The 123163-nt window shown below is 37.9% G+C and overlaps 5 protein-coding genes and 1 pseudogene across 10 annotated transcripts; 2 read left to right on the top strand and 4 right to left on the bottom strand.

Annotated features, from left to right (window-relative positions):
- The first annotated feature begins 7606 nt into the window (after nt 1-7606).
- Nucleotides 7607-11538, top strand: LOC127444279 (ewing's tumor-associated antigen 1 homolog; annotated as a pseudogene).
- Nucleotides 11539-29966: 18428 nt separating this feature from the next.
- Nucleotides 29967-61618, bottom strand: LOC127443801 (calcineurin subunit B type 1). 2 transcript variants are annotated; one of them, XM_051702707.1, is made up of 7 exons: nt 60719-61618; nt 55215-55317; nt 47335-47374; nt 42343-42519; nt 40825-40884; nt 40446-40630; nt 29967-33636 (listed from the first exon to the last, which is right to left on the bottom strand). In XM_051702707.1, the coding sequence occupies exons 1-7, from the start codon at nt 60958-60960 to the stop codon at nt 33589-33591; spliced, it is 855 nt and encodes a 284-aa protein (XP_051558667.1). In that variant the 5' UTR covers nt 60961-61618; the 3' UTR covers nt 29967-33588. The 2 variants fall into 2 exon arrangements, with proteins under 2 accessions (XP_051558667.1, XP_051558669.1); XM_051702709.1 differs by lacking the exon at nt 55215-55317 and having other exon boundaries at nt 29968-33636; nt 60719-60858.
- Nucleotides 61619-62793: 1175 nt separating this feature from the next.
- On the bottom strand, nt 62794-68209 carry LOC127443807 (CB1 cannabinoid receptor-interacting protein 1-like). The gene is made up of 3 exons (XM_051702717.1): nt 67632-68209; nt 67215-67359; nt 62794-65155 (listed from the first exon to the last, which is right to left on the bottom strand). The coding sequence occupies exons 1-3, from the start codon at nt 67808-67810 to the stop codon at nt 64991-64993; spliced, it is 489 nt and encodes a 162-aa protein (XP_051558677.1). The 5' UTR covers nt 67811-68209; the 3' UTR covers nt 62794-64990.
- A 132-nt stretch (nt 68210-68341) lies between these two features.
- On the bottom strand, nt 68342-72786 carry LOC127444278 (F-box only protein 48-like). Its single transcript, XM_051703551.1, is given in 5 exon segments — nt 68342-69801; nt 70067-70308; nt 70311-70383; nt 72270-72342; nt 72701-72786. Coding segments are annotated over 5 exon segments (636 nt in total). The 3' UTR covers nt 68342-69639.
- Nucleotides 72787-72789: 3 nt separating this feature from the next.
- LOC127443785 (aprataxin and PNK-like factor) lies at nt 72790-97411 on the top strand. 5 transcript variants are annotated; one of them, XM_051702686.1, is made up of 12 exons: nt 72790-73068; nt 73319-73411; nt 76063-76134; nt 76709-76869; nt 80266-80428; nt 82970-83078; nt 86568-86758; nt 88898-89217; nt 89945-90067; nt 90447-90493; nt 91484-91528; nt 96568-96706. In XM_051702686.1, the coding sequence occupies exons 2-11, from the start codon at nt 73319-73321 to the stop codon at nt 91495-91497; spliced, it is 1293 nt and encodes a 430-aa protein (XP_051558646.1). In that variant the 5' UTR covers nt 72790-73068; the 3' UTR covers nt 91498-91528; nt 96568-96706. The 5 variants fall into 5 exon arrangements, with proteins under 5 accessions (XP_051558646.1, XP_051558644.1, XP_051558645.1 ...); XM_051702684.1 differs by lacking the exon at nt 91484-91528 and having other exon boundaries at nt 86571-86758; nt 96568-97411; XM_051702685.1 differs by lacking the exon at nt 91484-91528 and having other exon boundaries at nt 88901-89217; nt 96568-97411.
- Nucleotides 97412-104836: 7425 nt separating this feature from the next.
- On the bottom strand, nt 104837-112105 carry LOC127443788 (prokineticin receptor 2-like). Its single transcript, XM_051702689.1, has 2 exons — nt 111636-112105; nt 104837-105542 (listed from the first exon to the last, which is right to left on the bottom strand). The coding sequence occupies exons 1-2, from the start codon at nt 112103-112105 to the stop codon at nt 104837-104839; spliced, it is 1176 nt and encodes a 391-aa protein (XP_051558649.1).
- Nucleotides 112106-123163: the final 11058 nt, after the last annotated feature.

The following is a 123163-nucleotide window of genomic DNA, read 5'->3' as shown; positions in this document are numbered from 1 at the left end:
GAACTGAACCGAAACACGAGATGAATGAGCCGTTACACCCCTAGTAACAATACAATGCTTAACTGACATTTTTCGAAACAAAGCCTTCTAAAGTATAAAAATAGAAATGCACTAAAATAGGACCAATTCATGTAACATTAAACATTTCCCAAAGTCTAAGTGGGAGTTTCAAGAACTAATCTCCCCATAGGTTGAGTATTCATTGCAATGGGCATTGAATCTCTTAAACTCTCATCCTCTACAATATTAATCAGCCGGCAGACTGTGGCTATCCTCTTTGTTACAACAATCTTAAAGCCGCGTTCATGATTCGCATCATCAAGGACTTCAAGGTCACCTGGAGAGGAAAGGGGTCCAAGTCACACCACCAGACCACTGGCATTCTTCAGGGATCAGTGCTTGGACCCCTCCTCTTTTCGATCTACACTACATCACTAGGATCGATAATTAAGGCAAATGGCTTTTCCTACCACTTCTATGCAGATGATATGCAGCTCTACCTGTCGTTCCAGCCTGACGACCCCACTGTCTCCGCTCGTATCTCTGCCTGCTTTTAGAAATCTTGGCGTGGATGAAGGAATGGCACCTTTAGCTCAATCTGGCTAAGACAGAACTCCTCATGATCCCAGCTGTCTCTTGACCACAACCTCACCATTCATCTTGGTTCAACTGCCCTAACGTCAACCAGGACAGCTCAGAACCTGGGAGTGGTGGTAGATGACCAGCTTAACTTCACTGCCCATGTCTCATCAACCACACGGTCTTGTAGGTTCGTGCTTCACAACATCAGGAAAATCAGACCTTTCTTGTCTGAATATACTAGACAGCTCCTGGTCCAAACTCTGGTCATTTCAAGACTGGACTACTATAATGCGCTGCTGGCCAGCCTTCCAGCTAGTGAGATTAAGCCACTGCAGATGGTCCAGAATGGAGCGGCTCGTCTGATCTTCAATCAGCCAAAGACAGCTCACATCACCCCACTCTTGATTTAACTCCACTGGCTACCTGTAGCTTCCTGCACCAAATTTAAGGCTTTGACTCTGGCCTTCAGGACAGCCTGTGGATCAGCACCATCTTATTCCAATTCACTCCTCCAGGTCTATGTCCCAACTCAGCCCTTGGTGGTCCCGTCGCATAGAGGCACAAATTCTATTTCCCGATCATTCACTTTCTCTGTTCCTCTCTGGTGGAATGAGCTTCCAACCTCCACACGATCTGCTGAAACCATCTCGACATTCAAGAACCAGCTGAAAAAACATCTGATCAGAGAGCACTTAACTAATCCACATTAAATGCACTTGTATTTAACAATGTATATGTATATATATCAAAACTTGTCTGTCTTTCTTTTACGCTAGCTTCTATAATTCTCCAGTCACTTTGAGAACCTGGCAGTACGATACTGCAGATATTGTTGACTCTTGTATGACAAATTGCTTGCTATGTTCCTCATTTGTAAGTCGCTTTTGATAAAAGTCTGCTAAATGACTAAATGTAAATGTATGCTTTATTACCGGTAAATTAACGCATTAAACTTCTTTAATTAATGGCATGCACTAATGTGTTAATTTTGATAGCTCTGAAGACAACAAATGTGCTAAGTCAAATATGTGAAGATTTGAGAGCTGCTCGAAGGGGGGAGATTTTTCTTAAATAACAAACTAAATTTGAGTATGTTCTTCAAAAGAAGCTGTTGTATTGCTTTAGAAGACTTGGAATATAGTGCATGAGTCATACGGACTACTCCTGGTGTTGACAGCTTGACAGCCTCAGCTATGAACTGTCATTGTGTGGAAAAAAAATCTGCATGAACATTCTCCATAAATTCTCTTTTTGAGCTCCACAGAAAAACATAACAGTACATGTGTTTGGAATGACATGAGTGTGAGTAACAGTGACAGAATCTTTTTCTTTAAGGCGAAAAGAGGATCGTTTCGACTACCAGTTTGAATGATTGAGTCGTAAAGTTTGTTTAAGTTATGGTTATTGATTGATTAAACTGTCCAACTTTCTGTTAACAAAATAGTTCGGAATGACATCAAACGGGCGTATATTTCCACTTAACCTCCAAGAGGTCGATCACGTGAGCCTTTAAATTTATGTTCAGCTCCTGCAGCTATTTCCTGTCTTACATTACTGTGAAAGAACACTGAGTGTTTTCACTGGGGCAGCCTAGAAACCAAACCATTAAAAGAAACAAATAAATATATAAATACTGTAACTGACCCACGCTGAATTATGGCATTCAGCATCTGCATTAGCATTAATGCAACATAATCACTCCATAAGTGAAATAGGAAAATGGATCTGACAAGCTATGATCACTATCAACCATTATTTAGACACAGCTCATTTCAGAAAAGCACACACACACACACAAACATAGTGTGGAATGGCTGCAGGCACTTATCTACAGTTACTGTCCTGCAAAACCCATACAGACATTCAAGTTGTTTGTAAGAAGGGCTACATTAACTGGCAGCCAGTAGAACCCATGAAATTCTCCACATTTCTGTCAGTATGTTCATGTCCTGCAACAAGAGATCAGAAGAGATACAGAGTACATAAATTGAATTTGCCTTCAAGTGGAGAAATGGGACACAAGCTTATCCAACTATTACAAAAGAAATCTATTTTGGTACGAAGCCATAGTTTCTGCCAAAATATCATAGTTCCAACAGTTCTCACTACTATTAAAGCATAGCCTAATACATTTTAGTTTGAAAACGCATTGATTTTGCAAACATTTGCAGCTCTCATTCACACTGGAACAGCACTGCGTGGGAGACTTTCAAAAACGTTCTCCATAACCACATACTTTGGAAAACTATGGCATTAGGAAACATGGGTTAGTGTTGATGTGGTCAGAGACTATTTAGCAGAGATGGGACACTTCTATTAAAATGAACGGGAGAAACTGGAACGCCTAATGTTCAACGGATGTAGAAAATAAGTCCCGCCCTACAGGAAAAAGAGCCAATCACCTTTTAGATAAAGACATTGCCTGTCAATCAACTCGAGAATTTTTTTTTTTTTTTTTGCTGTAATCTGAGATAAAGAAGCACAATTTATTATTCCAGTGTTGTCAGATTTGATTGCTCATTTGAAATATGTTATTTGATCGTAATCTTGACCGACCGTTTTTGAGATTTTGGTGTTCCCCCATTTAAAGGAACAGTTCACCCAAAAATGAAAATTCTCTCATCATTTACTCACCCTCATGCCATCCCAGATGTTTATGACTTTCTTCCTTCTGCAGAACACAATTGACTTTACACAAAGATTTTTAGAAGAATATTTCAGCTCTGTAGGTCCATACAATGCAAGTGAATGGTGATAAGAACTTTGAAGGTCCAAAAAGCAAATAAAGGCAGCATAAAAGTAATCCATAAGATGCCAGTGGTTAAATACGTCTTCTGAAGCAATATATGATAGCTGTGCGTGAGAAATAGATCAATATTTAAGTTCTTTTTTTCCTATAAATCTCCACGTTGGACTATCCCTGGCCAGTAGGTGGTGATATGCACGAAGATGCGCATTTGCCAAAAGATTTTATAGTAAAAAAGGACTTAAATATTGATCTGTTTCTCACCCACACCTATCATAATGCTTCTAAAGATATAGATTTACTCTAACCACTGGAGTCGTATGGATAACTTTTATGCTGTATTTATGTGCTTTTTGGAGCTTCAAAGTTCTGGTCACCATTCACTTGCATTGTGTGGACCTACAGAGCTGAGATATTCTTCTAAAAATATTCCTTTGTGTTCAGCAGCAGAAAGAAAGTCATACACATCTGGGATGGCATGAGGGTGTAAATGATGAGATATAAATCATGAATCATATTAGATGATCTTAGGAGCACAAACCATAAATTAATATTCTATATTACACAGTTTACAAGATCTGCTATGCCAATCATTTAGTTGCACATTATTTGAATGTATATACTGTATATAAAATAATAATAATAATCGAAGTCATATTTCAAAGAATTTATATTTTTAGCACTTAGTGTTATGGCAGACCAGTCCAATGTTTCTCACAAGAAATAATTATGTTAACCCTGTAAAACAATGCATGTTTCACTTATTTACTCAGGGATTAAATGTGCTGTGAGATACAGGAGGACAATAATAATAATAATATTAATAATGATAATAAAAGAGTTGCAAGGATACTGGAGAACTGGTGCTCTCTGCTCCACATCACAAATAGATGGAAACGGTTGTGGGACTTTTGTGCTACTGGTCGTAAGACATCACAAAGCTCCATGGGCCAATCTTGTTTGTGTAACATGTTCTGTTCTATACAGTAATGAACTTGTTTATTTAACTGTTATTTTTTCCAATCATTTGTGCAGAATGCTCGTACCCTGACTAGGAGTATCCGTCCCAGACAACTGATACAACACCATGACGTGGTAATGAGGATGTCCATGTACAACAAACTTGAGCAAAATGCCAGCACTCCAGTTGTAATGTTCAATGCCAGTGGTTGTGTGTGTAAATACATGTACTCAAATTTATTGTCTTTTCTAGTTACATGCATGACAACCTGTAATTTGTAACCAAAAAATCATACCTTTTAGCAAACAGACTTGCTTTAAAGTGTTAAAAACAGACTCTTTATAACCTATTTACCTCAAAATGCCTTGATAGAACTCAATAAAAGATTTGTCAACTAAATGACAAAACATATTTTGTCAAATGAGATAAGTCATAATTTATACTCATATTCATGCTGTTCCAAACCCAAACGACTGACTTTCTTCTGTGGGAGGAACTCAAAAGGAGATGTCAGGAATTATGATAGGGACGGACGGTCTTGCTTTCATTTCAGCCTCATTAGCAGCATCTACATTTTACAATGTATTCTAATATTCTCATGTATTTTATGAAGGGACCCTGTAATAGTACTTCCTAAAACATTCACTCAAAAGTGCTCAAATTTAAAATTCTAATAAATATAACCTTACAACTGCTTTTATTAAATGCATTAACATAATGTGAAACCAAATTATTGCATAGCAGATCTTGTACACTGTGTAATAAAGGGTATTAATTTATGGTTTGTGCTCCTAAGATCATCTACTATGATTCAAGTAATCATCTAATATCTTCCTCTGAAGCACGTATTCCATCAGCCAGAATCAAAACTTCAGGATCAGTATCAAAAGTTCCTCTGATTCACAAATCATGACGGTCAGTCCATGGTAATCCAAACAGGCAATCCAGGCTGTTTAAACTGTCAGGAGATTGCTGCTTGGGCTGGATCAGAGACTATTTAGTCGAGACGGGCCACTTCTGTTATAATGATTGAATCGGCCACCCTGCACTCTGGATATCAGCATCGGCATCGGCCATTAAAAAACCCATATCGGTTGACCACTAATTAAAAGTAATGGTTTTGATGACACACACGTAGCTAGGAGTTTCAGTCAAGAAACTTGGTTAAAATTAAAATAGCAAACTCATACAGTCAGCCAGGTTACACTACGCATGTTTATAACAGAGAGAAAATTATACGAACCTTAAGTCACTGTATTCCTCTGATGATGTCCGTTTCTTTAAAAGTTTGCGGCCTTGGAGCTTATCTGTAAGTGCTTGATTCCATGCCCATGAGAGCTCTGTGACTCTGGTCCTGTCTTGATAGTAAAAACGAAGCATGATTGGAACGTGCTATGATTGGTCCAATTAATGTGGCCGTTATCTGATTGGCTTGAGTAGAAGAGTCCACCTATTTGTGGATTGCCCCAAGCTCTCGCGCAAGAAATATTTCAGAATTCACAAATGTGAGCTGCCATCCACAAATGAACAGCAAGCGATCCACAAATAAATGCGTGCGATTCACAGATGAATGCTGGACAGGGTTGTGTCTGTGAGTTAAAAAATATATTTGTAAATAATTTTTTTATTTGCAAATCTCATTTTATTTATTTGTGAATTCACTTTATTCTTGTGAAACTCCTAACATATATTTATAAATCTCATTCTTTTTTTTTTCTTTTTTTTTTATCCCCTTTTCTCACAATTTGGAATGCCCAATTCCCACTACTTAGTAGGTCCTCATGGTGGCGCGGTTACTCACCTCAATCCGGGTGGTGGAGGACAAGTCTCAGTTGCCTCCACTTCTGAGACCCTCAGTCCGCACATCTTATCACGTGGCTTGTTGTGCATGACACCATGGAGACTCCCAGCATGTGGAGACTCATGCTACTCTCCACGATCCATGCACAACTTACCACACGCCCCACTGAGAGCGAGAACCACATTATAGCGACCACGAGGAGGTTACCCCATGTGACTCTACTCTCCCTAGCAACCGGGCCAATTTGGTTGCTTAGGAGACCTGGCTGGAGTCACTCAGCACACCCTGGATTCAAACTCGTGACTTCAGGGGTGATAGTCAGCGTCAATACTAGCCAGGCCCCATTCTTTTTATTTGTGAAGTTTTTGTGAAACTCCTTACATTTATTTGTGGATCTACTTCAATTTATTTGTGAACCAACTTTCTATTTGTGAATCTCTTTCCATTTGTCTCTGAATTAGAAACAATTCTAACTCCATATAGGAGCTGCACTGTCATGACTGGAAATAGTTTTCCGGGAAAGGAAAAGATAGTCGCCAGTGGACTGATTTGCTAGAAAGACTTTGATGTGTAATCTATGCTTTTGGTAATCAGCTCTGTCTATGGTATAGAGCTGTTCAGTTGTGACGTCAATTTGCAGGTGAACCCGGAAGGCTAATTTGCCATGGGTTCCCTTGGGATTTTACTATGGATATTTATAATGGCAGTTTTTGGTAAACATTACTGATAGATACTTGGATGTTTTGTTCTACAACATAAATTACACACAGTCAAACCTCAAACGTGATTTTTTTTTTTTTAAATCCGATGATGTGTTTTCAAAAAATATATATGTTGCTAACAAGTTGCTAAATAAGGACTACAACTACCACAAGCATGTGAATGAACGTGTCTTACTAAACATTAAGATGTTGTAGTCCTTATTTAGCAACTTGTTCATAACATACTTTTTTAAAACATACGACTGCTTTAAAATTCACGTTTGAGGTTTGACTATGTGTAATTTATGTTTTAGAACAAAACTTCCAAATATCTTCAAGTAATGTTTACCACAGACCTTATTTCACTCATAAATCCAAATTTGCCATTATAAAAACCCATAGGAGAACTTCAGAGAACCCATGGCTCAAAAATGCTACTTCTCTTCCGGAATTTTGGACTAGCTCTATTGTGGCAGAAATTAATGACTCACATTTCCATTAAAAATGGAAACTAGCTAAATAAAAAAGCATTGCAAAAGCTTTGTTCTGCGTTACCTGTGTATGTCAAAGCAATAAAACTAAATATATATATATATATATATATATATATATTATGAGCCATTTCTATGTTAAATTATAGAATAGCCTATAAGAAAACATAAAAAGTAGACTACATTTTAACACTGCTCTCTACAAATGAGAAAACATGGATTTGAAGTGAAACAAACCACGTGAATCGAACAGGCCTTCCTCTAAAAGCACTATTTTAATTGGTTTAAATCCTTATTTGTCTGTTATTTATGTAAAGTTGTCTAATGAAAAAGTTTATACCGCCCTCAGAGATGGTGTGCATCGCTGAAGCGCAACAGCTTCGCAGTACGCAGGTTGGATGCGGACTGACTGATTCAAATTGTATCTTGTATGCAATGAAATTAGGACTATTTGTACATGGTAAATGTCCCAAATTTTGCATGCATTTAAATATTTCTTATTAATTTCACATCATAACATTTTTTTTTTCTAAAAAAAAATACCATCAAAGTACCATCAAGTTTGTAGTTTATGCATTAATATTGAGCATTGCAAGATCATCAGGTGCACCATAGTAAATAAGTGTTTGAAAATGTCTTATTTTATAGCAGAGTATAAAACACCCACTCGTCCACCAAGAGGCCGGTTTAGAAGATTGATAGCTGACGACTCCCCAAGCTATGATCCTGAATGTCATCAGGGTATTATATGGGATACAACGTCTCCATCACCCATTTGGCATGGCAAGTATCTCCATTGTAATTGTGCATTCTGAAATTATTCTTTATCAAAGATGAGGAGATCCAACATGGCATCTGTGTATATATTTTCAGGCCGAGGACAAAGGAGAGCTGCCAGTGTCAAAGCGGTGGATATATCTGACATTGCCAATCGTATCACTCCAAAGGTTGACTTTAGGAACATAAACTACAACAATGCTTGTGTTCTGTTGCCAAATACTGTATTAATGTACATTTGTTTGTTTATAGAATGGCAAACTAGAAGAGGTAGACCTGTCTTTATTGCAGTGGATTGGGGATAGTGCCATCCCGTGCACCCCAGAAGTCCAACAACCCAAAGTCAAGACCATGTCAACAAAGTATGTCCCTGTTCCGTATGCCCCAGCTGTAGGATCCCAACTCCATCTTCTCCCTCTATTCTTTTATTTGGAATGCAATGGACACAAACTCAAAACAAATCAATGCAAAAACAGCTTTACATGACACTAGAGTAAAACAAAAACAAACAAGACTTAAAACAGTAAAACTAATATAATGAAACGGATAGTTCCAACTCCAAATTCTGATTTCCAGTTAAAAGCTTTTGTAAAATATCTGATATACATACACACACTAGGGATGTGCAAAACTACCAATTTTCATAATTGATTAGTCGGTCAGTTGTTTGACTAGTTGGTGTTAAGGATAATAATGCATAATTAGGCTCTGTTATGCTCACGAATCAGATGCCTTTTAGAGGGATTTGCGGATATACACTTCAACATGGTGACTAAGGGATATTCAACAAATTAATAGGCTAAATAACTATAACATCTTAGCCAAGCAAATATATCAACTGCGGTATAAACTGTATCGCAAAATCTCTACCTGTTGACATTAGGGCTGTGCCAGATAAATCAGATATTGAAAATATTGCGTTACTTTTTCTCATGATATAGAATTGATATTTTAGATCCCTGTATCTATATGTTTTATTGATTTATTTGTTTACTCTTATCATGTTTAATTATGAAGAATCAGGTCATCTAAACAAGCGCAAACTCTGAGATTGTAAAGAGAAAGAGATCTTAGTGTGGTCAGAACCACTTCGATAAGGCACAACAGAGACTGAAACTGAACCCGCATGATCCTGCTAGGTCTCTCTCACGTTTGGCACAGATTCACTCATGACCCAAATATGACATTGTGATGAACTGCGACTAGGAATGGGCATTTTCGAGTAATTTTGTAGTCGAGTAATCAAACCCACAAAAAACTAGTAATCAGTTAAATTCTCGTAAGTTAAAAATGTCAAGTATGACATGTATGTGAAATTTATATTTCAAAATAAGCTAACTTCAACAAACTATGCTTTTCTTTAAAAAAATAAATTTAAAAAAATTAAAATGAAATGAACAACATGCATTAGTAAAAAAGATTTAAAAATAACTGTAAAAAAACATTTGCACTCACCCGGAGCTTACATAGAAACCAGTTCTGACGGCATTAGGGTAATGCACATATATAAACTCTGAGTCTACATAAAAGCAATTTTTATCATTTCACATGTTATTATTCAGAAAAAAATTTATTTTAATAAAATACGCTCTGCCCCTGTTCAGATATTTATCTCACATTCCTGTCTGATAAGCTTCTGAGTTTCTTGTACCGATTCGCAGTTCCTTTCCTCCATAGAAGCAGATCCATGTCCGTTGGTAAGCATGACTCCAAAAAGAGCTGAATTCCAGTAGAGTAGAATTCAATAAGTATAAAAATATTACAAGTATTGCCACACTTGGGCTGTTGCGTTCTAATATGTTCTTACATTCTTGTGGACTCGTTCAATGTCATCATCCGCTGCCGAAGTTCAATTCCAATACTTAAGAACGCAAGTACCGAGAATGCATAAAATTACTCGGATGTGTTTTTAATAAGGTCTAATATCAAGGATGCATCAGATGGTGACTTGTGGGCAAGAACCGGGTACTACGGTGGCAGACGAAGGACATTAATCATTGTGTTTTACCTCAAGAGTTTCCCGCTGTAAGCTCACAAAAGTCTGACAGTTCGTGAGAGTCTTCATACTCATCAACATTTGTTGTTTTGTTGGGCATAATTTTAATATAGTAATAAACAAGTGTTTACAGTCTTTATTATTGAAACGTATAACTAGTCCTGCAAAACCTTACTGTTGTGATGATTATAATATGCTGTTACTGGTGTGATAATGCCAGAAGTTCTCACACTGGCATCAAATGTGCTGTGATGGTTAATTGCGCAACAGGAAGATCGCAGCACATCTCAAAGCTTGCAATAGATGCGTTCTATGTCCTCCTGTTCTTCCGAGTTCATTCTTCTAAGGTGACATGGCAAGACTGGTCTTCATAAGAATGCAAGACTGTTCTCTGCGTTCTTTGCATTGAGAAACACCCTTGGCTTTGCTTGAAAGCACACAAATATGCCATCATATCCTCTTCTCTCATCCAGCACCTCAGCGACACACATCCACAGAACCTCTCATTGGACTCAATTGTAAATGCAAGATTTGGTGAGAAATACCAGAGGGAAAGTACAGAATAATTCAGTGTTGCCCATGGCAGGCAAATGTGCGAAAGAAAAAATATATAGTCGACTAGCTGGTGCAGAACAAGTACTTGATTAGTCGATTACTCGTGCACATCCCTAAATGCGAATACGTATCGTGAGGTGGTTGGTGATACCCAACCCTAGTTGATGTATTTTGACTGTCACTAAATACTTTTGTACCTTCCAGCCCTATCCATAAATTATTTTTGGTATTTTTCCATACTAATCTAAATTTTGCTGTTTTGTACATGCATAGACAGAGCACTGTGGAAGACCTCATGAGGCTGGTCAAGCAGTTTGACTTCAACATGAGACAAGACGATGGTCAAGCTCAGTTCTCAGATGGACTGGGTTCAGAAAAGGAGCTCCCACTCCAAGACAATCAACCCAACACATCACACAATGGTTCTGTAATGAAGAATGGCTGTTACTCTAGAACCCAGTGTCATGAAGCCTCATGATGAGAGGACATCATAGCAGGAGATGGACAATGATCTAGATTTTCTTTTCGATGGACCAACTCAGCAGAACAGCGGGCATCTCAGTCAAATTTCAGGTCGTAGATCTCAGAATGTTCCTGAGATTGCAGTCAAGAAAAATCTCGTAGTTGTTAAAGCCTGCGATTCAGAAAAAGGTTCTTCTTTCTCTATGGCAGCATCCAATAACAATATACAAGTTGACAATGTTAATTATTTTGATGACTGGTGCAACTGTGATTTACTTGAGGACTCACTGTTGTTGGAGATGCCACAGAACCCAGATCTGTTTCCTTCCCCACAGGATTGTTCAACACAGAAACAAACTCATGTGAACCAAAATGGTTTTTACAGTTACGAATGCATCAGTGTGATGGAAACAAACCACAAGAATCCAAAAATGATGTTTAATGTAGTGAAGTTTCTCAGATATAAGCAAAGCCCTATGGAGGTTTGCCTAGAATTGGAAATCACATGGAAGATAATTATGTAAGTCAGGCTTTTCCAATGAGAAAAGGTTTGGCTGTTCCTCCATGCCACAGTAAAACTAACCAGAACCAACAATATCATCACAAACGTGGAGCACAACAGCTTCAGATTGTTCAGAATTCATTAAATATATTAAAAACTTCCCATTCAAAGCCTGTCAGCACAAACACTGGATGTGTTAAACAAAACATAGAGGATGGCTTTGGTGACATTTTAGACAAAGATCTGGACTCCTTTTTTGCATCTCTTGACATCTGGGATGACAGCGTTGAGGATAATGACCTTTTTTGTGAGGTATGTGATAATCATAAGGTATCTGGCAACCCTACTCGCCATGTTGAAAACCCAGCCACAAAGCACCAACAGACTAACAAAACACATCCTAAAGCACTACAGAACATTACATACATCAACTCTGAAATGGCCAGTCAGCAGACTCTGTTTGCTCAATCTAACCCACCCAGAAGACTTGCTACTAATGTTTCCATGTCCAGTGCAAACACATCAGCATCTCTCTACAAGCCGAAAGCTCATGCAGTGAATTCTGGACTTACAGGTCTCAACTCTAATGGGTCAAATGACACAACGAGACCATCTGGCCCCTCAAGTAATGGACCATATAAATTTAGACAGGTGGAAAAGCTCTTCAATGGTGGGAAAGGGATCTTGTCCTGCTGCATCCACACAGCAGGTTCACAAGAGAGATGTGCTGGCCACCCTCCAATCATATGTGAGGATACCAGACAGTCTTCAGTTCCAAAAGCTGTACAGTGCCTCATTCAGGTCTGCACCGGTGGTCACCAAAGGTACAATACAGTAAAATGTTACTCACTCTGGGTTTTTCATTGTACTGTGAAAGTTTGTTAAACTTGATATTTAGGTATTTGTGCAATCAGAGTAACAGTCATTTTGACCAAACATCCATTGTTGCCAAATATTTTTAAAATGTGAAACGCAAGAAGTAAAATACTGTAACATCAAAAGAGGCATGATTTCCACACTGTTTTTCATTAAAGGGGTCATGAAATGCAATTTTTTTTTATCATTTTATTATCTTTCCTGAGGTCGACTGATAATGCTTGTAAAGTTTTTCTGAACCAATAAGTTTGTAATATATGATAATTTTCCACCCTGTCTCTTGCCCTCTGTCTGAAACGCTCAATTTTGGCATAAGCGCCTCCTTAAAACTTCAACGAAAATGCCCACTGTTATGATTGGCTAACATCGTGCAGCCACTCAAATACAGCCATTTTTAAAACTCAATCGGAAGAGAATGAACAAGCTCCACAATATTATAAAACAAAATTTAGGGTTTACACAACTGTTATTACTCAGCACCATAAACTCAGTCATGACATTTGAGATATTCATGAATGAAACTTTTTACTCGCAGTTTTGCAATCGGTTCCAAGTGTTTTGAACCGCCCCATCCTTCAATAACAGTTCCTTTGCAAAGCTTGAATCGTATTGTTAATGGTTCACAAGCAATCCACTGATATAAGCTGAAAAAAACACACATACATAGTCCAAAGCACGGTGAATAGATGCACACACACATACAGTACCACATCCCTGGAAACGCATCAAAATGGTCAAAGACATCCATTTATAGATCCATTTATAAAGCAGTTTACTTACTGGTCCAATTGTTTTTACCTGCCCCATTCTTTTATAACAGTTCCTTTGCAAAACTTAAATCATATTATACGTTGATGTGAGCCGAACAAAACACACATACATAGTCCAAAGCACGGTGAATAGATGCACACACATAAATCAAAATCAAAATCAAAATCAAAATCAAATCACTTTTATTGTCACACAACCATATACACAAGTGTAATAGTGTGTGAAATTCTTGGGTGCAGTTCCGAGCAACATAGTAGTCGTGACAGTGATGAGACAATTTACAATAAACATCAGATTTACAACACAATTTAAAATCTAATATACACATAATTACACACAACACAATATACAAATAACAACATACAATGTACAGTATACAATACACACAATATAGAATACACATTATACAATTAAAAAAAAAGTATATATAGTATATATAGAATGTACAGTAGGTTGTATTGTACTGTATTGACATTCAGGCTGTCGGTTGATAGTAAGTTGTTAAGAGAGAATATAATATAATAACAATATAATTTATGACAGTCCGATGTGAGATATAAGAGTAAGAGTAATAAAGTGCAGTGCTGATGTATTTTGATCGTGGGAGATCAAAAGTCTGATTGCTTGGGGGAAGAAGCTGTCATGAAGTCGGCTGGTGCGGGTCCTGATGCTGCGATACCGCCTGCCTGATGGTAGCAGTGAGAACAGCCCATGGCTCGGGTGGCTGGAGTCTCTGATGATCCTCCGAGTTTTTTTCACACACCGCCTGGTATATATGTCCTGGAGGGAGGGAAGCTCACCTCCGATGATGTGTCTGGCAGTTCGCACCACACTTTGCAGTGCTTTGCGGTTGTGGGTGGTGCTATTGCCGTACCAGGTGGAGATGCAGCCAGTCAGGATGCTCTCTACAGTGCAGGTGTAGAACCATGTGAGGATGTGGCGGTTCATTCCAAACTTCCTCAGCCGTCTCAGGAAGAAGAGGCGCTGATGAGCCTTCTTCACAATGGCTTCAGTGTGGATGGACCATGTTAGTTCCTCAGTGATGTGGACACCCAGGGACTTGAAGCTGCTGACACTCTCCACTGGTGCTCCATTGATGATGATGGGACTGTGTTCTCTTTCTCTTCTCCTGAAGTCCACCACAAGCTCCTTTGTCTTACTGACACTGAGGGAGAGATTGTGCTCCTGACACCAGCATGTCAGAGTGTGCACCTCCTCTCTGTAGGCTGTTTCATCATTGTCAGTGGTCAGACCTACCACCGTCGTATCATCAGCAAACTTAATGATGGCATTGGAGCTGTGTGTTGCCACACAGTCATGTGTGTACAGGGAATACCGGAGTGTGCTGAGAACACAGACCTGCGGGGCTCCAGTGTTGAGGGTCAGTGATGAGGAGATGTTGCTGCCTATTCTAACCACCTGGCGTCTGCTTGACAGGAAGTCCAGGATCCAGCTGCACAGTTTATGCTCCTCCGCGTTCCCGGAATTAAAAGCGGAGGTCCGCGCATCAAGTGCTGCATGAACATTGCTATTAATCCAAGGTTCTGGTTCGGATAGATCCGTATTGTTCTGGTCGGAACGACGTCCTCTACTCACTTTCTGATGAAACACGTTACGCTATCAGCGTAAAGCTCAATGTTGTCATCAGAGGCGGAGCGGAACATCTCCCAGTCCGCGTGATCAAAACAGTCTTGTAGCGTAGAGTCTGATTGGTCCGACCAGCACTGGATTGTTCTGAGGGTGGGTGCTTCCTGTTTCAGTTTCTGCCTGTAAGCGGGCAGAAGCAGAATGGAAGAGTGGTCCGATTTGCCAAATGGTGGGCGGGGGAGGGATTTGTAACTGTCCTGGAAGGGAGAGTAGCAATGATCCAAAACCCTGTCCCCTCGTGTGTTAAAACTAATATGTTGGTGGTATTTTGGTGCGACTGATTTGAAACTGGCTTTCTTAAAGTCCCCGGTCACAATGAACGTGGCCTCAGGGTGCGCGGTTTCCTGCTTGCTTATAATCCCGTACAGTTCCTTGAGTGCCCGGTCTGTGTCAGCTTGTGGTGGGATGTACACAGCAGTGATAATGACCGCTGTGAATTCCCTCGGTAGCCAGAATGGTCAACACAGAAGCATGAGAAATTCCAGATCAGGAGAGCAGAAAGACTTGACAGACCTGAGAGGTCTTTCGCTCTGTCCGCTTGGCGCACGGAGAACCCCGTGGGTTCAGTACAGTATCACATCGCTGGAGATGCATCAAAACATTCAAAGACATCCATCTAGTGCATGTCTGATGCTCCTGTTCTACCCGCTCCGTATGGGACTCGAACCGCCATCTCTGGCATGGGAGGCGGGTGCGCTAACAAGGAGGCTAAAGGCTACAGCCTCTAATATCAGTCGCTAGTGCACCTCTTGAGGTCAGGAAAGTGAGGTTTATACACATTGTACAGATATCTATCAGCTGGCTCCTGTTACACTTGCTTACATACACTGACAATTAAAAATGGCGCAGATGAGCAAAAGAACATGTCCATGATGCGATTGTGCTAAAAAAAAGAAAGACGCAGCAGCAGAATGAAACAGAATAGGGTCTTCTATTCAGAGTTGTAACTTGACACCGCGTCTTTGAAAAGCGGCGCAAGATACATGAGAGAGGTCAAAGACGTCTATCTAGTTCCATGGTACTCAACATGCGGCCCAACATCTTTTTGTGGCCCGCGTGATGTTGTCATCACATAAAACAATTTAATATGTATGAATTTTGTGGTGTCAATTTTCTAGAACATTTACAGTAATTCTCAGAATTGATAAACTGCTGAACCCCTATTGAGGAAAAGAAACAGCAAACGGATAAAAATAATGAATTGAACTACAAATCTGTGAATATAAATGATTATAAGCCACATTATATAACATGAGTGCGCCGTCAGTCTGCATGCACGTGTTGATAACAGTTTGTGTGCGCTCTCAGTCACTTTAAACATGCACATGCAGTCTCTCTTCCACACCTGTTCGTCACTGCCATAGCTCGAATCAGCCGAGTGTCCGGTGACAAACAAACTCAACAAAGATATATGCTCACCGTGAACTGTAATAATGTAAAAAGAGAAATCATGCAATAACGGAGTTGTGTCATGACAATCTTTGAACAGATCATCGTCTATGTCCAAAAAATTTGACATTACTCAAAATGTAAATTTTAATTGTACATTGTCATTTTTTAGAGTGGTGCATTCTGCAGCAGTATATGGCCTATATGTAAAAGTGTGGATCTTTTAAAACAAACATACAAAAAACATATTGGCCTTTATATGATTATTGTAATAGTTGTATACCACATTTGTACAAGAATTTTGCTATATATATATATATATATATATATATATATATATATATATATATAATGCTTTATTTTACTCTTGTTAATTACATGTGTCCATTATGTATTAAATAGCATATAGCATAGTCTGCTCAACTCATTAATATAAAAAGTAATTAAAATATGTTTTAAGAAAAAAAAAAGAGTGCAGCTCTATTTAGGCCACACAAGGCCTGTCTTTCCTGCTCTCTCTCTCTATTTACGAACTGAAGCACCAGTGGGCGGGGCCAAAGATGAGATGATGTACAGTAGGCGTTAATGTTTTTTCATTGTAGAAACTACTTGGTCCTCAAATGACTTAGGACATGGAAGTAGAGAACTTGGTTTCAATAAATGCTTTTATTGCACTGGGGATTGAGTTTTGAGTTCTAAAATTTACAGTAAGTTTTTATAGTACAATGACCACTTATATGTCAAAATATCATGGAAAATTTGATCCCTCATAACATGACCCCTTTAAATAAACATTAAGAATGATAAATAAGTATTTTCTTTATATGCACCAATAATTAGTAATGCAAAACATTGATGAGTTGATCAACTGTAACTCTAACTTAATGTCTATATAAAGCGCATTAAAATCAATGTGATATTCAGGATGTTGCCAGACTTTATATAGCAGAAAAATCATTACGATTATACCAAGAATATTCAATATATCACCCAGCCCCAGGTCTGCTGCATGAGCTTTTGAAGTGTTTAAAATTATTTGCATCAATGTTTCCAAAATGTATCCAATCCCAAGTATACATTTTTACAAGAATAATTTGATTTGATAGCATCCGTATTGTCTATTGTCTAAACAGCTGGCTGTGGAGAGGCGGAGACTCAGGTTGATGGCCAATCAGAACCTCAGAAATCCTTTTTTTGTGTTACCATGGAGATGCACAACAAAGCAGTCCAACTGAGTTCTTCACATGAGGAGTTACACCGTGTGTATTCTGCAAGAGAAGCTAACGAAAGTGTGCAAACGAATCTTCGTTGCTTATAATGGGAGCAATATAATGTGTTACCCGAAATGTTTCTGAAACAATGATTTTTGTTGATTTAGGCAAGGGCGTAGATTTTTGGGGGTTGAACTTGCTGCTTTTTATTTTTGGGGGGTTACCTCCCCCCCATCCCCCCTGGAATCTACACCCCTGGGTTTAGGGCCAGTGTATCTAACTGCTCGGATAAAGAAATGCTGATCTGAGATCAGGTGTCTGACCATTACTGCATAACTGTTTGCATAGTGCCAAACAGATCCTAGATCATCACTTGTTTTCTTTGGAAGTTTGCTTTGAGACTTTTGATACACATTGTGCATTGACCTTCTCAATAGGTCATTACTAGAAAATCAGGATTCTTCTTCCACAATATTTTCCTTAAATTTCCTTTTTCATTCAACATGATGTAAAGGAAAAAAAATTAATATTTCGTTTGTTGGTTTTATTTGTGTTTTCTTCCTTTTTGATTACTAAAACAAGTAGCCCAGGGTATTAAAGTGACTTATAAGCATGGGTGATGGTTAGTATTTATGAGTTGGAAATCTCACTGTAATTAAGGCTTTATTAAACAGCTTTCAAAATATGTTGTATTCTACAACTTTTCATTTAACTAATCCTTAAAAAAACTAGTCTCAAGTGTTGTATATGACCCACATCAAGAGTAAAACATTTATATGACAACATTGCCACTCCATATAATCTATTTCTTTGCTATTTCAAATAGGCTTTATTGACCAATGTCATGTACTTAAAGGAATATTCCGGGTTCAATACAATTTCAAACGACAGCATTTGTGGCATAATGTTGATTACCACACAAATTAATTTAGACTCGTCTCCTTTTCTTAAAAAAAAAAAACAAATGCAAAAACTTGCATTTATGTTAAGACACTTACTGTACAATGGAAGTCAATGGGGCCAGTCGGTAAGCATTAAACTACTCACTGTTTCAAAAATAAAGCCACAAGACATAAACAGTGTGCATGTTTTCTTGATTTTACCAACCATTTCTGTGTAAAGCTGTTCTGTTTCCAATTTTTGAATTTCATTGACATGATGACGTAACATTGTCCACCTTAAAATGACCATAAAAAAGCGATGATATAAACAACTTTACAGCACTTATAATAGACAAGTTTCAACAGAACAATGAATGTTAGTACTTTTATAAAATTATAAGCTTCACATTTCTGCCTTTAAACCCTCCAAAAATTGGCCCCATTCACTTCCATTGTAAGTGCCTCACTAAAGAAATGGAGGGACAAATTGTAATTATTTTTTGTGGCAATCAACATTGTGCTACAAATGCTGTCGACTGAGCATAACTTGTGCTGAACCCAGAATATTCCTTTAAATAAATCCCTCTTGTTGGCTTTTTTCATTCATATTGATTTATAAAAATGTAAAAAAATATTTTGTTTGTTGATTTTTATGAACTCTAAGTCGATTCCGATAAAAGAGTCTGCCAAAATGAATAAATGTAAATGTAATGAGTTTAAACTCATTTAAACAGGTGTAATAGTGTTTAAGTCTTCTCAACCTTGCTGTTTCCCTCTCATTAGCTCTCTGACGCCGCTGTACCCGGACACCTGCGGCACACCTGAGTGCTTCTGAAAGTCGAGTCTTGTTATCAGGCTGCCGGTGTGAAATTGTAGCTAGCACGCAGAACTATGAAAACCCCCCACGGCCCGGGGATAGGGTTTAACCTGATCAGCCGAGCGTCCAGGCACTTACCTGGACCATGTGTTGTGTGAACTCTGATGAGGACAGCATGAATGGAGGATTCTGCATGTAGTACATGCACAGATTAGTGTGTGTTTTGATATGGGTCTGACCTGAGGATTACATGGCTAAAGGCAAAGGTCTACATCTATGCTTCATTAACCACTAGATCCATAACAAATATACACATTAGGCTGCTGTTAAAGCTGAGAAAATACTCCAATCACACCAATCTGAAAATCTGCAGCTGTTCTAAGGAAGAAAATGCCTGTTTGTGTTTGTTAGAGCAGTGTAACATGGGCTTTAAAATGACAGTATTCACATTCTATCTGTCTCTTTTCATTATTTTTTTTCTAATTCAGTTCTCTTTAATACTGAACATATTATCAGACACTTTTCCTGCATACAGGGGTAATTCTCATGAAACCTGTCAAGAAAATGTCAAGGTCATATTTAACCCCAAATTAAGAAAACAATTATTCATACTTTGCATAAAGAAAATAAAGCCAAATTTAGGACCATTAAGATTTTGTGCATTGACATTTTTTAATTCCAGGACACATAAGCACATTTTACCGCCCAATTCTCTTTACCATAAGGCATCTGGACATTTACTTTTACTATTCCAAATGTTTTCAGTGATAATTCTTATTGCCTGTATTAGAGTAAAAAAAAAAAAAAAAGAAAAAAAAAGAAAAGATGCTGTTGTAGCCTACAGTGATTTTTATTATTATTATTAAAATCAGCAAAAATGTAAAAAATAAGTACTATGATATATAAATACTAACATTTATATATAACTTCTTTCACATTGCAGTAATGAGAATATCATAATGACCATATTTTTCGCATTAAGGTAATGAACTGCCGCTCACTGGATGTTTTTTGTTTTTGGCACCATTCTGAGTTTTTGGCACAAACTCTAGAGACTGCTGTGTGTGAAAATCAGAAATACTCAAACCAGCCCATCTGGCACCAACAATCATCCATGCGATTATCTCAGCCAATCCTGTGGCAGCAATGCAATGCATAAAATCATGCAGATACGGGTCAGGAGCTTCAGTTGATGTTCACATCAACCATCAGAATGGGTGAAAAAAATGTGGTCTCAGTGATTTAGACCGTGGCATGATTGTTGGTGCCAGACGGGCTGGTTTGAGTATTTCTGTAAATGCTGATCTCCTGGGATTTTCACACACAACAGTCTCTAGACTTTACTCAGAATGGTGCCAAAAACAAAAAATATCCAGTGAGTGGCAGTTCTGCGGACAGAAACACCTTGTTGAGGAGAGAGTTCAATGGAGAATGGCCAGACTGGTTCGAACTGACAGAAAGGCTATAGTAACTCAGATAACCACTCTGTACAATTGTAGTGAGCAGATTAGCATCTCAGAATGAACATGTCAAACCTTGAGGCGGATGTTACAACAGCAGAAGACCATGTTGGGCACTTTATTAGGACCATAGTGTTTCTAATAAAGTGTTCAGTGAGTGTATGTCATATAAATGAATCTTGTGACTATGCTATGTGTCAACTAGCTATCGGCACTTTTCCAGTTATGATTTGTGTTATAACACTTCATCAGCAAGATTTTGCTCTTGGGTAGAGTAATATTTGCTCGCAACCTGATTTGTGAGCAAATCACAAATCAATACTTTTCAATGAATCATTCAAACAAAATAAATAATTCATAAGCGAATCAGTCTGAATTTGAATTATTTAATTTTTTTAAATCTATCTCCAGTAATGACAAACAACTGGAAAAGTCGCTAAAAATGAATTTGTCAAAAAATATAGGGATTTTGTTGCTCCATTTAGAACCCATCTGGAGTTCTGCTGCCAGCACATGGAGACGGAGACCAGCTTTAACCTAAAGCAACAGTATCCTTACTGTCCTTTGTCTGCTCGATAAAAATGCTTATCAGCAGCCTGTGTGCAGAAATAAAGTCACCTGAGAATACACCTGAACTCCAAGTGAACCCTCTCTGCTTTACTCCGATTCTCTCACTTTCATCAATTATTCTCCTTCCCAGTCAGTACGGACACTGATACAAAATATCGCTCACTGTCCCAGATGCTGAGCCTCAGAAAAGCAAACCATTGAGGCCAAGTCTAATGTCCTACCAGGGCACAGATTCTGGAAGCAAATCAGTGTCCTCTGGTGAATGCATGTGTGTGGGAAATAACTGAGTGTGTGTTGGCGAGCTGTAATTGATAGATGTTCTAATTTGTTGTGCTTAACCTGATGCTGACTGGCTGGTCTTGAATCCCTCCTGTTGAAAGATCCTGTACACAATTCAGTTTCTGGAAGAACAAAAATTACGTATTGGAAAATGTCTTAAGCGTTATAGGTTTACCCTTGGTTTAAATCATCATTTTGACCAACCAGTTGTGATTACAAGTGTTCTGTAAATTCATTTGTGGATTTTTTCTGAGGTAGCAATACAAAATGTGTTTTTACTTTCAAGACTCAATTAATAAAATTGGAGTTTTGTGGCTTTTTCATCAACATGATCACACAGGAAGTCGGCATGATGTTTCCAAGAGTTCCAGCTCTCCAGGATCGGCAGTATTATACCAACTCACTGACAAGCAGCATCTCTTATCAGACATTTTTGCATTGGCTCATTGCATTTTTGCATTTGGTGTGTTTTCCTTCCCTTGTGGCATGACCGGAAGCATGTTGCGTGGGAGACCCGGGTTCGGATCCTGTGTTGAAACAAGAAAATAATCACATTTGCATTATTAGTGACAAGCATGATTCAGAGGTTGCATTTTCCCAATTTTTCTCCACTGATGGTTAGGTTTAGGTTTGGTGTTTGGTTTGGGGGGCACCGTTTGTACAGCCTGTACAGCTGAAAACAACTTGCATTGCAACTCACTTTTGGCACCCCTCCAAAGAGTTCGAAATGGCATACTACCATATTACTCATATTATTTCTGTCACAGAAGTAGTAAGAGTAGTATGGGTAGTATGCCCTTCCGAACTCTGATAGTGAGCCCCTAACCTAACCCTTCCCTAACGCTAACCGTGTGTGGAAGTGACACCCCCTTTTGGAGTTGGCGCAGCCTCCTTTTGGAGTAACCCCGTCCTCTTCTGGAGTAACTCTGCCCTCTTTTGGAGATTCCACCCCCATGTGGAGATCTCCGGCCTGGTGCTATACTTACTTGGGAATATGGAGCTCACGCATGCCAAAATGCCCAACAACACTTACCGCTTTGACCAGTGGGGGCAGTATTTTGAATTTTGGTAAGTACAGACCGAATTTAGGTAAAGAAAAGTTAGCCTACTGTTTCCGATTTCACTGTGAGATCAGTCATCTATATGCAAGTGTACTCCTAAAGGATGACAACTTTAACTTTTAGCAGATACGAAGTTAAAATATAGTCTTTCTCTTCCGAGAAAACGAACCAAAAATATTTTTGACTCATCTTGCATTAATGGGCGTATCCACATTTTTGTTCAATAAAGTGCTTTCTAGAATGAGAGTGTCACTGCAACCAACTAGCATTAGCAAGTAGCAAACCATGGTTTACAGATGTGATGTAAACTAAAGGCTATTGGCTTTTCTTTTTGTTTTTTTTAAGGATAATCCCTTCAATATTTGCTGGCCCATTTTCCTGTTTTAATAGGAAATATGTCAACACAGAAAAAAAAACTGCACTTGTCAGGTAATGTCATGGGGTCTTTCAGTTTGGACTAGGTGCTCATTTAGTTCTGTGAATTACAAAATTGCTGCTTTTTAAGGTTATTGAATATATGGAGTGTACAGAAAATCAGATACAGGTCAAAATCTTTTGCCCTGAGATTGGTTTTAAAAATGTCCTTGTAACATCTGAGGTACTATTGAGATTTCAACTTGGAGGCGAAGGGAGGGGGCTCAGGAAAAAAAAAAACTATTGTTTTCATTTCCTCTGACAGTTCCTGGCTGCATACAAGTACAATTAGCAAAATTCTGGAAATCATGATAAATGACCTGGGTAAGTGTTCCTGTAGTTGTGTATTTGAACGTTATTGTGTCATACTGTGATTATTTAATTTGACTTAAAATAGACAGATAGTTTTATTAATTTCCCCCCACCAAATCTCCCGAATGTGTCGTAAAACAACAGACTGAGATTGCCCTTCTTTTAAAAGACAGCAGAAAGCTATTAATTCATCTCAGAGATAGCAAACACTTTTAGCATATTCATTTGGACCACATTTGTTCATAAGCCTATTTTTAGAGGTGAGGTGTCATTTCTGCCCTCTAGACAGTAAATGTAATTGCAATCTGTTTGTTTGAGTGGTCCGACACAACATTGGCTCAACCAATGGCGTATGTTTTTGGTTACCTGTCTGAACAAACAATGGAAGACAGGAGAGTGTTTGAAAACAGCCAATAATTTTGCCTTGTAAAACTGTTTGGTGCCACAAACGGCACAGATCACCTAAATTTTCCCTTAGTAACATCTTTTAAAGGGGTCATGAAATGGAGAATCAAATTTTCCTTGATATTTAGACATATAAGAGGTAACTGTACTATAAAAACATACTGTAAATTTTAGAACTCAAAACTTCCTCCCCAGCTTAAAAAGAGCATTTATAGTTGCCACCCTGCTGAAACGTCTCGTTTAGAAATCTGTCTGTTCATGATGTCACGAAACATTGCTCACAACTTACGTCATCGCACCCTTGGCCCCGCCCACTGGCGTGCATATCTAGTCAAGAGAGCAGGCCTTGTGTAACTAACTGTTCCAAACATAACACTAAAGGGGACCCATCAGGACTACTTTGGATTATTTAATATATTCATGCACTAGACAGATATCTTTGACCGCTTGATATATATCTTGTGTCGCTTTTAAAAGACGCAGTGTCAAGTTCTCTGAAAGGGAAAAGCAATTCTCTTTCATTCAGCTGCTGCCTCTTGTTCATCATGGACGCGTTCTTTCGCCAATCTGCGCTATTTTTAGTTGTTGGTGTATAAAAAAATGATGGAATGATATTGGAAAATGGATGTGTCTTCAGCATATTTAAGCATGGATTGTTTGTTCAGCTCATATCTTACCAGTCATAATATGATTCAAGCTTTGCAAAGGAACTGTTTTTGAAGGATTGGGCAGATAAAAACACTTGGACCCGATCACAAAAACCGTGAGTAAATATTTCATTCATGAATATTTCATATGTTATCACTGTTTGATAGTTTATGGTGCTGACACCCTGTTTACACTGGGCACATTCGTTGATACGACGCAATGGCTTGAGGCGCTCTACACCAGGCGCATTGACATAAACTTTCTAAACCGTTTATTTGTGTTGTTGACAGAAGTTGCGCCAGCGCGTACAGCGCAAAATTGAACGGGACATCTGTTTACCATCTGCGCAACGCGCCGCCTCGGATGCTTTCATGGTAGACAGCATCATTGATTATAATGTGTTTTATTGCTATTGATTCAATTCTCGTGTCTGGTGAAGACAGGATGTGAGTGTTAACAGTTGTGCTTGAGACGAACAGTTTAATATATTTGGATGCAATGTGTTGGATGTGTGTAATGTGTAAACCCTGAAATTTTGTTTTGATTAAGTTTAAAAAATGACTGTATTCGAGGGGCTGCATGTTGTTAGCCAATCATAACAGTTGGCATTTACATTGAAGTTTTAAGGAGGCGCCCAGGCCAAAACCGAGTGTTTTAGACAGAGGGGTGTCAGAGACAGGGTGCAAAATGTTCATATACTGTATTACTAAATTATGACTGTTTTAATGCAAGAAAGAAAAAAAAACTTTACAAACATTATCAGTGGACCTCAGGGAAGATAATAAAACTATATAAAAAAAGAGCATTTCATGACCCCTTTAAATAATAAATAAATGAGGAAATAAATACATTTGGAAATTAATAATTTAAAAGTATAAATACTCATCTGTGTCACATCTGAAAACAAACGTCTTTATTTTTCTCTGTCATTTTTTAAATTTTTTTATTTGCAAATATATAAATTTATTTTTAATATTGGCAGACTTGGTCCTCCATATTTTTCTTCAACATACCCTTGAATTCGTCAGTCTGTTGTGTATTACTGATATCTAGTGGCAAAAATCTAATATTACAGATGTTGGACATTCAGGGTCATTCCTGCTGCAATAAATTTTGAACTTTGTAACTTAAAATAAATAAATAAAAATAAATAAATTATGTTGTAAATTAAATAGTTATTTCCATAAAATTGTGTAATAGACTTTCAGAAACATGTTCAGAATCATGTTATTTTACACAAGGGAAGAAAATGAACAGGATGGAAACAAAGAGCTAAAGCTAACCATTTCTCAATGAGGAATTGAGAGTTAACGTATGTGAAGTGTCCAAAAAGCAAAATTTGGAATGCTGATTGTATCATTTTCTGAAATTGTATCAAACAGTATAGAATTTAAAGGTGCTGTAAGCGATTTTAGCCATTCTAGAATTTCGACAAACTGTTGGATTAGCCATGCCCCCTCTTTCCAAAACCCCACACTCCAAAGAAACCTAATGAGCTTTTTTGACACCAACACAAGCATAAACAGCAGCAAAATAGCGCCCTCAACTGACAACTGTTATGAGGAACATGGCATAAAAATGGCATTATGCCTCAATATTTCGCTGCAACTACAATACTATGAGAACGTGCAAAATGATTGATAGGCAGAAAGCGTAATTGTCTGCGGCCCGCATACACTTTTGTTTGCTGTTTACAGAATCTAGAGCTGTCAAAGAGACCGATGAGATATCTCACGACACTTATTTCATTAATATCTTTCAGGGAGTAGTTAAAAAACAATGTAAAAATAAAAAATTTTCATGTAAAAATAACTTACAGCACCTTTAAGAGTGATGAAAAAAAGTAATACCAGAAAACATCACAGAATTCATAAAGTCCATTGCTAATACTTGCTGTTCGTGCTGTGGGTTTCCCACCAAAAATTGTCACTTCCTTTAGGACAATGTCTTTATGTAGTTATGGATATAAGGGATAGATAGGGATATTACAAAAGACTAACAGGATGTAAAATGATAAGGAAGGCATTGGAAAAATTTGCATTCATTACCATTTGAATGAATACTAATGTATCTTTTACGTCTCACTGAATGTGTCATTTGCATCTGCCTTTACTTTGCTTCACACACATATAGTATCTGTTCCAAACAGCATAAATTAATCTCACTGCACAATTCACCTTCATAGAACTTTGATCAAGTTTGTAAATGTATGTCTTAACAATCACTCTGTTGTTATATCTAAATTATACATGAATTATTTCCAAGATAACATGTTTTGTTGGAAAGATTTCGATCAGAGAATTGAGATAGTTTTTCATTTTTGAAGTTACATGTGCATACTGCAGCAACATCCACTAGTAAAATAATTTAATATATTCACTTAAGAAATTGTGATAAAAGAATATGATTTCCATCTCGAAACATTGTGAGTTTACACTGATGAGCCAAAACATTGACCAATCACAGGTGACATAATGAATGTTGATCATCTAACAAAGTCACATGTCAAGGTCCGGGTAGATTAGATGGTAAGCGAACAATCAGTTCTCGTAGTCAACGTGTTGAATGCAGGAGAAATGGGCAGGAGTAAAGACCTGAGTGACTTTGACAAGGGCAAAATTGTTATGGCCAGACATTGGGTCAGAGCTTCTCTGAAACGGCAAGGCTTGTCCGGTGCTCCCGGTCAGCAGTGGTGAGTACCTACCAACAGTGGTCCGAGGAGGGACAAACCACAAACCGGCGACAGGGTGTTGGGCACCCAAGGCTCATCGATGTGCGAGGGCAACGAAGGCTATCCCGTCTGGTCTGAACAGACTGAAGGTCTACTGTGGCACAAGTCACAGAAAATTGGTTACAGGACGAATGTGTCACAACACACAGTGCATCACGCCCTGCTGCATATGGGGCTGTAGGACAAGCGTCGGAACTGGACCTTAGAACAGTGGAAGAAGGTCACTGGGTCTGATGAGTACCGTTTTCTTTTACATCACGTGGACGGCCATTTACGCGCGCGCCGTTTAACTGGGGAAGTGATGGCACCAGGATGCACTGTGGGAAGATGACAAGCCATGGAAGGAGTGTGATGCTCTGGGCAATGTTCTGCTGGGAAACCCTGGGTCCGGCCATTCATGTGGACATGTGCCACCTCCCTAAACATCGTTGCAGACCAGTTACACCCCTTCATGGCAATGGTATTCCCTGGTGGCAGTGGCCTCTTTCAGCAGGATAATGGAGAAGGGTATAACTGCAAGCATAGCTCCAAAAAGGGGCTCCAAATTGCCACTAAAAATATCCACAATATTCCTGAGTCCCATGACACTTTGCGGGCGATGTGGGAGGATGTTATGCACTAAAACAGCATTAAAAATGACAGAAACATGAGAACAAATGTTCACAGAATTATAGCAAGGCGATATTGTTCTTCCTCACCTATGTGTTAATGATTATAAGTTTCGGGATAACGGCCAAATATCGCAAATAGAAGCATTTTAGTTACTTTGTTGAGTCTTTATCCATCGATGGAAGAACCTGAGCTGACTAACCTGAAAAGCTATGTAGCGTATTAGCGCCTTCACAGCTGTAAAGTTGGAAATGTTTTGAGAACTTTAGATAATTATGTTTATTTTAAGCACATATTGAGTCTAGTCAGAACCTTAAGAGTTTGTTATACTGAGATTATGTACTTACTGCAGATACAGGGGAGGTCCAGACAGCAGGATGCACGTGTATTACAGGACTCTGGCGATGATACTGTCACGCTGCTGTTTTACCGATAAAATAAAATTATTTCATGGGAGATGACTGTGTTTTAAGCTCAATCTAGCTTTATAATTGTTAGTTTACATACATAACCTCCGTATCAATGCTATAACCTACATGAAATGTTTTAGTGTCAACTAAACAACTGATCCTGTTGATAGATTGAATTTATTGTTCTTGTGCAGGAAATAACGATGTATTATTAGCAGCCACACAATAAACTGTACCGTAACAAAAAGAACTACATGCAATTCAAATAAACATTTATTTGAACATACTTTATGAACATTGTACACAAAAGTACAATGTTCTCTGTAAAGCAACTATAAAACAGTATGTATTATTAAAAGCACTGTACAAATACATTTAATTGACACTGTATTAATGTCCACATTTTTTCCAAATCACCTTTTCCCCTTAAGGGAAGACATGCACATTCTGCAAAGACACTCAAAAGAAAGTGAATTGCAGGCAGGAAAAATGCAGGACAGAGGAAAATCATAATACAATTAATTTCAAACTTGATAAAACATCTCACTACTGTACATGTCTCATATAATAATTATGGTCTTCCACTGCAGAATTGATCCATTAAGAATCACAGCATGAAAACAGTTGAAAACATCATCACTACTCACAGACAGTTCAGGAAAAACACCCTGACACACTGCACACATTGTTTGGGAATGGTTCGAAGAACATGATGAAGAGTTTAAGGTGTTGCCCTGGCCTCCAAATTCCCCAGATCTCAATCTGATTGAGCACCTGTGGGATGTGCAGGACCAACAAGTCTGATCCACGGCGGCTCCACCTTGCAGCTTACAGGACTTGAAGGATCTGCTGCTAATGTCTTGGTGCCAGATACCACAGGACACCTTGAGGGGTCTTGTAGAGTCCATGCCTTAGTCGGTCGACGCTGTTTTGGATACACCCTGGAGGACCAACAGCATATTAGGAAGGTGTCCATAATGTTTTGTCTCATCTGTGTATTATGAGTTTTACATGTGATATATGATGGGGACATTAGCCTATAAATGTTGCCTACTTTTCCCAAAATTGTGGTTTAAGAACCATGAACATGTAATAATCGCACAGACTACAGTTTTACAAGTCTCAAATATTTTATTTCTCATTTTCATAAAAGACATTTCAATTCGTTTCCACGGCATATGACGCAGCATGGAGACAAATTAAGAAACAAAATGTTTGACCTAAAAGTGAAACGTTTTCATTCAATTGAAAATGTTCCTTTGTCAAAACCCCACCCCGCTCTCCCACCGAGGCCATGCCAAAGTTATACAGATGGCTGTCTGACCCCCAGCTAAAGGAATACAAAACCGAAAGCAATGAGCACTGTAAACACATATTCTGTACAAAACAATTCAACCCAATCATGAACGGAAAGAGAGACAAAAAATAAAATAAACACAACCCCCACTCCTTTTAACAGTTAAAGGAGGGGGGAAATGAAGTTTTGCTGGGAGTGAAACCAATCCAGAATAACTCACACATTTCTTTTCAGAACAACAATTATTATTACTATAGATAAATGTAGTGAAGAAACTCCTTTAAAACTCATTTCCATATTTAAACATTTACCAAAAGTTTGGCAACGTCCATATATGTAACTGTCATTCAGATTATAATATCTCAATAGTACGATTTTTATGTAAACAAGAGAATCTTTTCCCACATCGGTAAAGATAGTTTGTGGTTTGAAATTCAGACTTAGATTTAGACATGTAAATAATGTTGCATTTTATTCCTTATGATTTGTGAATTCAGATGACATCATCCTCCGCTCTGCAGTCGGTCATTTACATTTTTATGACTCTTCATTTTCTAATGCAAATAGCTTCAAAAGTTGAACACCTAGAAGACTGAAATCACTCTCATCTTCACAGCAGTTTGTTTTCCTGTCAACTCTTTTTAAGTCCATGAGTCGGGACGGTGACAATTAAGTGCTCTTCACTTTTCACTTTCACATTTCCAGCAAACACACAGTCTGGGTTCATGCAAATTTACTTGTATTAGTGAAAACTTTCCTGAGTCCTTTTAATGGCTTCATGCACATTGGCATTGTGAAAAATTAAGTTCGTAAGCCAAAAAAGTAATAAAAGGCTTTTAATTTTAATTCATAGTTAGCTCAAAATGGCCTTTATGATTAGTGAATTTTTTCACAGTTCATTTAATATCAGTTAACTAATTGTTTATGTTTCTGAGTCAACAATTCATCAGAATAATTATTATTTAGGCCTTGGCAGGCCATTTTATAAAGCACCCTGCTTATAATCAGGGGAAAACATTTGTTTCAGACAAAACTGGATTTGTGAAATCTTTCACAGATCTATTTGACTCATTGTGATGGCTTTATGCATATTGGCATTGTGAAGTATGAATATAATAAGCCATAAAACCAATAAACTTCTTAGACTTCTACAAAATGACCATCTAGATGGGTCACACTAGGCTTAAATCTTAATTTGTGAATTATTTCACAGTACAGTTTTGTCTCTTAATCCTTGTTTGAGTGCTTGAGTCAACACTTTACCTGAAAAATTGGTGTTATAAGCATTATGAGGTCACATTCTTGAAACATGATAAATACAAAACTGGATTTGTGAAAACTTTTACAGATTGATTTTAGTCCTTTTAATGGCTTCATGCATATTGGCATTGTGAAAAATTAAGGATGTAAGCCAAAAAAGTAATAAAAGGACTAAAACTAAAAAAACAAAAACATAAAAAAACTAAATAAAAATAATAATAATAATAATTACAACGTAGACGGGTCACTCTAGACTCAAATTGACCTTCATGATGTGATTTTTTTCACAGATCAGTTTGTGTCATTTGACCCATTTTTTGAGTTCTTGGGTCAACAGTTTTCCTGAAACATCTGTGTTATAGGCTTTGAGAGGTCACATTCTGGAATCACATGATAATTATGATGGAAAAACTAGTTTCACACAAAACTGGATTTGTGAAAACTTTCACAGATTGATTTGACTCAGTTTGTTGGCTTCGGTTTGTTGTTGACAAATACAATTTTTATATGGATGATACGTCGACTAGCTAGTCATTTAGTTTAACCCTTGTGTGGCGTTCGGGACCCATTCTGATTTAGTTTCTTTAATAAAAATGGTATCCATCTCGGTGGGCCAAGGCTTGGTTACTTTTCCTACATTTACCATCTGAACACACAAAAAACATTGGACTGTATTCAATGAGTTTAGGCCGCGTGACAAAAAAAGTAACACTTGTGGTGTTCCAGGTCATTTCTGACCCACCATAGGAAATGAATGGGAAAGACTAAAACACAGAGCAATTATAACACTAAGCCTATAACTCTGATTTTTCAGATAAACTGTTGACTCAAAGATTCAAAAAAGGGTTAAATGACAAAAACTGTACTGTGAAAAAAAAAATCACAAATCAGGATGGTCTATTTAAGCCTAGTGTGACCCGTCTAGTTGGTCAAGTGTATTGGTTTTATGGCTTCCAATATAAATGTTTCACAATGCCAATATGCATGAAACCATCAAACGGAGTACAACCAATCTGTGAAAGTTTTCAAAAATCCAGTTTTGTATGAAACTAGTGTTTTTACATACACATGCATCATGTGTTTCAAGAATGTGACCTCTCAATGCTTATAACATTGATTTTTCAGGTAAACTGTTGACTCCAGAACTCAAAAAAGGGTTAAGAGACAATAACAGATCTGTGAAAAAATCCACAAATCATGAAGGTCAATTTGAGGCTACTATGACCCATCTAGATTGTCAGTTTTTAGAGTTTTAGCACTTTGTCACCGTCCCGACTCATGGACTTAAAAAGAGTTGACAGGAAAACAAACTGCTGTGAAGATGAGAGTGATTTCAGTCTTCTAGGTGTTCAACTTTTGAAGCTATTTGCATTAGAAAATGAAGAGTCTTAAAATGTAAATGACCGACTGCAGAGCGGAGGATGATGTCATCTGAACTGACAAATCATGAAGAATAAAATGCAACATTATTTACATGTCTATGATTATTTACGGTTTATAGCCAAAGTCTGAATTTCAAACCGCAAACTATCTTTACCGCGGTTCTTTCCCCCCCATAAAATCAGATCTACATGCCCAACAGAAAGCAAAAAAGAGAGCGAAACCCTCCCGTTTCATGCAAGCACACCACAAGACCTCAGGGGTCTTTGGGAAAGACATTTAAGAGCCATCACCCTGCAACAGCAGGCGCGAGACGCCGGTTTGCACGGGAAAATTTTGCGCGGCAAAAATAGCGGCGCGGCCAAATGCCGCGAGTTCATTAATCTGTATTGACAGCATTAAGTTTGGTCTCTCTTTTGTTAAGCAACTGAGTCACATCATTCTGCATTTAAATTGAAATGACACAGGAAAAGAGAGAAACTTGATGTGAGGAAATTCCTGAAGGTCAGTCAGATCTGGTTTTGTCTAGTCACGATAACTTTTCGATGACATGCTGCGAAAGGACTCGATTTAAGCTTAAAAAAATCCCAAACTCACAAAACATGTAATCAGTTCTTATAACCCTAAAATACAAATATGAGCTACTAAGATCTTTACAATGCTTTACAATATTCAAACCCCCCAATAAAAGTCTTAAAAGTAAACCATACATGTATATATGTGCACAACTTCAAATAAATTTGTTTGTTCCTAGTCTACTGTTTATCAGAAAGCAAGACCGAGATGAACTCCCTGACAATATTAACACAGCACACTTTTACATACACAGACACACACACATTCTTGGTAGAAAATCTTAATCAAATCAGCATTTTTTTTTTTTTTAGAAGCAATCAGATCAGAAGCAAACCAAAATTCTTTTTGCTCAAAATAGTTGGGAAAAAAGCAATAAGCCTGTTAATAACCTTGTGTTGATGTATCTTTTTAATCTCCCTATAACGTGAACATCAGATAGCGATTTAAATATTCAGCTAATTTTAAATCCCACAAATGTTTACATTGGCACTTCATGCTTGAAGCGTTTTGCACTGAAATCAAGTCTCAAGTCATATATCTCGCTCACATACACATATTCCCTGTAGACCTAAAGCATTTAAAAAAAAAAAAAGAACTTGCATGCATACACAAACACTTGAACACACACGCACACAATAATGCACGTGCGCGCGCACACACACACACACACACACACACACACACACACACACACACACACACCCTCCTCTCTTCCTTCTCCACCAAACTGAATTGCTCGGTAATCGACAGAGAAGTCGTCTCTCCGACAAGAATTTGGACAGAAGACTCTCATGCTCTATAACACTTAGGATGGCAGGCGTCACAAGGCTCAGGGAATACAGGCGTGAACAGAGGCATCATTCAGAGAAATACTTCCATTGAGAGAGAGAAAAAGAGCGACAGAGAGAGAAAGAAAGAGAGAGAGAGCTTGTTAGCGGAACATCTGCAGCTGATTCTCAGAAATGGAGAAGTGAAAAACAGGGTGTCCGGTGAAGGGCCCGTCCGTCTCTTTACACGTCCACCACCATTTTTTTGTGAATGTCTAAGCCGCCAACCACCTGTGAAATAAACGGAAAAAGAAACAGGAAAAATGTCAGTGCACTGCAGGGGAGAGCTGCAAAACAGTGTAATAATACAATCACAATCAGCATTAATCCCCTCAAAAACAATCAGAAAACATTCCGATTACAACAATCCCATCAAATTATCAACAGTGATCAGTATTGGGGAAGCTACTTTGAAACTGTAGCTTCCCAAGCTTCAAGCTACTCAACCTAAAGTAATTAAACTACAGTCAAGCTACTCTTAAAAAAAAAAAAAAAGTAGTTAGCTATATTACAAGCTACTAACAAAAAGTAGCTAACTACATTGAAGCTATTTAAAGCAGTACTCAATAATATCTAGAGCCGGACCGATACGGGATTTTTGAGACCGATACCGATTTTAGTGAGGGAAAATTCACCGATTACCGATATGGTGGCCGATATATTTAATTTTTGAGCTGGAATGAAAACAGACCTTTTCTGTGTGGATTTTTCACCGATTTTGCACCGATATGACTATGCAAAGTACTCAGAAGGCTGATTTCTTAAATATTTTTTAATCAAAGAATACTTGACATTATTATTATTATACATTGTCAACAAAATTCTAGAAATGAACAAAAAATACAATAAATAGCTAAATAAACATCAGTCTTACTGATTACTATCAGTCAAAGGCTGACTATATTAATACTGCTGAGTCAAGATAAACAGATAAGCAGTGGTGTTACACTGTATTCTGCTATACAACTTCAGAGTTAACTTTCAACGGTGGAAAACCAGACTTCTAAATATTACATTTTATAAATGCAACGACTGGAACTGTTCAGTTGAAGGGGGTACCAAACTGTGAATCCTGAACAAAACATTAGCTTCCACTCAGCTGACAACAATAGCCTAGTTTCTATCCACTTTTAGCGCTATTTTGTTGTTGACAAAGTGAAAATGCGTAAAAAAAATGTTTGCGAAATTTGCCGTCTTCTGCCTGTTTCCATTCAAATGGCCTTTTATCGATAAAAATGGTGTGCGTGATGACGTCATGCCTAAAAAAACACTTTGTCGCATAAGTTCTGGTTTATCGCAAAATAAATCTGCCCTTAAGCCGTTTCCGTACAGAAATGTGTGTTTATCGCTAATTCGCCTCCCAGATGTCTCTAATTTGTTTTCCTCTGAAGTTTTGGTAAAATGGGGAAAGTATTGAGACAATTCATTGAAATTAACCAGCTTACTGTCATTTTAATTCACAAATAAATGCAATCAAAAGCGAGCAGTTGCCCTTCTGATAGGACTGTAATATTGGTCCTGATGTCGCAGGTTGCCACCGGTTCCGACCCGAAAGTGAATCGTCACGGCCCTGTTCAAGCTGGCATCCTGCACCAAGTAGTGGGGAAACTTTCAGTCTTATTATAAGGAACATCCATCGATGTGTATATACTGTGTGCACAACTATTAAAGAAAAACTGATGCGGTGTAAAATCAGGGTTTACATATATGATACATTCCTGATATTCAATAGACTATTTTGAACAATCAACTAATCTAAAGCATCGCCATCACAACTGCATTATGTCCCGTATATTTGTCCCACAACTGAACTTGATTATTATCTAAAATTAATTTTAGCGTCATAATGCAATTTACATTTTCTGAAGAAGCTCAGCAAATGCGATCCGAGGTAAAGAGGGTTAGATTTAAAATATTTAAAAGTTTTAAAAGTTTTAAAATGTTCAAAAGCTCGTTTCCTGAAAGTGGACTCCGCACTGGACAAATAGTTCTGAAGTGTAGAAAATGTCATTCAGACGACTTTATTCGTCTGCAGAGCAGGGTACGACTAATTTAAGTTTGTGTAAAGAAAAGGTCAGTTCAGAGTCAGCTCTGTAAACAATGGCATCAGAGCGCACTCTGCTGGACAAACTACGCTATGACACCAATTCTAAAACATTGTTTTCTGTATGTTCTGAAAAAAAGTTTTCATATCGGCGCATATCGGTAAAATATACGCCGATACTGATATATCGGTGAAAGGCTAATATCCGATATATCGGTCAGGCACTAATAATATCACCTGATAGTTATATATTTAATTAGTGTGACATTACCTTATGAAAATTAACCATAGTTATTACAGTCGTGGTGACTACAATATTACTAAAGTAAAACCACTTTTTATTTTTGCAAGGGTTAAACAAATAGGGTCACAACTAGGGCTGGATATTGATACAGATTTCCTATTTTGATTCGATTCCGATTCACCAGCTTTCGATTCGATTCCAATTTCAATTCGATATCGATTCATATGGGTATATTTCATTTATAATGTCCCTTTTGCTTAAAAATGAAAGAAATTATCTCCCAACTAATGCTGTTAATTATACAGGGGACCTTCTAACTAGGTATAATATATAAATATAAAATTTGACTAATTAGATTTTATTAGTTTTTCATTATTTTGGTCACATTTTAGCTTGAACAAATCAATGAATTTAATCAATAAATATGATATTATATTGCATAGATTATATTTTGTTACATGTTTATTGTTTAATTGCATAATTTGTACTATTTACAGATATTAATATTGATTTGTTGAACATGTGCTTAAAAACCGGTACTGTCTCTTTAAGGAAACAACGCATTTATATTTTTAGTCGCATAGTGTGAAATTTGGTATGCGAGATTTCCTCTCATTGTAGTAGAGGGTTGCGCATAGAGTAAAAGATCTTGGGATTTAAAAATCGATATAGAGATCATTCGAATAAAGATTGGGATGCATCGGGAAATCGATATTTTTACCCATCTCCAGTCACAACATTAAATTGAACATACGTTTATACTTAATATACACTAACAAAACTTCACAAATTAAAAAAAGGCCCTTGATCACTTAAAATCGGCCCCTCAGCCAGAACTCGAAAAACTAATTAGCGCTTGTTTTCAATTTTAAAAATGCCGCTTTAAGGGCTTGTGCTGAAAAAGCAAGTCCCAGTGCAACGAACAGAAAAGAAAGCCTAGAGTGTCTAAGAGATGCTTTTTTACTTCGACACGGTATTTTTTAAAAAATCACGGAACTTCCGTGCGAGTTGCTGAAAAAACAAGCACATTTTTTCAAACGTGCCATGTTGCAGTTCGTAACGTCACATGTCGTGCAAGACCTGTTTGGCATCAAACGCGTGTAATTTTGTTTGCATCCATGCTGGCTTTTAAATGTTTTCCTATATAAGCATGCACTAGACGGACGTCTTTGCGAGAGCTGCAGACGAGGGAAAGATTTTTAGAGCATGAGTCGTACGGACTACTTTTTTTCCATAAGATTCTTTTTCTCCCCTTTTCTCCCCAATTTGGAATGCCCAATTCCCAATGCGCTTTAAGTCCTCGTGGTGTCGTAGTGACTCGTCTCATTCCGGATGGCGGAGGATGAATCTCAGTTGCCTCTGCGTCTGAGACTGTCAATCTGCGCATCTTTTCACGTGGCTTGTTGAGCGCATTCCTACAGCGATATAGCAAGTGTGGAGGCTTCACGCTATTCTCCGCGGCATCCACGCACAACTCACCACGCGCCCCATTGAGAGCAAACCACATTATAGCGACCACAATGGGGTTACCCCATGTGACTCTACCCTCCCTAGCAACCGGCCAATTTGGTTGCTTAGGAGACCTGACTGGAGACACTCAGCACGCCCTGGATTCGAACTCACGACTCCAGGTGTGGTAGTCAGCGTCAATACTCGCTGAGCTACCCAGGCCCCTGTATGGACTACTTCAATAATATTTTTATGGTGCATTTTTGTGCTCTTTCAGAGCTTGGCAGTATAAATCACAATCCACTTTTGTTGTATGGAAAAGAGCTGCTCATCCTTTCTGCCTAGCATCTCATCAGCTGCATTTCCATCCACGCATTTTTATGTGCATGCTTTATTGAAATTCAAAGACACGAATAAAATCTCCAAAATGCGCATAAAAACAATTATGGATAATTGTTTTTTTTTCTCCGATAAGAACAAAAGCACATAAACTATGATTAAAACACATTTACAGAATAAACTCCTATCGATTTAATTAGGAATACAAGATGCGCATCAAAAAAGTCATGTAACTGAGAAATTCGTTCATAACTGGACTAACTAGCGGACCAATCATCGCAACGGAAATGTTGCTCTGGTCATCCTGAAATAACGATGTCCTGAAATTCCAAAGTCTGCAAAGAGTTTGCAGAGCAAATAAGTCGAATACAAACTTGAACTGTGCTGAAGAGCAGGTTTATTGACACTTTTGAAAAGTATATTATAGACAGGGTTCGTACGGCTTTTTAAGAGTGAAATTCAAGCACTTTTCAAGCATTTTAAAGGTACCATAATCATCTTTTTCAAGCACCTTGAAGCTTTAAATATTATCCAATTCTAAATGTTACTTGACAAAATTGCAATGATAAAAAAAGCATCCTCTGTGATTTTAAACATTGGTGCCCAATCAGTAAAAATGAAGGTTTTAAGAATTCCTTTAAACCCACAGACAGCTAAGACTGGAATCTTTAATATGATTACAATCAAAGTCTTGCATTAACACACAGATACAGTCGGAAACATCGGTTATCTAAAGGACGTGAATTACCATAAAGCAAACAAATCCTGGTTACTGTACTTACTTATTTATTTCCATGTGGATTTGGCTATTTTTAAAGAAAGTTTGTGTTGGTGTGTTTTTTTCTACTTCAAATAAAAGCAAAAATTCGATATCTGATATTTTGTCCCCCGCTATCTGAATAAAGGCTAAAAGACTGCTTATGAGATGCATGTGGAATGTCACCTCTAAACATGCACATCTGCAGCGGAAATAAATTCAGTGTGATGAGACTGCTTCCCCCCACAACAGTATAAGACGTGACTGCAGTTTTCAGACTGATTTGAGGAATATTATGTTATTATGAATAATATGAGTGATGAGCTGTTCTGACAGCTAAAATATGAAAAGAATAAATGTCCAGTATACACCCAGGCTGGGGCACACATTCAACAAGGCCTTAGAACATGGGTTTCTTTGAGTTTAAAATAATCAAGTCATGTTTTCTACTAAATGAGTTCATGGAAGAATAATAGGCTATTCATCATAAACATAAATTTGTGGGGGCCTGGGTAGCTCAGCGAGTACTGACGCTGACTACCACCCCTGGAGTCGCGAGTTCGAGTCCAGGTGTGCTGAGTGACTCCAACCAGGTCTCCTAAGCAACCAAATTGGCCAGTTGCTAGGGAGGGTAGAGTCACATGGGGTAACCTCCTCGTGGTCGCTATAATGTGATTCACACTCTTGGTGTGGCGCGTGGCGAGTTGTGCGTGGATGTCGTGGAGAATAGCGTGAAGCCTCCACATGCTCAACAAGCCACGTGATAAAATGCGTGGACTGACGGTCTCAGACGCGGAGGCAACTAAGATTTGTCCTCCGCCACCCGGATTGAGGCGAGTCACTACGCCACCACGACGACTTAGAGCGCATTGAGAATTGGGCATTCCAAATTGGGGAGAAAATAAAACTACCTAAATAAATATAAATTTGTGTTTATCATATTAAAATTGGTAAATGTACCAACATATCAATACATAGCCAATGAATAAACAACAATATTTACCAACAAATTATACTAAATTATTTAATGTAAAACGTCATGCGAAGACGTCTTTGATAACTTGAGAGAGTTCATAAGCAAACTGTAATGATTACTGTAATGTATTATTAAAATATTATTAACGAATATGTTAATTGTTTTGTAGTACAACAGTAATATTTCTATCGTAATTTCATTACATTCACACAGCTTTGGTCCTATTAAACACTCATATTTGCAAGCCGCTGAGACAGTTGAAAACAGTGGCCGTGCTTGGACCATGTTAATCCAGACTTTAAGTACATTTATGTAATAAAATTGCAGCCTTTTGGGGGTTTTAATAAATCGCACTGGGCCATATTGCGATTTCGATTAATTCAGCCCTAGATTTAACATATTTAATTGATCAAATACGTTGACTTTCTGCCCATCTTAAGTATTCATTAGATACTACTTACAGTATAATTGATTGTAAATTATTCCAAAGTAATTTCAAGTTTTAACAAAATCTTTGTCTCACCTTATACCTTCAGAATAGCTTAGTGCCAACATCCATTGACATCTTTTTTTTCTTTGCACACTTAGACAGATTCCCTTGTTGTTGATCGCTCCTCCGCGTAGTGATATTTTATGTCTCCTCTTCCATCCAGCTGTCATTGAAACGGCACTCCGGCATGTTGATGGAAGCAGGAGATGCAAGTATAATTTCTTTGGCGCCAATATACCACAGTGGAAACGTGCAGAACTTCAATGTGCGCGCGACATCAAAACAAGATGCGGAGCGGCGCACGTGTGCTCCCGCGCTTACGAGACAAACATTACATAACTGTATAATATCTATTTCAAATTCGAAATAATTTTAGATCTTTTATAACGGTCAACAACCCAAGGAAAAATCAAGCGTTTTCAAGGAACATATTCAAAATTCAAGGATATTTCAAACCTTGAAAACCTAACTGGGAAAATCAAGCCTTTTCACAACTTTCAAGACTCTCTACGAACCCTGTATAGATCCACACGGCAAAGACATATGGAGGGCGGAACGCACACACATAGCGCTGCCAGAACTGTGATGCACTGTCGATCCCAGACATGAGACAAAATTCTTTACAGTGCTTTACAGTGGCTACAATTTCTCTGTGAATGACGATTTTGTTCTTTTAAACATATAGAAATGGAAATCCCTACATCAAATTCGCAAGAATGAAATTATGCATCTGTGACTCACAGCGCAGAACTCCTCAAATGATATCCTCCCATCTCCGTCCTTGTCTGCATTGATAATGGTTTTGTCGACGATCTGCTGAAGCTGAGTGTCTTTTAGGTTATTCCCTACCATCATCTTCAGCACCTGGAACAGCTCACCGTTGGATATGTAGCCATCCTTATCCATGTCATAAATCCTAAATGCAACTGCACAAACAAGGATTTAAAAAAAACCTGAAAATGTGATTTAATGCTTTGCTCCAATGCACTGTTAAATCAAAGTTTTCCCTCTTATGGAATAACCATTATTAAAGTGTTTCAGTTAAGAACCAGGCTTAGTAAAAAAAAAAACAAGTTAATGGTGACTTTGGGGAAGAGATTCAAGACTAAAAGAGACTCACAGCGGAGCTTTTGTTCCTTGTCGCCCTTGACGCTGAACTGAGAGACGCCCTCAATGAACTCTGCAAAAAAAAAGAGAAAATTGTGTAACCATTTACCCACTTTTCTGGATCAAAGTTGTGTTGATGCATCTTAACTCCTGCAGTACACAGTGCACTCCTGAAACTTGGATGGCATGACCACAGTTTTGGAGAAGCACTACACTGAACTTCTTAATGTAACAATTTAAACTGAAACCTGGGTCAGTAAATGCACCATTACATATATCTATTTGTAGAATTGTCTCCACACACAATTGTCGCATCTATTCTAGTCAATTACCAATTGACCCTTCGCTAAGCTCTGTCCCACCCTTGGCTACCATTGCTCACTCTGACAAGCTTTGCAGAACTTCCCATAGGAATGAATGGGAGATTACCTTAAACGGCATGGTTTTTGGCTAAATATGCTCAGAAACGGAACTGACAATATTCTTATACGGGCTGGAATGAAGAGTGATATTGTAAAGCATATTTACCTAACATTTTTTGTAACATAAATTGCTAAATTACACAGTTATTTGATTGAAATCTGTGGCGACTGTGAATCAGAATGGAGCCAAACGATTATCAGTCACTTGAAAAAAGAAAAGCGTCATTTGATGGCGATTACACATCTAATAACATTAGTGTAAGTGAACAAAACTGCTTATAACATCTCATAACACTCTCACGGTGATGTTGTGAACTCTTTATTTACTATCGCCTCAACTAAGACCTGAATCAATACGTAAATTAATTAACATTAAGTTATTAGCTTTAATTTACCTTGGAGCAAATGTGGGTGTCCTTGCTGATGCTATACATGTTTATTTTGGAATGGCTAACACAGTTTAATCCATAGCATGCCCTTCTCGAGATTTATTTAAAGATTTAAAAAGAAATAAGAATGTATCCTCTCTAGGTATCATGTGTCACTATTACAAGTGACCCTGCAACAATGTTTTTTTTTACATTTGTGGATCATTTCTTTAAAATTCCACTTAAAACTACTCAAACACACATTACTCCCAAAGACTTTTGTTGGAAAAAAGCAAGTGATTGTCAGAGAAATGGCGAACGGTAACAGTTGCTGAGATAGGACTGGTCAGAAATGCTTTTAAAGCAGGGCTTAGCAAAGGGTCAATTCAATTTAGGCAAACAAGAACCAAATGTTATTTTACAATGTCTTCAAACATGGCAATCATATTTAGAATGTTTTGCTAGATATTATTTACAAAATGTGAAGCAGCTTTTGGTTTGCATGAATAAAGTCCCAACTTAAGGAAGCAATCAAATGAGACAAAGTACCTTCTATAAAGCATTTAATTAGCCTAGGCATTACTAGGCATTATTTTCCCATCAAAATAACCGTGACATAAAATGACTCCATGATATATGATTTTGGCCATCCCACCCAACCCTAAACAAAAGTATACTGCAGTTCTACTTAATACAGAGACTTGGAATATTTCTGTAAACAACGAACAATGATTTTGAGACCTTTGAAGTCCACTTCTCCATTGCCGTCTGTGTCGAATATATCGATGACTCGCTGCACCAATGGGTTCTGCTGTAACTCGGGTAGAGACATAAACTCCTCCACGCTGAGAGAACCAGAGTTATCCAGGTCGAGTTTCTTAAACCGCTTTCCTAGTCTTTTAATCTCATCAGCGTCAACTGAAATAGAGAGAGAGGGAGAGAGAGAGCGATGAACAAAACAGTCCCACACACAAACACCACACTTCAAACTTGCACCTTTTTCCTCACTCTTTTTTTTTGGTTTCAAATAAGCTACTACCATCACTGCTAGTTGAAAATGCCAATCAACCATGATCACCGGGACCGCACGAGTCTTGACACACACAAACACACACGCTAGAGGTATAAGCGATACTCCATATCCAAGGCTATAACACACACACAACTGCATCAACCTTTGAATCCCATCATAAAGCCAGAGCCTTACCCAGTTTGTCCTGCCTGGCAGTCATGGTCATCGTTTAGAGAGTGGCCGTTAAACTACAGCAGAGAGTTGTGCTGTAGCCACTGCTTAATTATCTAATCTCATTCACACAACCACGTGGTACACATCTCCAATAATCAGCAGGCTGACAAGAGGTTAGGGCTGCGAAATTAACTGAATTAAAATTGAAATGGACTAGTGTGATTATTAAAACACAATTTTGAAGTTTTGAATACTTAACATGCCATTTACAGGATTCGTGCAGAACCATTGCATTTTTTGGGGGGGGGTGGGGGTCCTAAATGTTTTAACGGATTTGTTGACACGACAAGAGTTTTTTCATTTTTTTATTTATTATAAATCCCAATAAACATCAGCTTTATGTGGAAATGCGTTACGTAAAAAGGACTGATTGGTGTGGCGCGTTTTTTCCTGAAGGAATACAGAGAATAGACTCGGATTCACTTACTTTAAATCTAAACATGCTTTTAAATGCAGACGTTATGTGCAGTTACTCCTTACTTTGGTCAAAATGATGGTCTAAAATCATTTGTCACTGTATGTAAGCCACAGAATACAATAAACACAATTCATGGGGGATTTCTGAAAGTTAATAACGCTTGATTTTGCTTCAGTTCATTATTCAGAATCATATATAATTAATTGGGCCTGTAAGACAGCGCTAACGTTTTCACTGTAATAATTACTGTTTCTTCTGTCTGTTTGACAGATTCCACCATATTTGTTTTTGACATTTAGCCTTGATATCCAAAGAGCGGCAATATGTGATATTAAATATTATCGCAATCGCAATAATTGCGAAAATAATTGTAATATGATTTTGTGAACCAAATCGTGGAAGGAATCTTCGAGGAAAATTCAACATAACACACAAAGGCCACTATACAGTGGCAAGAAATATGTGAATATGTGATTATGTGAACCCTTTGGAATTAGCTGTTTTCTGCATTAATTCTTCAGTCACAAGTATAGACAACAACACACAAACAGTTATAATCTTTCATGTCTGTATTGAACATATCCCATTAAACATTCACAGTGCTGTGGAAACCGTAAGTGAACCCTTGGATTTAATGACTGGTCGATCCTCCTTTGGCAGCAAAAACCTCAACCATTCTGGTAGCTGCGGATTAGACCTGCACAAGTTTCAGAAGGAATTTTGGACCATTCTTCATTACAGAACTACTTCAGCTCAGCCATATTCTTAGGATGTCTGGTGTAAACGGCTCTTTTGAGGTCATTCCACAGCATCTCTATTGGGTTAAGGTCTGGGCTCAGACTGAGTCATTGTCCTTCTGCGTCACCCAACTTCTACTGATCTTCAGTTGGTGCACAGCCACTCCGACATTATCCTGTAGGATATCTTGATAAACTTGGGAATTAATTTTTCCCTTGATGATGGCAAGCGCTCCAGGCCCCGAAGCAGCAAAGCAGCCCCAAATCACGATGCTCCCTCCACCATACTTCACCGTTGGGATGATGTTTTCTTGTTGGTATGCGGTGCCCTTTTTACACCATATGTAGTGCTGCCTGTTCTTCCCAAACAATTCAACCTTAGTTTCATCAGTCCACAAAATATTTTCCCAGTAGCGTTGTGGAGTCTCAAGGTGGTAAGGCACGCAGCAATGTTTTTGTATGAAAGTAGCTGCTTCCTTCATGGTGTCCCGCCTGTTTAATATTTTCCGAATAGTAGACCCATGGACAGAGATGTTAACCAGTTCCAATGATTCCTTCAAGTCTTTAGCTGTCACTCTAGGGTTCTTTTTTACCTCATTGAGCATTCTGCAGTGTGCCCTTTGAGTCATCTTGTCTGGACGGCCACTAGTGAGAGTAGCTACAGTACTAAATCATCTCCATTTATAGACAATTTGTCTAACTGTGGACAGATGAGTATCTAAGCTCTTTGAGATAACTTTGTAAACCTTTCCAGCTTTTTGCAAAGCAACAATTCTTGATCGTAAGTCTTCTGAGATCTCTTTTTTTGCAAGATTTATTCCACGTCAGCAATGCTTCTTGTGAATAGCAAACTCAAAATGTTTAAATACTTTTTATAAGTCAAAGTAGCTCTAACACACACCTCCAATCTCATTTCATTAATTGGATCCCAGACTTATCATCTCCGGTCTCTAATTAGCTTTTTTTAACGTCATTAGCCTAGGGGTTCACATACTTTTTCCAACCTACACTGTGAATGTTTGAATTATGTATTCAATATGTACAAGAACAATACAATAATTGTGTGTTATTAGTTAAAACATATAGTGTTTGTTCATAATTTAATTTTGGATGACGATCAAACCAGATTTGAAGACAAATTTAAACATAAATGCAGGTAATTCCAAAGGGTTTACATACTTTTTCTTGCCACTGTATGTACCATTGCAACACAGAAGTAAGCAAGTAAACATTTCCGGCATATGTGAGGAAGTTCTGTTGTCATTAGCCGCAATGTAAATAACTAGAAGGAGAATAATCCTAGAATTTAGTGAAGTGGCCTTATAAACTATCACACAACGACAGGATGTACAGCAGAACGATATGCTAATGTAGGATCATTTTCTAACGACAGCATTTATAGTAAAAAGTAGACCATTTACTTGTTACTGTGGGTTGTATTAAATCAACCTTAATAAAATCTGCTTCTTACTTTACAGAGAGCTATGATGTCGTCATTGGAGCATGCGGAACATTGGAACCTCCAACACCCAAATATACTGAAAATTATTGGGAGCAAAAAAAAAAAACGTATTGCACGAAAAAAACATGAATGACCTTCAGAAGGCATGTTGAAAAAAATAAAAAAAATACAACTTACTAAACTGTGTCAACTCTCATGTAAGCGCCCAATTGGTTAATGTTGAAATGAAATGGAGAAAATTAATGGGGAATATCTCACGCCTAAGCACACTGCATGCACACACACACACACACCATGTGACAATCCCACGGCCAGTCTATTCTCTGCAATCTGTCTTGCCATAAACGTTACTTTGTAAAGTATTATCGCACTACACTTGCGATATGCATATTGCGATATGTAAATTTGCGATATTCCGATAAATGCGATGCATATCATGCAGCCCTAGTACACATTCAAGGCTGAAAATGGCCGCCCCCTAGTTACATAAAGAATAATGAGGTGGATAGCCAAATCTGGTTTGGGTCAAGACTTGAACGATTTGTTGTAGTTGATATGAATCATCATAAGAGAGGTGAAAAGTAGTAGCCTGATTTCTGTTGTGCTATATCAAGCCCATGAACAACATGAGGGAGAGTAAATGACAACAGAATTTTCATGTTTGGGTGAACTCTCTCAAATATAAGTATTCTGGAAATCACTTAGGATCATCCTCTCAATTTGTATTGGTAAGATTTCTCTGGTCTGATGTGCACATGTTTGAATGTTGTTTTTTGGTTAAGGCCATGAAAGTGTGCTTTTAACCCAGATGCTAACTGAGGAGGGATTATTGTGTCCATGGGTTTGCTTAGCACCCATCTGACCAACAGGTGGCTCAGTTTCACACCAGCACAGTACACTGGACTCTGTTTTAATTATTCTAGCCTCCTGAAGAAAATTAGATGCTGTTTTGAACAGCTAAAAACTTGCCATTCACGGGCAAGACCTCGTGTGAATGACAGAATCTGTCATCTTCAGTATCACTTCAAGGATCATTCCTATTTGGGGTTGTACCTGCAATCTTTGTATTAGTGGCCCAGATCGTTAACCCTTAAGTAAATCACCATACTTTTCTGCTATGTGAAAAAACAAACGGCTCTGAGATTCTGCATAACATCTTTTGTGTTGCTCAGAAGAAAAAAAATAATACGGAGCCAGAATGACAAGAGGGCAAATGAGTAAAAGATGTTGGGCTGCTTTAAGATCAACACACAAAGCAAATGAAGCTATTTATATATAATAAATTGCCTTCCTTGACCAACTGCGAGTGTTAAAATCCTCTCAAATAAGCACATAAATACACACACAAGATATCTTAGTGGTTCAAAAATCACAGTTCCCCTAAACATGGATTTTTTCAAACATCTAAAAGAAAGAAGACAAACCACATGAAAACTGACTTTCACCTCATGTTCCCCGCCACCAACTCTAAAAATACACTTCTTGCAGCCCTGACACTGACCTTTACCAGCTGGAGGAATATATAGCCCTCATTCCCACAGCAGCACCCTTAAGGCACCTTGTCTAGCCTGAGTGCACTAGTGCTGGCCCCCCTCCAAACTCAGAGTGCCCCACTGATCCAGGGGAAGCCCTTTCCCTCATGACTCCGTTCTCCAGCTGATCCCAGGGCAGCCGATACAAGAGTTTAAAGGGACAGGAACACTAGCTTTTCTGAATGAACCCCGACATGGAAAGGTATTTTCAAATACTCCGACTAATCCTAGTCCTTTACTTAGTTTTACTCGCCGTACAGATGCACAATCCCATTTGTGTAATTAATGAAACAAAATAAGAATTTTAGGTAAGATGGAACAGCGGCCCATATACTTACAGTGTGAGCACATCTCCAAGGGATAACTCGCCTCGTTTCCCTGTAGAGAGAGAGAACAAAAGTCAAAATCAACATGATGATACACATCACTAAAATTACAGTAGAAAGGCAATGGGCAGTATTCAAATCCAATCGCCACCAACTACAGACTGGGTGAATAAATTAGGATAAAAATATACTAGAATTGTATAGGCTAATAATATTCTTCTTTTCAAAATAATCTGTGTTGCAGTCTTGGATGGACTCTTTGCCAATCATATTAGCGGACTGGAACTATCTGTTGAATAAATCAATATATTAATATAATACTCTTTTATAATAATTGTTTGAGCTAGGTTGCCTGGATAGCTCAGCAAGTACTGACGCTGTCTACCACCCCTGGAGTCACGAGTTCGAATCCAGGGTGTGCTGAGTGACTCCAGCCAGGTCTCCTAAGCAACCAAATTGGACCGGTTGCTAGGGAGGGTAGCGTCACATGGGGTAACCTCCTTGTGGTCTCAATTAGGGGTTCTCGCTCTCAATGGGGTGCGTGGTAAGTTGTGCGTGGATCGCGGAGGGTAGCATGAGCCTCCACATGCTGCGAGTCTCCGCGGTGTCATGCACAGCGAACCACGTGATAAGCGTGGACTGACTGTCTCAGAAGCCGTGTACGACGGACGACATGGCTCGGTCTAAAATTCAAAACAATTATTTTCTATTAAGGAATGTATGCACACAGCACAGGCTCGCCATCTCTCGAGGCAGCTCAAAAATCTGCAGCGCCACGTAGCTCAACTCGTAAAGTTTTCCATTAAATTCAACCCAAATCATTATCAAAGGACAAAGATTATTTACTCTAGCCATCAGTGGATTTATATTATGTATAAGTATCTTTCATAGAGCCTACACAATATATTTTCAGTTACAAGTATGTGTTTTTATGGTTTGACAGATTGAATGAAACCTCTTCAAAAGCTACATACAGAATTGCTAATCGTTCAGTTTGCGCAGTTACACCAGATTCATACACTAACCTGCAAACTCATCAACGTCACTTTCACTCTTGAAGAAGTACAAAAACTTTCGTAACTTTTGTGTGTATGCGTCCTGTGCAAGGAGCTCTAAAATACCCATCTTTAGCTGTTTCCCAATGTTCGTTCATTTTGTGTTCTTACATTCTTGTGGACTTGTTTGGCATCATCACCCACCTCCAAAAATACAAATAGTTAAAGGGGTCATGAAATGGAGAACCAAATTTTCCTTGATATTTAGACATATGAGGTAACTGTACTATAAAAACATACTGTAAATTTCAGAACTCAAAACTTCCTCCCCAGTCTAAAAAGAGCATTTATAGTTGCCACCCTGCTGAAACGCCTAATTTTTAAATCTGTCTGTTCATGACGTCACGACACATTGCTCATTTGCCTTTACACATCCCACAACATGCATCTTCGCATTCTTGGCCCCGCCCCCTGGCGCGCAGTTCGAGAGAGGAGGCCTTCCGTGGCTAATTATTCCTAACATAACACCTATAAGGGGACCCACCTGGACTTTTTTTTAATTAATTTGTATATAAACATGAACTACACAGACTCTTTGACCGCTGCTATGTATCTCCCACTTTTAAAAGACGCGGTGTCAAGTTACAACTCTGAAAGGCAATTCTATGTGACCTTGTTAAGAGATGATCAACGTTATTCGCTTCACCTGTGAGTGGTCATAATGTTTTGGCTCATCAGTGTATGTAAACATAAACTAAGATGGACGTCTTCGACCGTTTTGATGTGTTTCCAGCGATGTGCGCCTTAGCACAGGATGATTTTGTATGTACGTTCGTCTAGTTTCACCACTCTGGACTATGTGTGTTTGTTTTTTCGGCTCATGTCGGCGTGGATCGCTTGTGGACCATACATAATACGATTCAAGCTTTGCAAAGGAACTGTTATTGAAGGATGGGGCAGTTAAAAACACTTGGACCCTATCAAAAAGGTAAGTAAAACATTTCATTCATGAATATTTCAAATGTCATGACTGTTTGATAGTTTATGGTGCTGAGTGTTAACAGTTGTGCTTGAGATGAACAGTTTAATATATTCGGATGCAATGTGCTGGATGTGTGTTATGTATAAACCTGCAATTTTGCTTTATGATGCTGAGGGTAGGGATGCACCGATACAACTTTTTCTCTTCCGATCCGATTCCGATATCGGAAATCTCAGTATCGGCCGATACCGATCCCAAGCTGATACCAGTGTTGATTTTTTGCATAATCAGTTTAGAATATCTTTACATTATTGCGTGGAACTAATTGGGAGTACTCTTTAATATGTAAAGAAACACAAACCTCACAAACCATAAAATGTATAGCTTATGAAGAAACACTTTATTATTAACTAGTATGCTTTATAATGTAGCAGCAAAATTAACAGTAATTCCAGTCTTCAGTAGAAAAGAAACCAGTGTTTTATTTTTGCCTTTTTTTCCCCCAAAAAATGTTTCAACTTGCATCTGGACTTTAAAGGATTCAGATCTCTTTTTTGTTCAATTTACAAACATCAGTCCACTTTTAATTCACACAGTTATTTTTTGGAGCCCATTCCACTTAAATATTGTTATAAATTGTAAACAAATACTAATGATGACAATAATAATAATAATAATAATAAATTGTTATTAATATTATTATTATTATTGACTTTTAATTTTAAATACAACAGTAATATATTTAAATCGTGCACTTTTTAAACCCTCACGCTTTTATTTTGACATTCTAAACTCTCCAGGAAGTGCTGTATATGTCCGTTTGTAGGCATAGTAGTTTAATTCGCTTCTTATTCAAATTCTGGTAAAATGCACCTCCGGTGCTGTTCTAATTGCATATTATAAGTGAACTGAACTACTGTGCATCTACATCTGAGATGCTGTTCTTGAGTAGCACTCAGATATTGTGCTCTGCTGTGAAGGCTAAAAACAGCAGCGAGTGCATCACCAGCCTGTGCGTGAGTTTGTATCAACAGAGCAGCACCATTCACTAACGCGCTGGTGCTCCGCATACTATACATTTACTTAAACACAGCCTTTTGTGATTCACAGAGCTATCACACGTCTTCAAATGGCTTTGAATAAAATGCACAAGTCATATGATCTGCTTTAATGGTGTTTTTATGGTTCTTTTATGTCATTTTTAGAGCTTGACAGTAACGAACATGACTAACACACAGTATCGGATTTGGATCAGGCTCATCGGACCAATATCCAATCCGTCTAAAAGCTTCAGTATCGGACTGGTGCATCCCTAGCTGAGGGGCTTGTGTTCATTCTCTTCCAATTGAGTTTGTTGAATTTTTAAGTGTTGCATGATGTTAGCCAATCAGAACAGTGGACGTTTACGTTGAAGTTTTAAGGATGCGCTTAGGCCAAAACTGAGCGTTTCAGACAGAGGGCAAGAGACAGGGTGGAAAATGATCATATATTACAAAATTGTGACTGTTTTGGTTAAAAAAACTTTTATAACACTATCATTGGACTTCAGGGAAGATAACTGAATTACAAAAAAAAGCACTTAATGACCCCTTTAAGAGGTTGTTGAATCTACATATCGCAGCACATCTCAAAACCCGCATAGATGCGTTTTATTTCCTCATGTATTCAGAGCTCACTCTTTCAAGGTAGTTAGGAAAGAGTGATTTTTCCAAGAACGCAAAAACAAGAATGCGTTCTTAGCATTGAGAAGCACCCTTTGTGTTGAGACACCTGTGCCTTGCAACATGCTTTAGTAAATGTTATATCACCCCATTGTGGTCTTACAACCCTATTATGCCAGACATTCAACAGAAGCCCAACTGAGTGAATTGGAAAGCATGCAAATTAGGCTTCTAATTTAAATGTTGGCTAATGTTAATATATCGATGCCTCAAAAAACAAAAAACAAAAAACAAAAAAAAAGATTTTTATATATATATATATATATATATATATATATATATATATATATATATATATTTTTTTTTTTTTTTCCTCCCCTTTTCCCAATTCCCAATGCGCTCTAAGTCCACGTGGTGGCGTAGTGAACCGCCTCAATCCTGTGGTGGAGGACGAATCCCAGTTGCCTCCGTGTCTGAGACAGTCAATCCGCGCAATCCAGAATGTTCAAATGGTCCAACAGAATGCTCGTTAATTCAAACTCTAATTAAAAAATATTCAGATGTAAACAAACCTACAAAAGGCCTTTATTCTGCTTTAAGATGCTCTCTTTCTCTATAACTATGTGATGGTTTATCTGACTTTCTATGTGGCAGTCTGTTCGACTGATCTAACTAGCTAGATGGCAGATTGTCTTACTGTAAAATCTGTATCAAACTTCAAACTTTTAAAATTAGTTTAAGCTTTCAGCCAAGCCAACATCAAACTTTGTCTTGATAAACTTTACCTATCTAGTATTTAGCATACTATGTTCATGTCCTTCTACCCTATGTAATATTTAGTTACAAAGTCTTAAAGGAATTCATATATTTATTTATTAACAAAACAGACAATTAAATCATTAAATCACAATTCATTGTATTTCAAGGCAACATTTCATAATCGTGACAGCTGTAACACAAAATCAATGATATGAGCTCTTCAAATTCCTCTACCAAGCAGGATGTGTCTTATACCATATACAATGTATCTTATTAGAAAGTTTCACAATTAAGTAAATCAGGACCTTTCAGGTATTCTCACTAAATGACACACAGCTGTCACAAGAGTCACAGGGTGCTGAGAGTCACCACTATGGCACTTAGCGTGTCTTAGCTAAGCAGCTAATCAGATTTATGATGCGTTTAAAGTGCCAACAGATGGCCAGTGAAACTGGACATACACATTCAACACACTGGGACCTGCACAAATAGCAGGAGACAGAGATAGAAGAGGAAAAGTGAAAATAGGCCACGATAGAGGAAGATAGAGAGGGGAAAATGGGAAAAGAGAGGAAAAGGCAGAGATAATTTTTTTTTTTAAATGGGGCAGCAACACTAAAACGGTTCCTCATTATTAATTCAGCCCAGGGCCTAAGGTTTAAAGCTTTAACCTTTTCTTCAGTTCTTATTTTCTCATTCTTTCATCTTCTTGATCACTATCCCAAAAGTTATTTTACCATACCAAAATGTACACAACATAAGAGATTTAAAACGCTTCCTCTGCCTACAGCAACTAAGGCTGGGTTTTGATACAGATTTCCTGATTCGATTTCGAAATATTTGGGTATATTTCAGTAATAATGTCCATTTTGCTTACATATGAAAGAAATTCGCTCTTTGCTAATTATATATGGGAACTTCTAACTTGGTAAAAGAAAGGGTATTAAAAGACACTATTCAATGACAAATGGATTGCGTGGATCTCGTCTTTGGACACACATTACACAGAACAAGTCAACCAAACTTTTACTCTCAACACACAGTGAAAGGATCTCAGTGCCGATGTTCCTTGCCAATATACTACTCATTGGCGAGTGAAATCTGATCATATACCAGCCAGTGGCTAATACTGACATTTTGTCTCAAAGGGCGAAATTTGGTCGCAAATGTGAGTGATTTACTCGCACTTTAGAGGGTTGGGCGTAAAGAAAAAGACCACTCTTGGATTTGAAGAGTCGATATAGGGATTGTTTAAATTAGGATTGCAATTCTATCAGCAACTAAACTGTGCACTGAAGGCCTGTTATGACTTGTTAGAAGAAATCAAAGCTGCCACAACCTAATATTCAGGGTGCAGTGGGACAGATGAACTGGGGCATCACTGTGACTAGAAGATTCTATAACAGACCTCCAGAATAAAGAATCTAAAGGCGCTTTTCCACCATTGGGTTGAACGGTTCGCGTTCCGTGCTGATACGGTTTCTTTTTCGACTGTGGTGCTGTGACGGCATGAAAGGTAAACATTAGAGCGAATGCGCTAGGGAGGATGATCGCATATTCCAATTTTTAGGACTGCTTTTCCCCCTGGTTTTTACTCTGCTAAAGCACAAGGAAAAAGGAAAGCAAAAAGAAAAAGGCAAGAGGTTTACCACCATTTGCTGAGGGGTTGTGTATGCCATCGGACATGAACTCAGGTGAAGTTAAAAGTTCCCAGACTAGCTAAAAAAAGAACATTTATTGACAAAATATCATGCAAGTTTTAATGAGCTTGCTAGTGTAACCTACCTCCCTGATGAAAAAAGGCATGCAGAAATATAATGTTCTATACTAGTTAAACCATCATCATAAAATCATGAAGGTAAACCAAACAAACGTTATTTAAAAACAAATTTATTAGGGCTGCTCGATTATGGCAATAAACATAATCATGATTATTTTGGTCAATATTGAGATCACGATTATTTAACACGATCACGCATTTTAAATGTATCAGTGGATTTCCTTGAACTTCAAATGTAAACTGCACTGGGTAGGGGAGGAGTCTATTTTCATATGATAATTATTTTATTTTACGTATGGTAGTCAAATAAAGATCCATCGTCTCCATCCTCCATCGCCATTATTTACAGAAGGGATGCTCATAGATCTATGGAATGAGATCTACTTTTTCATCATGTTATTGCAGCAAGATCTACAATGTACAATAAAGTAATTATAAAATTACGTGCTCTGGATTACTTTCAACAGCAGAATAAGAATATTAACCTTCTAAAAAGTGAACAGGCCTAGGCTATCACAAATATAGCCAGTTATTTTTTCGTTATTTTGTTCCAGTGTATAATGGGCTAAGACTCTCTCACCTTTATTTTCACTTCGATCCATCTTTAACTTTCTCTTCTTAAAGAGCCCATATTATGCTAATTTACAGGTTCATGATTTTATTTTGGGGGTCTACTAGAATAGGTATACATGCTTTAATGTTCAAAAAAACACATAATTTTTCTCATACTGTACATTTCTGCTAAAACTCTTTTCATCCTCTGGCTCAAACGCTCTGATTTAGGACCTGTCTCTTTAAAGCCCCCCTTTCCGAAAAGCCCAGTCTGCTCTGATTGGTCAGCTGGCCTAGTCTGTTGTGACTGGTCAACCGCGTAGAGCGTGTGTCGGAAATGTACCTTACCATAACTGAGTTTCAGGCTTCCTGAGAAGCTCTGTAAACATTATTGTAACTATGGTAACAGTGGCGTTGGTTTTTGCCGTACCAGTTTGAGTCCGATAATGAAAGTTTGGAAGAACAAGCTGATCAACCCGAACCACCTTCGCAAGCACGACTTGAGCAGGACGTTTCACAGTGGTAAGTTTTAATTTTGTAGCTTTCTTACAAGTACACTGTTGATTATTGTGAACCTGACAAAGCTTCAAGTAAAAGACACGTAGTGCATCTAAGTCAGTCATCTTTTGCTGGAATGGGTGCAGCTGAACTTTTTTCACCAGAGCTATGAACGGAAAACAGAGGCTTTCTCCTGGTTAGTGAGCAAGTTAGCCATGAACTACCATGGATGGCGGCTGTAACATTACAGCTTGTAATTATATAATACTCTTGAGATTGACAATTTTGTTACACATTTTTAGGTAAAAGCCGGCCCCCAGCTGAATAGTAAACCCTTACCAAAACAATAATGTTACATAGCAAGTTAGCCGAGCACTACCGTGGATTGCAGACGTAAAATTACCATTTGTAAAAATAAATCCATCTCCACACTTGATCACTATTCATGATAGTAAGAACGACAAACAATCTGCATAAATCTACACAGCTGTAGGTAAATGTGGGTCCGCAGATGATTAGCAAAACTATTTCAACACAATAACATTAGCTAGCAGGTTAGCAGAGGCCTACAGCTGTGCACTGGGTGTACACTGTAGCTACAACACAAAACTCCGCATTTGAACTCTCGGTAGCAGATAAATCCACAAATAATCAAGCATACTTACAGGTTGTGATCCTGAAGCACCAGATTGTCCCAACAAAGTGGGAACTGCACCATCTTTCAGGAGTAACCATCTTGAAAATCCGGCATTGGTTGTGGTTGTACTGCTGAGGAATAGTGGTAAAAATAAATTTTAACCACTGATACTTCAATTCGCCTCCCTTTGGAAGTCCAAACAAAGAGGTTTTGCTTTTGCAGTGAAGAAAACAGTGTCTTCTCGACATGGCGACAACACTAACCCAACTCATCATGGCCTCGGCTATGACTACGTTTGTTTGAGGGCAGGCCAAAGCAGCCCTTAGGCGGGCATTATGCAAATGTATTACATAGTGATGTAGATACTTTACAGAAGAAATTACTGGACTACAATCCAGCCGTTTCTTGTAGTTCTTGAGCAGTGTTGTCTGTGGGAGAGAATAACTCCCTTTTGTGTGGACTTTGTGCTTTGTAACTTTGCAGACCTTTTACATGCACAAACAGCTATATTACCCACTAAAGGAAAGGTAAAATCTCAAAAAGCATAATAGGGCCTCTTTAATAGAGCTGCGTATCACCGATTTTCTTCATGATAAGATACACACAGTAAACGTGACACATATATTACGATTCACTAGGTCGCGAGCCATCACGTTATAATCTAGCTTCAGCAAACGTGCATCAGTAATGAGCATCCCTGCGCCAGAGTGTGCATCAGCCGGTAGAAGATTCAGTCTCTTCCCTGGTCGCTTCATGCAACTCATAGACGCGGCGCTGACCGCACTGAGAAATGCCAGTTTCTGAGTTTATTTTCATAACCCGCTTCTTTATTATTTGAACTTTAATAAAGGATGCTTTAAAGATATAACGCCGGGGTGTTTCATTGTGAAATGGAATGTGGCACAATAATCGTTTTATCTCGATTATCTTGTTCTCATAATCGTTGGAAGCCAAAATCATAATTGAAAATAAAATTGTATTAATCGCCCAGCCCTAATTTTGATTAACTTCACCATTGTGAACTTTGCCAGCTGCCTAGAAACAACTGAGCTACCTTGGCATTGGCAAATTGACAATCGTGAGTCATCACGTACTAAAGCCATTCCACCAGCATGAGCATGGTTAGCTAACTGTGCCAACAAATCCGGGCCATGAATGGTTTGCAATCGTGCTGTGGGTCATGTAAAGGTCATTCCTTTGTGACAAAAATAACCCCCTCCTTCATTTTAAATGGGTAAGATAAATGTAAAAAGATAAGTGAAAACATAACAGGAGACGAGTTATGATTTCATATGTAATAGCATATTTACAGCTGGTGTGTGTTATATTTTCAATGTTAAAATACCTTTTTCTATCCTTCAGGTAGAAAGCTATAGCTTTCAATTAAGACACAACGCAACCCGTATGACACATCTCTGGCCTCTCTAATTTACTTTATACAGACACAGCCATTTCAGTGTCTTTAAAACTAAAATTAGTTAGGACGTTCCTGTGCACTACAAACAGAGCTAGAAGGTTAGCTCAGGTTGAGTGCCTTGTGCTATTTTGACTGTAGTGTTATAGAGACAGCAAATTAACTTAAAGTGGATTGAGTGTTTAGGATTACTTCAACAGGTTATATTGTCTTAACCATGAGCAAGTCACCAGGCAAGGAAAACAACTCATAGCAAAGCAAAATGCTAAAATTGTAACAGCTAATTAGTTCAAAGTTCAAATGAAATCGAATGTTCAGTTAGCAATTTTGTATCTTTTCTGGCATCACTACCTTCTCCAGCCATATAACGTCCAATCAAAAAGTTCCTTCAATGGTCTGATCTAATAGGAAGATATCAATGAGCCAACTGGCACCTGTACAGATACTATCTTCACTTCCAAGACCATCCCTGCATCCAATAAGGGTACTTCCCTACTATAAAGCATGCAATAAGCAGTATGTCAAATTAGTTTGATGAGCTTGTAGTATTTCTCTTGGTAATTTCAAAGAGAAAGAATTGAGTGCAGGTGAAAAGTAATGATACCTTTGTATCTGACCGTCTAAAATGCATAAGCAAATCACGCTCATACCCCTATTCGCAAGGTCAACAGATGTAGTTTGAATTTTCATAATTTAGCATATATTTTAATCCAGTGCACCTTACAAAATGGGAATGCTACAACATTCTAGGGCTGCTCGATTATGGCAAAAATCATAATCACGATTATTTTGGTCAATATTGAGATCACGATTATTTAACACGATTACTCACTGACTTTGGAAACATCACGCATTTATTGAACTTTTAAAAAAACTTGTCTTTTTAACAGTGGATTTCCTTGAACTTGAAATGTAAACTGCACTGGGTAGGTATCGTCATATGATCATTATTTTATTTTACGTACGGTAGTCAAATAAAGAAAAGCCTCCATCACTATCATTAACAGCAGGGATGCTCACACTTCTACGGAATGAGATCTACCATGTACAATAAAGGCTATACATTATCACAACCCCAACATTTTAGTAGTCGGTAGTGAAATTTGCCGATTCTCAATACCAGCTTCAAAATCACAACAAATAATAACACTAACTAATATGTTAATTATGGAAGAATTAAGTAATTATTCAAGACTAGTAAACATCAGTAATAAAATAACAATAAGAAACAGCAATGAATAGAAATAGATTCAAAATAATAGAACAAAAAATACAAATTAAGAAAATTCTGTGCTTTTTTTAAAAGCTTTAGAAGTTTTTAACAGCAGTTTCAAGTATTCAAGTAAACATTCAGAATGAAATGCAACATAAAACTACTACTGGTCTTCAGTGTATGATTAAAATACATTAATACTTTTTAAAGCTACTAAAGTTACTCAGTCAAGAGCAGTGAGTGTTTATTCTCCACTGTTTACCTTCACTTTAGACAACTCATTGTGTATACATGAATACCTCAAAGAAGTGCATTTTGTCAGAATTTTGAAATGTATTTGACCGTTCAGGAATGTGGCACAATAATTGTTTTATCTCGATTATCATTGGAAGCCAAAATTGTAATTGAAAATGAAATCTGAATAATCGCCCAGCCCTACATTCTACAAAGTAAAATAAAGTAAATTACCAATTTTTTGGGGGAAATTGTTTGGATCATGAAAAGTGGGTGCTACATTTCCGAATGGAAAAGGTGGTTGAAGGGGTTTGAGACATCATCCGAAAAGGAAAGTTGTTTCAGAGACAGAGCAAGTTATTACAGTTCGATTTTTAATTAGGAATAATGTGCACTAATGAATAATGCATTACAAGACCAGGAACGTACATTGAAAAAGTAAATCGGGTCGATTTTGAATTCATGTTGACTAACTATAATCCACATTTAATATACATTACTCAGTAATATTTTACAGATAAATCACTCTTATATGAGTTTTTATTATGTCTTAATTGAGGGGACACAGCTCATTTCAGCACTCCAGAGGAAATGCTTGTGCCTAGAGTTCTTAAACACTGGCTAAACATGATCAATTACTATGAAATTAAAATAAGAAAAGATATGGTGTTAGTAGAAAGCTGTATTCAAGGACCAGACTAAATCTGGGCCTGTGAAGCCAGCTCCCTGTACACATTTAACAACTTATATGTCAACCAATCGCATGCGCTTTACAAACATGAAGTGTCGCTTTCTTACATATTACCCATCAAGAGCTTTTAACATTAATACTGTGGTTATGTTTACACTCTCAGTAGTGTAAAGTGTTACACTCTGTGGTTAGGGTTAGGGATTGGGTTTTGGCTTAGGGATTAAAGTTGCGAAAACAGTTTTAGATTAACACGGAACTAACACCACATCTCTCATTGATGGGTGTATGATTTCATACGAATAAACTCGAACGAATTGGTACGAATGAACTCGACCAGACTGGTACGAATGAACTCGACCAGACTGGTACGAATGAACTCGACCAGACTGGTACGAATGAACTCGACCAAACTGGTACGAATGAGCTCGACCAAACTGGTACGAATGAGCTCGAACAAATTGGTACGAATGAGCTCGAACAAATTGGTACGAATGAGCTCGAACAAATTGGTACGAATGAACTCGGAACAAACTGGTACGAATGAACTCGGAACAAACTGGTACGAATGAACTCGGAACAAACTGGTACGAATGAACTCGGAACAAACTGGTACGAATGAACTCGGAACAAACTGGTACGAATGAACTCGGAACAAACTGGTACGAATGAAAGTGGAACAAACTGGTACGAATGAACGTGGAACAAACTGGTACGAGTTCACCACCTCGTACTATTGTTACGAATTCTGTGTCCACGTGTTTGAAATGAATACAAATTTCACAATGAACTTCTTTCAATATTTAAGTAAAATTCTTAAATATTGTGTATATAAGTGTTCATTTCAGCAATGTTGAGTACATCTCATTAACTGTAATCAGGGCCGCCGATAAGGGGGTACAACTGGACCTTTTGTCCCGGCCTGGGCTTGAGGGGGGCCCGGAGTAGAGTTGGGGTCCACAGAAAGGCTATTACATATTGTATAGCGCTTCTAAACACGCTCAATGGAGATGCAGATATAACCTTGATATGATAACTGTCTGCAACACCCCGCCCCGGACAACGGACTGGAGGGGGGCTCGCTTAACGCATTTTGTACCGGGCCCAAGAATTCCTACCTGCAGCCCTGGTTGTGATTAAATTGCATTTAATGTTTATATTGGCCACCCAGCTCTCTAGATATTGTTATAAGCCACTGAAAACCCCATATTGGTCTACCCCTAGTCACTATAAAAATGTTCATGACTTTTAAAATAAATAACTTTCAAGTTTCCCTGATATTCCAGGTTTTCCAGAACCTGCCTGTTGCTTGTTCCTTTAGCTTACTGTAACAGTTTAGATCTGGACCGAGTTGTTTCAGCATAGTTTTATAAAGATATACACATTAATGGATCAAGACTATGTTCAGGTAGGGCCACGTAAACATAGTTCGTAAACTACGCTTATTCTGGTGACTCCTTTCAAACATCACACTACTTTAGTTGATGGGCCAGCAATATGAATCGTTTCTGGAGAAACATGCAGTCGAATTAAGTTGTCACAGATCCATTTAACAGGCAAAACAGCTCTCCATTAAGCTTGACAGCCCTATCGATTGAGCCCCAGCCGTTAAAATAAGAGCGGTAGCAGCTAGCTCGTGATAATATGTTTCTCTTGCCCTGCCGCGGGCCGCGGTCATATCGCACGCCTACACTGTATCACAATACAGCAATTACACTGGGATCAAAGGGAAAACAAAATGTGTTTTCTGTGTCCGCGTTTCTTTTCCTATAGTACAGAGGCTTCCTGAACGTGGGCCACACTGACAGCAATGGCTCTATTTTATCAACAACGGCTTTGATCACGAAACCGCGAGCACATTTCGAGTAGGTCACGGCACCAGAAAGCGCTTCTAACGCTCTGTTGATCTGAAGCGCAACATATACAGAGAATGTAATATCCTAAATACATTTGCAATGGTTTAATGCTGTTCTCTGGTCTTACCATTCTGTCGGTCGGGTCTTCTTCGCCTTGTGCAGAATCCTCCTGAATTTAACGGGTCTGTCTTTGTGCTGTCGATTGGTTTTTCTGAGCGAAGCAGTCGGCGATCGGATTTTTCTTCTCAGTCTTTCAGTCGACGGATTCACTGCAGTGGCTCCAGCAGGTCCGAGGCGGAGGGGGAAGAAGCAATGGGTTGAATTGGTGGTGGCGAGAGAAGAGAGGGAGGGAGGCGGGGGTAAGTGCATTAGAACAACACATCCGGGTACTTCTGTCTTATTTTCTCTCTGTAAATATAGTTTACTATGTTGGGTAAAATATTAATCTAACTTTTTTTTTTTTTTAAAACATAGAAATCATTTTAATTATATTTTTAGGAATACTGAAATAGACTTCCTGAAAGATATCACTGAAATAAGTGTCCTGAGATATCTCACCGCCACCGGTCTCTGTAACAGCACTAGACTGTGTAAACAGCAAACAAAAATGTGACACATTTTTTTATGTCCTGTCCAGGGGCGTAGATTCCAGGAGGGATGTGGGTGGAGGTAACCCCCCAATAATAAAAACATGCAAGTACAACCCCCCAATATTTATACCATGATCAATGGAAACATGTAAATGCTTCATAATGTAACCCTCCCCCCCATCCCCGGTCCTGTCAATCATTTTGCACATTCTCATAGTGTAGTAGTTGAAGCGGAACATACAGGTTTAATGTCAGATTCACATTCATAATAGTTGTCAGCTGAGGGCGTTATTTCGCTACTGTTTGACAACCGTGAAAAGACGCACTGCTCTAGTCTGTTTGGCTGCACAGGTATCTCTTCGGAGGGCGATGTTTTGAAAAGAGGGGCGTGTCTAATTTAGGGATAGTTCATCCATAAATGAAAATTAAGTCATTACTCACCCCTGTGTTGTTATATTCCTATATTACTTTTTTTCTTTTTCTTAACACAAAGGGAGAAATTGTGAAAAAAATTTTTGCTCAGTGATGTCATACAATGGCAGTTTATGGTGACCACCTCTAAAAGCTCCAAAAGAACACAAAAGGATAATTTAGAAGTCTAATAAATTATTCCAAGAGACCCGTGATTGTTATTAAAGTGAAACAAACCAAAATGTAATGTATTATTTAGTGAAAATGTTTACTGACCATTGATCTCCTGTGCGCGTTCATGAGAGTGCACGAGAGCAACAGTTAACAAGCCCCCTCATGACATTGATGCGTTCAAGCGAAAACTTGTTTATCTAAAAACAGGTCCTCCACAGCGATAGAGACAACAAAACACAACATAGCTGCACACAAAACAGAGAACAGAACTTACTAAACATGTCTGAAGAGTTTGCAGTTGAAGAATTGATGCATTTCTATGCCCAGCCTTATTTTTTTGTAAGTTTTTGGACCGGTGCCACTTCAGTTACCTGCGTGATGCCGAAAATGGAAAACAAGCGATCAATAGAATGAATCGTTGCTCGTCACTGCTGGTTAGGACAAGAACTCTAATAACCATAGAAAATATACCTTTTATCACATGTCGTTTACCGTCAGGTTGCCTGTAGCCTCCTCTATGTTTCTGTTTGATTTCCGAGTGCTCCGTTCAAAAAAATAAGGCTGAGCATAGAAATGCATAAATTATTCAACTGCAAACTCTTCAGACATGTTTAGTAAGTTCTGTTCTCTGTTTTGTGTGCAGCTGTGTTGTGTTTTGTTGTCTCTATCACTGTGGAGGACCTGTTTTTAGATAAAAAAACAAGCCAATGACGCAAGGGGGCTTCGTTAACTGTTGCTCTCGTGCACTCTCATGAACGTGCACAGGAGATCAACGGTCAGTGAACATTTTCACTAAATAATACATTAGATTTCAGTTTGTTTCTGACCAAACCTTATCGTATACTTTCATAACAATCATGAGTCTCATGAAATCATTTATTAGACTTCTGAATTATACTTTTGCATTTTTTTGGAGCTTGAAGAGGTGGTCACCATAAACTGCCACTGTATGACATCACTGAGCACAAAATGTTTCCACAATTTCTCCCTTTGTGTTAAGAAAAAGAAAGAAATGTCATATCAGGTTATAACAACACAGGGGTGAGTAAACAATGACTGGATTTTCATTTTTGGGTGAACTAATCTTTTAAAGGAATATTCTGGGTTCAATACAAGTTAAGCTCAATAGACAGCATTTGTGGCAATACACTGATTACCACAAAAATTATTTTTGACTTGCCCCTCCTTTTCTTTAAAAAAAGCACAAATCTGGGTTCCAGTGAGGCACTTACAATGGAAGTGTATTGAATCCAGAATATTCCTTTAACAGCTCAGTCGCGGAAGTTCCAGAACTGCTGAAATCGCTTACTGCACCTTTTCCTTTTAGCCTTTTGGAATATCCCTTTAACTAACAAAAGTCAGTTTCTTAAATGATATCTTCGTCCAGGTGTGTAAACATTCATTATCATTTTGTAAACAATCAAGTTATAATTAATAATACAATGAGCCTGACCTGAGCATATTTCTTAAAAATTCTGGTATACCGTTTTATAGAAATACTTTATGAAATTATCACACAAGCACCCTCAGTTTTAATAGTTACAGAGTTCAAAAGGAACTGCATAACATGAACAACTTTGATACAAGAATGTTACTAAATTTTATCAATTCTTTCCTTATTCTTTTGGTCTTTTCTTGGCTGGTATTGTCTTATAATGCATTCATTCAATCAGAACAGAATTCAAGCAACAAGATTGTTTATATTCTTACAAAACGTCAAAAGTTTAGCTCAAAGTCACACAAAAATCAAAACAGATATATCAGCAACATACACAGGCACCACACAAGCAAACAAACAATCATGAGAACTGAGAAAAAATTAAGTAGAAAGCCATAAAAATAAGCACTAAGTTGTAGCACTTGTATCTCTTTCCTGTGAACTATTACTTCCTGTCAATATAGACTGTAGCTGTAAAGAGGTAGGCAACATAAATAGCAGTACAGAACAGTAACACAAAAGAGAAGTGATTGAACATCCACTCACAGTCACACCAAAGAGAAATATACACGCCTGTCACAAATAAATCATTGTTTTTTCAATGCTGGTCTCAAAAGACCCAAATTTTAACTGGGTGGTCTTTACATTTACTACATTATACGTACTAATATAGAGTGTCATATATATTCGGTATACGTTCATACAGCACCTTTTTGAGCAAGCATTGTGGAGCACTGCCCATTTCTAAGACAGCAAATTACTGGGTTAAATACACACCTGCAGTGAGGCCTTCTCATCGGAGTCAAGTTGAAGGAAGGTTTCATTGCATTTGTAACCATAACAGAGCAGGTATGTGTTGTGCAAATGACCAAGACAGAGCTGAGAATTTGAATCCTCATTACAAATCGCTTTTTTTGGGAGGGGATTTTCTCCCCCTTTCTCCCCAGTTTTTGGCATGCCAAATTCCCAATGCACTCTTAAGTCCTCGTGGTGGCGTAAGTGACTCGCCTCAATCCGGGTGGCGGAGGACACATCTCAGTTGCCTCCGCGTCTGAGAGCATCAATCTTCGCATCTTATCACGTGGCTAGTTGAGCGCGTTACCACGGAGACCTAGTGCGTGTGAAGTCTTCACGCTATTCTCCGCAGCATCCACGCACAACTCACCATGCGAGAACCACACTATAGCGACCACAAGGAGGTTAACCCAATGTGACTCTACCCACCCTAGCAACAGGCCAATTGGTTGCTTAGGAAGCTTAAATGGAGTCACTCAGCATGCCCTGGATTCATACTTGTGACTCCAGGTGTTGTAGTCAGCGTCTTTACTTGCTGAGCTACCCAGGTCCCCCACAAATCGCTTCTTAAAAGTGTGTTTTAGCGTACTTTTGAAAAATCAAGATAGTCCCGCCCCAACCTCATGTCATTGGTTGAGCCTACGTTGCTACGTGAGGCTGGTCGGGATGCTCAAACAAACAAATTAAATGCCAAATTCTGTACATATCCATCTTTTCCCATGATAAATGGTAAGGGACACAAATGAGGAGAGATTCTGTTCATGATTGACCGACCATTAAAAACATGAACATTCAGATCATGCAGTGGTATAACTGGTTGACTGGGGAGCAAATACCCTGATGGATCACTTGTCTGGAGCCTTTAATATTCACAGCTTATTTCACAGAGGACCTCTGAGTCATCTATCGGACACACAGCGGCCCCGTGATGGTTACAGGACATTGTGCAGGTTTGCTGCTGCTGTTGTTGCTGTGCTGCTGTAGTCGTGTTTTACAGGAAAACCTCTTTGTTTATCCACATAAGGCTGCGGGTCTCGTTGGGTTTGGCCTCGTACTCGATGCAGTTGAAGCTGTTGCCGAATTGGCAGTGTTCTCTCTTGTAGTAGTTGTAGTATTTCACCTGCCATACTGTCTCAAACATCCCGGCATCTTTGAACTGGCAATGACAAGAAGATTTAAGGTTATACGGTGATCTCACAGTTGATCTTCTTCACAGTGAGCTCAGCTCAATCAATTGTCCACTTCTTTCAATGTTGGTTGGAATAATTTAAATATGAACATGTACAGTAGCATCTTGATTACAATAAAAATTCCAAACAGCTTTTTTGTGACCTTTAAGGGCACTAAGTGGGCACTCATTCATGGGGGGTCATTCCATGCAACAAAAATAACTTACTAAATCCTTTCCTGAAGAGCACTTCCACAAGGTTGTACCTGGATATTAAAGGAATATTCCGGGTTCAACGCAAGTTAAGCTCAATCAACAGCATTAGTGGCATAATACTGATTAACACAAAAAAATAATTTAGACTTGTCCCTCCTTTTTTTAAAAGAAAACATAGCAGAACTCTGGGTGACAGTGAGCCACTTACAATGGAAGTGAAAGGGGCCAATCCATAAATGTTCAAATACTCACTGTTTCAAAAGTATAGCCACAAGATGCAAATGATATGCATGTAAACATGATTTTTGTGTGATAAAATCACTTACTAACCTTTTCTGTTTAATGTTATAAAGCCAATTTTACAACTTTGTAAACCCTAAAACCCTAAATTGCGATTTAATCTATTTGAGTTGTCCTTTTTTTTTTAAATTATACGCTTCACATTTCTGCCTTTAAACCCTTCAACACTTGGCCCCATTCACTTCCATATAGTGTCTCATTTTTGCTTTTTTTTTAAGAAAAGGAAGAACAAATAAATTTATTTATTTATTTATTTTTTTTGCGTAAATCAGTATAATACCACAAATGCTGTCGATTGAACTTATCTTGTACTGAACCCGGAATATTCCTTTAAAGACAGGTTATTAACATGTTGCTATGTGGTTACTAAATAATGTTAGCTTCGTCCATCATTCACTTTTTTTTTCACTTAATTTTTTCCATACAATAAAAGTAAAATAGTGACTGAGGCTAAAATTCAGCCTTACATCTCATTTTGTGTTCCATGGATGAAAGAAACATGAGGGTGAATTAATTATGACTGAGTTTTCATGTCTGGGTGAATCCTAGTCAAAGCTTGAGTTGTCCTTCAATGTAAATATATGGGATTTTTTTACCCATTTTATCATCTGCCCGAAAATCTGTAGGCCTAAAACATTAAACTGACAGTTCCTGAAACTTCTGGAAACACTACAATTTAATCTCGTATTTTAAATGGATAGTTCACCCAAAAATGAAAATTCTCTCATCATTTACTCGCCCTCATGCCATCTCAGATGTCTATATCTTCTGCAGAACACAAATTATGATTTTTAGAAAAATATTTCAGCTCTGCAGGTCCATATAATGCAAGTGAATGGTGACCAGAACTTTGATGTTCCAAATGCACATAAAGGCAGCATAAAAGTAATCCATAAGATTTCAGTGGTTAAATCCATGTCTTCTGAAGCGATATGATAAGTGTGGATGAGAAAAAGATAAATATTTAAGTCCTTTTTTTATGGTAAATCTCCACTTTCACTTTCACATTCTTCTTATTTTGTTTTTAGCGATTCACATTCTTTGTGCATATCGCCACCTACTGGGCAGGAAGGAGAATTTATAGTAAAAAAGGACTTAAATATTGATCTTTTTCTCACCCACACCTATCATATCGCTTCTGAAGACATGGATTAAACCACTGGAGTCTTATGGATTACTTTTATACTGCATTTATGTGATTTTTGGAGCTTCAAAGTTCTCCATTCACTTGCATTGTATGGACCTACAGAGCTGAAATATTCTTCTAAAAATCTTCATTTGTGTTCTGCAGAAGAAAGAAAGTCATACACATCTGGGATGACATGAGGGTGAGTAAATGATGAGATAATTTTCATTTTTGGGTGAACTCTCCTTTAAAATGTAAGTATTTTTATCTACTGACACTCCAAGTTTTGGGGGGATGAGGTTCTTCGAATATTGTCCTGGACAATGCAGATCTTGGAGTCAAACTTGGAAAAAGGTCGAGAACCACTACAATATTCTATTCTATTCTATTTAGGGGTTTAGTTACCTCTATGGAGACTTGCACAGGTTGTCTGTCCCCGCTCTTGGTGTGTGGCACACCTTCAGTATCGTATGTGCCATTGTAAACGATCTGCTCGTCGTCTTTGGACTGCTGCTCCAAAGGGAAGGTTTTTCCACCGATACCCATCGTGCTGAATATTAAAACAAGAAGCAGTGTTACTGTATTCGCCAGTACAGTATATTCAGCTTATCTGACACATCTAAACATCAGTAAAACACAAGTTAGGACAGCAAACACTTCGGTTCGATACACCCATATATCGTTTTTAAACGTGCACGTCGCACTGCAGAAATAAGGAAACGCCTTCACTCTTTCTATACACACATAAAGCCGACATATAATGACAGATGCATCTACTTCGGATCAATCGCGTGTTCGAGAATGCATGTTTAATCGACTTACGTGGCCTCCGCGTTACCCGGTTTCACGATCACCTCGATTTTGTATTTCGATCCCGTTAGCATTTTGATTGTCCTGCTCTGGCCGAACCTCGTCCCGTCCACTTTGTAAAACACAGGCCCATCGTTGGGTTGGATCTTCAGCGAAATGGCAATGTTTATGATCGCTGGAACATCGGCCATAATTGCGAGATAACGGCGATCGGTGTATTTCCAGGGTCCCAGTCATTAAAGGGATGGCGGACGGTCCCAGGAAGAGATGTTGAGGGATGCTGACGTATGCACAAACCATCACAGACATAAAAGCCTTTATATTGTTACAGCTTCACTGGAATGATATAACGCATTTGTAAACAAAGGCTGCACTAATGTGTATGCAGTTGCACTACTCTACTTGTCTATTGTTCATTTATTATTATTATTATTATTATTATTATTATTATTATTATTATTGGCTTGTTTGTTTTATATTTTCGGGGGGAAACATATTTTGTAAGTAGCATATCAAGTATTAATTTTGATCTTTAAAGCCCAGTTGTTAGTGTCCAGTTTCATTATTCCAGCGATTACAAACAGCCCCTGTCCAAAGTGCTGAAATTGAAGAAAATCTGTCACGTGACGCCAAAGCGTCGCGGTCAGGCTTCATTCAAAAAAACACGAGACAACCAGGACATTTAGGGAAATGAAGGGTCTAGCTAGCAAGACACGGGGAAAAATTATATATTAGGTTTAATAGAATATTGGTTAAAGGTGCTGTAAGTGATTCAGTCGTACTAACTTCCACTAGGCGTTCAATCTTTCCAAAACCCCGCCCTCTGAAGACATGTCAGCCAACCCGATGTCAGCAAACCCCAACATGCACAATGATTGACAGGCAGAGGGGGGTTCTAATTGGATAAAACAAGGCGGGCCACTCCCCTGACACATGTTTGCCTTTTTACAAAGCTTAGGGCTGTTATTAAAGGAATATTTCCGGTTCAATACAAGTTGAGCTCAATCGACAGCATATGTGGCATAATATTGATCACCACAATAAATATTTTTGACTTGCCCCTCCTTTTCTTTAAAAAAAGCAAAAATCTGGGTGACAGTGAGGCACTTACAATGGAAGTGAATGGGGGCCAATTTTTGAACATTAAAATACTCACTGTTTCAAAATTATAGCCACAAGACATAAACAATATTCGTGTTAACATGATTTTAGTGTGATATAATCACTTACTAACGTTTTCTGTGTAAAGTTATAGCCAGTTTTACAACTTCGTTGCCACGGCGATGTAATATCAACAAACCCTAAACCCCTAAAACAACTGTAAAAATGACAATTTTTACAACTTTACGACTCAAATAATACACAAGTTTTAACAGAAGAATTAATGTAAGTGCTTTTATAAAATTATAAGCTTCACATTTCTGGTTTTAAACCCTCCAAAACTTGGCCCCCATTCACTTCCATTGTGAGTGCCTCACTGTAACCTTGATTTTTGCTTTTTTTTTTAATTGAAAACGAAGGACGAGTCAAAATACATTTTTGTGGTAATCAATATTATGTCACAAATGGTGTCGATTGAGCTTAACTTATACTGAACCCGGAATATTCCTTTAAGGCAAAACACTTTTAGGGGTGCCCCTCCTTGTTTTTTTTGTTTTGTTTTTTTATTAAAAAAAATAAATAAAAAAAAGCATAATATAACACAATTTTGTATATCTATAAAAAGAGAGAAGAAAAGATAAACAAACTTATCTTTTCCACTTATAAAATGATTCCATCATCCTATCCAAACTAATTTCCCAAACAGTCTCAAGCAAATTTCAGTAATACAACCAAAATTTTCCTTAACACACAAAACAAAAGCCACATTATCATATATTCTCATAGCCACACAGATGCCCATTGATCATTGATCATTAAACATCCCATAAAATGATTTGATCAGAGTCCATTAAGTGTTTGAGTCATAATACTCCATTGTAGACATTTCTATTAGCACGATCCCAAAAATCTCTCAGTTCTATCTCTCCAGCTCAGCCTCCAGTATCTCTCCCCAGGTCTCCACATCCAGTGGACACATACTGTTGGATGGGATCTCATCAGCAGAGCGGATGTTGCTGTATCGGCCCTTCAGCCATCTTCTCTTTACACATCCTTTCCTGTAGTTACGAACAAGAGTAACCTGGGAGAGAAGCAAGCAAATAGATACACATCACTGCCAAACGAATCTTGAACAGGCAGAATGTGCATCATTGAGAGATTTTGTGGTGGATTGTATGATTATTGAATTTAATATGTGTTGACTCTAGTCAATCAGACCATTTTTTTTATATTCAATATAATATTGCTTGAAATTAGCTAAAAATATTTGAAAAACATTTTCACTTAAAATATCATTAACTTAATTTCACTGAAACTGCATGACGCAGAGCTGCAATAACACAAACCTTCCATGAATATCCATCGAGCCTGTCCCCGTCCACCTCCCTCCGGCAAATGGCTAACACGGTAAGACAGTGGCTCCGCCACAGGAGATCACTGTTCTCGATGATACCATTCCATTGTTTACAGGTGAGAGAGGCCCGGCACAAACTCCTGAGGTCCAGCTCACTGAAGATCCTCACACTCATCTCTGTAGGAAGGGTCTCGGCAAAGTTTTGCTGAAGTGGATTCTGGCCAAAGATCATGGTCGAGCCTCCTTCTTGGATGAAGATGGCGCTATTGCTCCTTTTACAGACTTTATGCATCTCTCAGCGTCCTGGAACTAGTTTGAGGTACAAATAAACATTGTTACATATATTTAGATTAACATCAAAAAGTAACTTTGATAAACAGTAATGGGATATTCCGGGTTCAATACACATTAAGCTCAGTCAACAGCATTTGTGGCATAATGTTGATAACCACAAAAATTCATTTAAACTTGTTTCTCCTTTTCTTTAAAAAAAGCAAAAATCGAGGTTACAGTGAGGCACTCACAATGGAAGTGAATGGGGGCCAATTTTTAGAGGGTTTAAAGGCAGAAATGTGAAGCTTATAATTTTATAAAAGCACTTACATTAATTCTTCTGTTAAAACTTGTGTATTATTAGAGCTGTAAAGTTGTTTAAATCGTAGTTTTTACAGTTGTTTTAGGGTTTTAGTGTTTAAGGCGTTACATCGTCATGGTAACAAAGTTGTAAAATTGGATATAACTTTACACAGAAAAGGTTAGTAAGCGATTTTAGCACATTAACACACATGTTGTTTACATTTTGTGGCTATACTTTTGAAACAGTGAGTATTTTAACATTTACGGATTGGCCCCATTGACTTCCATTGTAAGTGCCTCACTGTAACCCAGATTTTTGCCTTTTTTTAAAGAAAAGAAGGGGTGAGTTGAAATTATTTTTGGTGGTAATCAGTATTATGCCAAATACTCTCAACTGAGCTTAACATGTACTGAACCCAGAACATTCCTTTAACACAGTATGTTAGAGTTCTTCAGGAAAAAAGAGGCTTGTGAAACTTCTGCCTCATAATGAGAGTAATGAAAACATGTATTTAACTACATCTGAGTTCAACTACATCCCCAAATCAATTTAATGTTTGTTTGAAATATACAGCTTTAAAAAATAAAAATAAAAATGCACTAGACGATTTTTCCTATGAACTAGGAAAACGTCATTTAAAACACTTATTTTAACATGTTTCATGAAAACTAGGTCATTTCTAAGGAATATTTATTATTTTTAAGTGTCAGTTTTGTCTGTATACTTAAAGGGATAGTTCACCCATAAATGAAAATTCTCTCATCATTTACTCACCCTCATGCCATCCCAGATGTGTATGACTTTCTTTCTCCTTCTGAACATACATTTTTTGAAGAATATTTCAGCTCTGCAGGTCCATACAATGCAAGTGAATGGTGGCCAGAACTTTGAAGCTCCAAAAAGCACATAAATGCAGCATAAAAGTAACCATAAGACTCCAGTTGTTTAATCCATGTCTTCTGAAGCGATATGATAGGTGTGTGTGAGAAACAGATCAACATTTAAGTCCTTTTTTACTATGAAATCTCCACTTTCACTTTCACATTATTTGTTTTTGGCAATTTACATTCTTTGTGCATATTCCCACCTACTGGGCAGAAAGGAGAATTTATAGTAGAAAAGGACTTAAACATTGATCTGTTTCTCACCCACACCTATCATATTTCTTCAGAAGACATGGATTAAACAACTGGAGTCTTATGGATTACTTTTATGCTGCCTTTATGTGCTTTTTAGACATACAAAGTGCTGGCGACCATTCACTTGCATTATATGGACCTACAGAGCTGAAATATTCTTCTAAAAATCTTCATTTGTGTTCAGAAGAAGAAAGAAAGTCATACACATCTGGGATGGCATGAGGGTGAGTAAATGATGAGACAATTTTCATTTTTGGGTGAACTATCCCTTTAAGTCTGTTTGATAATATTCAGTTCTTAAACTTACACGAATACCAGAAGCATCATGGTATAACCATGTTTTTAGGACATAGTACTATGGTCAATCCATGGTATTTTGAAGTACAGTGGTGTGCCATGTAAATACCATGGTATATGAATATGGCAATCATCCCAAATCACAGTAAATATCAAAGTACCATGGTATTACCATGTGATACCATCAAAACACCATGGTAGCTCCTGAGAACAATGAACTCATTTCCTCTTTCTATAACATATACTGATATCCACCTGAAACAGCATAAAAATAGCAGTATCAGTACAGTTAAATATTGTTTCTTTGTGTCAAAACTGACGTGGGCCCATAGAGACAAGTGTGTTGTCTTTGAGACCAACACAAGTCAGTTATATATAAAACGTCAGATCTTACAGATCAAACCCTTATAAGTTATGCTAAGGTTGCACTGAAACTGTAAAGACAGCACCAGATAACATATGGCCTAGCGAACCAGTTTCTAAAATGCAAGAGACGCTGATTTTAAAAACAACTCAAAAACATCACATCTATATAATTGTGTGCAGTATACAAAGGCAGGAAACGCTATTGATTTTAAAAAGGAATATAAGCGTGTTTCGAAAAGATTCATACCGACGGAAGCGTCGCTTTGACAGCCGAGGATTTAAACGTCTCTGTTTGTTTACGCCGGTGACGTCAGACGCCAAACCGCGCCTCATTCTCATTGCGCATGCGCGACATTACAGTGGCACTCTGTAGAATGAATTAGACTCAAAACGACGAATATGCAGAAAAAGAGGAAATATAGCGCTTCACTGTGTACGTCGGTTTTAACAAAAACAGGGTCTTAGCGGTTAGGCATAATTTTCGAAAAGGTCCGACATGGATGTTTACACAGCACGTGCTCATCATGGTAGAGACCGGAAGTCCGCATTCTCGCAAGAGAACTAAAACAAAGTACACTTCATAGTCAACAACGGCATTTTGTTATATATTTTAAGGTACATGAAGTAGCGAGCTGGTTGGTCGAATGTGACATTATAGTGAATACATTTTCGTTAGCCAATTCAATAGTACGTCATGTTTTCTTTAGAGGAAAAATAAGACTGAGAAAGTTTAGGGACTGCAGCGCGTGCACTGTTTGATGTCAACAGTTAATGAGTAGATGCTAATACATAATCGCTGATTCATTTGCTTTGTAAGACAGGTCTTAATACATCCTAATAGCATTCTCACTGTTCTTCTGCACAGATGCCAGGCTTTGAACTGGAGCAGGTAGACGGTGACAGTCCCATTGACTTGCCCTATGGAGAAACTATTTTGGGGAGAGGACCATTTCTTGGAGTAAGTTATAGAGACCGTGTTTACTATTATTCTGTTAAGGCTGTATGTTTCTGCATCAAGTGTGCAATTATTTCATTTTGATGTGTTGAAACGTGGGCCTGCTGTTTGTTTTCTTCATGTTATTTTATTCTGGAAATCTAAAAGCAAACCTTTTACATTCAGTTTCATGCATGGGTTTTTTTTCTTGCATTAAACTGCACTGTCCAATTAAAAAAATATAGCATCACCAAACTCTCCTATCTGGGGGTTTGAAGCTTTCAGGAGATGCTGTTACCAAAGTGTTCAGCCTTTTTCAATGTGCTGGCAAATCTAAGAGATACTGTTAGTGGCTATATAGAGATCACAATGGCTATAAAGGAAGCATAGATTATTATTATTTTTATTTATTTTATTTTTTTTAAAGACTTTTAGTGGCTTCTAGTCCATGTCTGTGTGACCATCTGTATGCTAGTTTACTTCTAAAGGTTGACAAAATGATTTTTTTTTTAGCAGATAAACACATTTCAAATGTACAGTATTTTCCCTCTTCCAGGAAAGCAGACCAAAAATATCAGTATGCAATCTGGAATGAGAAAGTCCTCTCCACCTAATACCTCCTGACACAAACAAGAAGCAAATCAAAGTTCATGGTTGTGTTGTAAAGTAAAGGATGTTGGATATTAAAAAAAATATGCTTAACCCTTCAGTATATCCTGCCCCAACCTCCTGTTTCAAGAGGAAATACATAAACACAGGGAAAACCCCCAGCTTGTCCAGCCATTTTAATGGGGTTTTAAATCACAGTGACCTCATAGTGTCATTGTAAGGTTCCCCTGCACATACACTGCTCCAGACTGAGCTAACAATCAGGTTATAAAATAAATAAATTTTTTGGTGGTCACTGGACATTTATGGTTTGCAGTGCCATTGAGTATACCTATCATTCATGAACATTTATTCATTTGGCAGATGCATTTATTGTAAGTGACTTGTGGTGCATTCAAGGTATACACCGATCAGCTACAACATTAAAACTACCTGACTAATATTGTGTAGGTCCCCCTCGTGCTGCCAAAACAGCACCAACCTGCATCTCAAAACAGCATTCAGAAATGATATTCTTCTCACCACAATTGTACAGAGTGGTTATCTGAGTTACCATAGACTTTGTCAGCTCAGACCAGTCTGGTCATTCTCTGTTGACCTCTCTCATCAACAAGGCGTTTCCGTCCACAGAACTGCCACTCACTGGATGTTTTTTGTTTTTGGCACCATTTGGAGTAAATTCTAGAGACTGTTGTGTGTGAAAATCCCAAGAGATCAGTAGTTACAGAAATACTCAAACCAGCCCGTCTGACATCTACAATAATGCCAAGGTCCAAATCACTGAGATCAAATTTTTTCTCCATTCTGATGGTTGATGTGAACATTAACTGAAGATATAGATATATATATATATATATATATATATATATATATATGTAGAAATTATATATATCAGAAAATATATATAGAAATGATATTCATAACAAAGGAAATGAAACCTATTTTTAGGACAATTCAGAATGTTTTGCATTGTGACATTTTCGTTATTTTTCATATTTAATTTCAAGGGAGGACAAGAAATACTACCGTGATGTTAAAAAAAAAACCTTTGCAATTTAAATAATGCTTCATTATTTTTTTGCATTACAGTAATTAAAACAATATTATTTTGTAGTATTGCAAAAATGAGAATTTGGGGGGGAAATGTGCTTAATGTCACAATGCAAAAAAAATCTTAATCCTAAATACATAATATTATATTTTTTTATTTTGGGGTGAAACATGAGATATTATTGACAAGTTTTGTGAGATTCACTCATGTGTTTCCTGGGAATCAAACCCATCACATTGGTTTTGCTGGCATTTTGCTCTACTACCTTTCACGTAATTCTTTTGTTCACCCAAAAATAAAAATTCACTCATCATTTACTCTTTTACGCCATCCCAGATGTATATGACTTTCTTTCTGCTTCTGAACACAAATGAAGATGTTTAGAAGAATATCTCAGCTCTGTAGGTCTATACAATGCAAGTGAATGGTGGCCAGCACTTTGAAGCTCCAAAAAGCACATAAATGCAGCATAAAAGTAATCCATAAGACTCCAGGTTAATTCTATTTCTTCTGAAACGATATGATAGGTGTGTGTGAGAAAAAGATCAATAATTCTCCTCCCTACCCAGTAGGTGGCGATATGCACAAAGAATGTGAATCGCCAAAAACCAAAGAAGAATGTAAACATTGAAAGTGGATATTTATAGTAAAAAAAGGACTTAAATATTTATCTGTTTCTCACCCACACCTATCATTTCGCTTCAGAAGACACGTATTTAACCACTGGAGTCGTATGGATTACTTTTATGCTGCCTTTATGTGCTTTTTGGAGCTTCAAAGTTCTGGCCACCATTCACTTGCATTGTACAGACCTACAGAGCTGAGATATTCCTCTAAAAATCTTTGTGTTCAGCAGAAGACAAAAAGTCATACACATCTGGGATGGCATGAGGGTGAGTAAATGATGAGAATTTTCAGTTTTGGGTGAAGTGTTCTTTTAATATTCAGTATTCAACATATGTATGTTTTACTTTTTCTTCACAATAGCCGTAACACTATCTTTCCTCTCAACCAGGTGAGTGATAAGAGGGTGTCGAGGAACCACGGCATTCTGGAGAACCAAAATGGTCAGCTGCGTCTGAAGCCCGTAGGTTTTCTTTTGTCATCTGATTATGTGGGACGAGAGTCGTGATGGTGGTTTTGTAGTTTTAGCATGTACTCTTCTGGCAGACAAAAGCAGCATCTGCCTTTGATGATAAGACATCAAAAGTTATTTGATTATGTGATCTCTCCTCCTGTCTCTCTCTCTTGAGCAGCTGTCTCTCCTAATTACACATGTAGTTATACCCACTTAGTCATGCTGTAATAGCAACAATGATTGCATTTGGGTTGTTTTCTCCTCCATTGATATTTTGGCTCTATTTTGGATTTTTAATAAGCCCTTGTTTTCAAAACAGCTTATATCTCATGAATTTTCTCAACTCTTCATTTACGCAAACTCGATTTCATATGTTGTTGCGTTCTGTTGCACTTCATAACATAATATCTTATTCATTTTGTGCCAATTTCCCCTGAAGTGATGATTTTGTTTTCTTGAACACATGGCATGGAAATGCTGCTTTGTTTGAAAGTTTTTCATGCAATATTCGGATTTTTTACATAAATACTCAGCTAGGGTGGAAACCTTTCTAACCAGCATTCCTCTCATGTCTGCACCCCAGACACACCTGAATCCATGTTTTATTCAGACGAACATTGTGGCCACCCCTCAACCACTAGAGAAAGACCAGTGGCACTCTCTGCGGGAGGGAGACATCTTCTCTCTCATGCCTGGGAAGTATGTGTACAGAGTGCACGTCAAGGAAGAGTTTGGGACCCTCAGGTAATTCTGCCTGTCACTCACAGCCATCGTTTAGCATTCAACAACTTTTGTCTGGAGGAAACTGACTAGAAGACTTTGGGCCGGGACATCACCCAGTCTCATTCCGGCTGAGATCTAAATCTGTTCAATGATTTGATTTGATGGAGTAAAATATAGACTTTATTTATTTTACTCTACAAAAGGAAGGGTTAATTCACTCACGAGCACTTTATTAGGACTTATACATTCGATTATCTAATCAGCCAATCGTGTGGCTGCAGTGCATAAAATCATGCAGATACGGGTCAGGAGCTTCAGTTAATGTTCACATCAACCATCAGAATGGGGAAAAATGTGATCTCGGTGATTTGGACCGTGACGTGATTGTTGGTGCCAGATGGGCTGGTTTGAGTATTTCTGTAACTGCTGATCTCCTGGGATTTTCACACACAACAGTCTCTAGAATTTACTCAGAATGGTGCCAAAAATGAAAAACATCCAGTGAGCAGCAGTTCTGTGGAGGGAAATGCCTGATTGATGAGAGAGGTCAACAGAGAATGGCCAGACTGGTTCGAGCTGACAGAAAGGCTACTGTAACTCAGATATCCACTCTGTACAATTGTAGTGAGCAGAATAGCATCTCAGAATGCACAACACGTCGAACCTTGAGGCAGATGGGCTACAACAGCAGGAGACTACGTCGGGCACTTTATTAGAACCAAAGTCTCAAGTCATTTTTATTTGTATAGCGCTTTTCACAACACATATCGTTTCAAAGCTGCTTTACAGGAAATCATGCATTAACAAAAAAATTAACTGTAATATCTATAAAGGCTTAGAGTCATCATTGTGAAGTTTGATTAAATAAGTTGAGTATAAAAATAAATAATTAAAAAATAATTTATTTATAACCCCAGTGAGCAAGCTGAAGGCGACTGTGGCAAGGAATACAAAACTCCATAAGATGTTGGTTAATGGAGAAAAATAACCTTGGGAGAAACCAGACTCACTGTGGGGTCCAGTTCCCCTCTGGCTAAACAACATGAATATAATGCCAATACTAGTTATTTATGTGCAGTGCAGGTCATGGTTTAAGATTAGTAAACTAAGTAAGTGTTAAGGTCCAGTGTTTAAAAATATTTTTTTATGAACTGTAAGATTAATGACTAATGTCTTTGAAGTTCATCCTGGATTAACTACAGAAGTTCACATAGATGCATTGTCCTTTGTTAGTTGGCCGATGAAGGCTTTTGTTGGCAGTTAATTGATAGTCTATGTATTCCATTTCAAGAGTACAGTCCATTAATAGACAAAGGTAATGCAGGCAGAGATCAGTGAGGTGCATCGTAGTTCAACCGGCAGGTCATTTCGGTGGGGTCCATCTTAAGTCCAAGGTTCAGGTAGTGACATATGAAGTATCTGATGTCTTACAGTTGGAGTTGGCATCAGTTCATCCTCTGAAGTCCGTCGTAAAATACTGAAGTGATGTCTGGCTAGCACCAGCTGCATTTAGACAACATCACATTATAGCAGTGGAGTCTGACACCAAGCAGGAACGGAGCTGGATCTGGCCGGCTCTAGTATCCTCGGGAAATGAATCCCGAGGTTGAGACATGGAAACAAATAGAATAATATTAGCGTAGATGCCATTCAATTTGTGTGGAAGTTAGATCATGATAGATGTTTCTGGTTCCGGCAGACCTAACTAAAGCAGCCTATTTGTGAGTTGATGGATAAATTAGGTGTATGCCTGGCTAAATAGATTAATCTTTAGTCTAGACTTAAACTGAGTGAGTGCGTTTGCATCCCAAACAGTGTTAGAGAGACTATTCCATAGTTTAGGATCCAAATAGGAAAAAGATCTACCTCTTTTTGTGGATTTAGTGTTCCTAATAAAGTGCTCAGTGAGTGTACACTGGTGTTGAGTGAAGTCAAGCTGAATTCAAAATTAACACTATTTACTGAACACACATTCATGGTCCTAATTGGTTCACGTTGTTCCCGTGAACAAATCTTTGTAACCTTGTACCAAAATTTACACCGCCTCTGAAACTACTTTCCTTCACGGTTGAGATCACCAAGATCATGCAGGTTATTGTTACAGTAAATGTTAACCAATAGCCAAATAGTTGCTTAAGCATTGTTTTTGGCTCCTGTAGTAGATAAAGTAGGTATAGCTGCAGGCCGGAAACCACCAAATGCGGTGCAGAATCTCCAAAAGAGGCCGGAGTTACTCCAGAAGGGGCGGGGTTTCTCCAAAAGGGGGTTGCGCCAACTACAAAATGGGGTGTCACTTCCACACAAAGTTAGGGAAAGGGTTAGGTAAGGGGCTCCTTACACCCGGATTACACCAAATACTTATGGCAATCATAGCAAATAAAGATTTCTCTCCACAATAAACTGCAAACTTGGCTCCATCCTGATATGCAATACCCACTTTTCACAATCCAGTTAATTCACGGATAAAATTAAGTCACATCCTACATTTTGTTTTACATGGAAATTCATCACATTTCAGAAGTAACATTTGTTGCAAATGCCATTTCAGTTTGAAGTTTAATTAAGGATTCCTCTTGCCTAATTCTCATGAACGTTCATATTTTCATGAATATTAAAATGCACTTATGCATGATGTTGCATTATTGTTATTTGTCATCCTAAAAATATCATCTTTTTTACAAGGTGTTTCATTTATCTCATATTTTCATGTGTCCTCTATTTGTTTTAATGAATGTCTGGTTGAATGGGTTTTCAATTCATAAACTAAAATGTGACCTGCTGGGTTGAGATCAAAGGACAGGCTTTCTATCTTTCTCTGTAATGAGCACATGCAGTCTTTGGATGAATGGACATGCGTAAACAGACGCTCTGATAACACACCGCTGATTGGTTGAGGAAATAAATGATAATTGATGCTGTGACAAATTTATTCTGAATGTGCTGATTTGCATACAATTGAAAGTCATAGCTTTCATCCGTGAAATTAGCCAATTAAGAGGCTGTCTGAATGTCTTTCTTGAGGTGGGCTCGTGCTGACAAGGGATTGTTGTGATGAGTTGTTTTAAAGACTGTTGAGATCTAAGCCTTAATGTCCCCCCAGGAAGGGGACACTTATTGTGTCTGTGCTATACGTTCTTGTGAGTCGAAGTTTGGAAAAACAACACTTATAAAAGGGGTTATACCAGAGTGTGCTTTTTTGACTTTTGTCTGTGAAGAGATAAGACAAGAGTTTGGGTTGAAATTGGTTTCTTGAATAGATCATCACACAAAAAGGTGTCCAGAATGTTAAGAATCATTGTGTGTGTTGGCTGTAGATATGAAAGAATACACAGAGTCTAATCCCAGAATTTTTCAGAACTTTTGGTGTAAAATGGGAGTGATCTCTGACTGATGATTTCCACTGTCGGTTCTTCACAGAAACAGTCAGATGTTTGAGGAGGAGATGGAAGTGGAGAAGTGTCTGACTGAACCAGCAGAACTCTCTGAAGGGTCAGCCAAACTTCAGGCCAAGACCCAGAGCTCCACATTCCCAGGATATGCAGAGGAGGGTGCTTCACACACTTTTTGCTCTCTAAATGAGGTGTGTGTTTGCATAGTACATAAAAGTTTATTTGGGAGTGAAATCTAAAATCCTCCTCTTCTATACTACTCTCCTCTCTCCTGTACTGTTCTCTTCTATACTCTACTTCCCTATACTCTTCTCCTCTCTTCTGAACTCTTTTCATCTATACTCAGGTCTGCTATACACTTCTCTTATATGCTCTACTCATCTGTTCTGTTCGCTACTCTTCTATACTCCACACATCTACTCTTATAAACACTTCTATACTGTACACTTCTATAATCTACTGTTCTATACTCTTAATCTATACTCTATTCTTCTATATGCTACTCCTAAGGGCTCTACTCTTGATATACTGTATACTCAATTGATTTATACTCTACTGTTGTGTACTCTACACTTCTATACTATTTGATCCTCTGTTCTTCTATACATTTCTATACTCAGCTCTTCTATACTTTACACTTCTCATCTATACTCTGCTCTTCTATACTCCTGATTTATACTCAGTTGTTCTTTACTCTTCTATACTCGTCTAAACTCTGCTCTTCTATGCTCTACTTTTCTATACTCCACTGTCGTCTTCAAATACTCTTCCCTACTCCTCTCTTCTATACTCTATTCATCTATACATAACTGTTCTATACTCTATACTTATTCTGTACTCTACACTTCCCTTCTGTGCTCTTTTGTACTCTTCTCATGTATACTGTACTCTTCTATACTCTACACTTCTATAATTTGCTATATTCTACTCTTCTACACCCCTCATTGATACTCAATTGTTCTATACTCTACACTTCTATACTCTGGTCTTTCATACTCCTGATTTATCTCTGTTTATACTCTATTGTTTGATACTCTACTCTTCTATACTCTGCTCTTCTTTACTTTACACTTTTTGTTAGGGATGCTCCGAGCAGGATTTTTACAGCCGATACGATCACCGATATTCTTGTCACCTGATCGGCCGATATCGATCATTTCACCTTTTATCAGGATCTCTGTTATAACTGGCTTTCTGTAAGCTTTCTGCACACAGTCGCTATTAATTGACTTTTCCTCTTCCCAGTAACATCACTTTGCCTAGATTTTGCTGACAAAAAAAGTTTAAAGGCTTATTAAAAAAGCTTTTTAAAATAAGACTTTAAAACAAGTATAGGCGAACAAAATATTCTCTATATTAAGATAGATAGCCCTATAAAAAATGAAGCATAGTGTCAAACTGAAGACAAACCGATATCCCATAGGTGCAATTAAACTTAATATGACATTTTTGGTTATTGATTCATTGTCATTATTTCATATAATTATTATAATTCCTTATTTTATTGTTGCATTATATTTAATACATTATATTATGGTATCTTAATACTGTATAAAGAATTATAATATTGATAAATTCCTTCCCTGCCTTTTCATTTGGATGGATGATTGTATTAGTAATTCATTTTTCACTGGTTGCTGCTTGAACTTTAATGAGGGGAACATGTGCTCTCTCATGAGGGCAAGAGATGAAAGGAAAGCAGAGAAAGAGCACATGTTTCTGGACTCACATGTGCTATATTGTTAAAGCCATTTAATCGGGAGATATTTAATATAGATGTTTGAATTACACCACATCTTGTAACTCGCGTTATTACTGAGATGCCTATACCTGGCGGAGACCGAGAAGTTGCCGCCATGATCGATAATAAGGACCGTTTGCCACTTGTACTGCCACATTAACAGTACAGTACCAAGCTTTTCAGATTTGCCATACCGCTCCCACTGCATTGTTCTTAACTGCTGAATCAAGTTTGTTGTCTTACAACACTATGCCAGTATTCAACACACTCCGTGATGCCAAGAAAGTGCTGCTGATGTCTTAAAAGAGCCATGTGTGTTTTGCGACATGAGCGATCGGTTTATGCGATCTGCCAAATTACTGATCACTGATCGAGTCATAGGTCGTGAATATCGGCTGATACCGATCGGTGGCTGATAGATCAGAGTATCCCTACTTTTTGTCTCTACTCTTCTATACCCCTCATCTATACTCAATTGTTCGATACTCTACACTTTTATACTCTTCTGTACTTTGCTCTTCTATAAGATACATGTCTATACTCTGGTTTTTTTATACACTTAATACACTTCTTCTATACTCTACTCCACTATACTCTTCTCACACTCCTCTCTTCTGTACTCAGTTGTTCTATACTTATTCTGTACTCTACATGTCTCTTTTATACACTTCTGGTCTATACTCCTCATCTATACTCAGTTGTTTTGTTCTTTAATTCTCTAAACTCTACACTACTTCTGTATTCTACTTTTATCATCAATACTAATTTTTTCTATACTCTATATTTATACTCTGTTTCTCTTCTATACACTTCTATACTCTTCTTATCTACACTCAATTGTGATATACTCTAATATTCTATACCCAATTGTTCTATATTTACCCTTTTCTTACTCTTCTATCTACTCCTCTTCTATACTGTACTCTTCTCTTTATACACTTCTCTTCTGTATTATACTCTTCTCTCATTTACTTTATTCTGTGTTGTCCAGGAACCCACGGTGAGCAAACGGGAGTCTGATCTGCCACAGAAGAAGCGTGTCCTGCCAGCCTGGATGATGACTTTAGCTTCAGCTACCAAAAGCCCATCATCTGCCAAAGGTACTGTCCCCATGGCAACATAATTAGTGCTCTGTTCATAGCCAGGCCCCATAAAGGCCATAGGCCCTGTGCCCATGGCAAGACAACCATCATATGTAAAAGACAACAAATATTTGTGTTGGACGTTCTCCATAGCACCACATTTACCAACTGTCACAAACTGTTAGTTTTGGTTGTCACGTCAACAATGCAACTGTACTCGGCCTGTTCTGAAGGAATAAAGTTAGAAGGCAAGGAGAGAAATGAAAGGGCAGACATAGTCTTTTGCTATTAAATCATTCAGAGTACTTTAACTTCGACCCAGCCAGATAGAGTCCAGATTTGGCCCAGACGCCTGCCTCATCCTCTCAGCCTCTCAAATGCATCCTGCGGCAGAAATGCTAATGTTTTGCTAATGTGCTGTATACTTCATAAACACCTCATTAACATCAGACCTGTCATACACAGCATACCATCTGGATCTCATGGCTCTTTACACAGCATGCAGGGCCCTACTTGAGAAAACATTCTTAATCAGCTCAATTAGGAGCAGTTTTGTGTCTTTAGCTACTACAGCATCCATATATGTTTTACCTAAAGCTTTTAAATATTGTTCTATATAGTGACAGCATGAGGGAAATTCTTCTGTGACTGCTTTCCAGTGTTTTCTCATGTATTTGTTTTGCATTGAAATCTGTACTGGTCAAGTATATTTGGCATTACGAGAATGATAAATTAAAGTGAAACTGGTGCGCTTTACATTCACAGCGCTGTAATATTCTTTCACATCCTGAGGTTAAATCAGGTTATGGAAGTGTGAGTGAGCATGTTGAAGGACTTTGTTTATCAGCAGAGTCAGAGAGCTCTTGTTTGCACCTGCAGCAGTCACTTGCATTAAACCAAGGGTTGAAAAACTGTATTCATGCTCAGTGCACACAGCACACACTCACTCAGTCACAGTCAGACAATTTGTCCCCTTTGCAAGCACTTATCTCGATGGATAGATCTTTGGAAAAATGGAGAGTCATACGTTGGCTGGACTGTAAGTTCTCTCTGTCCAAGGCATCACTTTGACCTCTCAGTGTCAGTAATCACATCTGGGACCCTCCTGGTCCCTGGAATCTTTGATATTCTGTTGCGGTCCTACTGACAGTATTCCATGTAATAACTGTGACAGGAGGGCTGTGACTGGAGGAAAATTAGATTTGTCCATTTGCACTTCTGTTGCATAGATGGACACACCTACTCATTCTTTATTATTACTATTTTTCACATTTTATGATAATAGTGAAGTCATCAAAACTATGAAATAGCAATGGGAATTATGCAGTGACCAAAAACAATGCTATTTAAAAAAAATTTCTTCCATTTGAAAGTGCCTCACTGTAAACCCAATTTTTGCTTTTTTGAAGAAAAGATTAGTCTAAATAAATTTTTGTGGTAATCAACATGCTGTCCATTGAGGTTAACTTGTACTGAACCCAGTAATACATGACCTATAGATAACTTACTAATAAGTAATCACTTACCTGTAAACAGTGTTGAGTGTAATCCAATTACAAATTAATCTACACTGATGGCCAAAAATTTGGAATAATGTACAGATTTTGCTCTTATGGAAAGAAATTGGTACTTTTATTCCCCAAAGTGGTAGTCAACTGATCACAATGTATGTATAGTCAGGACATTAATGCGTGAACAATTACTATTACAATTTGAAAAAAAAATTTCAGAACTTCTTAAAGGAATAGTTCACACAAAAATGAAAATTTGCTGATAATTTACTCACCCTCAGGCCATCCAAGATGTATCATTGAATTATTTTGATGCACCCTAAATATGCATTTTGGACCGTCAAAAAATGGAGGACATTCACTTGCATTGTTTAGAGGAGGAGGCCTGAAATGAAACCCTAAAAGTCTTAAATTCTGTTTTGATGAAGAAAGAAACTCAGATACATCTTGGATGGCCTAAGGGTGAGTAGATTATCAGCAAATTTTCATTTTTGGATGAACTATTCCTTTAAATTACTTCAAAGAGTTCTCATCAAAAAATCCTCCACATGCAGCAATGACAGCTTTGCAGATCCTTGTTATTCTAGCTGTCAGTTTGTCCAGATACTCAGGTGACATTTCACCCCACACTTCCTGTAGCAGTTGTCATAGATGTGTCTGTCTTGTCGGGCACTTCTCACGCACCTTACAGTCTAGCTGATCCCACAAAAGCTCAATGGGGTTAAGATCCATAACTCTCTTTTCCAATTATCTGTTGTCCAATGTCTGTGTTTCTTTGCCCACTCTAACCTTTTCTTTTTGTTTTTCTGTTTCAAAAGTGTCTTTTTCTTTGCAATTCTCCCCATAAGGCCTGCACCCCTGAGTCTTCTCTTTACTGTTGTACATGAAACTGGTGTTGAGCGGGTAGAATTCAATGAAGCTGTCAGCTGAGGACATGTGAGGCGTCTATTTCTCAAACTAGAGACTCTGATGTACTTATCCTCTTGTTTAGTTGTACATCTGGTCTTCCACATCTCTTTCTGTCCTTGTTAGAGTCAGTTGTTCTTTGTCTTTGAAGACTGTAGTGTACACCTTTGGATGAAATCTTCAGTTTTTTGGCAATTTCAAGCATTGTATAGCCTTCATTCCTCAAAACAATGATTGACTGACGAGTTTCTAGAGAAAGCTGTTTCTTTTTTGCCATTTTTGACCTAATATTGACCTTAAGACATGCCAGTCTATTGCATACTGTGACAACTCAAAAACAAACACAAAGACAATGTTAAGCTTCATTTAATGAACCAAATATCTTTCAACTGTGTTTGATATAATGGCAAGTGATTTTCTAGTATCAAATGATCAATTTAGCATGATTACTCAAGGATAAGGTGTTGGAGTGATGGCTGCTGTCTAGATTTAATCAAAAATGACTTTTTTCAAATAGTGATGGTGCTGTTTTTTACATCAGTAATGTCCTGACTATACTTTGTGATCAGTTGAATGCCACTTTGGTGAATTAAAGTACCAATTTCCTTCCGAAACAGCACAATCTGTACATTATTCCAAACTTTTGGCCGCCAGTGTATTACTTTCTAGTCCTTTCTACTTTTTTTTAGAAAGTAACTTAAAATCAAAGTAATTAGTAATGTGATTACTTTTTCAATGAAGTAATTAGTACCACTGCCTGTAAAGAATGGCACAGTGAACACTACGTGTGGTCACAACATGGGGTGCTTCTGTTCATTTTGCCAAAGGGTTTGCCAAGTAGAAATACAGTTTGTTCAGCACATAAAAATTAAAGGGAACATTGATGGAGAGAGACAGGGAATGAGATTGGGACCTCGAAACTACCTCACTCACATGAGCAATGCAGCTCACCAATATACCACAGCTTTGAAAGATAGTTAAAGTTCTGCATGTTTTTTTGTTGCTTTGATTTTCTTCTTTATTTTCATGTGTTAAAGTATTGAGTTTATTAATCAATGAACTGGTTAAAGCTTTTCTCATTATTGTGTAGCAGATGCTAGCAGCTCAGTGAGAGGGACCCCTACTCAACGCAAACGGGCAGCTGCATCCAAACGTGCAGCTGGACCCAAGCGGGCTCGCACTGCACAACTTTCATCTGAGGAAGAGGAGGATAGGGAGGAGATGCCCACAAGGAAAGCAAAGAGACTGAAGAGTGATTCTGAAGATGAGTCAGAAACTCTGGTAAAGAGAGATCAAATCTACCAATCTTATGTCTGATCTAAGTGATATATTGTACAATTAGGCAATATGATTGAAATTATTGACCCCAGTACATTGCAGCAGTGGTTCTTTTTGGCAGGTCGCAACCTAAAAAAAGGTTGCAGACAGCAGGAATAAAACAATGCTGAATGCAAATAACAAAGTGCAACTAATCTTATTATTGTTTATAGTTAGGATATAAAATAAATAGCCTTAAATTTTAAAAGCAAGGAGAAAACACTTCTGATATATGTTGTTACTGACGTAGAAGGACATGCGTACAATCAAACTTAAAGATATGTCACTTGGCAGAAGCTAGCCAAATTATGCACAAGTCACAGGGTTCATGACATCCCCTTTTTTGAAAACGGTAATATAAAGTTCAGTGTTTGATTTTAAGGAAATGTTCACTTACTTTAGTACAAAAAACATGTACATTTACATTTATTAATTTGGCAGACACTTTTATCCAAAGCAACTTACAAAATGAGGAAGGATACAACATAAGCGATTCATCTAGTATGAAAAGTGCTTCATACTAGATTCAAAGTTTCAGTTGCATCAGAAAAGTAGTATCCAAGACAGAGATTAGAGTGCAATAATAATTTTATTATTATTATTGTTATTTTTTAAATTTTATTATGAGTGTATGGTCAAGTGCTCACGAAAAAGATGTGTCTTCAACCCTTTTTTGAAGACAGAGAGGGAGTCTGCTTCACGGATGGAGTTGGGTAGGTCGTTCCACCAACGAGGTACAGTTATGCCCAGGAAAGTGACTTGGTGCCTCTTTGTGTTGGTACGACAAGGTGCCGTTAATTTGCAGACCGCAGCCTTTTGGTGGGAACGTAGCTCTGCAGGATTGACTGTAGGTAAACTGGCACAGATCCAGTGACTGTTCTGTATGCCAGCATCAGAGCCTTGAATTTGATACGTGCAGCAACCGGGAGCCAGTGTTGAGAGACAAGGAGGGGTGTAACATGCGCTCTCTTGGGTTCGTTGAAGACCAGACGTGCTGCTGCATTCTGGATCATTTGCAGATGCCTAACTGCGCAGGCAGGAAGGCCGGCTAAGAGATCATTACAGTAGTTCAGTCTAGATATGACAAGAGACTGATCAAGGAGTTGTGTTGCATGATCAGAGAGGAAGGGTCTTCATGATGTTGTAGAGTGTAAATCTACATGATCTGGCTGTTTTTGAGATGTGATCAGTGAAACTGAGTTGGTTGTCGATGGTTACCCCTAGATTTCTGACCATTTTGGATGGCGTTATTGTAGATGAACCCAGCTGAATGGTGATGTTGTGCTCAACAGCAGGGTATGCTGGAAAGACGAGGAGATCGGTCTTTGCTAGGTTGAGTTGAAGGTGGTGTTCCTTCATCCAAAAACTGTTTTGGTACTGTGTTGTGTCGCATCTTAGTACCCAGTGTAAAATATGGGTCATCAAGGAAATTCAGTTGAAAGCTACATCAACTGTCCTGATGTTTAGCAGTAATTACATCTTCCTCTAGTGCTTCATGACATCAACGGCTCAAATGTGAGTGTTGCCACCTTGTGGACCCACTAATTAGTGAAAATATCTCCAGGCGCATGTGCATTCTGTGCGTTCAAAGACGCATGGTTAGAAAAATCAGTCTGCACTTGTTCAGTGCTCGTGCACTCTGCTGATGACGAGATTTGCGTGAGGCAACCTGTACGCAGACGCTCAACGTTCGCATCTGACCGAGTATACTTTAGGCCAAGGGCAGACTGGCCATCGGGAGAACCGGGACATTTCTTGGTGGGCTGGCCACGATAAGCTGAATTGGGCCGCCGCGATATGCAGAAAAGGACAGCGACACCGACCCCCCCCACCCCCCCGCTCGACAACTTTTGGGGCAGTTTCTATGTAAAATCCCGGGCCGATTTCTCTTCCCAGTCCGCCCTTGCTTTAAGCTTAAGATGACTTTATTTCGCACAACAAAATTTCACTTGTGAAGGTAAATGTGAATGCACCTTTATAGGGGTTTTAGACATGACACAAAGTCCGTGGTAAAATCACTGTAATACATGACTTCTTGCATTGGAATGAAATCAGAACTGAGTTCAGGTCCGTTGTTAACTGTGTCCTTGGGTCTTCTGACAGCAGGGTGCTACAACACCCCAGAGCAGTAAAGTGGCATCAGTCCTGGATGAACCGAGTCAGGAGTCGGACAGCAATGGTTTAATGAAGTGTGATGATGGGAAGAGAAGAGGAGTTGACCCTGCAGTCGATATCAGACAAGGAGCTCAAGCTGAAGACTCAAAGACACAAGCAGAAGATTCCGGTGATTCACAGGTCAATCAGGGACCCTCACAAACAGGATTTAAAAGGTCAAAGGTTACGGAGTCCGAGTGCAAAACAAGTATCAGTAAGGTGAAAAAACGACGGCGGACACCTTGTCCTTACGGCGGCTCCTGCTACAGGTACAGTCTCTAATATGGGAAAAACTAAATGAATTTATGGTATCATCTGTGGTTTGCTTCCATTGTCATTGTGTTTACTGTAAATATGTTTTCATTTTTACAATCTGAGAGACGAGTCAAAATGATTGTCTGTGGTACAGCATGCACACTTGCAGGATATAGACATAAAATGTATCCCAGATTATTTATTCAACGCTGCATTTGCCAATTAGTTTTATTTTATCAAGATAAAATATTAGAAAATGATTCAAAGAAAAAAATAAGCACAAGCTCCTTGTCTCATCTAAAAACTTAATAAAAAAACAAAACAAAAAAACGTACATCTGCTTGACTGAAATAGTTTGCATGGTATTTCAAAGACATATGCACATATTTTTTCTAATGCCTTAATGTTTTTCCTAATTCTCTGACATTTTAATATAAAAAATCTGAGAGATAAAAAACACTGTATTTTGGTCTGTATTTTAGTAATATTTAAGTACAACCTATTCTTTCAAAGTCTCACTTATTCTGTTGACAATACAATACAAATATTGCAGTGTTTTGAAGGATCACAGAATGGTAACATCAAACTTAGTTATAAATCCAAAAACTTCGTTGAATAGTATTTTTTATTTTTCTGCAGTTAGCTGTCGGTGTAATTAAGTTGCTTGAATGCTCATAATTGAATTAATATGTCTTGTTGTTTTTCAGTTCAGTTCACCAAATTATTATTTCCTTTATCCAGGAAAAATCCTGTCCACTTCCAGGAGAGCAGTCACCCTGGAGACAGCGACTATGAGGAAGAGGAAGCAGATGATGATGGTGATGATGACAGGCCAGAGTGCCCGTATGGAACCCACTGCTACAGGTGACAACACTGGAGTTTAACCTGCAGACATCATGGGAGATAGAGAAACAAATATATAGCAGTATGAGATTGACAGAGTTCCCACGGTCATGGACATATCAGGGAGTTTTAAAATTGTGATTTCCAGGCTTGGAAAAAGGAATGGAGATTAATTAAATTCTAAAAGGTCATGGAAATGTTATAGTGCATTTAGTTATGTTCAGTTTTAGAACTTTAAATTGAAATTGAAATATGCTATAAAATTATTATTATTAAATAAAAAAAATAATAATCTTATGCAGTACTGGAAAAGTCTATATTTTGTTCATTGTGATTGGATAATTCTAGAATTTAAAGAAATGTTTCAAATGTGTTCTTTTTGCTTGCCTAAACATTGCAGGAAGAATCCTCTGCACAAGAAAGAGTACAAACACACTAAATCTCCTCGTAAGTATCTTTACTGTTCTTTTATGTGACAGAATGTGAAACTCTTAAGCTATTTTGACACGTTGTTGCCTCCAGTTACACCGTGACCTAACCAGAAGCGACAAGCAATAAAAGCTGTCTCTTCCATGTAAATCTTAGTTTTTGTCCTAACCAGTCGCGACCACGACAACCGACAGGACATTTTGTTGGTCACTTGGTTTCGGTTTCTGCAGCATTGCGCTGGGTAGCCTTGCCCATCTCATTGGTCCAAAATCCTACTCCTGTACATTAAACAAATACATAATAAATTTGATCCGATTTACAAGATTTTGATTCGATTAAGTAGCGATTTATATGTGTATTTTTCAGTAATAATGTCCATTTTGCTTACATATGAAATTAAATTCTATCTCAGATATTGCCGTGAATTATACAGGAGACCTTCTAGCTAGGTACATTACAAAAATAGAAATTTTAGGAATTGTATTTTATTTTTATTTTTTTATAATTTTGGTCACATTTTAGCTTTTTAAAAATGGACAAATCAATCTATTCCATCAATAAACATGATATATTCCATATATTATATTTTATTAAATTTTATTATTGTTTAATGCATAATTTATACTATTTACAAGTATTTATATTGATTTGTTGCACATTTATTGTTTAATGCATAATTTATACTTTTTGCAAACTATTACATTGATTTGTAGAACACGTGCTAAAAATCGGTACTGTCTCTTTAAGAAAACCGGCAGTTCTGTAAAGAGTGTCTAAATGAGCGCATATTAATGAGAGAGGACTCGAATGGCTCCTATCCTCATCCGTGCTATTTGTGGTTAGAATTCAATCTTTATTTTTTGTTGTTTTTGGTCAACAATTGACTGTAAAGAACAGAAAGGGTGTTAAAAGAGACTTTATTCAATGACAAATGGATTGTGTGGATTTCATCTTTGGACACACATTACATGGAACGAGTGAAACCAAACTTTTTCTCTCAACACACAGTGAAAGGATGCTGAAGTTCTTTGCCACTATACTATTCAATCTCTGGTGAGTGAAAAATATGAACATTTACCAGCCAGTGGCTAATTACAGACATTTTTATTTGCATAGCGCGAAAATTGCGCGTAGAGTAAAAGGTCAAGTTTGGGATTTAAGGATCGATATTGAGCTCATTCAAATGAAGATAGCAGTGCATCGGAAAATCCGTATTTTTACCCAGTTCTAATTGGCCATGATTGTCTCACGTCAAGCATCACTGTAGTGTGAGTTGTTGCTTATCACTGGAAACTTAACATATCTTGTTTATTTTCTTTTGGGGGTACTGATTGGCAATATTTTATTTAAATCCAGAGAGATTTAGAAATGGATTTTGTGAGTCACTCACTAGGACTCAATAATTGATGACAAAATTTTACACTTTTTCTTTTAACAATCTTGGTGCAATATGTAGTATAAAATACTTTTTACCAAGCTCAGTATTGGAGTGAAAATACTAGTTACACCTTTAAAATGTAGTTCAGATTCCTGAATCATGTCATTTGGATTAATAGACTTAAGTCAGTGTGAAATTTCACTGAAGGCCACAGTGTTGATGTAAGAGGTGTGAAATTTGTTTTAGATATTAAATAAATGGACATTTGAAATCGAGTAACTTGCATGTTTGAAAGCTTTCTGACATCCCCGAAGGGATCCAAATGGAAGGAAAAGCCGCAACTGTCACTCATGCGTTCCCAGACATCAGTTGATACTGGTTTGTTTTGGGAGGTGAACGTCTGTAATTTAGTCAAAGATGGAAAGGTGGTCACATTGGTCAGCACCAAGATTTAGCTGACATTGATAGCAGCCATTTGGTCAGGTATAAGACTGTCTGTGTTTCTACAGAAATTGCAGACACATAAGCGCACAAATAACCCAGGCCAGATGGAATCTGTGACCACTGGACTCAGCAGAATTTGAACGCCCACTGTTCAAAGTTCTACATAAAGTCCCTAACCCTCACTTATTGGTTTCTTAAATATTTTTGAATATTTCTTAATGCTTTCGGCTATTAGTGTAGTACTCTCAGGTCATTTTAATTCAGTTTGCTATGTTTAAATGAATTCCCCCCAAAATCAGCTCAAAAAAGCAAAAAGATTCCATCTGTGCCCTTTAAATAACTTATTCATACGCACATGAGTGTTCAACACCTCTTCGGTATTTAGTTTACCGGGTAGATATGGCTTTTCATTCCTGTCAAATTAAATATGGTGTCTGTCCTGGCTAAATCCTCCACCATGTGAAAAAACATGCATACACTTGCACTGTTTTTGATTCTTTGAGATACAACCTTTTAGATTCTGAGATGAGGAATAAACAACATGTTTACTGTTGAAACCCATGCATATTAAACATCCACAAATCTGTGCAGTCAACTGAAGCCAGTGTCTGAATCATTTTCCACGGCACTGAATAAACGTAATGTTTGGTAGGTAACCTGATGCTCCTCTTGGTGTTATTCACATTTAGCAGAATTAAATTCCTCTTAAAATAATTCAAAACATGCTGCGTGCACCCTGGGGAGGAACAGGCTGCACATATGGACGAGAGTATTTGTCAAGACAAATATTAGCAATCGCACATGCTGTTTGAAGCATAGAACGTTCCACTTCTGATATTTTGATTCACATCTGACTTAAGATGTGATTGTTTAGCAACAAAAAGAAACATCTACAAAGCTTTTGTGATCTGTGATTATAAGCAGTTATGAGTGGTTTCACCATAAGTTGATAAGTGATGGGAATTTAATGCTTGACGACGTCAGGGGCCTGGGTAGCTCAGCGATTAAAGACGCTGACTACCACCCCTGGAGTTGCGAGTTTGAATCCAGGGCATGCTGAGTGACCCAGCCAGGTCTCCTAAGCAACCAAATTGGCCTGGTTGCTAGGGAGGGTAGAGTCTCGTGGTCGCTATAATGTGGTTCGATTTTGATTATTTTTCGTATAGTGTGCCAAATGCCTCATGAAAACCAGGCCCGAAACCACAGACTTTCACAGTTGTTTTCAGAACTTTTATCTTCCTCAGAATTTCTCTTAACTGAAGCTTGCAATCACTGTTTTTTAAATTAAATGAATTATATTAAAGGCTGTTCTACCTGTTGCTCTCATTGGTTTGACGAGGTGTGTTGCCTGTTCTGCTGGAGCTGACTGCCCCCTCATTCGATGGTAGGAACATTCCTTATTACAGAATTTATGTACAGATCAGGGGCACAATTAATTGCATACATTTTTTTAAACACGTTATTTTTTAAATAATTAATCACACTAAATTACATGTTAAATCGACAGCCCTAATTTTAACATTTTTTGCATGGCCCCATATACTTCAATTATAAGTGCTTTAAGCCACTGTCACACGGCTTTAAGCATGTGAAATTATTTGGGACACCACAACAGACAGGATATGATGTCACGCTCGAGGGCTTACAAAATATTATATTCAAAATCTACTCACTTTCCGGCAACAATAAAAACATGCAGCTTTGAAATGGATTGTTTGGAATAGATTGAGCCAAGAGAACAGTGTTTGACGTTTCCATTTTCTATTGGTCACATTTTTTCTCATCATATGAATTCGCTGGCCAAAGTTTGCCGCGTTCAGATGCGTATGAATGGAGCGCGAAGTGTAGTATGACTGCGGATTTTTTTATCTTTTCTCCCCAATTTGGAACGCCCAATTTCCAATGCGCTCCAAGTGCCCATGGTGGTGTAGTGACTCGCCTCAATCCGGGTGGCGGAGAACGAATCTCGGTTGCCTCCGCGTCTGAGACCATTTAATCACATGAGCGCGTTACCTTGGAGATGTAGCGTGTGTGGAGGCCCATGCTATTCTCTGTGGCATCCACGCACAACTCACCACGCACCCCACCGAGAGCGAGAACCACACATAGTGACCACGAGAAGGTTACCCCATGTGACTCTACCCTCCCTAGCAACCGGGCCAATTTCATTGCCTAGGAGACCTGGCTGGAGTCACTCAGCATGGCCTGGATTCGAACTCGTGACTCCAGGGGTGGTGGTCAGCGTCGATACTCGCTGAGCTACCCAGGCCCCAGTGACTGTGGCTTTATGGTAACCGTGAGTTTTTTATTTAGTTTGTTTTTATAAAGAAAACATTGGGACAAGGAGTCTAAATTATTTTCTGTGGTAATCGACATTGTGCCTCATTATGGATCATGTATGGACTATTTGCAGATTGGCAGCGAATAAGGTACATTTGTGAATAATTGAAAATTCACAATTGATTTAAACTTAGATGAAACAGATTAATTCGCTTTAATTGCATGAACTGCACAAAGCAATTTATACATGCCAAAATTTTACATGTAGAATGATGGGTTGGTTCAAATGAAACGTCGACCAATATCGAATTTTACAGATACTGATAACTTATGTGTTGGAAGAAAGCTGATAACCGATTAATCAGCTGATTAGTTTTTAAAAATAATATATTGATAATACATTAATGTATTACACATTTTTAATTCTTTCCTTACTGTGACAGGCACAGACATAGAGGCTACAACTGCCCAAAATGTATGAAATCCCAGATTTGATATTTTTTATTGCAAAATCCCAATAATAACCAGATTTTTTTATTATTAATTTCATAATATGAGACCTTTAATTATAAACAAGCCCAAAGCCTTCAATGGTTGGTGAATTATCTATTATAATTTTGACAAAAAACAATAGTGCAAAAAGCAACTTTCGGTGCCGATTAATCATCAAAAATGATATATCAGTTGACCTCTAGTTCAAATTACTCACACAAATTATGAGTAATAGTAGTAGTTATGCTTACCTTAGAGACAAGCTCAAAAAGCAACTATTGGTGCCTATTAATAGGCAAAAATAATATATCAATTTACTTCTAGTTCAGATTACTCACACGAAGTATGAGTAATAGTAGTAGTGATGCTTGCCTTAGAAACAAGATCAAAAAGCAACTACTGGTGCCGATTAATCGGGAAAATCCCCCCAGATATATCGGTCAACCTCTAGTTCAAATTACTCACACAAAGCATGAGTAATAGTAGTTGATGCTTGCCTTAGAAACAAGATCAAAAAGCAACTACTGGTGCTGATTAATCGGGGGGAAAAAACTATATATCGGTCGAACTCTAGTGCAGATTACTCACACGAAGTATGAGTAATAGTAGTTGATGCTTGCCTTAGAAACAAGCTTAAAAAGCAACTATTGGTGCCGAATAATCGGGAAAACCCCCCCAGATATATCGGTCAACCTCTAGTTCAAATTACTCACACAAAGCATGAGTAATAGTAGTTGATGCTTGCCTTAGAAACAAGCTCAAAAAGCTACTATCTGTGCCGATTAAAGGTGCTGTAAGCGATTTCAGCCGTTATACATCCATGAGACTGAGCTGTTGGATTAGCCACGCCCCCTCTTTCCAAAACCCCCGAGCTCCAAAGATACCAAAATGAGCTTTATGGAGAGCAGACAACAGTAGTAAAATAGCGACCTCAATGAACTGTTATGAACAACATGGCATAAAAATGCATTGTGGCTCAATAATTCGCTGCAACTACAATACTGTGAGAACGTGAAAAATGGACAGGTAGAACGCGTCATTGTCCATGGACACTTTTTTGTTTGCTGTTTACAGAGTCTAGAGCTGTCACTGAGACCAGTGAGATATTTCAGGGCACTTATTTCATATCTCTCAGGAAGAAGGAAACTTTTTTGCATACCTTTCCATGAAAAAATCACTTACAGTACCTTTAATTGGCAAAAACGATATATCAGTCGACCTCTAGTTCAAATTACTCACACAAATAATGAGTAATAGTAGTATTGATGCTTGCCTTAGAAACAAGCTCAAAAAGCAAATATCTGTGCTGATTAATCGAATTACAACCAGATAGTTATCTGAGAGTTGAAAGATGCACTTGCTGTAATGTTGTGAATTTTTTTATCTTGGTGTGAATATTGGCAGTGCAATCTTGTTTGGGAGTTAGGCAGTGTATTTGGTGCAGAAACTACATTGTAGAATTAATTCAAAACATAAAACACTGTCCTTTTTTTCCCAGCCAAGAATTCTCCTGATGATGAGGATGAAGATCATTATGACGACAGTTTTATTAATGATGAGAGCGAAGAAGAGGAAGTGGATGAAGACTCAGACTACGTGCCGGAATCAGACGACAGTGGAAAAGAGGACATTAAGCGGCTGCAGAAAGAAGCAAAAGCATTTCTCAGGAAGAAGAAATAGCTTCTTTATTTGGGATACATTCTATGAAATCAAATAGTGTCCTTCACCCAAACCTCAAAGACTAAGAAGCAGTCGGGTGTTTGACAGACACCGGTCCTCGGTGGCATTACATCTGTATATTCAGTTTTAAATCTTTTAGATTGAGTCATTTGGCCCTTTTTTCAGTTTAGACACTGCGGTAATTTTTTATACCTATTCTTAGTGTAAAAATATAGTTCACCCAAAAATGAAAGAATTGTCGTCATTTACTCAACCTCATGTCGTTCCACCCTGTATTATTTTCTTCCATGAAACACAAAAGGGGATGTTAGGCAGAATGTCTGAGCAGCACTTTTCCATTCCATGGACTACTTTTATGATGATTTTTGGAGGTTGACAGTAAAAATCACAGAAGACAGAAAGTCATACAGGTTTTGAATGACATGAGGGGGAGGGGAGTAAATGATGACAATTCTTATTATTGAGTAAACTATCCCTTTTTAAGTTGCATAGAACTTTACTTTTTGTTCTTAGCAATCTAATGGGGCTTGGCAAAAAGTTTTTTTTTTTTCTTTTTTTAAAGAGCAAATTGTACTTTGAAATTTCTGTCCTTATTTCACCCTTTGTCTGTTTTTTTTCATTGTATGAATTCAATTAATTACAGTTGTGTGGGCTTTTATTTATCTGAGACTGAATGTTTATTTCTACAGTTGGGTCCCAGGGCATACTTTCAAGTTTTCCAGTAATAGGGGGAATAAAATAAGGGAAAGAATTTGACAGAAAAGAGCGTGCCTATCACAGCATGCCTTAAAATGCTGTCTACATAGGCTGCTCACTAGGCTTTGGAACAGAGCCTCTGAAAGCAAAGACATCACCTTGTATTCAGCTTGTATTCTGCCTTTCATCTGAGCCAAAACCCCATAGGCTACACTTTTCAAGAACGATTGTTTTAGAGATAAAGTGATTTTCTGTGACAGAGGAAGTACGAGTAAATGGAAAAGAAAACAAACGGGTCTTAAACAGAAAATCCAGGAAATTGATTTATCCAAACCACTGTGACTTTTAAGAGTAAAAATCCCACCATTCACACACTGTTCAGATAACACAAATATGTAACTGGCGTCCGAGCATTCAGAAGAGGAACTGTTGGGCTTTATATCATTAAATGGAAGTCCTCAAGGCCTATCGGAGTTCTGCCACATTGATCCTGTTCACTCAGTGGTTCTGATCCAAAAACCAATTGAGCTGCCTCACTGTATACTGCCTACATAAAGGCTAGGTTTCCTTTGTTTTTCCACATGCTGTTACGTCTCGCGCAGTTGAGAACTCAGCCTTGCAAAGTATACCCTAACCTTCACCATAGTGCTACGAGTTGCTTCGTCAATGAAGGTTTCAACATTAGTCCACTTATCCATCAAAGGAGATCTGAAGAACCTTGGTATGGGTTGAACTGAAGCTCTTCTCAGGGCAGGATTCTTTCCAATCAGTGCCAGATGCCCTCTCCATTGTCACCATAGTGGTGATTTGAGTTATTTCCTGGTGAATAAACAGAACGTTTGTTTCTACTGTCTTTAAGGTTATTAAACACTCTGGCGTCTTCAACAGGAAGGGAAAGTGTGTCATGACAGTTGATGTAAGCTGCTCTTGAGCCATAAAATCAGCCAGACATTTAGTCTCTCTGGAAACATTTGCTCTTCCAAAATCTAGTGTACTGCCCATGTTGGCATGCAGACTGATCGCATTGTGAATTCAGCAACAGTAGGTTGAAAGTTCTTCATCTGAAATCAGTCAGTTCTTACCGAAATTTGCACCACTGCCCCCAGTGGCCAAATCTGGAAGTGTTTTTTAGGTACACGCTAGCTCCATTTCCAGGTGAAATGTCCACAGCAGTGATGCCAAAAGCGAGTTGTTTTTAGCTGTAAATAATATAATTCAGTTAACAGGAATGTATATTTTATAAACCATTCACCCCAACCCAAAACTTAACTGTCAGTGGAGTAAAACATTTCATCTTCAAGCAAAAATGACATTGATTATGTGAGCGTGATTACTTCCTGGTTTCCATAGGTCCAGAACTGCAGTTTTCCCAGTCAGTCACTTATGAGATTCCATTTCAGTTAGGTTGCTGCCTTGAAAGGTAACTGCCTATGTAGGCAGAATAGAGCAAGACAGCTCCCTAGGTTTTAGAACAGAGCCATTAACTGCTTATTCGAACATTTTAGTGGCCATTTAAACCTATTTTTGTTCAACAGAAGATAATTGTTTAGAAAAAATCACTTATGATTTTTAAATGCAAATAATTATCTGAATTAGGTTTAAAAATATAGATACTACTGTCTACCTGGAAGCATGTCAATTTTTTATGTCATGATAAAAAGCAATTGAATGTCAAATATTTTTAATGCACCAAAATGTTTTTTTTTTCCCCTTAATCTGTCCCATGGTCCATAAGCATATCATTCATGCTTATGGTGGCTGGATTTCGTGGAGTCAGAGAGATTTGACTTGGTCAGTGGCACACAGATTGAATTAAAACCAGACCTGTATTTAACCCAGTCATTGTACGAGATTTAAAGCTAATCTCTAAGAGATGTGAAATCACAACATGCTCCCAACAGGCTCATTCCCAACCTCCCATCTGTCACTGTGCAGTCAGAATGACAAAGCCTTTAGGATCATTCCCTAGACCGGGGGGATCAGTACAGGGCGGAGATCATGGAGGATCAAGAGGCACCAGCAGGCGAGCTGGAAACCATGGAGGATCAAGAGGCACCCACGGGCATACTGGAGACCACGGAGGTGCCGGCTGGCGAGCTAAAGACTACAGAGGTGCATGTGGCCGAGTTGGAGACCACGGAGGTGCCTGCGGCCAAGCTGGAGACCACGGAGGTGCCTGTGGCCGAGTTGGAGACCACATAGGTGCTGACGGGCGAGTACAAGGGCAAGGAAACAAGGGACTCTGAAGCCCATATATGACAAAAGCAATTTAAACCGTAGTGGGCTGTGGACATGTAATTATAAATAATAAAATGAATCTAAGCATATTATGGTGCATAGTTGAGAGCATTTTTTGAGAGAGTTTTTTTTTTTTTTAAAGTGAGTGTGAAACACTTCCCCTATCTTTTGTTGTTGAGGTCAGAGGCTATATGTCCAACTGTATTGTACTATGGTACACTGTTTTGTGCAGGGAATTATTGGCTGCCAAAGAGCATGAAACCCTCAAAATTCAAGTGACATCTAGAAGCTATGCAATATAAAATCTAGGTCCTGAAGGAAAACCAGTTGAAAAGCACTGGTTTAGGAACATTCAATTGTAGATTTAAATAGGACTAAAATTCAGAGTAAGCAGGGTCTTTTTCATACAAAGGTTTATCTTTGATGGAAAAGGGCTGGTGTGAACTGTTCACAGTTTCAGTCACAGATAAACATTGTTTGAAACTTGAGCATGTCACTTGAACATCCTGAAACCCCATATAAACCAACCAGAGCAATGTTTCTTCTTTTGTAAATTAGCAGCTTTTGCTGATTTTCCATGGTCCTAGCTGCCCTGAAATACTGCACATTTCTAAATCAATAGGCAGTCTCCTGGAAAAGATAGAGAAACAGAAATGTTGGGGCTCTGCCTGTTTCTAAAACTTAATTTCGGGAGATTTAGGAGGTTATCTTTTCGCACTTGGAGCCAGACCTCTGCTCCAACCTCAAAAGCAGGAATCACCAGCAAAACTGCATGGAAAAATGTGTCTGTTTAGCTCATAAGCTCACTAAAGTGATAAAGCACTACCATTAGTGTTAGATTTGTTTTATGGTGAATGTTTTATTGCCTGGAAATGGAAAGTGTTTTTTCTGTTTTGTTATATAAAGCATTGTCGGTTCAACTAAGACAGAGCAATGTTTTCTACTTGTCGTTGTTGAGGGGTTTCTCACTTCGCAAAAAAAGTTGTACAACAATTAACTTGCTCATTCAATGGGCCTCATTTATGAAACGCAAGCAGAATCTACAACAATATTACTATAGTATAACCTATGGATACTAAATGTATTACTGTAGTAAAACCATGGTTAATGGTATCAAAACCTTGGTTTCTGCCCCCAAAAAACAAGGTTACTACAATATTACTACAGTAAAAATATGGTTTATTTTAAAAAGAGTTAAACAAATAGAGAGACAACATTAAATTTAACATAAATGTATACTTCATATACACTAATAAAATTAGAAAACACCCTATTTTAATAACTGAATCGAAATATAGTGATAAACAGCAGCAATTGACTAAATATTTCGCTTCAAAAAAGAAGTCCCTTTAAGGCTGTGCGATGCTCAAGTGAATCAGTGAATCAGTTTATGTGAACTAGTTAATTAACACGAACCGCCCGGAAGAACTGACTCACTAAAATTAATAAAACATTTTAAATGTAATAACGCTTAATATAAGGGAATTGTTTGTTTTTTTTAACTGGTTTATTTACATGAACTGTTTGAAAGAACCGAATCATACTCGCACAATTGTCACTATTTTACCCAATATTTGTGTGTGCTATATATTTGTATGCTTTTTAGAGTATCATGTTGTTAGCTTAGCAACATGCTAACTCTATTGAAATCAATTGTGAGCACTTTAATATTCATTTCTGTTTTCTATTCTTGTTTTCCAGTGCTCACAATTGTTTTTTTTCAGTGCTCACAAATTATTTAGTTCACGATTTTTCATTAGCATGTTAGCAAGCTAATGCAATCATACTCTAATAAGTATAAAAATACATTAAATGCACAAATATTAGGTAAATTATTTCATTTTTTTAAGATCAACCTATTTTGGGTAAAATTGGGATTATTTGCGCATACGATACCTACCTAGAGAGCTCGTTCGGTTTAGAAACAGAGCAAATGTTTTGTTTTTTGGGGGGTGGTTTTTATACCGCAACACAAAAATACGTGTGTCTTTGGACGGCACACAAGCAACATGAGCTCTGTTCGTAGGTCACGCTAACCCAGCAAAATAAACAATCTGTTTTTACAAACAAAGCTGATCACCATGGACAGCTTAGAAAATGAGCAGATGAGCACGGGCTGTTCATAAAAGCACATCAGCTTACTGTCATCCACATGGAAATGTGTCAACAGACTGGACCTTCGATTTCTCATCAGTACAGTCGGAACAAGCTGGTTTAGTTTCCAGCAGTCCAGAGTGCCATTATTTCTACAGTCTGCACATATTAATAAAAACCATAAACTACCAATCAAAGGTCTGGAGACACAGACTCATTCTTTATTATTACTATTTTCCACATTGTAGAATAGTAGTAAGTCATCAAAACATTAAGATATCACAAATATGAGGGAATTATGTAGTGACAAGAAAATCACTTCCAATGTGTGCTGGACAGTTGTTAGCTGCTTTTCCTTTACTATCCACTACAAGAAGTATTTAAGTAAAATTTTGGTTTTGTAAAGACAATGTTACATAGGCACAGTTTGTTTTTGTCTACAAAACCAATTTTTAAGCATTTTGAACAAGCGTTCTTACAATATTTCCTAAATTAAAACCCCAAACCTATAGTTAAACATTACTCATACTCTAAACATGATTTAAATGGAACAAGACGAGGGAAGTGTTTTACAGGTTATTGACATACATCAGTCATTTTTATCACATAAATAAAACTGAAATAACCATATTTGTTCACTGATGTTTTCTTAAAATAAAATGTTGGATAGGAGGCTAACTAAAAATTCTGTTTGTTGATTGGTTGATCTCTATTGGTATAAAAGTGGTACCTTCATACGAGCGAAGTCATATGATATCTAAAATTTTCACCATCTTTTACGAATTATTACGTGTTGTCATAAGACTTTACCTCCTTTCACTCATGCAAATTACAGCAAAATCGTTGGGTTGCCCACACATGCAACGACTGTCTTTTTTCCATTTTGCTACCGTTCACACATCAGCACCAAATGCCGTTAAACTCTGTGACGTTGTTTGCCGGAAATCACATCTACACGGCTGCGCCGGAAATATTGGCGTTTAGTTTGAAAACATGGCGGGGTATTGTTTTGTATCTGAACTTATGCGACCTGTGATATTGGTGATGTTTAAAATTTTTTGGAAAATGTTTACATTCAAGCAGTTGCTTGAGACACAACGACATCGTATGCAACAACTTCAAATAAGACTGATAAACTACAGAGAACAAAATGCTGTCGCTAGCATCTGAAGGCGGAAATGCTATCTGGGGCTGAGAAGCACAGTAATGTGTACGTATATCGCTACAAAGAGGTCTGCGCATTCCCGAATGAGGCTGATGATTTTATTGTACGTAACGGAATTGCTTTCTGTTCCTTTAAAATGTTGGAAAATGTCTTCATCCGCTCGGATGAAGAGAAGCGCTCTAGTTTCACTATCCAATTTGTTTACATTTTTCTTACTCCTGTAATTACTTCCGTAGTAATTGCGTCATCTCCGTCAGAACTTTCTTACGTCAGTGTGTACAAACTGAAACTGAAATCTTCTGGCTCTGTTCACACATACCATCAATATGGAAATTTATAGATAATGATACAACTTCTCATTATGATAAATTGCCAGAGCAAAATGTACTAGTATTTTCAAAAGGGTCGTGTTCACAAACAGTAGCGGATTTAGGCATGGGCGACCTGTGCAGTTGCCCAGGGCAGCATCTTGTGGGGGGAGGCACAAGGCACCCACACAGACACCCCCCCGACTCAACAACTTTGGGGGCGTATTGAAGCAGGTTTCGCCCAAGGCACCATACAACCCCCCAACCCGTCAACAACTTTGGGGGCGTGTTGAAGCGGGTTTCGCACAGGGCGCCATACAAGCTAGAACCGCCACTGTTCACAAATTACCTCTAACCTGAAAACTGCAGTACATTTTCAGAAAAAGGCTGTATGTGTGAAAGGGTCTCATGACTACCAACCAGCCCGGCACTGCAATACTGACTCAACCAATGGTGTGAGTTTGGGGCGGGACTATCTATCCAATGGGAGACAGGGAGAGTGAAACCGGTTTCAAAGCTGTCATTATTTTTCCAGTTGCGTTTGTTTACACTAGTGGTGCAGAAATGGAAACCTTTAATACTACACCTTTTAATTCTGGAGCATTTTTACATCTGAAAAAAGTTATTTGCCATCTTGTGACCCATCAATCAGTCCAGTCTATGATTAGCATAGTTTTTCAGATCACAAATGTTGGCTGAACCATTTCTCACACATCACTAAACTTCAGTTATGTGATCTAAACCTCTTGAAGCAATAGTTCTATTTGATGCTGCGTTAAATAATATCCATCTTAATGGGATATTCTGGGTTCGTTATAAGTTAAGCTCAATCAACAGCATTTGAGGCATAATACTGAGTACTACAAAACATTATTTGACTCATTGACCTCATTTAAAAAAATAAAAATAAATTGCGGTTACAGTGAGGCACTTACAAGGGAAGTGAATGGGGCCAGTCCATAAACGTTAAAATACTCACTTTCAAAACTATAGCCACAAAAGGCATGTGTTAACATGATTTTAGTCTGATAAAGTCACTTACTAACCATATCTGTGTAAAGTTATAGCCAATATTGCAACTTTGTTATGTAACGCCAGTAAACACTGTAATGGTGCACAATTTTATCCCAGTAAGATCGTGTAGAAAAGACATTCTATCACTCTAAAATCATGTTAACACACATAATGTTTACGTTTTGTGGCTATAGTTTTGAAACAGTGAGTATTTTAACGTTAATGGATGGCCCCATTTAATTACATTGTAAGTACCTTACTGTAACCGCAATTTTAGCTTTTTTTAAATAAACAAGGGGCAAGTCAAAATTATTTTTGTGGTAATAACATTATGCCACAAATGCTGTTATTTGAGCAACTTGTATTGAACCTGGAAACATTTCTTTAATTTAGTTGAGCTTGGGGTATTATATAATTTCTTTACAGAACCTTCCAACGTTCGTTTATAGACATTCCTTGGCCCTCACTTATATCTGCTACTATCATTATGATTTTAACAATGCCCTATGTAGACAACCAGGCCAAACCTTTTCTTTTATTTATCCATTTTATCCTTCTTTCTTTCCATCCTTTCACTTAATTTGTGTACATTCCACATCCTCTGTCACTCGCAATGATGAAGACCTTATGTCATCTTCCTTCATCTTGCCAACAATCACCCTTGTTAACGAGCGGCAGTTAGCAAGTCTTACGACCTTGAAGCACTTTGCTGTATTGTTCCTAACACTGACAAAACACAGAGTGTTAATGACCCCATTACTCATCGCAATACACTCGATGATGTAAAAAACCACTAGCGAGTTACGTCCACGCGTGATCAGTGCGGGATAGAAATCGCGCAGCAATGTGAAGCTATAATATGGCGCCCAGCACAAGATGTACGCCACCAGAACAGCGATCAGAGCAATGACTGTCTTGCGACGTTGGCGAAGTCGTCTACGCAGCTGCTCAGTCGGAAATCCCGGAACATTCTTGAACCACAGCTCCCTTGAGATGCGGGCATAACAGATAGACATGGTGACTACGGGCCCCAAGAACTCCACTATGAATATGAACAGGAAGTAGGATCGATACATGTGTTGCTGGTCCGCAGACCAGATCTGGGCGCAGAAGATCTTCTTGTCATGGGTGAGCGTGCTGTGCGGGTACTCCTGTTCTGTTGCGAAGTAGGCTGAAGGCACGGAGATGAGGATCGGGATTATCCAAACGCCAAAAATAAGCCAATACGCTGTCTGAAACTTCATTCGGGGCTTCAGGGGATGAACGATAGCCATGTACCTGTGAAACCAAAAAAAAAGATGAGAAAACTGTCTAAATACAAGTCTTTATGCAAGAAAGGTTATTAAAGGTTTTATTTTTGTATGTCAACCTAATACAGAACGTTATCTAATGGTTATTTTTTGTTTTTTAAATAACCATTAACTAACGTTTCCAGAATGTTGCATGGAGGTTTTTGTATGCCAACCTAATAAGACCTTACACAGAAGGTTATCTAATGGTTATTTTTAGTTTTTTTAAATAACCATTAACTAACATTTCCAGAACGTTGCATGGAGGTTTTTGTATGACAACCTAATAAGAACATATACAGAGCGTTATCTAATGGTTATTTTTAGTTTTTTTTAAAACAACCATTAACTAACATTTCCAGAACGTTGCATGGAGGTTTTTGTATGACAACCTAATAAGACCTAACATAGAAGGTTATCTAATGGTTATTTTTAGTTTTTTTTTAAACAACCATTAACTAACATTTCCAGAACGTTGCATGGAGGTTTTTGTATGACAACCTAATAAGAACTTAATCAGAACGTTATCTAACGGTTATTTTTAGTTTTTTTTTTTAAACAACCATTAACTAACATTTCCAGAACGTTGCATGGTGGTTTTTGAATGACAACCTAATAAGAACATATACAGAACGTTCTCTAATGGTTATTTTTTTATTTTTTTTTAAACAACCATTAACTAACATTTCCAGAACGTTGCATGGTGGTTTTTGAATGACAACCTAATAAGAACTTAATCAGAACGTTATCTAATTTTTTTTTAAACAACCATTAACTAACATTTCCAGAACACTGCATGGAGGTTTTTGTATGACAACCTAATAAGAACATATACAGAATGTTCTCTAATGGTTATTTTTAGTTTTTTTTTAAACAACCATTAACTAACATTTCCAGAATGTTGCATGGATGTTTTTGTATGACAACCTAATAAGAACATATACAGAACGTTCTCTAATGGTTATTTTTTTATTTTTTTTTAAACAACCATTAACTAACTTTCCAGAATGTTGCATGGAGGTTTTTGTAAGCCAACCTAATAAGAACATATACAGAACGTTCTCTAATGGTTATTTTTAGTTTTTTTTTTTTTTTAAACAACCATTAACTAACTTTCCAGAATGTTGCATGGTTTTTGTATGACAACCTAATAAGAACACATACAGAACATTATCAAATGGTTATTTTGGGGGTTTTTAAACAACCATTAACTAACATTTCCAGAAAGTTGCATGGAGGTTTCTGTATGACAACCTAATAAGAACTTACACAGGGTGTTCTCTAATGGTTATTTTTAAGTTTAATTTAACATAAGTATTTGTCATTATTATTGTTCATCATTAAATTATTTTTCTTTATCATATATTTTATTATTTTTCATAAACATTGCAGAGAGCTTACTGATAGACAATGACTGACATTACACTGGAAAAAGGGCCAACCTGCAATTGTTAAGCATCTATTTCAACCTGAAGTAACGCATAAAAAATACTTTGTGTAACTTAAGTTGTCAGGTTGATTGAGTTAAGATTAGATTTTTGACTTGAATAAAACAAGTTCATTTAGATCTTACCACATGAAGCACATTTTAGGTTACCTGAAAAATCATTCTTTACAGTGAGTGTGGGTTACTGAGATAAAATAAGAAGTATTCTGCTCACCATGTGATCTCACAATGGTGGCTCCCTAGAGGGAGACATTTTTCAAGGCTGTACATTTTTTAGGGGTAGAAAACTAAAAAATCTTGAGTACACCTTTAGCTATTGGTGAGAGAAACAAAAGAAGATTCTTATTTGTAATATCCAACAGTTGAACAGAACTGAATTTAATTGATAATCGGACCCATACGTTTCTGAATCAGAAGGAGAGTTTGGGGAAAATCTGGATCAGGCAAATGTGAGCGTTTAGACTGGATCTGGAGTGTTTGGGGTATCTGTATTGGTATTTATCAAGTATCTCAGAGTAGTCAATATTCATGGCTCTCTGAATCCACAGAACTGATCTGATCCCTGCCTCCCATTCTTAATGAGAAATTTCATAACCTTCGTCTCTTGTTCTATTGAAAGGTACAGAACTATTTCTACCAATTATATCCTGTCCATTTTAATTAACAACAAATCTTTTCCAAATCGTCGTATTTTTGTCTCTCATGGGGTTTTAAGTATGTAATGGTGGATCTGAAATATGCCCTGTCTAGACTGTACTTTTTAGGTTTTATTTTATTTTTGTAACCTAATACTAACACTCCCAGAACGTTGCATGGAGGACAGCCTAATAAGAGCTTATACAGGACGTTAGCTACTGGTTATTTTTAGGATTTATTTTTATAACCATAAATTAACCTTCCCATAACATTGAAGGGAGGTTTTTGTGTGGCAACCTAATAAGAACTTACATACGGCATTCTCTAATGGTTATTGTTAGGTTTTATTTTTCATTCATGTGTTTCATTATTTTTTATTAACATATATTTTATTATTTTTATAATTTTTATTTTGGATTGCGTGAGAAATGAACGAAGCGTGAGAAATGTGGATAGAAAATATATTCATATAATACCCAAAAATACAGTACAAATAATTTAGTCTAATATTTTACCCAAATGTGTGTGCTGTGCACTTTTATTCTTATTGTAATGCGATCCATTCAAAGTCGAATGTGGGATATTTCAAATTCCTACAGGCCTATATATCTGATCTCCGACCATAGGCATTCCATTGCCCAACGCTTGGAAGATGATGTATACACAAACAAAACTGCAATGCTCCTGTTAGCTTAGCAGATGTTGTATTGTCATAAGAGATGTCTCCTAGCAACCAAATTGATAAAGCATTTGTTGTACAGGTAAAAGCTTGGAAAAAGACAGTAGCCTATAATTTATCGTATTTTGAACGCCTTTCTCTGCAAATGTTTGCTAAATGGGTTTTATTATCATGTAACATAGGAACTTTGACTCACTGGTGGATATTATTCAATTTAAGTGAATGATTATCTCCCTGGGTGTCGACAAGTTTGCGTGACGTCATGTATCTGCATCTCGATAAAATCGGAGTTAAACATTCCCGCAAGAGTTTCCAAGTTGGAAGTCCAACTTTGAGTGCCGTTCCATTGCACTTTTCCTAAAAGAGAGTTGGAAATTCCATCTTTCAGAGGTGAATGGAATGCAGCATTAGAGTATCATTTTATTAGCATAGCAACATGCTAATGTCAAGCTCGAATCTTCCATGTACGTGTAAGGCTCCATTTAAGCTAGGATGCTGCCTAGCCCCATTCACATTTCCAGTGAATTTTTTGCTTGGTGTCGCTAGACTCTGCGATCTGTCTAGCTAGTGGGCATTCCTTATGTTTGTAGCTGTAACGTTATTGGAGGACTGCACGTCTGGCCATAGCTTTTGAAAATTTGATCACGGATGAAACCTAATACCGGTCAAATAAAGATATCATTATAATTTTACAAGGAATCAGTTCTCTTGTCTCTGAAAATGTACATTCTGCAGTGTAGAGTGTTTTATAAAATGTGCAGCAGTGTTCAGTGCATTAAATCATTAACAAGACGATCAATCTATCATGAATGAATGGATTAAACTCACTCGGAACGCAGAATGTTTCTGACACACTTTTCCAAGCATCATTGTTTTATTATATCCATGCATGTGGTTACAGACAAATGATACAGAACAGTAAAAATCCCTCATGATGCTAAAACTTCTCCGTCTTGCCTGCACTCATCTCCAGTCTGCCAGGTGACAGATGATGTGAGCTCCACTGTCTTCACTCTCATTGGTAGTCGCTCACGAATGTCGCTCATCATTTGCATAAAGTTGACATTTTCTCAACTTTGTCTTGTCGCTCTCCAAGGCGATCTCTGTCGGCAATGGCTGTGGAAGCTCGTGTCGCCGGAAGTTGCTGTGCTCTCATTGAAAATGAATGGGATGGTGTCGCTGTCTCATGCGATGTCGCTGGCGGTGTGAAGCCCCATACACACATGCAGCGACTTTATCGCTTGATGTCGCTAGTCTCTGTACTGTGAAGTAGCTAGTGGGCGTTCCTACTGCTGTCGCTCTAACATTATTGGTGGACTGCACGTCTGGCGATGTCTTTTGAAAATATGATCACAGATTAGGCGTTTTGCTAGTAAAACTATCAATGTGTGAATCAAACTCACTCAGACGGCTGACAATTTCTTTTCCACGCATCATTTTTTATTATATCCATACAGACGAATCGTATAGAACAGTGAAATCACTCACAGAAACTTCTCCTTTGTCTTGCCTACACTCGACTCCATTATCTCAAAGGAGACGGATGACGTAAGCACCACTGACACCGTCTTCACTCCTATTGGTTGTCGCTCCCGAAAGTCGCTCCTCATTTGTATAAAGTTAAACTTTTCTCAACTTTGTTGTGTGGTTCGCCACGCCCACATCTAGTCACCAGAGGTCACTGTTGCTCATGACGCCGGAAGTTGCCAGCTCTCATTGACAACGAATGAATTGAGGTCGCTTTGTCACTGGAAGTTGCTGCATGTGTGTACGGGGCTTGAACAGGGCTTTAGAAGGTAACTGCCTATGTAGGCAGAAGACAGAAAGGTTTCGGAACAGAGCCAGAGAAACATGGTCGTAAAGCCAACTGGGATTTACATAAGCCTGTATCAACTTACTGCATAAGTCGCTACCTTAAGGCATACCTTCACAGTGAATGTCTGTCATAATATTTGCCTGATATCTGAGATGTGCTTGACAATAGATCAGTGGTAAGAAGTTGACTGCAGCCAGGACAGACCAAGGGGTTTAAAATTAAGATCTCGAGACACTTTTGGATAGACAGTGTGCCAGAAGCTTATCATGCTATATGCATCAGATGAAATCCAAGGCCTAGATTTACATGAACTGCCACTGCAGGCTGGATATATTAGATATTGTTGATTTAGTATAACAAATTGCTTATGTTCCTCATTTTTTAGATAAAAAAGCATCTGCTAAATGATTAAAATATGTAGCATGTTCTCCGAGCATTCAAATATTGAAATGATAATTAGCTAGCTCAGCATCAGTAAATGTGATGTAAACACCATGCAATTACTCTCGTACAGGTGCAATCCCACAAATTTAGCGCCTGATCCAAATTTTGGATTATAGTTAAGTCTGCAATGCTGCCTTCAAATCCTCCTGGAACGTTCCTACTTACTTCCAAAATGCCGAAAATTGCTTAAATCACCTTCATGACCAATTCAAATTTGCTCCTGTCATGATTTACACACACCCAACTTAAAAAGTTGGTAATTACTATATTTTGGTGGCATTCAAGTGTGATTATTTGGTAAAGATGATTTTGCAACCTGGTCTCATAGAATCACGTTATTATACCTACGTTTTTGTAAAATGATTTTTAGTTTTTTTTACGTACCTCGTTGTACATATCACTACATTTTTCTGGCAAAATGAACACTGTTGGTGCTACAACAACAATTACTTTTATTCTCTATCACACAAATTAAACGGCAGATTATCAGTTCATAAAAACATACTTTTTAACCCTGTTTTTCACGCAACGGCATCTTATGACATCAAAACGCTTTTACTATAGCGCATGACTTGTAAGACGATACATTTTAACATTTGCATTACATAACTAACTTCATTTAGAAGCTTATCCAAGTGTCTTTCAAGTGTCAGTAGTTCGACTGGTAAAGCATTGCAATTCTGACGCAAAGGACCGGGGTACAAGTCCTGAAGAGCACGCGAGTCAAAACCTGAGCTGAAAGTGTCAAGGAAGCACCATAAAATGACATGGTTGCTTCAGCTATCGCATTTTTCATCTCAAATTTGCTTTTATGTCACCATAGTTTAGGTTTAGGTTTGAGGTTTAGGGTAGGGAGGTACGTTTTGTTGATTTATAACTCGATAGAGCATTATAAACCTCATTTGTTTGGGAGAAAATTAACTTGCTTTTAGTGCCACTCAGTGAACATTTCACCTTGGAACCGCCACAATATGTGTAAGGAACAACATCATTTCAAATTGCAAAAATGTCGCCACAGTCATGTAATTTTCATGAGACTTGGCATGCTAAATGAGCTTACCTGTCAACAGCAATGGCTAGCAGGGCATTGGTGGACACATAGAGAGATACAGTCCTAAGGTAATTAATGGAGACACAAAGCACAATTCCATGGTCCCATGATAGTTGTTTCACCACATAATAATCCACCAGAAAGGGGCAGCACACAGTCGCCACAAGGAAGTCTGATATTGCCAAGTTTGCGATGAGTAAATTGGTGAGATTCCTTAGTTTTTTGTAACGTGCCAATGAGGCTATGAAGAGACAGTTCCCAATGCCACAAACCAGCATGATACAGATCAGGACCATCGCGATAACAATTGTAGCCACGAAGAACGCTCGTCCCTGAGTCGTGTCAGGAATCTCATCTACCGGAACCTCGTAATCCAGCGGGATGTCGTAATTCGGCATGAGACTGTGGGGGTTCTCTGATGGGAGGATTTCCCCAAGAGTCCATGGCCAAGTTGAGGTGCTGCTGTTGGCTTCTCCCATCTTCTGTCAAAGCAAGCTGTAGCTGCCGGTAACTTCCATACTGTTGCGTAGTGAATACATACTGTTGATTGCTGCAAAAATTAAGAAAACTGTTTTCCACAATATAAAGAAAATCACAGAATCTATCACGTCTTAACTCTTGAAGTCAACATGAATGCTGTTCGAAACTTATTTTACTTCTGTAATCTTTCGTATTTCAAAGCGAAACAGGATAATCAATGAGCGTGTTAACATGCTCAATCTCACACCGATTATGCCTATTAAGTGACAGCGTGTAAGGTCATGTTAATGCCTTAAAATTCAGTTACATTTTTGGTAAAATACCGGCAACTGTGGTTGCCAGAAATTTAGCGTAAAAAATTAAGGGATGTAATTTTGATGGCAGTATATTTCAAGGTGCACTACTGTTTTGTGGCGAGCAGGGCGGGGCCGAGCGGCATCAGGACAGAGCGAGGCCGGGAAGATAAGTGGTAAATGAGTTCCACCTGTGTGCCACACCGGTCTCACATTCCAGTGAGGGGCGGTGGGAGTATTTAAGGAGAGGAGACAGTGGCAGACGGGGAGAGAGAGATGCCTGAAGCTGTGTGTTTGTCGATGTGTTAGTGTGAAGCAGTCAGGATTGGGGAGTAACGGAATACATGTAACGGGATTACATATTTAAAATACAAAATATAAGTAACTGTATTCCACTACAGTTACAATTTAAATCATTGGTAATTAGAATACAGTTACATTCAAAAAGTATTTGGATTACTGAAGAGATTACTTTGCATTTTATTGTCATTTGTTTCATTTAATATTTAGTCCTTTCAGATGGAAAACATTTATACATATAAATGATGCGATCCAAAGTGCATTTGAACAGCGGTGAAACACTTTCTTATGACGTGTTACATTCATACGAGCAGACAGAGAAGTAAGTTTGAAGTAAGTTTGGAGCACAAGAAATAGAAATAAACCTTGTGTAAATTGTCAGCTTTACGCTAAGATAAAATGCTATTTCAAGCCATTTCACATGCACATGTTGCCAGTCACTGTAACGCTTTTACCCGGAGATAAATGGTTTAGTCCAACAAATCACGGAGCCAAACAGCAAAAGTCTGTATTCCACACATTTAATGGCAGATACACAGGCTGCATGCTCTTCTCATACATGAGAAAATTAACAAACCATTAGCATCACAAAACATAAAAATATAATAAAGTTCAGGGAGAGCATATCGGTCATCGTCCTCCTGAACCTGCACACAGACTGAGTAACTCTCTAATCACACAGCACACGCATATGCAAATGAGATGGTCAGCATCATAAAGGTACCCTGCATACTAATAGAATACATTGTCTTAATCGTTACAGAATGATCATATTTTTTTATCAAGAAAATTCACGTTAATCATAATTTCTTTTTTTCTAGTAAGACCTTTGATATTAGGGCAAAAATCATATTCTTGATAATAATGTTTTTATTGTTTTCCTGTAAAAATATTTAAAAATCTTTAAAACAAGATCAATTTGATTTATCTTGTTTTAGAAACAACACTGCATAAGATATTTAGGTTTTTCAGAGAATGTATTTTTAACATGTGTATTTTGTCTTACTGTACTGACAGAGTTTTTAATAGTCAAATCAAGTGAAAAAAATCTACCAGTGCTGAAGAAGTAATCCAAAGTATTTAGAATACGTTACTGACCTTGAGTAATCTAACGGAATACATTACAAATTACATTTTACAGCATGTAATCTGTAATCTGTAGTGGAATATATTTCAAAAGTAACCCTCCCAAACCTGGAAGCAGTGTGTTATTGTGTGCGATTGAAAAATGCAACAATAAATGTCTGTGTTTTGTCAAGCCGGTTCCCACATCCTCCTTGCCCATCGTATGAATTGTTACACGTTTATACTCTTAAATTATATTAACTTGATATACTAACCTACTATACTATACTAACTATACTTCTATACTAACACATGTGACACTACAGTAATGCAATAAACATTAACTAATCTACATAAAATATAACACCCCAATGTACATTAATGATAAGGCCTATAAACGTTCATTTGGGGGGGAGGGGGGTCCCCCTGGTGAATCATCAAAACTAGAAAACTAGAAACAAAACTACTGACTATTATTGAGCCTAACATCTTAATCTTAATTTATTCAAATATAAAAATGACTCATTTTAAACATTATATTGAATGATTCAGTAATTACAATTTTTTGGATTCCCATAGGAATTCTTGGGGAATTGTGCGTATATCTGACGTAATTATTCTGTTCTAATGGGGTAGACAGTCCCAAACCAGCATTTTTTTCTGCAGCTCCGATCTCTTTTTTTCTCTTAACATGTTACCGTCAACTTTCCCCACATTAATGTTATTAATACATTACTGTTGCTGAGTGAAGATGCAGTGACACAGTCAGAGATTTTGTGTATTTAAAGGAATAGTTCACCTAAAAATGAAAATTCTCTCATCATTTACTCACCCTCATGACTTTCTAGCTTCTGTAGAACACAAACAAAGATTTTTAGATGAATATTTCAGCTCTGCAGGTCCATACAATGCAAGTGAATGGTGAACAAAACTTTAAAGCTCCAAAAAGCACATAAAGGCAGCATAAAAGTAATCCATAAGACTCCAGTGGTTTAATCCATGTCTTCAGAAGTGATCTAATCAGTTTTGGGCCAGAAAAGACCAAATTTAACACCTTTTTCACTGTACATCTTGCCATTACAGTCTCTAGGCACGATCATGATTTGAAGCTCGATTACACTTCCTACTGCTTGACGCATACAAGAGCACTAGATGGTGCTTAAGAAAGTGTAATCAAGTTTGAAATCACAATCGGCAAGGAGACTGCTGATGTCAAGATTAAGAGTAAAAAAAGAGTAACATTTTAGTCTGTTCTAACCCAAAACCGGTTGGATCGCTTCAGAAGACATGGATTTAACCACTGGAGTTTTATGGATTACTTTTATGCTGCCTGTATGTGCTTTTTGGAGCTTCAAAGTTCTGGTCACCACTCATTTGCCTTGATGGACCTACAGAGCTGAGATATTCCTCAAAAAATCTTCATTTGTGTTCTGCAGAAGAGAGAAAGTCATACACATCTGGGATGACATGAGGGTGAATAAATGATGAGAGAATTTTCATTTTTGGGTGAACTATCTCTTTTCACGTAACACATGTTTATAATAAAATATGTGCAGTAAATCATTCATGATCAAAGACTAAATCACTCACCCCCCAGTCTTGTAGCCTATACAAATTGATTCTGCATTTTAAACAGATTAATAGTGAGCTATATTTAAATGTAAACTTTATATGCATGCTATATGCGATTATACAGTCAATTTAATGTTTCAGCAGCTCATGGTACTTCCATATACAACTCATCTTAATCTAAAAGGCGCAAATCAGAAAAAAGAACAACATATTTGAGCAAAGATTAATTAGACTTGCCCCATCAGAAATAAGAAGTATATCATGCATGATCCTACCGTCACAATGTTATGCTTTTTGTTTTAACCTTCTTGATCTCCAGTCGATGGCATCTGTGCATCTTCAGATTTTCCTTCTGTAGTTTTTCCTTTATTTGATGGTAGAGTTGATGTGCTGTTCTCTCAGCTGCGCTCGGCACATCCTCCCCTCTGCAACCCAATACTCGCGAGCGCGCTTCCCATTGTTAATGGCGCATCATAATTAATACCTTAATACTCAGAGCTCAAGTTCAGCAATACCGTGTTACAATTTTTATTTCCATTTCAAAGTAGCCTACTTTTGTGGCATGACTGTTTTACATAGCCAACAGTATTATACAAAATATACGGTGCTGCCAGGAATGTACAATATAAAACAGAATAAAATATACATTCAATACATTAAAAAAAGAAAACATTAAGAATTGGTCGTACAGACAGAGTAAAAGTGCTGCTAAAAATATATATTTTGCTGAAACTGATAACCGTGCTCCCTCAGTAATGTTCTCACAGGTTTTACACACTTGAACTTGTATAACTCCATGGCGTTGCTAGACTATTTTCTGGGGCATGAGCTACCCCCATTAAATCCCTGCTGTGTCCAGGTGCATTGCTGGAACAATTTTTACGGTTCTGTTGTGCCTCAGTTAAAATTCCCCAATAAATGAGGGGATCTATTCAGAACACACAAGTGCACAGGACCGGGGCAGCAGAGGTGCATGCCCCTGCCCCTTTCGTTCACAAATCTAAAGTTGCCCTTTTGGTCATCCAGAAAAAAGGGAGAAATTGTAATAATTAAATTAAAATAGTTAAATAAAAAAAAAAATATTAAATCTCGTCATAAACTCACAATAACAGTAATAATGTGTTATGAGATTTCGCGGCGTATTAAAGGAAATTAAGGGGAGGTGCCTTTAAGAGCACGCGCTACAGCAGATCGGGGGCGGATCCTAATCGTAAGTGAACCTTCCTATGCCCTATACTCACTCCGAACTGCAGAGCCCTTGATGTGGGTACTCTGAAGGAAACATGGCATTACTGTATGAATGTACCCTTTGCTAACAGTCTTTGCTTACAGTTCTCAGTTTCGTTTTTGATCGAGATTTCGAGTATCGTCCCCTCCCGCAGCAATGCCCTTCAAGAAAGCAAAAAAATGCAGTTTTGAATTCGCCCCGGAGCATCGAATTGCAAAAGAATAATACTCGAGTGCTACCACATTTCCGACATCGCGTACCACTAGTGCAGACAGATTTATTTATATTGAATTTTTCATATTTATATTTAATTATAATAGGAGCAGTCGCGTCGCTTTCAGTGATATACAACGGCGGCCAAAAGTTTGGAATAATGTACAGATTTTGCTCTTATGGAAAGAAATTGGTACTTTTATTCACCAAAGTGGCATTCAACTGATCACAATGTATAGTCAGGACATTAATAACGTGAAAAATTACTATTACAATTACTATTACTTCAAAGAGTCATCAAAAAATCCTCCACGTGCAGCAATGACAGCTTTGCAGATCCTTGTTATTCTAGCTGTCAGTTTGTCCAGATACTCAGGTGACATTTCACCCCACACTTCCTGTAGCACTTGTCATAGATGTGTCTGTCTTGTCGGGCACTTCTCACACACCTTACAGTCTAGCTGATCCCACAAAAGCTCAATGGGGTTAAGATCCATAACACTCTTTTCCAATTATCTGTTGTCTAATGTCTGTGTTTCTTTGCCCACTCTAACCTTTTCTTTTTGTTTTTCTGTTTCAAAAGTGGCTTTTTCTTTGCAATTCTTCCCATAAGGCCTGCACCCCTGAGTCTTCTCTTTACTGTTGTACATGAAACTGGTGTTGAGCGGGTAGAATTCAATGAAGCTGTCAGCTGAGGACATGTGAGGCGTCTATTTCTCGAACTAGAGACTCTGATGTACTTATCCTCTTGTTTAGTTGTACATCTGGTCTTCCACATCTCTTTCTGTCCTTGTTAGAGCCAGTTGTCTTTGTCTTTGAAGACTGTAGTGTACACCTTTGGATGAAATCTTCAGTTTTTTGGCAATTTCAAGCATTGTATAGCCTTCATTCCTCAAAACAATGATTGACTGATGAGTTTCTAGAGAAAGCTGTTTCTTTTTTGCCATTTTTGACCTAATATTGACCTTAAGACATGCCAGTCTATTGCATACTGTGACAACTCAAAAACAAACACAAAGACAATGTTAAGCTTCATTTAACGAACCAAATATCTTTCAGATGTGTTTGATATAATGGCAAGTGATTTTCTAGTACTAAATGATCAATTTAGCATGATTACTCAAGGATAAGGTGTTGGAGTGATGGCTGCTGTCAAGATTTGATCAAAAATGACATTTTTCAAATAGTGATGGTGCTGTTTTTTACATCAGTAATGTCCTGACTATACTTTGTGATCAGCTGAATGCCAGTTTAGTGAATTAAAGTACCAATTTCCTTCCGAAACAGCAAAATCTGTACATTATTCCAAACTTTTGGCTGCCAGTGTGTAAATTAAATTTGTCTTTTCTAGAATATTGACATAAATTGAGGGAGCTGTCATGTTCAGCCAGAGCCAGTTTGGTTTTGTTGAAACCAATAAGCCATTAGACTAATCACTTTCAGAAAAATACCATTAGGCTACTACAGTACTGCCGCTCCCTATACGTATATTACGCAGTCTGCGTAGGGCACCAACTCTCTAGAAGGGCACCAGAAACTCCACCGGCTGCCCTTACTCGCATGTTATATGTTATTCAAGGATCCTGTAGCATTCATGGAACACAGTCGATCGCCTCACACTCGCACTTTCTCATCGCCCCTTTCGCACAATGCACCACGTTACCAGGGTAATGCCATGACACTGAATGATTGATCATGATCATATTTCATGATAATGTCATGGTGCTCCAAGGTACTTTAACATGGAGTTATCACAGACCATGTCTGAAAATAAATAAATAAGTGTAATACCATGGTGCTTTTTGTGAGAAATATAACAGAATAGGCTATTATTTGTGATAAAGGAAAAATTGAAAAAATTATGTACAGTGTGTGTGTGTGTTATATATATATATATATATATATATATATATATATATACATACAAGAAAATGGTTAAATACTCAAAAAGCAAAGAAATTAGTTAAGTATTTATAATTACTAATACAAAATTTTAAAAAATCAGTGCCCATTTTTATCATTCTACCCCTGTCCCTGCTTAGGTCTGTGCATGTCACTGATTCAAAAGAATAGACTAATTGTGACACCTGTTGAAGCGATCTATCCAATAAAATATATCTTCGATCCCTGTGCTTAAAGAAGATCTTTATTAGGAACACCTGTACACCTACATATTAATAAGATGATCTCATCAGCTAATCGTGTGGCAGTCACTGTGGCTGCAGTGCAATGCATAAAATCATGCAGATACGGGTCAGGAGCTTCAGTTAATGTTCATATCAACCATCAGAATGGGGAAAAAATGTGATCTCAGTGATTTCGACCATGGCATGATCAGGCTGGTTTGAGTATTTCTGTAACTGCTGATCTCCTGGGATTTTCACACACAACAGTCTCTAGAGCTTTTTGACATGGAGTGCCATTTTTTATTTTCCTGGTTAATAGCTGTGCCAATGTCCACCAAATTCAGGTCATGAAAACACGCTGCGTGATCATGAGGAAGGATTACATCAAGATGCAAACTGGAATGCAGGTGCAGTATTTCATATAAATAAAATAGTCTATTCCTCTCTCACCGTTGCTGGAGTGCCAATAATTACCCCTCCGTGTGCCAGTGCTGACATGCGTGCTATAGGTTGCCAACCCCCGCTCTAGAGTTTATTCAGAATGGTGCCTAAAACAAAAAACATCCAGTGAGCGGCAGTTCTGCGGATGGAAACTCCTTGTTGATGAGAGAGGTCAACAGAGAATGGCCAGACTGGTTTGAACTGACAGAAAGGCTACAGTAACTCAGATAACCACTCTGTACAACTGTAGTGAGCAGAATAGCATCTCAGAATGTACAACACGTCAAACCTTGAGGTGGATGGGCTACAACAGCAGAAGACCATGTCGGGCACTTTATTAGGACCATAGTGTTTCTAAGTGAAGCGGTAATCGACACATTAATGCCGAACCGATTGCATTAGTGCGGTAAAGTTAGTTTTAATTTCACTAATTGCTATTGTTCTCGGCTTAAAAACATTTATATTAATGTGCTTTTGTGATAAGTTTTGAGACCTTTTTTTATGACGTTGATTTAACTGGTCTTATCCGTTAACACACATGGATGGCGTTTGTAATGCCAGAATTGTCAGAGGAAGAACATTTTAAGTGCCTTTTTTATTTCACTCAGAAACAGACACACAAGTAGTGAGTAAGACACACAAAAAATCTAATAAATTCTCATATTTTGATCCATTAAGTAGGTTTTCTTTAAATGCATTTACCAGTAAGCAACATTGTCAAAATAGTACAAAATGGTAAGTTTATCCTACTCGGATATATATAATCTATACAAATCTATAATACTCAAATGCATGTGACATCAAATAAACAAGAAGATTAGATTACTTTTAAAATGTAATACAAAAGATTACGTTACTGACAACAATTTTGGTCATGTATTTTGTAATCAGTACCAGATTACAATTCAGAATTAATCTACCCAGCACTGCGTTGAACAATAACTGGATACTTTAAAACACCGAGAACAAAAAGATCACAGGATGAAGCGGACATTTACCTACAGTTATTTAAAACAAAATCTTCATAAGCATTTTGTCGTTTGCTAGCGATGAAGAAGCACTTTATTAAGTTTAACAACTGCAGCATAACAACTCAGGTGACATTTTTCAACGAAAAAACACTAACAGTACATGAAAGGGCTAAAAGTAAAATGGTATTATATATAGACATGCCAAAGGTAAACAGTGTAAACTACCCATTCAATGACAGGGTAAAATATGAACTTTGTCAAACATAAAAAAAATTAAGGTAACCCAGAATTACATTAACCCAAGATTAAAAATGACCCTGGGTTAACAATTTCAAGGGTGCAAAGAGCATAAATACTCTTGGATATTTCCTATTTGACTGTTCTGAGACATTCTCTCTCTTTAACAGGGAAATAAACTGCTTTATTCTCATACTGTGTGTATTAATGTAAAAGTTTTGCTGATAATGTAATTCTTAAAATGTTGGTATGGTTAAAGGAGATAAACACAAGTAATACTGTTTTTTTAGTCAGGGCTGGTCAGTACAATGAGTAAAATCTATGGAAAGCTACTCCATAGTGTCTCTGTAATTATTGTTAGCTGTTTGTAGGAACCATAGGTACATAGATTAATCCTCATGTGAAATAATCGTCTAAATCAAGCAACTCCATTTAATGTCCAGGATTACATTTACATTTACGCATTTAGCAGACGCTTTTATCCAAAGCGACTTACAGTGCCCTTATTACAGGGACAGTCCCCCTGGAGATATCTGGAGTTAAGTGCCTTGCTCAAGGACACAATGGTGGTGGCTGTGGGAATTGAACCAACAACCTTTTGCTTACCAGTTCAATTAAAGCTTAAATTAAAACAAAGCTTTAGGATTAAAGCTTTTACTGCTAATGTTCTACAGTAGTGATTTTTTTTTCGCAGGAGAATGATACACAGTTTCAAATGTCTAAGTCCACTTGTGAAAATGCTTCTGTTTTGCATTCGTCCAATTCTTCCAAAAGTATATTATCAGCATTTCACTAGTTCACTGGTTCATATAGTCCTAGAGTGAATTAAGGTAAACAGATTTGGCGTGCTGTCAATAATGGAGGGGCTCGAGCACAGAACTGGGCTCACTGGGCTATCTGACTAAAGCAAGAAATGTTATACAATTTTGAATAATAATTGGTATAGGCATTATAAGATATAAAGGTGGCAATGGGGAGGTGGAGGGATGCCACCTATGCTGCTTTGTGCAAAACATAATTTAAAATGTGATTTTTTCCTTTTGATTCTCAGATTAAATGTGCCCTGGACATGTTTTCGTGAGATTGATCCAGCTGTCCTATGTTTCCAACTAAAGAAGATGAGCTTCATCTGGTGTCACATAGGAGAAAGAGGAAAAGCCATCTGGACAAGCTGCATAGGAAAGTGAAACAGTGGTTGTGTTAAAAGATTTACTCACATGGAATGAAGCTATCAAAGAGAATCAGTCTCATCCTTCACATACATACACACAATTCTTCACTCCCGACAGAATTATTCCTGAACATTCTCTAAATTTACAGCTTGGACACTGATGGGTTCGGCAGATTGCTGCATGGACAAAATAACCTTCACTTTCTTATTAAATCACTCTCACACACCGTCCAGTGAAAGTCATAAAAGCAGCACTAAAGCCACGAGCTGATCTTACAGAGAAACCATGCATAGAGCAACACAACAGGACAAAATAAGAACACCTCTGTTAAAATGAGTGGGGCTTCAAAGATAGACAGCTGGGTACATCCATTAAAACTACATCAGAGACCCAGTGAACTCAATTGACAGCATCACCAGCAGGCGCCTCCCTTACAGACGGCCGTCCAAACACACTAATGTCCAGCACGCTTGAGTTACTCCAGAGATTGTGTAAAGCTACCTGAGTTTTGAACTAGATCAGAGCTGTGTGCAGAGAGATGATTAAGACTGTCATGACGATAATAAGAGTTCAGTGGTCAACTTGTTTGGAGATTAAATGAGGATGACAGGAGCTAATATCATCTTTATTGTCTTTTCAAACAGGTAAAGCTTTGCCTGGAAGTTTAAAATAGTCTGAAGCTTAAGTTTGAAGGTTATATGGGCCTTATACACACAGGGTTACTAAGGTTGCTGAGGTGTTCTGAGAGGTTGTGGTTGCTAGGGCATTTCTATGGTTCCCTGGGTGGTAAATGCATTATAAGTTGGTTGCAAGGGTGTACTGGTTGGCTGTTAGGGTGTTGTTAGGCGGGTGTTTGGGTTACTTATAGATTGACAGACAGACAGCGCTGGAACAGCAATCCACTGAGACTCCCTGAGCTCTCTCTACCAACTTCGCTTTCACCCATACCCCTCGTATAACTGGCCAGGGTGGGGGAACTAGTTTGCTCATTTCCAACTCATGGAAATTCATTCCTCTCTCATCTCTCTGCAATTACACCTCTTTGGAATATCAAGCCATCACTGTCACTAATCCTGTGAAAATTCACTTTTTGTTAATCTATCGTCCTCCAGGTCAACAAGGCAACTTCGTTGAAGAGCTAGATATACTGCTGTCCTCATTCCCTGAGGATGGCACTCCACTGGTGGTACTTGGGGATTTCAGCATCCACCTGTACAAACCACAAGCGGCTGACTTTCTAGCTCTTCTGACCTCATTTAACCTTACAAGGATGCCAAACCCCTGCAACACACAGAGCATGAAAATGGCTAGATCTCATCCTTACACAAAATTTTATCTCCAGTAATCTCCTTGTTAACCCTCTACATATCTCTGACCATTTCTTCATCTAGTTCTCCATCACTCTCCCTTCTTCCTTAACCTCTAACTCCGCCTATGCT

This window comes from Myxocyprinus asiaticus, chromosome 7 (genome assembly GCF_019703515.2).
Source record: "Myxocyprinus asiaticus isolate MX2 ecotype Aquarium Trade chromosome 7, UBuf_Myxa_2, whole genome shotgun sequence".
Taxonomy (NCBI): domain Eukaryota; kingdom Metazoa; phylum Chordata; class Actinopteri; order Cypriniformes; family Catostomidae; genus Myxocyprinus; species Myxocyprinus asiaticus.
Note: the sequence above shows the minus strand (reverse complement) of the source record. Positions and strands in the feature narration are given on the sequence as shown.

What these genes read in the sequence shown, in the direction of transcription:
- LOC127443801 (XM_051702707.1), bottom strand. Translation starts at nt 60,960, where the DNA reads ATGCACTTACCCCCGCCTCCCTCCCTCTCTTCTCTCGCCACCACCAAT. An exon ending in CAAGGAACAAAAGCTCCGCT is followed by an intron (nt 40,631 to 40,824) that starts GTGAGTCTCTTT and finishes TTGTTTGTGCAG; the next exon opens with TTGCATTTAGGATTTATGAC. An exon ending in CATTTGAGGAGTTCTGCGCT is followed by an intron (nt 33,637 to 40,445) that starts GTGAGTCACAGA and finishes TTTATTTCACAG; the next exon opens with GTGGTTGGCGGCTTAGACAT.
- LOC127443807 (XM_051702717.1), bottom strand. Translation starts at nt 67,810, where the DNA reads ATGGCCGATGTTCCAGCGATCATAAACATTGCCATTTCGCTGAAGATC. An exon ending in CCGGGTAACGCGGAGGCCAC is followed by an intron (nt 67,360 to 67,631) that starts GTAAGTCGATTA and finishes TTTAATATTCAG; the next exon opens with CACGATGGGTATCGGTGGAA. An exon ending in CTGTGCAAGTCTCCATAGAG is followed by an intron (nt 65,156 to 67,214) that starts GTAACTAAACCC and finishes TGTCATTGCCAG; the next exon opens with TTCAAAGATGCCGGGATGTT.
- LOC127443785 (XM_051702681.1), top strand. Translation starts at nt 73,319, where the DNA reads ATGCCAGGCTTTGAACTGGAGCAGGTAGACGGTGACAGTCCCATTGAC. An exon ending in CTTTTTGCTCTCTAAATGAG is followed by an intron (nt 80,429 to 82,969) that starts GTGTGTGTTTGC and finishes TGTGTTGTCCAG; the next exon opens with GAACCCACGGTGAGCAAACG. An exon ending in AAGATGAGTCAGAAACTCTG is followed by an intron (nt 86,759 to 88,897) that starts GTAAAGAGAGAT and finishes GTCTTCTGACAG; the next exon opens with CAGGGTGCTACAACACCCCA.
- LOC127443788 (XM_051702689.1), bottom strand. Translation starts at nt 112,105, where the DNA reads ATGGGAGAAGCCAACAGCAGCACCTCAACTTGGCCATGGACTCTTGGG. An exon ending in CTAGCCATTGCTGTTGACAG is followed by an intron (nt 105,543 to 111,635) that starts GTAAGCTCATTT and finishes TTGGTTTCACAG; the next exon opens with GTACATGGCTATCGTTCATC.